We start from the raw sequence: 144,179 nt of genomic DNA, 5'->3' as shown, positions 1-144,179 counted from the left end.
TGGGAAGGTCTGTCTCAGATGTCATCAGTCTCCAATGAAATCCGTTATCTCATTGCAAACTCAGCAGTTCCAGGCAAACTTCCTCCATCCTCCCTTCTACTCCTGTTTGGCCCAAGGATGTCCCAACAATCAGCTCACAATAAAGTGTATGGAGTCCCCACTGAAGTCAATGGGAGCTTTGCTTATGGGATCACCCTAATATTTGAAAGCAGAGACACTTTAAGAGCATCCCATAGGCTGAGGACTCCATAGGCCTCCTGCAAACAACATCTGGCTAAAGGTCAGTGAATTAACTTCTTCTGTCCATTTGCTTATTTGATAAGAGTTTGCTTTACCGCATCATCTTTCTCTCCCCCCGCCCCCCCTCAATTGCTTTTCCAAGCTGCACTTCACTTTACTGCTCATATCCTTGATGCAGAGGAAATTAGATCAATCCCCATAGATCTTCCTGTCATATTTTCCCTGATAGCTCGGCTGCATAGTGCTCTATATTAGGCTGGCTGACGACAGACAATGGAACCGCAAAGCTGTGAACTGAGAGCTTAATGGATGTGCTGATGGCTTCAGATGTGCTGAGATGGCTCCTCCGAGCATTCTGCGGGCATCGTCCAGGAAAGATTTCTTCCATTTTGTTTTAATATAGCGAGAGATGTATATCCAGTGTGGCTCCAAGTTTATGGGCTGGGGTGGGCGTCCTATGGAGAAGCCAGTCCCACTCCCTGGGGACTTTGCCAAGAACCCAGCCAGTTCTCACACACGGGGAATTGCTATTTGCATTATGGTAGCGGCCAAAGGCTGCAGCCAAGATCAGGGCCCCTAGGCGCTGTACAGGCACCTCATGAGAAACAGTCCCTCCTCTGGAGGTCCCAATCCTGAAACTGACTCTGAGGGGACAGAGCCCTGTGTCTATGTAGATCCTCCCTGAACCAGTTGCAGGACTGGGGCCTAAACAGACAAGGGGTGCATGGGAGGAGAGGGGGTTAGCAGTAGTAGTTACACTTTTCTGGTGGGGAGCCAAGGCACATTGCTCAAGAGTTTGTCGGTTGTCCTGCATGTCAACTGACTCCGGACATCTCACCTGTCACACAGCCAGGTCGGCCAATGGACCACAAGACCGAGCGAGATCTTGCCTTGGGGAAAGGGCCCTGAGCTAGGAGGATGAGTCATGGTTTCTCCTGTAGCGGCTGCTGTTTATATTTCTCTGCACGTCGGAACAGCTGTTGCCGAGTAAGACCTCGTGTCTTATCCTAAATGGCAGCTCCGTGTCCTTCCACACCGAAGTGAGCTGAGTGGTTACACCAGGGCCCAGCTAGGAACAGAATCTGAGATTCTAACAGGGCAGTCCCAAGTCTTACCAGTGTGTTACGTGGCCTTTCGGCTCTACGGAGTCGGCTCCCCTGTCTGTAACCACTCAGCCTCTCTCTGCTCCCAGAGCCAGGAATAGAACCCAGGCATCCTGATCAGGACTCTGGAACTAGGGGGGCGGTAGCACCCCCTGGCTTAGACCGCATGTTTTCCATCACATGCAGGTTTTCGATAGCTGTCAGCACCCCCACTATAAAAATAGTTGCAGTCCTCTACCAGATCCCTCTGCCGCAGCTACCTTTAGGGGCTGGTCCCCATAGAGGATCAATTACTCCTTTGTCTCAAGTAATAGACATCTGTGCTGAAGGTCCAGGTTCAAGCCCAGCCCATGTGAGGGTGACAGAAATTAATTTGTTTCCTTTAAAAAAAAAAAAAAACCACCTGTGTCCTTAATTGACCCAAGGAAGAAGCATCCTTAACAACAGAGTTAATAGTTTCAAACCACTGTAACCCGTCATCAGCGGCGTGACAAACGGCAAACCTCGCCGGCATGCGTCACACGTTTAGTCGCTCGCGTCATGCACTGGCAATGGGCGAAGGTTGAAGAGGCCTGGCCAGAGAAACCAAGTAACTCAGCCGAGGTCACGCAGCAAGGCTGACCCAGGGACTGAGTGATCCCAGGGCACAAGGGCAGACTACGGGGGTGCTCCAGGTCTCAAGCACCCACCCCAAAAATAGGGGGTGTTCAGCACCTGCAGGGCCAAATTAATCTTTTGTAAGCCCTGTGGCCCCAGCCGCCCTCCATGGCCCCGCCCCAGCTGGGCCTCTTCCCCCCTGAGGCCCACCCACTGCTCGCACAGGTAGGGGCGGTTGGAGAGGAGCACCCACCGACAAAACCAAAAGTCAGTGCCTGTGGCCCTGGGTCCTGAGCGCCCGCGTAGTGCCTTAGCCACAAGCCCAGAATGTGGGAAATACAGTCCAGCCAGAGACGAAAATGGAGAGAGGTCCTTGGGCACGAAGACAGAACCTGTCCCACGTGCAAGCCACAGGGCGGGGCTGGGCACCTCTCAGCTGGCCCTCTGGGCTCCCTGAAATGTTCCATCCCCATGGGCTGTTTTTTTTTTCTAGCCGAGGCACAGGAGTTCACCAGGGATGAATTCAGGGAAGTCCCCTGGCCCATGTGACGCAGGAGGGCGGCCTGGATGATCACGGTGGTCCCTTCTGGATGACTAGTGCGAGCAGTTCAAAGTGCCAGCTGGGGGCCCTGCTTTGATGGTGTGGCCTTTGGAACACGGGTGGGATGGGGTCTAGGGAAAGGTTAAAACAGCTGCACATGCAAAACAAGGGATTCAGACTCCCTCCGTGACGCGACCTGCGTTCTGTTTTGATTACGTTGTGTGGGCCACCACTACACAGTGAAGGCTATCGCGGACTCGCCAGCCCCTCTTGAGGGTCATGTGAGTTTTGCACAAACGTTGAGGGCGCAATAAGGCACTTTGTGTAATTGCTGTTGCATTCAGTGGAGCGGGGGGGAGATGCCTCCTTTTTACCTTCAATCCAGTTGCTACACGTTGTTTGTTTGAGATCCTCCTGCAGCAGTGAGTTCCACAGGGTGACTGTGACGTTTTCCTTTTAATAACTTCAAAAAGGGCAGTGATTGGTCTCTTCCTCCTCCGTGCTTCACTGTTGTAAACGTCCCCTTCAAATCTCTGCTCATTATTCTCCCTTCCAGGCTACCCCTTGCAGTTTCTCATCATGTCCGGATCCTGCTGACCACAAATCAGTGGAAATTTAAGAACTTCCCATTTGTCACCACACCACCAGCCATCGCCATGACAACAGTGGGGGTTAGAACTTGCAGCCCTCTGCTCCAAAACCATGGTACCCTCTCCTACTACCTGTGCTAAAGGTGGATCTCTGTTAGCAATATAGGACCTATGACACACAGACAAGCAGTTCTGCTTCCATCCAGCAGAGGGCACCAGTGCGCACACATTGGCCAGCTCTTTACAACATCTGTCCAATGCACACTGCATTATGCTGATCACAATGACATTCCATTTGCTACCGGGTTGCCTAGTCGCCCAATATGTTTGATCTGTTTTTCTCCCTGCCGAGATGCATCTCTGCTGCTCTCTTCCACCGTCCCAGGAGGGGATGAGCCCCATTCTCCAGGCACTGACAGGAGGTGCTCAAGGTCAGTGGCAGAGCTGGGGATGGAATCTAGGATGCCCAGTTCTCAGTGCCCTTAGGCCAGACTCAGACCTGTTTCACCCAGGAGCTCCCCCACCTGCTACCAGATTCGTCGTTGCAAGCGAAGCCAAGTCCCTGTGCATGGAAGGGGTGAAAGGTGAAATAACCGCGGGTCACCGAGTGAAATTCTCCGTGGAACTACAGCTGAACTGACAGAGTGTTGGGTCCCGCCTTGCCCTGCCGCTCCGCCTCGCCTGCCTGCCCTCCCTCCCTCCACCGTGGCTGCGTGCATGGTCTCTCTCGCTGTCTTTGGCAATGGTAGAACTCACACTGGTGAGGTATCAGGATCCGGTGGTTCTAGACTTGCCAACTACCGCCCGAGGGTACAGCCGGCGGCACCAGGACCACGCGCCCTCCTCTTGGAAACCGGCCGCCCGGGGCTGACAGGGCATGGGAGCCCTTTCCGTCACTCCAGGACCAACCCGCCACAGGCTGCTCCCTGGGTCAGTGGCCGCGGGTGGGTGCAGCAGGAAGTGAACTGCCAGCTTCCCTGCGCATCCGTGGTCACAGGGCTTCTGATCCTCCCAGCTGCTCTGCGTCCCCTCTTCCGCTGCTTGGATTTCACGGGGCTGCGAGGGGCGGATCAGCGCCTTAAACAGGTGCACCCCTATCCCAGGAGTGCCCCGTCCTCTCACGCCACAGCCTGCCGCTCCCTTAAGGGTACGGCTACACTCACGCCAGCGATGTCACGCCCAGCTAGCATGGGCATAAACAGCAGCGCAGCCCAGGAACCCCCCATCGGCCCTGGCCTCCCGGTTAGCCACCAAGCACAGGAGCCTGTCCCCAACCTAGTGCCCCCATTGGCCCGAAACCATCCTCCTTCCCCGGGGAACGTGCAGCAGCAGGCGGGGGCCCCTCAGCGTCTGGGGTTGGAGGTTGGGCTCACGGGAAGCTGGGCTCGCCCTATGCAGCCCCTGCTCCATCACCGCAGGCACCGGCCCAGCTGCGGAGCCAGGAGACCGACCCCCTTCTCCTGCGGTGGCTCAAGGCAGGGCCTTTGCCCCTGAAGGCCTGGTGAGTTCCCACGTTCCTCTGCAAGACCATGGCCTCCTCCAAACCCTCCCCGTCCCGCTGCCTACAGTATCTGTGGCTGCTGCCCGGCCCCTCTCCACCGCACTGCCAAGGGCCCCCGCCTACATCGGGGAGAGTTCTGAGCCCCATCTGTGCAGCTGCATCTTCCCCTAGCAAAGGGCAGGGGCCTGGTTCACCGGGCCTGGATTTCATGGCAAAGGGTTACGTCATGAGAGCAACTGAGCTTTGGCTTGAGAGTGAGAGAGGAGCGTTTCCAGCCCTGGCTTCCCATCCTGGTGCTGGCACATCTAGAACAACCCCACGGCCCCAAGAGCAATACTACCTGGGACTGCAGGCTCCCTCTGTGCCAGTGCTCCTGGGGGGCGAAGGAGATAGTTTGGTGCAGACTGGACCAATCAACATGGCCCAATAGTTAGGTGGAAGCAACACTGTCCAGGAATCTTAAGGGTTTTTCCTGGATTTTTTTTAAAGGGTCTTAGCACAAAAATAGAAAAGTTTGTCAGGATCTTTCATTAATTGCAGTGCAAGGGTGCTTTTTTTGGGGTGGGGGGGGCAGGGGTTATGAAGTCCCCATTCCATGTGCCGCGTGTGAACACAGACATCACAACGTGGTGACGGTGCATGGGAAGCAAGAAGTGACACTGGTTAGCCAGAAGGGCCCAGTTTAATTTCACTGTCCCAGGGGGTGGAAGGGCGAAAGGCAAAGTAACATCAAGGCTGAAAAGTAAATTCAAAACTGATTTGCACGGGGCATAATCTGAAGTGCGAATCATCACCCCACTGAGCCTGGGGATGGCGTAGACCGAAGGGACGCTGCCCACAGGGAACTATGAATTACAGACAGTTGTTCTTTTAGCCTGACTTCAGACACGCCAGCACCGGACTGTGCCTTGCTTCCTTTTTCACAGGATGGGCGGGGGGTGGGAAAAATGATGGTTGCTTTTCTCCTGACTAGCCTACGGTGGAAACTACCCTATCTAAACGAATAACAGCGCTCCGGTTCTGTAGCTCCTTCTAGCGAAGGATCTCAGTGCAATTTAAGGCTTTAGCTAATGAAGCCTCTGTGAAGTGGCCCCGTATCATCATCTCACACATGGGGAAATCGAGGCACAAAGAAGATACATGACCTTCCCCCTAGGAAGACACTACCAGAGATGGGTGTTGAACAGAGCTTCGCCCTATGCTCTAAGCGCTTGCTAATGCTTCCTGTTAAACTATTCGTTGGTTCGAAAACACAGGCGTAAATCCAGATCACCCCCACTGACCCCGATGGAGTGATTCCGGATTTACCCCAGAATCTGGCCCTATACCCTTTAACACTGTTAGCTGCAGAGACTGCACCATCGCCCTGCTCTGTGAATGCCGTGGGCTGGCCTGGCTGTAAGTGAGGGCAGAACGGAGCCAGTTGGGGTGTCCTTTGTCCTTGGGAAGATGATGCACTGAGACGCCCTAGCCCAGCCCCCCAGGGCAGGAGCACGTATGGGCCCAGCTGTGGGTGAAGGAGTCGGGTGGCTCATGAATCCTGCACCTTTACAAGTTCTTGGTCCCCCGTGGGGCTCCTGTTACCAGCCACACCCCGTTCCTCTGCTGCCTGTGGCTTGTCAGAGCTGCCCGAGGAGGGAGCCGGTTTTGGCAAGTGGCTGTAATGTGAACAGGGCTGAATTTAACCTCCCATCCCCTTGGACTGTCCCGGAGGCTGGGACGCATGAGCCGGCTGCTGCCCGGAGTGAGACGGGGGATTCATGTCCATGCCGAGGGGAATCCTCGGCCTGCGCGCACTCACTCGGCCTGGGCAGCCTCTGAACTGGGGGTGCAAGAGCACTAGGCGTTCTTTGGGCACGCTGGGGGGACGCAACCGGGACTCGGGCCTGCCTCCTGGGCCAGGCCCCAGGCTCAGCGTTTGGCCACAGACGCCGCTCAGCCAGTCCTGGCGTTTGGTGCAGCTTCATCTCCCCTTATATCCAAATCACTCAGCGGTTTGGGAACTGGGGCTTCCCGCCAGATGCCTCCACCCACTCAACAAAGAGGGGCCTGCCCCAGGGAATCAATGCCAGGTCTTCTTGCAACAACCCCAGTGCATGCTGGGACAGGGCTGGGCGGGAGCGAGGGTGGGGGAGGCACGTGGATACCCGCAGGCTACAGGCTGGATTCATGCAGCTCCGCGTCATGGCTCGCCTTGGTGCTTCACGTCTAAGGAGACGTGGGTCGTTACAGTTTCGGGCCCGGAGTACGGGCGAGTGATACCTAGGTAACCCCTCGGTCTGTTAGTGTTTTGGTTATGGCCAATCTGGTGTCTAGAGCCAGGACCCGATCCCTTTTCATTCATGCCCACGGAGCAAGTTGGATGCCCCAGCTGCTGGGAAGATAAGGTCAGAGTGGGACTTTCCACCCTATCTAACCCCACCCCTTCCCTTGAGCCCGAGGGACTGGAGGAGATTCCCCTGGCACAGAAGCACTGCGGGGCTGGCTGGGGCATGTCCATAGCGCTGGGCTGTGGGGGGATGCTGGGCTCCTCGTGCAGCCCACGGGCAGCTGTGGGGGAGGCTGATGTCCGTCACGGCAGCCCACTGGGATGGGCAGAGTAAATCTCCTTGCCGCCTCCCCGCTGGCTGCATCGCTCGGGAATCTGCCCTCAGGGCTTCACCTTGGAGGCCTAATTCTGCAGGTGACTTCAGCGGAAGCAGGGAATGCAGGTTCTACCCCCAGTTCAGCCCCATGTCACACCTGACAGAGCAAGTGGTGCAAGTAGAAATCATTTCTTGCTGGTACTGCACTCATGGGAGGGGCACGGGGTGGGGAAACGTGACCTCCCCACGTGATGCTCCATGTGACTCCTCCCCACCCCCACCCCCATGTTCTCCCCATCCCCTTGAATACCCCCCACTTTGTATATACAAACATCAACATGCTTAACTACTCACTTTCCCCCCACATATGTAGTATTCAGTCTGTTTATATGGAATATGGGAGTTGGGTGAGGTGCCATTTCAGCCTATGTATGACTTATTAAAAAACAAATTTTAAGTAGAACTGGATCCTAAACTGATTTACGGGATTGTACCCAAACATTGCATTTCAATGGGGGGATTTAACTTCCTTTATAGGACCAGACTCCTGAAACTCTTACCAGTCCACAAAAATGGTCTATAGTCATGCAAATAGTCCCATTGTCTTCAATGGAATTGAGCAAATGATTAAGGGTTTACAGGATTAGGTTCCAAGTTTGTAAATTGTTCTGGATGAAACGGACAATGCCTGAGCTGTCAGATCCGAAGGAGCGTCACTCGAATGAAGGTGGGCAGATGTGTGATAACTCTTAGCTCCGTTGCTAAGATGAGGAACGTATTTTCAGCAAAGTTCTTGGCAGATTCCTGAGGCAGCTGGTTTAAGGCCATCAGTGTCCGGCATTATAATCTTCACTTGTAGTTCTCTCAGCCACTAAGCTGGCAAATGAGGCATTTGTTTTCATTTGTTTTCTTTGTTCCAGTTATCAAAATGCATGTTAGACTAGTTTGGCTGCAAAGAAGATTTCTATGTACACTGGGGACAACACCTGATTCCCATCAGGCTGCCAAACTGGGCTGACATCAGAATCCAAACATCCTCTGGTCAGTGCAAGCGGAGGCATTCCTCTAAGGATTGGAACTTGATGTGATGCAGTATGGATGTCATGGATAATTCAGACCAATGGGGAGAAACAGAATAAAAAACACTGTTTAAACACCTTCCGTTCCCTCCCCGTTGAGGACTCCTGACCAATGTAACAGCGCACTACATATGCTAACAAACTTAAACAGAGTTTGTTAGCATATGTATTGTGCTGTTAAGGCCATATAAAGAATGAATGTCCTCCCTAGCTGCGTTCTGCTCAGCCCCCCCGCCTCCCGGAGGTCTTTCCGGTACCCCATACCCGCTAAAAATCTCTTGCCGGTACTGCGTAGTGGAAGGTACCGCCCTACTTGCACTCCTGCCTATAATCTAATCTGGATGAACTCACATGAACTAGCTGTGGACAATAGTAGTATACATCATTTGATGGCTGGCTTAGTGGCAATCTGAACATTGCCAATGGGATGGAATAGCTACCCTAGTCTTCCTTCTCTTAACATCTGATTCCATGCTCCATCTTGTCCTGTTTAAGAATAAAAATAAGGTAGGATCTAATTAAAATGCATTTTGCATAGACAGCCATTTTTATTGGCCAAGGGTATGTATTATTCTAGGCTTCTTATAGCATGACTCACAGCAGCAGGACAAAGAGAACTCTGACCTTTAACTGCTGCCCCTTGCTGGCTTGCTCCCATCTACACCAGAATCCACCCTTCAAATAACCCCCCCAGCGCATGGTGCATGTAAGACCCAGCACAGCACCAGCCACCACCAGCCCCTATTGGCCATGAGCTTTAACAACCTTAGTACTCTCCCCTCCTCGTCAAACAAGCATCATCTACTACAGACCTTTGTGCCAGCCAGAGTGACCCCGGTTGACGGCGTCACAACCAGGCATCATAAAGTGAACTTCCTAGAGCCACAAAGCCCTGGGGCTGCCCCACCGGTGATGCCAGGTAGGGTCAGGGCGTGCACCCCTTCGTGCGTTGCTGGCGAGTCTGAAAGCATGGCGGGCTGGGGTGTTTTGGTCCATCCTAGCGACATGGCTGAACAGCACCCAACGTTATGCAGCATCTGACATCTAATTGATTTAGAGAGAGAACATCAGGAGCAGATTGGGAACAGATGATTGACATTTCAGCCCACTGGGTTTCAACTTTGCCCTTGGGAAGCTGCCCCAGCAGCCCCAGCCTGGAGCCTAGTGGAAGGAGATCCCCCAGATGCACAAGGAGGGGATCTGATTCCAAAACAGCACGTCGAATGCAGAATCATGAACCCACTTTGTGAAAACACTAGGAACTGCAGATAACACCATGGTGAGTTCCCTTGGGTTCATAGGTGCCCAGCCATCACCAGCATCATGGGCATTGGGCATTCTTAACAGGCCCATTTTTGGATGAGTGTGTCCCACCAGAACGAAAATCTCTGGAAGCTGGGTTCTGATGTGCAGATCTCCATGTCTCTAGAAGACTCTGTGGAGCACCTTCGCTTTGGATGAGTGAGAATGTCACTCTTGTTACTGGGAAGAGGGTCCGTGGCTAGTGTATTTGTGGCAGCTGTGCATGACCACACCAATCTGAGAGGCTTTGACCTTAGCTCCCCTCCTAAGCACTGCTGGGCGGGGAAGCACTTTTGGTGCAACGTGAAACAGTCCCCGGTCGAGCTGAGAGAAGGAACTTGAAAGGGACCTTAGGAACAGAAATGCCCACTGAGCGTCATTGTCCATGCATTGTCCACAGTGGAGCAAAGCCAGATCCTGCTCTCCCCAGCCAAGCAAATATCTCACTGACTCCAGTGGCCCTCGCAGCCTTACCTGAGTCATGAGGGCGAGATCAGGCCTTGAAACCGTTGAGGGACCTGAAGAAGTTGGGAATTGGAACAACACGGCTTGCGGTGTCCTCATTTGACTCCCAGGCATTAAGAGCTGATCCCTTCCTGAGACTCCATCTGGAATTACAGGGAGCGTGTGTGTCAACCAGGGGAGATTACAGCATCTGCTCAAGACCTGCTCTACGCCAACGCGTGCTGGCCTGACCTGGAACTTTGGCTGATCCGTCACTGGGACAGAGCTGCAGAATCTGTCCAGAGAACCTCAGCCAGTGAGTCCTACCTCCAGCCCAGCGGTTTGTAGCTGACTTGGAGCATCTGTTTTAGAACGATGCCCAGGTTTCATTTAACGGCTCCAAGAGAAGGAGAATCCACCACCTTCCTTCGGTGGGTGGGCCCGTGGTTGATCGCCCTCACCATTAAATGTCTGATCTCCAGTGGGAACTTGACTAGCTTCAACTTCCAGCCATTGCTGCTTGTTATCTTCATCTGCCGGGTGGGGAGAGGGAGGATCCTGAGGTACAGAGGCGGTGGAGGATTTACCCTAGGCCATGGAGGGACCAGGATTTGATCAGAGAGGGTTTCCAGCTCCTAGCCCTGTCCTCAGCCCTCTAGGTCAACATCACATCATTCCTGTGAGCCAACAGTGCGGTCTAGAAAAGCAGCCTACCCCTTCTCCTCTTCAACCCATCAGGGAAGGCAAAGGCAAGTCCTCTCCAAATACCCTATTGCAAAGAACTGACCTAGGCCAGCCCTGATCCTTAGGACAATGCAGCTCACAGGAGAAAAAAGTCCAGGGAAAAACCCCTCTTCTCTGAGCTGATCTTTCCTAAGAGGAGAGAAAATGGCTGCCGAGCTGATATTTTGGTGCAGAGGCTCGTTCGGCGCCCCGTGAACAGAGCGGTGCTGCCGTGTAGTGGATCGTGGCCCTCGCAAAAAGAGATGGATTCTGTTCCCAGCTCTGCTGCTGACCGGATATAAGCTCTTCAGAGCGGGGCCTTTCTCTCACTACGTGTTCGTACAGCACCAGGCGCAACGGCGGCCATGGGGTCTCCAGACACTACTGTGCTGTACCAGTAGCAAAGACATGGGTTTCTGTTTCGAACGAATTAGATTTCTGTAGGTAATTCCTTCATCCCCCCCAGGCACTTGTACTTTGCGAAGGCCTTCCAGCGAGGGTCTCGACGGGCTCTGCGGCTTCATGGGCGGCACCTCTGGGGTGGAACACGGCAGCCGTTGCACAACGTGCAGCAACGGTGCACAAGGGAAGGAAAATATTGTGGCGCGACCTCCAAAAATCCTCCTGTGACCCACCATATCCCACAATCCTTTGTAACGGCAAAGAATTATGCTAAGACCCATGGCAGAGCCAGCCATGGAAGCTAGGTCGCTTGAGACCGGAAGCCTTTCTCTGAACATGTGCTTCTACGGTGACTTGCTCCTCTTCGGTATTGTCCAGCCAGGCGCCACAGAGAGCTGCCAGGCCCTGAGAGGAGCGACTGCGGCAAAGAGCCAATGGGCTGAACAAACCTCCCCTGGGTAGTGCAAACAATAGCCCAATCGTGTCCGTCTGACCTAACGTATTTACAGACTCATTCGGTTTCAGCCGATGGTGGTTTTAACTGTTCTTGCAGCCGCCCTATGGAAGGGTTGTAGAGTTCCTGGTCCTCCACTGTTCCTAGAGAGGAGCAGGACATGTTGCAGCAGGGAGCTTAATAAATGTGGGAACTGCTGGTTTAGGGGATTACCTGGTTGCTGCTTAAAGCATGGCTCTGCGTGGGTGTGTCTGTCCTCACAGTACATGGGTGATTCCCTCTCCCTAAAGAAGGTTGTAAAGGAGAGAAAAGAGCCCCCCGGACTGCCAGCCTGGAGAGTGGGAAATCAGGGAGGAGACTTGGCAAAGGGGGCAGAGGCTAGGGTAGCCCACAACAAAATGCATTTAATAAAATAAAAACTCCTGACATCGCTGCCTGTTTTGGCACAATATTCAGCAAACTCTCCAACAAGAGGAGCAGCAGCTGCAGCGTCATGTGGCCTATGAGCAGTGCTCGCACCAAAGCAGCCAGAAGGTAGGGTGACCAGATGTTCCTTTGATAGGGACAGTCCCGATATTTGGGACTTTGCCTTATATAGGGGCCTATTACCCTCCACCCACCTCCCAATTTTTCCACACTTGCTATCTGGTCACCCTATCAGAAGGAGACCAAAGACCTGTTGCATTCCGATTAAGAAGCCTCACAGAAACCAAGAAGGGCTTTATTTGGGTCCATCCACGACAGGAGATGGATCGCTTGATGATTACCTGATCTGTTCATTCCCTCTGGGGCACCTGGCATTGACCACTGTTGGTAGACAGGATACTGGGCTAGATGGACCTTTGGTCTGACCCAGTATGGCCACTCTGAAGTTCTTATGTTCAGGGCCGGCTTTAGGCCGATTCACCCAATTCCCCAGAATTGGGCCCCGCGCCGGTGCCTTTTTAATTTTTACTCACCCGGCAGCACTCCGGAGGGGTCTTCGGCAGCACTTCGGCGGCAGGCCCTTCACTCACTCTGGGTCTTCGGCGGCAGGTCCTTGAGTGCCGCCGAAGACCCGGAGCGAGTGAAGGACCCGCTGCCGAAGTGCTGCTGAAGACCCGGAGCGACGCCGGGAGAGTACGAATCAGGCCCCGCACTTGCTAAAACCAGCCCTGCTTATGTTCACTGATTTTTGCAGAAGTCTCTCCATCTCCCTGTTGCTCCGGTGTAATATGGATTCCTAGTATGATGTTCCCAATCAAAGTCCTGTGCACATGCTAGGAATGGTAGATTGAGGCCCATTATCAGATATGAGGACTTCAGGAACTCCTTCTCTTGCAGATATTGACTTTAGTTTCTGGACGCCCTGTGCCAATGACGTCTGTGTAAGTATAGCCAAGGCAATCGATCTGGAGAAGTATTGATTGTAATAATGTATGTATGGCCTTTCCAGGCAAACAGATCTGTGGCTATCCGGGAGCATCTCATTCTGCAGTACCAGAGGGTGAGAACGCGCCAAGCATATCGGTCCACACCACTTGTGCCTGGACTATCGCCAGCAGAACTGCTGATGGGAAGACAACGAAGGACACCGTTACCGGTGGCACCAATACAGCTTAAACCTAAGGGGCCCCTCCTGTGGGAATGTTGAAAACGGGATGCTGAAACCAAAAATTCAGCAACCACAAAACTTCAATGTTTGGCACAGAACAAAAGCTCTACCTGAATGAAGAGCAGGGAACAATGTTTGGCTCAAAAGCTCCCAGACACTTGGAACTGTTCAGAACTTAGCAGAAACTCCCAGATCCTACCTAGTGGAGATTCCAGAAGGCCTTCTCCAGAGGAACTGAGCTCAGCTTCAGTATTTTCCAATACAACAGCGAGACGATCTGGGAGTCTCAGGTACTTGGTCAGCCAACAAGCCCCCTCCACAAGGAACTCCACACGCAAACAGCAGAAGCGAGAGCACGGTCTGGTAGACTGGTCAGACCCCCCCTCAAATAATTGATCATTAGAATACTGCTCAGGACTATGTAAATGCAATTGATGGGGGGGGACGGACAGAGTAGTGTAGGTAGTTTTAGGGAATTAGAAATTTATTTTCAATTGTTGTTTGTCTATTGTAACCTAAGAGCAGCCCAAGGCCAAAGGGGAATGGGGCTCCCTGATATTTGTAGAGTTTCAGCTGGCCTGACTAGTTCACTGTGCCCCAATTCATTAATGTCATAAATTATAGCAGATATGTATCATGTAAGGTATCTCTGGAAAACGAATAACACACTGATCATTAATATTCTTGCCTGGTGTCTGTACAGTAAACACCCAAGGGACCATACAAATATTAAGGAATTGTGGAACTAAAATGTGTTTTACCCATAAATCTGGGGAGCAGTTTCTCCCAGACAAAGGCCAAGTCAATGCCTCCAGCCAGATCACATGTCAAGTGGCCATTCATCTGCATCGGAGGGGGGGCAGGAACAGATCAATTTGCATTATAGCAAACACCCACGGGGAAGAAACCATCAGGGAACTTCCTTCTCCACCAGACTCCGGGTCTCCTTCCACGCAGCTTGAATGAACATTATTTTGGGGGGTAACAATCAGCAGAATCTAGTCCAAAGGTTCACTGGACTATAAAAGAGAGGGGCACAGAACCCCAAGTTATCAGCTAAGAAGACAAAGGAACTGCACACTTTGGACTTTGTGAAAGATCCTGACCAAAAGGGTGGTCAGCCATCTTGGTGGAAGAAAGTGTGGTAAGAATCTTACCTTGAACCAAGTCTGTAGTTTTGTTACGTCTTAGTCATTAGAAAGCCTACTTTTACTTTCGTTTGTTTGTAGCCCTTTCTAACATTAGTCCTGCTGCTTGGTATCACTTAAAATCCTATCGCCTGTGCTGAATAAACTTTTTTTGCTTTTCATTTATCCCAGGGGTAGGCACTTATTTTTTGTCGAGGTCCAAATGGGTACATCTACACTACAGGGGGGAGTCGATTTAAGATACGCAAATTCAGCTACGTGAATAGCGTAGCTGAATTCGACGTATTGCAGCCGACTTACCCCGCTGTGAGGACGGCGGCAAAATCGACTTCTGCCGCTTTTTGTCGGCGGCGCTTACTCCCACCTCCGCTGGTGGAGTTAGAGCGCCGATTCGGGGATCGATTGTCGCGTCCCGATGGGACGCGATAAATCGATCCCCGAGAGGTCGATTTCTACCCGCCGATTCAGGCGGGTAGTATAGACCAGACCTCAGTCAAGGTCCACACTCCAGAGAAAATAATAATAATAAAAAACCATAATGATGATAAGTAAATAAAAAGATTTCGGGGTCTGGTCAAAAGCATCTGGCAACGCGGATTTGGCCTGTTGATATGGTAGCAGCAGGTCCTGCTCCCCGACCCCTGTGTGTGTCAGCCCTAGCCATGCACCCAGTGACCGGGTAAGGTGGGACCCATATGTTCCAGAGGGGCGGGGGGGGGGGTTGGCTCAGCACTGAGTAGGGAGTGGCAGCGTCTGCCCCTTGAGTTCGGTGCATCGGCGTGGCAACCAGTGTGTCTGACAGCGCCTTTGGGGCTTAGCCGGCACCAGTGCATTCTGGGAGTCCCCTAGCACCTCCTCACTGCTGCAGGGGCTTTTGGGGAATTGCCAAAGGGATGCTGTGGGACCAGGCAGACGGATGCGGAGCAAGCGTCGCAGACGGGGCCGGCCCAGCCAGAGCTGGGCGCCTGCTCCCAGGAGCGGTGGCCACCTGGGGACGCTAACACCTGTGAGCCAGCTGGGCCACATGCCGGATGTTACACGTGCTGTGGCACCTTTTCAGACAGGACCCGTGATGCGCAAGGAGTGGGGGAGCCTGGTGGGGGTTTGGGGGGGTCCCTGATGGGGTTTGAGGGATGAGGCGCAGAGGCCTGCTATTTTATTGTAGCGGGACCTCGTTTAGATTTAAGCCACACCCTGGCACCTTCTGGGCTCGGTCACGTCATCTCTTCTGTTCTGGGGCATGTGTTGCCGAATGTCCCACCAGCAGATATAGCTAATGCCCACCCCGCCCCCAGGCATATAAAGCTAACGTCCATTGACCACCCCCCCCCGCCCCCGGGCATATATAGCTAATGCCCGCCCCACCCCTGGGCATAATGTCCCTCCCACCCCACCGGGAGCAGTGGACATGCCCTAAAAGTGTGTGTGTGGAGGGGCCCACAGGCACCCGAACCATGGCTACGTCCTCCCAGGCCATGCTGCCCCCCCACCCTCGAGGCCCCACCCTCGCACTTCCCTTCCTCCCGATGCCCCGCCTCTGCTCCACAAGATCCCATGCCCCTCACTTTCTCCGCCTCCCCCCCTCATTCCTCATCCTTATGGCTGGTAAAAGTGCCCCGCCCCACCCCTGCATTCTGGTGCCCCTGCACCCCACCTGGTATAGGTAGCAAATGCCCCCTTGCCGCCAGCCTATATAGCTATGGAAATGTCTTTTGTTGTTTGTGCCTTTTACAGTCTAAGACCTGGCCCGGTGGGCTGAACTTAACAGCCATTTTGTTCTCAGAGCAATTGCAGACTGTTACCGAGGGGACTGGCCGGATGGCCACACACTTGGGGCACTTCACTTGGGCTCCTGCTTGGTTTCTGTTTCTCTCGCGATGCAAGAAAGGTTGTTCTAGGCAGGGGCTGCTCTCTGGCTGTGGCCAGGTCTTTAGCACTAAAGCCCCTCCCCGCTGTCAGTTCAGCTCCCCCATCACAAGAACTGTAGCAAAGACCCCTAAGAACTGGGCCCCATAAGCCAGTTATGATCCTGCCACGACCACCTGATACCCAGCTCAAGTGGTAGCAGGTCCCTCTCTTACCTTGTGAGGTCCTGAGGCTAATACCTGCTACCAGCCCATCCAGGAGTCATTATCCTAGCAATGCCGGGATGCTAAGCTAGACAAGCTGCCACCAGCCGTCTTACCACCATGGACACAGCTAGGGCCCAACCAAATTCACAGCCATGAAAAATGCGTGAAATCTGGTTCTGCCCCTCCTCCCCCATATAGATTTCACGGGGGAGACCAGTGTTTCTCAAATTGGGGGCCCTGCCCAAAAGGGAGTGGTCACAAGGTTATTTTAAGGGGGGGAGGGGTCGCGGTTTGCCAGCCTTACTTCTGCACTGCTGTCAGAGATGGGGGTGGCTGGAGACTGGTGGTTGTTTGGCCGGGCACCCAGATCTGAAAGCAAAGCCCCCGCCAGCAGCAGCGCAGAAGTAAGGGTAGCAGTAATGACGACCCCCCCCCCCCCCACTCGCCCCCCGCAATAACCTTACGACTCCCCCACACCTCCTTTTTGGGTCAGGATCCCTACACTTACAGCACCGTGCCATTTCCGATTTAAATAGCCGAAATCATGAAATTCATGATTTTAAAAATCCTATGACTGTGAAATTGACCAAAATGGACCGTGAATTTGGTAGGGCCCTGGACATAGCTGACCCTAACGTGGGGAACAAGGGCAAGCATCTCCTCAGTGCCTGGAGCGCCCCCAGCTTCAGTTCCGATTGGGGGGGGGAGGGAGGGGTGTGCAAATGGCTCCTTGTTTCCCCGACTGTGACACTATCGATGCCTTTGCTTGATCCCCTCTCGCGCTGTGACAGCACCGTGCCACTTCAGCACCGGCTCCTCCCGAAGGGCCGCCTGCTCCAGGCCGGTGTCTGGTTACACAGGGGCCTGAGCAGCAGGGCTGGGCGGATGAATTATGCAGCAAAGTCAGAGCGGGCGGGCAGAGGGCAAGCCGCAGCGAGCGCGGTGGGAGTTACGCGAGACAAAGGCGCCCAGTGGGAACGTGCTGCCCGTTGCTGCGTGGAACAGGCATAAAGCCTTGTTTTGCTTCTTAAGGAGAGACTCACTAGTGCCCGGTGTGAGGTGCCGTGAGCTCACCACCGTTACAGGCCAAGGCACGGCTCGTAGGACATGGCGCTGCAGCCCACACTGCTGATAATGGCCCTCCAGGCTGCCCATAGCTATTATCTTACTGCAGCTGGACCACCCTGCGTGCACCTAGGACTGGGTGAGGCACCACGCGAGGGCTTCATGGAGGTTAAGTCCATTAATGGCTATTAGCCAGGATGGGTAAGGAATGGTGTCCAAAGCCTCTGTTTGTCAGAGGGTGGAGATGGATGGCAGGAGAGAGATCACGTGCTCATTACCTGTTAGGTTCACTCCCTCTGGGGCACCTGGCATTGGCCACTGTCGGTAGACAGGATACTGGGCTGGATGGACCTTTGGTCTGACCCAGTACAGCCGTTCTTATGTTCTTATGAGGGCCTGGGTAACCATACGTTTAAAGCCAAGGCTGCCCCCTTACAACGCAGCCGCTCCCCGGGCGCCTCACCCAGTCCTAGGTGCAGCCCAAGGCCCTAATGTATGGAGCATGAAGCAGGCCAAGTCTGGGCTGGCTTAGGGCACACACCAGCCCTGGAATGCTACGCCCCGTAGCAAGGCTCCAGCTCGCAGGGCCCCGGGTGCAGCGTAGTGGATGTAGTGGAAGGCATGAGAGAGCGATTATATACCGCAAAGAGTCCTGGGCTGGGCTGGGGCTGGGCACGGGCTATGAGCCTGCTGTTGCCCCACTCCCTTGGCGGCCAAGGTACAGCACAGCTCTCTTTCAGCAGGTCGCCCCTGCAATAAGGCAGCTGCCGTGTGGCAACTGCATTTGGAGGCCAGGCGGTTTCTGGTTGGTGTTTAATTGGACTTCCACGCGAGCGGGGGACGGGGTCGAGGGAGGCGGGGAAGGCAGCTGGCAGGTGGAGGCAGGCTGCCACAGCACAGCCAGGCCACAAGCAGTAATAACAAGTTCGCTCCCGGTAGCACCCACAGGCCCCAGGCGGGCTTGGGATGCAACGTCAAAGCCTGATGGAACCATTCTGACCTTGAGGTGATTCCTGCACGGAGCCCAGGCCTTCGAGCGGCGCGTTTAGACCCAGACGGCCCACCTAGAGGTCAGGCCCGTGACGGCAGGAGAACCCACTGCCGTTGGCCCAGTGGCTAATTACCTTCACTTAAAAACTTGCACCTTATTGCGAGCCTGGATTTGTCCAGCGGCTGCTGCTAGCCCTCGGCGCTCTTAAGGAGCCCGCTGCGCCCAGAGCGCTAGGTAGTCACGGCCACCTGTTAACCAGCGCTGTGTTCGGCTAACGAGCCGGTGGTGGGGCCTGCACCCGACAGGAGGCGCTCGCTGCCCGGACGGGCTCATGAGCGAAAGGAAAGTGGAGCAGCCTCAACTCAACAGGCGCAGCAGACGGGGCTCGGAAGGGGACGCTGAAGGAGGAGAAGACACTGGCTGCTTGCAGGGCCGGCTCTAACGTTTTTGCCACCCCAAACAAACAAAAAAAAAAAACCTCCCCGCCATAACATCCCCTCGCTCCAGCGCCGCCCCACCGAACCCAAACCAACCCCCCCCCGAGCGCCGCCCCACCGGCCGAACCAAAAATAAAAACAACACCCCCCCGAGCGCCGCCCCACCGAACCAAAACCAACCCCCCCCAGCGCCGCCCCCACTGAACCAAAACCAACCCCCCCCAGCGCCGCCCCCACTGAACCAAAACCAACCCCCCCCAGCACCGCCCCGCCGAACCAAAAACAACCCCCCCGAGCGCTGCCCCACCGAACCAAAACCCCCCCAAGCGCCACCCCACCAAACCAAAAACAACCCCCCCAGCGCCGCCCCCACCGAACCAAAACCAACCCCCCGAGCGCCGCCCCGCCGAACCAAAAACAACCCCCCCAGCGCCGCCCCGTCGAACCAAAACCAACCCCCCCCAGCGCCGCCCCGTCGAACCAAAACCAACCCCCCCCAGCGCCGCCCCGTCGAACCAAAAATAAAAACAGCCCCCCTGAGCGCCGCCCCGCCGAACCAAAAATAAAAACAGCCCCCCTGAGCGCCGCCCCGCCGAACCAAAACCAACCCCCCTGAGCGCCGCCCCGCCGAACCAAAACCAACCCCCCCGAGCGCCGCCCCACCGAAGCAAAACCAACCCCCCCCGAGCGCCGCCCCACCGAAGCAAAACCAACCCCCCCCAGCGCCGCCCCCACTGAACCAAAACCAACCCCCCCCAGCGCCGCCCTGCCGAACCAAAACCAACCCCCCCCGAGCGCCGCCCCACCGAAGCAAAACCAACCCCCCCCAGCGCCGCCCCCACTGAACCAAAACCAACCCCCCCCCAGCGCCGCCCCCACTGAACCAAAACCAACCCCCCCCCAGCGCCGCCCTGCCGAACCAAAAACAACCCCCCCGAGCGCTGCCCCCACTGAACCAAAAACAACCCCCCCGAGCACCGCCCCACCGAACCAAAAATAAAAACAACCCCCCTGAGCACCGCCCCGCCGAACCAAAAACAACCCCCCCGAGCACCGCCCCGCCGAACCAAAAACAACAACAAAAAGAACCCAAGCGCTGCCCCGCCAAACCAAAACCCCCCAACCGCCGCCCCGCCGAAACAAAACAAACAAACAAAAAAAACCCGAGCGCCGCCCTGCCACCCCAAGATTGGCCACCCCTTACAAGGTGCTGCCCCAAGCACGTGCTTGGACGGCTGGTGCCTGGAGCTGGCCCTGGCTGCTTGGATTTGCTCAGGGAGCTTGTCCCCCCGGCAGAAGGGGCGGCGTGGGGGACGCTGCCTGGCGGAGGAAGGCTGGACACGCAGGTGGGGGTTACCCTCAAGCCAGGTGTCTAGGGCAGCCAGGTAAGGTGGGCGGGGCTAAGTTCTGACGGGCTCTACAGGTACAGACACGACATTGGCTTCAGCATGGAGGTGAAGGGGGCCGATGTGGTCAGAGCCACAAGCCAGGCCTCCTTCAGGAGAGGCTCCCCTCCCGCCCCCCATCCTGGGGATGCTCCGAAGCCCTGGGCTGAAGGTGTCCCCTGGTGCCTGCCTCTTCCCTCTCACCCCCATCCCGGGTTGGCCTGGTGGGGTGGGCAGCCCCAGCGCTGGGCACGCCGGCGGGGCGAGCTGCCTGGGGTTGAAGAGACTTATGCCATGTAATGCTCTGACTCAGAAAGCAGCTCGCCTTCGGCGTTTCGAGCCACGCGGGGCAGGGGGGTCGCATGGGCCGTCACCCTCCCACCTCTGCTACCCCCTGGTTGTCTGGGTGGCCCGGCGCTGGGGGGGCGTTAGGGCAGGGGGCTGATTTTCTGCGCCACGCGACATGCTTGGCAGGAACACGGGGATTCTTCGGCTCCCTGGACAGGCCCGGAGCCAAGAGGCTATTAAAATCCCCCCACCGCTGTTGATTGTCAGCATACGCTCGGCGCAGCCCAGGGCTGGGGTAGCAAGGCGGGGGCGGGGGGGGGCAGAGCCGGCGCTAGGCATAAGCGGCCTAAGTAATTGCTTAGCACCCCGAGCAGCTCAAGGGGGGCCCCTATTCATTATTAGCATGTGTTATGTGGGGGGGGGGGGGGATATTCCTGCTTAGGGCCCCCATCGGGCTAGCCCCAGCACTGGTGGGGGGCTGCAGGTCGGGACTGAGCGGCATCAGCAGAGCTGTGGGTGTGTGAACGTCCCCAGCAGCTGGCTTTATGCAATGCTGTTACGGCCTCGCTTTTCGGGGCCCTACAGGTCCAGGCGTGATGAGACCCTCCATCGCCCTCTCTTGCATTTCCAGGCTTGGTTCGTGGCTTCTCGCTGGCTCCGGGCGGCCCGGGAGCAGCAGGGGGAGATTAAACATTCTGCTCCAGCGTGCGTGAGCCGGGCCCCGCGGGCGGCCCTGACCTTCTTCTTGAGACCCGATTAGCGAAGATTAAAGCCGGTGTGCCAGTCTCTGCTGGGCGGCTATGGAGAAGAGCAGCTCCTCTGTGCTGACAGCCCTCAGCAGGGAGCAGGCTTACGCGAGGCGGATGCTATCGACCTTCCGCAAGAGCATCCGGTCCTCCACTGAGCCCCCAGCCCCCGGAGCCATGCAGGAGCCAGCCTGCTGCGTCAAATAACCCAGCCCTGCTCCCCAAACCACTAGGCAGCCCCCAACTCTGGGCATGTGATCCTCGGAGCTGGAGCTGCTCTGGCTTAGAGGCCAGGTCAGTGCTCAGCCGGCCAGCCCCCCACCAAACCGCCCGCCCCCCCCCCAGCCAGCCAGCCAGCCCCCCACCAAACCGCCCCCCCCTCAGCCAGCCAGCCCCCCACCAAACCGCCCCCCCCTCAGCCGGCCAGCCCCCCACCAAACCGCCCGCCCCCCCCCCAGCCAGCCAGCCCCCCACCAAACCGCCCCCCCCTCAGCCGGCCAGCCCCCCACCAAACCGCCCTGCCCTACCTCAGCCGGCCAGCCCCCCACCAAACCGCCCTGCCCTACCTCAGCCGGCCAGACCCCCACCAAACCGCCCGCCCCCCCCCCCAGCCGGCCAGCCCCCCACCAAACCGCCCGCCCCCCCCCCCAGCCAGCCAGCCCCCCACCAAACCGCCCCCCCCTCAGCCGGCCAGACCCCCACCAAAGCGCCCGCCCCCCCCCCAGCCAGCCAGCCCCCGACCAAACCGCCCCCCCCTCAGCCGGCCAGACCCCCACCAAACCGCCCCCCCCCCCAGCCAGCCAGCCCCCCACCAAACCGCCCCCCCCTCAGCCGGCCAGACCCCCACCAAACCGCCCCTCCCTCCCTCAGCTGGCCAACCCCCCACCAAACTGCCTGCCCTCCCTCAGCCGGCCAGCCCCCCACCAAACTGCCTGCCCTCCCTCAGCCGGCCAGCCCCCCACCAAACTGCATTCCCTACCTCAGCCGGCCAGCCCCCCACCAAACCGCCCTGCCCTACCTCAGCCGGCCAGCCCCCCACCAAACCGCCCACCCGCCCCCAACCGACCAGCCCCCCACCAAACCGCCGGCCCCCCCCTCAGCCGGCCAGCCCCCCACCAAACCGCCCGCCCCCCCCCTCAGCCGGCCAGCCCCCCACCAAACCGCCCGCCCCCCCCCTCAGCCGGCCAACCCCCCACCAAACCGCCCTGCCCTCCCTCAGCCGGCCAGCCCCCCACCAAACCGCCCTGCCCTACCTCAGCCGGCCAGCCCCCCACCAAACCGCCCACCCGCCCACCAAACCGCCCGCCCCCCCCTCAGCCGGCCAGCCCCCCCACCAAACCGCCCGCCCCCCCCTCAGCCGGCCAGCCCCCCACCAAACCGCCCGCCCGCCCCCAACCGACCAGCCCCCCCACCAAACCGCCCGCCCCCCCCTCAGCCGGCCAGCCCCCCACCAAACCGCCCGCCCCCCCCCCCCCTCAGCCGGCCAACCCCCCACCAAACCGCCCTGCCCTCCCTCAGCCAGCCAGCCCCCCACCAAACCGTCCTGCCCTCCCTCAGCCGGCCAGCCCCCCACCAAACCGCCCGCCCCCTCCCTCAGCCGGCCAGCCCCCCACCAAACCGCCCTGCCCTCCCTCAGCCACCAGCCCCCCACCAAACCGCCCTGCCTTACCTCAGCCGGCCAGCCCCCCACCAAACCGCCCGCCCCCCTCCCCCAGCCAGCCAGCCCCCCACCAAACCGCCCTGCCCTCCCTCAGCCGGCCAGCCCCCCACCAAACCGCCCCCCCCCAGCCGGCCAGCCCCCCACCAAACCGCCCTGCCCTCCCTCAGCCGGCCAGCCCCCCACCAAACCGCCCTGCCCTCCCTCAGCCAGCCAGCCCCCCACCAAACCGCCCGCCCCCCCCCAGCAAGCCAGCCCCCCCACCAAACCGCCCTGCCCTCCCTCAGCCGGCCAGCCCCCCACCAAACCGCCCACCCCCCACCCCCAGCTGGCCAGCCCCCCACCAAACCGCCCACCCCCCTCAGCCGGCCAGATCCCCACCAAATCCCTCCTCGGCTTAGGTTGGTGGTTGTGATTTCGCTTCTTACAGGATCAATGCAGCTTAATGCACAAAGAACCTGCTAAAAACACTGATCTCCAGGCACTGCCCCCTGAGGCTGGCGTGCAGGCGGGGCCGAGCCCACTTAAACCAAGACCTGCAGGAAGAGCAAAGTGCTCAGAGCTCTCTCCCGCACCTTGAACCTCTCATCCCGCACCCCCCTCCTGCACCCCAACCCCCGCCCGGTGAAAGTGCGTGAGGGTGGGGGGAGAGTGAGCAATGGAGGGCGGTGGGATGGCGCGAGAAGGGGCAGGGCAGGGGTGTTTGGTTTTGTGCGAATAAAAAGTTGGCAATCCTAACTTCAGCTGTGACCTTAACCTTCCCGTGCGCCTGTGCACGCCCCCCTCGCTTGGTAGCGCCAAAGGTGCCGAGAAGATCTAGGCAGCCCGGTGCCCTTGTCGCTCTGTGTCACTCAGGCTGAATGTGCAGCTCGTTAACTAGATTTTTAAAACAGTGCAGCCCAAACCCTGATTAACCAAAGCAAGTAGCATTAGGGGGCCCGACTGGGAATTCAACAGCATGTGACCGGTGGACTCCCTAGGGGCCCTGCTGAGTAGTTATGTCCCCTAAGCTCGGCCTAGCTTTAAATCCATTTTCTAGCAGTTGTCACCGACCCTGCAGTGGATTCAGCTGCCCACTGCAACATCCAGACGGCGCCGAGCGACGTGGCTTTATTGGCAGGAAAACACAGGGCCCAGGTCTCCGCTCCCAGCAGCTCTCCGCTGACGCGGCATGGTGGAGTGATTCCTGCTTTGCACTGGGCTGAGGCCCACGAAAGCCAGGTGAGAACGTAGGCTCATTACGTGGTTGATGATCTCACAGTTCTGCCTCACCTGGCAGCCAAGGCGCCCGAGGCAGTGAACAGTAGGGTTACCATATTTTGTGCCTCCCAAAGGAGGACACTCCACGGGGCCTCGGCCCCGCCCCCAGCCCCGCCCCCGCCCCAACTCCGCCCCCTCCCCAAAGTCTCCGCCCCCTCCCCTGCTTCCCGCGAACATTTGAGTCACAGGAAGCCTGTAGCAGGTAAGGGGGAGTGTGGGGGGAGGAGGCGCGGCCCAGGCTGTCCCCGGCCCTGGGGTGCCGGCCCCCGGCCCACCACCCCCGGCCCAGCCTGGCACCCCCGGCCCGGCCCCCGAGTCCCCGACCCGGCCCGGCACCCCCAAGTCCCTGGCCCCGCCGGCCCGGCCCCGGTGGAGCCCCCGATCCCCCGGCCCGGCCCCGCCGGAGCCCCCGGCCCTGCCGACCCGACCCAGCCCCGCCGGAGCCCCCAGCCTGGCCCCGCCGGCCCCGGAGCCCCCGTCCCGGCCCCCAAGCCCCCGGTTCGACCCCCGAGCCCCCGGCCCGACCCCCGAGCACCCGCACCGCCGGCCGGCATGTCCCGATTTTCCCGGACATGTCCGGCTTTTTGGGCTTTCCCCCCGGACGGGGATTTGGAGCCCAAAAAGCCGGACATGTCCGGGAAAATCTGGACGTATGGTAACCCTAGAGAACAGCATCCCCTCCTCTGGTCCTGGAGTGGGCCGCGGCCACGGGGCAATGAAGCAGAGCAGCACAGGAGCTGGGCAGGCCTTCGCCATCGCGCGGCTCCGGTTTCACTGCAGGGCTCCTCGGTAGCAAAGGCTGCCTGTAACTTGGTGCAGTTCGCAGACGTGCTCCAGCACCACTTTCCACGTAGGCCGCTTATCCAGGCCTGACCTGACCCTGCTTAGCTTGATGATGCCAACAGGATCACACCCACAGCTGCTAAGACAGCAGACAGCCCTGGATGGGGCGGGAGCAGGCACGGGCTTAGGCCTGTTCGACTTGTTGCACTGCAGTGTCCTTGTGCGCAACCCACCACTTTACGTTCCACTGCCCCGTCGCTGGGAAAGAAGGCGCTGGATGACCAGGAACAGGGCGCTGAGAATGCTGCGCCCAGAGGTGACTGGGAATCGCTGAGCCCAGTTCAGGCTACGGGGACCAATTCAGTCTTTGATTTCACTGCCAGCAAGGAGCCCCCCTGGGGCTGGTAGTTTTGGTGATGGGTGCCTCTCCTCCAGCCATTGGCCTGAGACCCACCAAACGCATCTCACCCATTGGCCGCATACCAGCATGCAAAGCTCACAGCTGCCCTCCCGTTTCTGCGCCACTTCCTTTAACTGCATCATATCACGTGTGTAAACCTCCCTGGCCTCCCATTCTGCCCCTAGCCCGATGGCTGCAGCATTGCACCGGGTGAATCCCGGCTTGGAGCCTGCCTACCTCTTTTCCCCAGGATCCCATGTTCATCTCCCCACTGGAGCTGGGGAAGCCGTTAGAGGGGTATGGCCCTGAAGCTGCTCCCCTGTGGTACCATCTTCCCAGTGGCTAATTGCACAATGTGATGAGTGGAGGGCTCTGCCCTGTGACCTGGGCGAGGCTGCAAACACAGTTGCCTTGCCTCGCGTGCTCGTAGCAATGGTGGGCGACAGGCCCACATGCTCTGGGGGATAACCCCGCCCCCCAGCCTCCTCAGCCACCGCACATGGGACGGGCCTGTCTCCATTAACCGCTGCCCGTTAACCTTCCCCCTGCCAGGGCCTGGCTCCTAAACCAGGAAGGAAAGAAACGGGGAGTGAGCAGCTTTCTCCCTGCTTGCGGTTGGCAGATGCCGGGCACGGTCCTCTAGCCGGCCAGCACCTGCCGGTCCCAGTCCCCCGCCCAGCTGTCTCTCTCGTGGCTTCAGCGTCTCATTCCCAAGCCAACAGGTGATTGAGCCCTCTCCCCCTGCCTGCCCCCTCCAGCTATAGCAACAAAGCCTTGTACATGTTTCTTTTTCATACAGGCTTCTTCTGCGCTCACTGCTGGGACAAAGCGGTTGGATGAAGCTCTAGGAACTCGCTGCAGCCAGGTTTAAGGCCAGTGGGATTTTTGCAGGGTAGGGGGGGAAAGGGGATGGAGAGGCACCGACCAGCGTGAATAGATCAATCTTCTATGCATAGCTTGTATGTTTGGTAAGGGTGCTCTGAGCCAGCGTGCTCTGCCTTGGGACGAAGAACCATTGCGCGGCCTGGGCAGGGAGCGTGTTTACAGAATAGCAACGGTCAGTTCCTGTGCTTTATCCCCTGCAGCGAGCGTCACCTGAAAGGAGTCACCAGAGAAGTGAGAATGCAAGCGCGACCTGCATGACGAAAGCTTTGTCGCCCCCTCGTGGCAGGTCCCCCTCAGAGAAGATTCTACGACAGCGAGCAGCATTACTCCTTTAGCTCAAGGGACAGAGGTCCAGACTTTGAGAGCTGAAGGCCCTGGGTTCAAACGCTGCTCTCCAGGCTGCGGAGAGGGGGACCAGCTTTAAAAAGGCAGATAACTCAGTGCTCGGTGACACGGCTGATCTCGTGCTGGGAGAGAGACGACGACTCCAGGGGAACGGGAGATCTCTGGCCGGCGGGGAAGGAATTTAAAAAGGGGAGAGAGGAGTGGGTGAAAAACGTATATGAGAAAGGCTTCTCGACAAGGATAGCAGCCATTAACCAGGTGTCTCCTAAGGGGTGGGTGTGTGTGTGTGTGTGTGAGAGAGAGAGAGAGAGAGAGCAGCTATCCGTGCAGATTTTCCAATCCCTCAGCAGAATCGGGAGGAAACTACACAGAATTTAACATGTTTTATATCTGGCTAGCAGCCCTAGCAATCCTGGGGAATTTGGAGGAAGCAGCGAGGCTATGCACTGGGAGAAGGGGCATCATCTCGCTTGAGCAAGTCGCACTGGTTGGAGTGGGGCAAATGGGTGCTCCCTGGATGCTGAGGTGACAGGACCCGAGAAGTGGATTTTGGGGTGTAGGAGAAAGAAGGGGGGAGACGGCTGTGTTGCGGCTCAGTTTCTGGCTGGGATCCTGGCTTGCTACATTTGATCATCAGATCAAAAGGAGGAAAACCAGGGTAACCCCTGTGCTTCCCCTCACACGTGTGTACTCCGTACTTGTGCGTTAGCTCTCGCTCCTGCTTGGAACTGCTCTATTGGGGAGAAGAGCTAGCCCTTCGTATCCTATAGGCGCCCAGCGATCACATCGCCCACAGGATAATGCAGCTACCTCTGGGGTAGAACGTGGCAGTTCTTCAACATTGCAGAAGAGTTTGGGACAGAAAGGGAAGAATACCATGGGAGGGAATTTACAGAAGCAGAAAGGCATAGTCTAGGGTTAGGAATATGCCCAAAACACCAGGGCTAACAGTGACCCAAAGTGGTCAGAACCTTGCTCTAACATCCTCACTGCCAGTTCAGCACCCCAAATGCCGTGCTGGGGTATTGGATCGACAACAGGCCAAAGGAAAGTGTGTCACTTGCTGAATGACCAGTGCCGCTTTGGGTTTCCCTAGGAGCCTCTCATCCCAATACTGACCAGATTTGACGCTCCTGAGCATGGGGGAATATGAGAAAATCACAGGCCGAGGCAGCGTGGCTGGATCCGTTGAAACATTTCGCAAATATTTTGGCAATAGGACATAGACAAGACAGTTCAGTGGCCTAAGCCCTCGGTATATTTAGATTGGCAGTGCTTTGGGGCAGGGACTCTCTCTCGCTGTGTGTTTATACTGAGCCTAGAACAACGAGGCTCCAATCTCTACATGTTACTGTAATACAAATACATTAATACTTTTATACACAATATTCAAATAAAGCTTCCTGGGCCGTGTTTCTGGGTTGAGTCAGTGTGCAAGTTATTTTCCCCTCCCCTTTTTAATCATGTCTGACCAAGCTCACATTTAGAACACGAATAGGAATCTATTTTGTGCTATCTACTTTTTTGAGCATCTAAAGAATTTCCACATTTAGTCTGAATCAAGTACCAGCAAATCTGGGTAGGACACACGTAATTATTCCAACTGGGATTTGGCTACGACAGAAGCACTAATTCATACTTAGCACTTATAATTTTCATCCGAGAGTACATTATAAATATTAACTAACGAATCGCTAGGGCCAACTCCATGATCTTGCCAAAAAAAGTGCTGTGGGATCTTTAATGTTTCCTCCAAAAGGTGCCTCTCAGCCAAAGCCCTAGCATGACATTGAACAACAAAGAAGAATGTCGCCTTTTGAGTTCCCAACACCATTGACGTAGGCTGGCACATGGGGCTAGACCAGGGGTGGGCAAACTTTTTGGCCCGAGGGCCACATTGGGGTTGCAAAACTGTATGGAGGGCTGGGCAATGAAGGCTGTGCCTCCCCAAACAGCCTGGCCCCCTCCCACCCACCCCCAACTGCCCCCTTCAGAACCCCCGACCCATCCTACCCCCTCCCGCTTCTTGTCCCCTGACTGCCCCAACCTGGGACCCCCCGCCCCTAACTGCCTCCGGAACCCTACCCCCTATCCAACCCCCCTGCTCCCAGTCCACTGACTGCTCTGACCCCTATCCACATCGCCGCCCCCTGACAGGCCCCCCCGGGACATCCACACCTATCCAACCCCCCCTCCCCGTACCCTGACCGCCTCATCCCCAACCGCCCCCTGCTCCCTGTCCCCTGACTGCCCCCCGGAACCTCCTGCCCCTTATCCAACCCCCCGGCCTCCTTATCATGCCGCTCAGAGCAGCATGTCTGGCAGCCGCGCCGCCCGGCCAGAGCCGGACACGCTGCTGCGCTGCTCGGTAGGAGCGCGCAGCCCCACCACCCAGAGCGCTGCCCGCACTGTGGCATAGCTGCGGGCAAGGGGGGACAGCAGGGGAGGAGCCGGGGGCTAGCTTCCCGGGCGGGGCAGGACGGGCCCGTGGGCCAGATGGGGGCCGCAGGCCATAGTTTGCCCACTTCTGGTCTAGAACCTGAAAGGGACAATGAATGAAAAAGTGAGACCGACTTGTCTAATTTCATTGTTCAAGCTGAGTGAAGTGCAAAAAGACTAAACAAGTGAGTTTTAAGAAATATTCACTTAATAATCTAAGGCCCGGATCATGCAGACTCTTCCGCCCACACATAGCTTTACTCAGTTGAATAGTTTTATTGGAGTCAATGGGATTACGCACCTGAGTCAAGTCTGCAGGGAAAGGCCCTAAGATATTAACAGCACAGATAAGCAAAACAAAATAAAATAAAAAAAGTTACTATATATTAACTACCTGACAGTCTCCCTTTTAAAAACATCTTCCCTCCATTTACCAAAACTGTGCAAAGACCTACAAATAAGAGACTCTGGGTGCAGACACATTTGTAACAATTTATTGAATGAGGCAATAATAGACAGAATGGGAAAACAACAGGTATTCCATGCTCTGCTACTTGACTGTTTTTTTTTTTCTTTCCCTTTTTCTGGGGAGAATTTCTTAGACCGTAAGAACGTTATTTCATTGCCAAAGAAACACCGACTGTAAAGCCACTGGACATCTTCACAACGACAATAAAAAATAATAATAGTTAAAAAAAATAAATTGGAAAAGCAGGGCATTCTATGGAAATGTTTCCCTCCCCTCCTTAAAGTACAGAAAAACATATACAAAGAACATTTGATATTTTCATATAAAACAAGTAAATACAAGAATCTGAAAACTTTCTTGAAGGCGGAGCAAGACTTGGAGAATTTTGTTAAATGGCCACTTAAAAAAAAAAAATTAAATACCATGCACAATTGCACACATCGAGGGAGGGCGTGGCTAAAAGAAGGGAGGAGCTTGCTTGGGGGGAGGGGCAGTGTTTGTTGTTTTTGGGAAGCAAAGGTTTGGCCCATTGGAAAGTCAAGTAAAATCAGCCACTGAAAACACACCAGGCGTTTTTCTGTCTAGAGGTTTTCTCATGAAGTAGATTAAAAAAAACTCACAGCAGCAAAGCCGTGCTGGAGATGCACATACAGCAGAAACAGGTGCGGGACCTGTGGAACGCAAACTGGGGCGGGGGGCTACGTGAGGAGTCGGTTTGATCCCCATATTTATTGAACAAGGAAACATTGTGAGGATTGGATATTCCAGGACGGGTCGAGGCTGCGATAGGGGATCATCTGTTTCATACAGTCCTATCCCGGCTCTGATAATACCAGTGGCAGACGTAGCTCAGGTGAACTCAAAGTACCTCTCAGCAATGGGGCTGAATAGGATTCAGTTATAAAACAAGCCCTGGGGAGAGGCAGGGGAAGGAAGAATTTGCCCTAGTCAATAACTCCTCACTCTCTTCACAGCCTTCCCCCGCCGTAGTGCCCCAGCCAAAGCCCCCTAAGAGATTCTCCATTGCAGTCTAAATTTACAAACATGAAATAATAAAGAGAAGGGTCTAAAACGTCAGCTACATTTCAATAGCAGAGAAGATAAGGGCAGGTCTTGAGGGTGGATTACAGGAGAGCAAGGCAGGGGCATGGGGGGGGAACTCTCCATGGAATTTCTTAAGAATTTCAACGGCAGAGTTTTCCTCTCTTACGGGGACTGCGGGGTGATCAATTGCTGTCCTCTGAGGAGCTTTATCCCTTCGAAAGGCTGCTGCTGCCCCTACACAGTCGCGCATGCGCCTTCCCCGAGGAGAGACGTTTTCCAAACTCTCTCTCTTGAAACCTAATTCTCAAAGTGACGGGGCAGAGGGGCCGACCCCGGGAGCCACCGCAGAACTCACTGCCGGCTTAGCGGGCAGCAGCGCTGTTGGAACTCTCTCCAGCCAAGGGTACAGCTGCTTCCTATGGGGGGGGGGGGGCAATCTTCCCATCTTGCCCTGATTCTAACAGATATTTCATGCGGGGGTGTGAGGGAGGGGGGTTGTGTTTTGATTTAAATCTCCTCAGAATGAAAGTCCATTACAAATTGGCTTTCCACTCCCACAAGATCAGCGCGGCACTATAAAAATGCACTTAACACACATCCTCTGCTATTTTTTTTTTCCTTTTAAAAAAAGGTTAACGAAACCTTTGCTTCCAAAGCTGGGAGACTCAATGCCACCTGATTGCATCTCTGAAGAGGCGTAAAAAAATTATTCACGTAAGAGACGAGGAAAAACATCATCATGATCGTGCCATGGCAGCAGCGTCACTGTTCCAAGGTCACAACCTCCACTGCCTGACCATCCATGGTGACGGCACTGTCTGCTATCCTCGTAGTAACGGGAGCCATGGCGACCTGAACGGGACCATTCCCTTGGGCGAGGCTGGTTACCACCGTCTGGTACATGCTGACGGGGATCTGGACGAGCCCTGCGGAGACAAAAGTAGGCGATGGAATTTGCAGATCGTTCAGACATTTCAACCGGACAAATCAAAGGACTCAGGCACGTTTTGATACATCTTTTATCCCGCGTGTGTTGCTATTATTTACATAGCTCCAAGAATCATAGAGTTCAAGGCCAGAAGGGACCAGATCATTTAGTGTGGCCTCTTGGCTATCACAGGCCACCAGCACCACCCAGCACCCACACACTAACCCCCAAATTAGATCAAAGTATTGCAGCCCACAGGAGACTAAACTAGTGTGTGCCACAGGCAGAGAACAGGAAGGACCGAGGTGCCCCAGTGCCCACGGCCCCTGCAATGGCAGATATACCCTGATGATCCTAGCAAGCGACCCGCACTCCACGCCACAGAGGAAGGTAAAGCCCACACATGGTCCCTGCCAATCTGACCTGGGGGGGAAATTCCTTCCTGACCCCCACATATGGCGATCAGTGAGACCCTGGGTACATGAGCAAGAACCAGCTGGCTAAGAATGCGAGAGAGAGAATGCTTGGTGTCCCAACTCCAGCCATGCGCACCCCTGGTGCTTCAGAGGACGGAGACAAAAAGACAAAACAAAAAAAACCCACCCAACCACAGAATACATTTTTGGGGGGATGGGGGGAATCCCTTCCTCACCTCCACAGGTGACCAGATGAGCTTTGGGAACATAAATTACAAAGTGGAAGGGACCCCACTGGCTGCTGATCCCTGCCCCCACCCATCATAAGCAACCCTGTCATACAATCCCACTCATACATTTGTCCAGCTCTCTCAAACCGAATTGTTCCCCCCCCCAGTTCCTACTGGGAGGCTGTTCTAAAACCTCATTCCTCCGATGATTAGAAACCTTCTTCTAATTTCCAGCCTGAGTCTGTTCATGGCCAATTTATGCCCATTTTGTTTTGGTGCCAACTACTGTCCTTTAGCTTAACTAGCGCTTCACCCTCCCTGGTGTTTAACAAATTTGTAGAGTATTCAGATCTCCTCTCAGCCTTCATTTTGCTAGGCGAAATAAGCCATGCTCTTTCCGTTTTTTAAGATAGGCCCTTCCTTCCCCATATCATGTTAGTAGCTCTTCTCTGCACTGGTTCCAGTTTGAATTCATCTTTCTTGAATATGGGGTCCAGACCTGTATACAGTATTCCAGGGCGGTACTCCAATGGGTACATGGTGGGATACATGGGGAGAAGGTGGGGCCATGAAACAATAGGTCTCTGTCCTGAAAGGCTCTAAGGGCAAGATAAGTGGGTGATTGGCGTTGGAATGCCTTGAAGAACAGGCTGGTTTCAAGGAGCACGGGAGCTCTGTGGACACTGACTGGGAGGCTGGGCCACACATGAGCATGCAAAGGTATAAAAGCAAGAGTAAGTGATGGGGACCTAGGAATTGGACAGGAGCAGGGACTGGCAGGAGTGGCAGAGAAAGTGGAAGTGGAGACCCTGGAGGGGAAGGCTAGTATAGGATTCAGGAAGGGAGGGGAAGATCTGTTTGGAGCAGCGGGAAAGTGACTTTGGCAGTAGCCAAACACTTTGTCATTGTTAAACCCAAACCAATTTTAACCAGTGCAATTTACTTCCCAGCCGAGGCTGTGTTAACTGCCTGCATTTCATTCAGCTGAGCAAATGAGACCGGGCTGGTCACTTTCTCCCCTGAGCCTCTCACTTTAGTACAAGGATTCCAGGCTGCTTGTAAATTCCCCAGCCCCGCCCAGCCACAACAGCAAAGCGGTTTTCATTCATATTTTAAGGAACATGTGCATGAAAAAAAAATCTATTATCTGTGTTGTGTCCCAAGCTGCCTCCTGGATCAGATTGCACAAGGTTCCTAGTACTGAATTTAGACTTAACGTGAGTGAAGGCGAGAAGAGAGAGGAACAGTCCGGATTAAAGCTGGGCAAGGTCACAGAAATCAGCCGGTAACTCAGTTTGTGGACACAGCTTTGTGCCAGTGTTGCAGCATGAATTCAGCTCTCTTATCCATATGCATTATGACACAGTCTTCAATTACATGATCATATACTATTTTTTCCAAGGGACTCCTGCCTCCTTCAGTGAATGGATAGTTATTCAACATCTCTTTTTATCTGCCACATTCAGCGTGTTGGCTGAGGTTTTGTTTAAGGCACGCCATTCAAACCCTGCTCTGAATACAAAATTGTTCATCTACTCATGGGCGTTTCTATGGCACTTTCACCATCATGGCTGAGTGCTTCTCACACATTAATGAGGTAAGTGTGGTAAAGTGGTATTATCCCCATTTTACAGATGTGAAACTGAATGATTAAGGCCAAAATTATCAAAGGTCGGGTGTCCAACTTTAGATGTCTAGGGCCTGATTTGTCAGAGTAATTAGCAATTTTATATCACTATCCTAAAAGCACAGCTCACTCCAATCAACTTCAATAGCAGCTGTGAGTACACGGCCATTCTATAAATCTGGCTCCAAGAGTCTCACATTGGGCACTCAGAAAATGAGGAACACGCAGGTAGTGGCTGCTTTATGACAAGTTTGGTTTAAGTGATTTGCCCAGGAACTGTGCAGCAGAGCACGGAGAGAGTCCAATTCTCTAGGGCAACCGTCAACTGCCTTCACCATGAGACCATCCTTTCTCTTCCTGCAGTCCCGTTTCATTCACTACCCACCTTCCAACTTCTGCAACGAGAAAGGCAGGAGTCTTGCAGACAACAGCCGGATTCACTATGAGCACCAGTCAGCCTGCCCCTTTATCCCAGAACTGCCACCAGCCTCTCCAAAATAAACCTCATTTCTTCCTATCAGCTTTTCTCCTTTTCTCCTACTCCTGTTCTCACGGTCATTTACACTGCTTCGGTTTAAGGTCCAATTACGTGTCAGTAAAGCTTCAGGCTCCCTTCTGGTGCTATCGGAATAATCCTGTGATGTGGTAGGACAAATTCGGGTTAGTTTACTGCTCAGACAATAACAAAACGTATGAAGGCCCCAGAGGTTTCCGCGCAGTTTGGGCGATTAAGTGATGTTCAATAATTGCAATGAAGGTGAGGCCTCTTGCCTTCCAGTAACACCGTGGTACGTGCACTTGGAAGCAAGGCAGAGCCGGGGAACGCTGTAGCAGCATTGGCTGGACTATGGAATCCTAGAAATTAGCAAAGGAAATGACTTCTTAGAGCATCTAAGTCTATGCCCCTGGCTAGCGCAGAATTGTGCCTTACCCAGACCAAGTTCAAATCATTCTGGATAGCTGGATCTTTGACCCAGGTTTTCCAGACAGAGGAGTCTACTGTCAAACCACTGTCCTGTTTGGGCAATTTGACTCAGATTTCACTAGCCGAGGTCAGGACCTCTATCCCCAGAGGATACTATTTAATGACAGGAGGCAGCAGAATGTGTTTCCGTGTCCTCACATCACTTTTGTGCAGACAGAAAAGCTTAGGTCTTAATCATGCTGGCCAGGGGGGTGCCCCAGGGTTTGAGAGGGCAGAGAGTTCAGTAATACTGTGCACTGCGCTAGCCCCTTTCAGCTGAAGATCTCAACACATACTGCTAAAAATTCAGGCTCACAAAACCCTAGGAAGGAGGTATTCATCTGCCCACTTTACAGATGGTAGAAAGATCCAGAGGGGTTAAGTACCTGCCCCAAGATCACACAGCGAGTCAGTGGCAGGATCTGGAACAGAGAGAAGAGACCTGCTTCCCTGGGCCCTACTGTAACCACTGGCACCACCTCATATGACTGACACCTGCAGAGTCCTGCACAGACGACTGTGGAAGGACTGGGGCTTGTTATGTATTTTCAAAGGGAGGCTGCGGAGACTTCCATCTGAGCTGACATTCCTTCCATACACACCGCCCCCTTAAAAAACAAAACAAAGTCTGAGATGGGCTAGTCAAGAAAACCTCGCGGACTTCAGTTTGTGGGGGAGCCAGGCAGCAACCGGGAAGTTTGGCCTTAGGCCAGCATGGAACCTGAGCACCCCCCAGAGACATAAGAAGCTGGCAGATCTCCACTCCAGGCAGCTAGACTTACTGGTCCTAAAAGTTCTCCATTGTGCCACACTGGCTGAATGGGTCTCCTGGCCTATTTAGGAGCGATATTCCAAAGACTCCACACAATGCAAGGGACTGACTCTCTCTTATTGGCCAGGGAACACGCAAGGTTACAAAGCTTGATCCCCCGACGATGTACAGAGGGGAGCGTCGGCACACACTAGGATACAGTCGTTGCCAGCCAGTCTTTACTGAGAGGGGGAAGACTGAATGGGATCAGTCTCTCTGGGAAGGATGGATTCCTGGTATCAGGGGTGTAGTCAAGCCCAGCCCTACCTTAGACACAAGCAGGGAATTATCCGTGAGAGAGAGGCTCCTTTCTACATGGGATTAAACTAAATCGCCTCAGTGGCTGAGGTAGAAGCCTTTCTGACAGGAGTGAGGTGGGTGAGGGCTGTAAAGTCTGCTGTGCATTAAAGCAGAGATGATCGCCCTTGGGAGAGAGATGATTAAACTGCAGATACACCGTAATGAGGTCTAGGATTGTCCCTGCACTGCATCTGCTGAGACCTGGACCCTGATTAGCCCTAATCTAGCTGGCACATGTTAATCTAAAGCATGGGTTTTGGATCCTTTCAATTGTATTAAATAAGAAATCCCTGACACAAAACTTTCGGGGCTGTGCAAATACAAATATCGGCAAAGAGGGGACAATTCCTTGAAGGAGATATGGCTATTACTGAGAGAGCCAGCAGGCAGAAATCATCATGCAGCTTCTTGCCAACAGATGAGTGGGGTACTGCAGGGCTCCATGGCGCAATGCTACACGTCAGCTGCGCACACAGTTCACATCGGCTCCTGCCAGGTGAAGGCCTATAAACAAACATTATTAATAATGCACCAACCCGCACAGACAATAGAAGCAGGTTTTCAAAGCAACAGAGTGCGGAGATGGAGCAGGGACAGACCTTCACTCCTCTTTGTGAAGGGATTTTCTCCCTGAAACCAGACCTCGCCCACCACTACTCCCTTGGAAGGGGTCGGAGCAGGGGTGTGACAGAGCAGAATGGCAGTCATAACAACATGGCCGCCAGCCATTCCGCTTCCCTCCTTCAAATCCTCATTCAAGACCCACTTCTGTCAGGTTACCTGTGTTATTTGCGCTGGGAGAGGGCCCGAAGGCCCCAGTCTGGATCAGGGCCCCATCTTGCTGGGGACTAAACATAACGAGACTGTGTTCCTGACCCAACGAGCTTACAGTCTAAATGACAAGCAGATGCAACACGTGGGTAACAACCGAACGGGAAGAACAGGAATGGTTAGAAGATCCACGTACGCAGGCCAGCTGCATGCACAGCTAGATGGCTTGGAGACAAACTTTTAAAAAGAAATGATAAAATCTAAACCAATAAATCCAATCTATATCAGCTGGCCCTGCTGGCCCTCCAGCTCGCCACTTGCTATCACTGCGAAAGTGGGTCTTGAAGTATAGGGGAGTGGCTTTATGGAGTAGTTCAGAGGGGACTTTTTAAGGGTCAGGCTGGAAACAAGCCCAAAGGAGCCTGTGGGAGACGCAGAAAAAGGCCAGCATCACTGGCAGGGGAACGGGGTGCTGCGACAGGACACGAGAGTAGATAAGCAGGAAGGAACAGAGCCGTGTAGGACCTTACAAGTAGGAACAAGGGCTTGAATCTGATGTAGCGAAGGAACAGGAGCTGGTTAGAAGGGTACAAAGAGGGCAAGATACGGACAATGCCAGGCCAGGCAAATCATCATAGCAACTCTAGTTTGTATGGACTAAAGGAGAAGGAAGTTGTGATATTCAAAGATGATGCTCAGGCTACAGGCCTGAGCGACAGGGAGGATGGTTGCGTTCTCAGCCATTACCTCCAGCGGGAAGGTGCTGAGTGGGCAGGGAGACAAGGAGGTCACCTTTGGCTATGTTGAGTTTAAGTTGGCAGTGAAATTAGCCCATTGCTAATGGTGAGACTGAAGGGCCATTGGGGAGCGGCTGTATTTATTTTTACACAAGCTGACCGCTTTATCCCTTTCTCTGTTGCTGGTCTCCGATTATGAGCTCTCTGGGGCAAGAATGGAATCTTCCTGTGTGCATAGACAGCGTCTAGCACTTTGTGGGCACTGCTGGACTACATAATACTTCATCACCAAGAGTACAAGCCATATCAGCCCTGAAGTATGCTGGTGCAATTCCCAACTCTTTCAGGGTGAGATATACTTGCTTATTCCCCAGAGGTCTCAGTAGGGAATGTTCCATCATGATCAGAGCAGAAGACAAGCTAGCACTAAAGACTCTACAGGGCCACACCCCTGTAAAGAGCGATCAGCTGTTGTGTTGCTGCACAGGATGCGCCATGTTTGTCTTTCTCCCAGAGGATAAAAGCGACTTTGTCTGTACAAAGTGCAAGCTGGCCTCCATATTGGAAGAGAAGATTAAAGGACTAGAGACCCAAGTATCAACCCTGCGTTGCATCAGAGAAAATGAAGACTTTCTGGATAGAAGTCAGCGTTTGGGTACTGCAGGTACAGCATGCTGAAGATCAGAGAGGGCAGTGCAGAACGGGGAAGAAAATTGGCAGCATGTGACCTCCAGAAGAAGAAAGAGGAGAACCCATGTACTCCCAATGCAGATAGAGGTAAGAAATCGTTTTCAGGCTCTCTGCATAGGTACTACGGTGGGGAATGGTTTGCAAGAGTCATCTGAGGAAAGGGATCAGAAGGAGACCCCATCGACCGGAAGGCATGGGATGCATTGTCCTAGGGATGGGGGTTCCACGACCACCACTCCCAAGAGGAGGCGACAGGTGGTGGTGGTCGAGGACTCCCGCCTAAGGGGGACAGAGTCATCCATCTGCCGTCCAGACCCGGAAACTCGAGAAGTGTGCTGCTTGCCTGGAGCTACAATTCAGGATGTGACGGAGCGTCTGCCAAGACTGATCAAGCCCTCGGACTGCTACCCCTTCCTACTTCTCCACGTGGGCACCAATGATGCTGCCAAGAATGACCTTGAGCGGGTCACTGCAGACTACCTGGCACTGGGAAGAAGGATAAAGGAGTTTGAGGCACAAGTCGTGTTCTCGTCCATCCTCCCTGTTGAAGGAAAAGGCCCAGGTAGGGACCATCGAATAGTGGAGGCAAATGCGTGGTTACGCAGGTGGTGTCTGAGAGAGGGCTTTGGATTCTTTGACCTTGGGATGTTATTCCAGGAAGAAGGATTGCTAGGAAGAGATGGAATCCACCTAATGAAGAGAGGGAAGAGCATCTTCGCAGGCAGGCTTGCTAACCTAGCGAGGAGGGCTTTAAACTAGGTTCACCGGGGGGGGGGGTGATATAAGCCCAGAGGTAAGTGGGGAAGTGGGATACCAGTAGGAAACACAAGGAGGAGGGTGCAACAGGAGAGGCCTCCTGATTCACACTGAGAAAATAGGGCAATTGGCTAGTTATCTTAGGTGCCTGTACACAAACGCAAGAAGCCTGGGAAACAATCAGGAAGACTTGGAAGTCCTGGCACAGTCAAGGAACCATGATGTGACTGGAATAACAGAGACTTGGTGGGGTAACTCACATGACTGGAGTACTGTCATGGATGTGTATGAACTGTTCAGGAAGGACAGGCGGTGGAGAAAAGGTGGAGGAGTTGCACTGTATATAAGAAAGCAATATGATTGCTCAGAGCTCCAGGATGAAACTGAAGAAAAGCCTGCTGAGAGTCTTTGGGTTAAGTTTAGCGGCGAGAGCAACAAAGGTGATGTCGTGGTGGGCGTCTGCTATAGACCACCAGAGCAGGAGGATGAGGTAGACGAGGCTTTCTTCAGACAACTAACAGCAGTTTCCAGATCACAGGCGCTGGTTCTCATGGGGGACTTCGATCACTCTGATATCTGCTGGGAGAGCAATACAGCGGTTCACAAACAATCCAGGAAGTTTTTGGAGAGTGTTGAGGACAACTTCCTGGTGCAAGTGCTGGAGGAACCCACTAGGGGCCGTGCTCCTATTGATCTGCTGCTCACAAACAGGGAAGAATTGGCAGGGGAAGTAGCAGTGGATGGCAACCTGGGCAGCAGTGACCATGAGATGGTTGAGTTCAGGATCCTGACAAAAGGAAGAAAGGAGAGCAGCAGAATACGGACTCAGGTCTTCAGAAAAGCAGACTTTGACTCCTTCAGAGAACTGCTGGGCAGGATCCCCTAGAAGGCTAAAATGAGGGGGAAAGGAGTCCAGGAGAGCTGGCTGTATTTTAAAGAATCCTTATTGAGGTTGCAGGAACAAACCATCCCGATGTGTAGAAAGAATAGTAAATATAGCAGGCGACCAGCTTGGCTTAACAGTGAAATCCTTGCTGATCTTAAATGCAAAAAAGAAGCTTACAAGAAATAGAAGAGTGGACAAATGACCAGGGAGGAATATAAAAATATTGTTCAAGCATGCCGGGGTGGAATCAGGAAGGCCAAAGCACAATTGGAGTTGCAGCTAGGAAGGGATGTGAAGTGTCACAAGAAGGGTTTCTACAGGTATGTTAGCAACAAGAAGATGGTGGGAAAGTGTGGGACCCTTACTGAATGGGGGAAGCAACCAAGTGACAGATGATGTGGAAAAAGCTAAAGTACTCAATGCTTTTTTTACCTTGGTCTTCACAGACAAGGTCAGCTCCCAGACTGCTGCACTGGGCAGCACAACATGGGGAGGAGGTGAGCAGCCCTCTGTGGTGAAAGAACAGGTTAAGGACTATTAGAAAAGCTGGATGTGCACAAGTCCATGGGTCCAGATCTAATGCATCCAAAGGTGCTGAGGGAGTTGGTGGATGTGATTGCAGAGCCACTGGCCATTATCTTTGAAAACTCATGGCGATCGGGGGAGGTCCCAGACGATTGGAAAAAGGCTAATGTAGTGCCCATCTTTAAAAAAGGGAAGAAGGAGGATCCGGGGAACTACAGGCCAGTCAGCCTCACCTCAGTCCCTGGAAAAATCATGGAGCAGGTCCTCAAGGAATCCATTTTGAAGCACTTGGAGGAGAGGAAGGTGATCAGGAACAGTCAACATGGATTCACCAAGGGCAAGTCATGCCTGACCAACCTGATTGCCTTCTATGATGAGATAACTGGCTCTGTGGATATGGGGAAAGCAGTGGACGTGATATATCTTGACTTTAGCAAAGCTTTTGATACGGTCTCCCACCATACTCTTGCCAGCAAGTTAAAGAAGTATGGATTGGATGAATGGACTATAAGGTGGATAGAAAGCTAGCTAGATCATTGGGCTCAACGGCTCGTTATCTAGTTGTCAGCCAGTATCAAGCAGAGTGCCCCAGAGGTCGGTCCTTGGGCTGATTGTATTCAACATCTTCATTAATGATCTGGATGATGGAATGGATTGCACCCTCAGCAAGTTTGCAGATGATACTCAGATGGGGGAGAGGTAGATACGCTGGAGGGTAGGGATAGGGTCCAGAGTGACCCAGACAAATTGGAGGATTGGACCAAAAGAAATCTGATGAGGTTTAGCAAGGACAAGTGCTGAGTCCTGCACTTAGGACAGAAGAATCCCATGCACTGCTACAGGCTGGGGACCGACTGGCTAAGCAGCAGTTCTGCAGAAAAGGACCTGGGGATTACCGTGGACGAGAAGCTGGATATGGGTCAACAGTGTGCCCTTGTTGCCAAGAAGGCTAATGGCATATTGGGCTGCATTAGTAGGAGCATCGCCAGCAGATCGAGGGAAGTGATTATTCCCCTCTATTCAGCACTGGTGAGGCCACATCTGGAGTACTGCGTCCAGTTTTGGGCCCCCCACTACAGAAAGGATGTGGACAAATTGGAGAGAGTCCAGCAGAGGGCAACAAAAATGATTAGGTGGCTGGAGCACATGACTTATGAGGAGAGGCTGAGGGAACTGGGATTATTTAGTCTGCAGAAGAGAAGAGTGAGGGGGGATTTGATAGCAGCCTTCAACTACCTGAAGGAGGGTTCCAAAGAGGATGGAGCTTGGCTGTTCTCAGTGGTGGCAGATGATAGAACAAGAAGCAATGGTCTCAAGTCACAGTGAGGGAGGTCTAGGTTGGATATTAGGAAAAAATATTTCACTAGGAGGGTGGTGAAGCACTGGAATGGGCTACCTAGGGAGGTGGTGGAATCTCCATCCTTAGAGGTTTTTAAGGCCCAGCTTGACAAAGCCCTGGCTGGGATGATTTAGCTGGGGTTGGTCCTGCTTTGAGCAGGGGGTTGGACTAGATGACCTCCTGAGGTCTCTTCCAACCCTAATATTCTATGATTCTGTGGGTCAGACCAATGGCCCATCTATCTCAGTATCCTGTCTCTGACAGTGACCAGTACCAGAGCTTCAGGGGAAGTGTACAGAAAAGGGCAATGTAGAGAGATCCACTTGTCTTCCCTTCCTGATTTCTGGCAGTCAGAGGTTTAGGTTCGCCCTGAGCATGGGGTTACATCCCTGACTATCCTGGCTAATAGCCATTGACGGACCTATCCTCCATGAACTTTAGTTCTTTTCTGAACCCAGTTATATTTTTGGCCATCACCACATCTCATGGCAACGAGTTCCATAGGTTAGTTGTGGGTTGTATAAAAAAGTATTCCCTCTTGTTTGTATTAAACCTGCTGCCTATTCATTTCATGGCGTGGGTCCTGGGTTTTGTATTGTGGGAAAGGATAAACACTTGCTTATTCACTTTTTCCACTCCAGTCATGATTTTATAAACCACTACCATATCCCCCTTAACCATCTCTTTTCTAAGATGAACAGCCCCAATCTTTTTAGCCTCGCCTCATATGGAAGTCATTCCATACTGCTGATCATCTTTGTTGCCCTTCTTTGAACCTGTTCCAGTTCCACTGTATCCTTTTTCAGATGGGCCACCAGAGCTGAACACAGTGTTCAAGGTGTAGGTGTACTATGGATTTATATAGTGCCATTGTGATATTTTTCTGTCGTATTTTCTATCCCTTTCCTAATAGTTCCTAACACTGACAGCCTTTTTGAGTGCTACTGCGCATTGAACGGAAGTTTTCAGAGAACTGTCCAGGATGACTCCAAGATCTCTTTCTTGAGTGGTAACAGCTAATCCAGAACCCAGCTTTATATATGTGTAGTTGGGAGTTTCCCCCCAATGTGCATTCCTTTGCATTTATCAATGTTGAATTTCATCTGCCATTTTGTTGCCCAGTCACCCAGTTTTGTGAGATACCCCTGTAACTCTTCGCAGTAGCTTTGGACTTAATTATCTTGAATAATTCTGTATCATCTGCAAACATTGCCACTTCACTGTTCACTCCTTTTTCCAGATCATTAATGAGTATGTTGAACGGCACAGATCCCAGTACAGATCCTTGGGGGACCCCGCTGTTTACCTCTCTCCATTGTGAAAACGGACCATTTATTCCCACCCTTTGTTTTTCTGTCTTTTAACCAGTTACTGATCCATGAGAGGACCTTTGCTCTTATCCCATGACTACTTAGTTTCCTTTAAGAGCTTTGCTAAGCAACCCTGTCAAAGGCTTTCTGAAAATCCAAGTACACTATATCAATTGAATCACCCTTGTCCACATGCCTGTTGACCCCCTCAAAGAATTCTAACAGATTGGTGAGGCATGATTTCTTTTTACAAAAGCTGTGTTGACTCTCCCCCAACAAAACTTGTTCATCTATGTGATTTAGGGTATCTCGATTTTGGGGGAGCTAAATTTGAGATGCTCTACAGGGTCCTAACTGCAAAAAGTGCTGAGCTCCCCGTTTCTGAATAGTCAGACCCTAGTGCTAGCCATCCCAAGGCACTTCACAGACACTAGATAAGGAAATTGTTCCACCCAGCATGGTTTGAAAGGACTTGCAAACCTTATTTTGTTTTGTGACCTCAAACCTGCCTTCACATCACCATGTGTCTCTGGAGGAGCCATCCTGGTCTAATCATGTTAAAAAAATCCAACTCTCTCAAAGATGCACAACAGAGCATAACAGAATTTTACACGTGTGAACACCAATGTCGAGGTGCAACAGGGCAGCTTATAAATGGAGATATCCAATCTCCTAGAGCTGGAAGGGACCTTGAAAGGTCATCAAGTCCAGCCCCCTGCCTTCACTAGCAGGACCAAGTACTGATTTTGCCCCAGATCCCTAAGTGGCCCCCTCAAGGATTGAACTCCCAACCCTGGGTTTAGTAGGCCAATGCACAAACCACTGAGCTATCCCTCCCACCCCGGATGGATGGAGCAGGAGTATGAATGGGGAAGCCCCAGACACCAGCCTGTAAATTATAATGAATATAATGAGGCTTTAGTCCTGACTTTTCCATGGAACATTAGCCAAACACAACAGCAAACAAAAATGTTACATTTTCCTCCAACAAACTGCAAGGGTCCCAAGGGAGATTACAGCAGTATTGCAGCCACCGTAATTAAATAGTTCTGCCCCCCCCCCCCCCAACAGCTAAGCACATCAAACTACCTATGTGGATGTCACCCGTGTTATCTGCCATTCAGCTGCCAAATGTTTCCTAAAACTCACAGTGATTAACCCTTTGCACCATCCTGGTTCATCTTGTCCTATTTCAATGTGCTCCCCTCAGCTCATTCATAACAACCACAGGAGTGGATTTCTCTAAGAGCTCAAAGACTGAATAGGGACTGATCTGGTACCCTACGCTCTGCATCACTAACACAGCATGGGCCAGGATTTCAAAGAACCACGCATACAAGGGTTGACCCTTTTCTTGATTCATTTTAACTTATTTAACGTTAATGGGAGCTGCTGGCTACTCGGTATTGTAAAAAATCAGGCTGTGTATTTAGGTGCATTAATGTGGACTGTGAAGACTAACTTTAGATGCCCATTTTTCAAGTCCTGGCCTTTGTCTTTTCCTCCACTCTCTTGTTCAGAGCGGATGCTTGTTGTGTGTATTGAGATTAAGTTGCTCTTTTACACATTTACCTTCTGCTACAATCCACCAACTTCTACCTTTTCTGGCCTGGGGTTAGCATGATCTAAAGCCAAAAATACCCCTTCTTTGAGGGAGAAGCTAGAGCTCAGGAGAAGAGCTGAAGATTTTTTTGGCTTTATTTTTTTTATATTTTCTACCCTTTTTACTTTTCTTTTGCCTTCTTGGGAGGAAGGATGATCACTTGGGGCTTCCAATCACAAAGATATGGCAGAGAGGGAGCCTTGAGCCCCTGCATTCTTTTTGTCCAATATGAAATTGGAAAAGATGCATGGGGCGTACATCCCAGAAAGAGCTCAGATCTTCCTCTTGGGAAGAGAGTCAGCAAGGATTCCTTGCCAAGTGACTATTACCCACTGGAGAAGCTGGGAGACGGCCCTGGAGCTTTTTCAATGTAGGATGGATCGGGCGGGGAGATTTTTGGACTTACCCCTACAGAATCCTTGACTGGAGAGGTTGAGTCTCAAGTACTGAAGAGGACTGACCTGTCCCTCTGGAAGTATCTCCTGCGGAGTTTCTGGGGTTTTTTTGGGGTGGGGGGGAAAGGCGCGAATGCAGAGGCCCCAGCAAGCCATCCAAATATGTGGTCCTTTGCCATGGCCAAGCACGGATCCACAGGCTGGGAGCAACTGTGGCAAAATACCCCTTCTGTGGCTCCCAAGCGCATCTGTTCATGGGTGGAGCAGGTTGTGGCCCTGGGCGTGCTCTGCCAAGCTATGTGGAAGAGTCTACTCACCACAGACACACTCCCTCGTGGCTGGGCACGATGCAGTGCCTCTCCTCCTTCGGTGCCCCCTCCCAACAGCTGTTCTGGCCCTGCGCTGATCTGCCCCTTCCTGGGACATGGCTCTTCGGCCAGGTCAATAACAGTCCCACCCTTTCTGGCATGCCAGTGGTTCGGCCCAACTTCAGGCTTTTGGGGCCTGCCAGGCCTTGGCCCCAAGGTCATCACACCCCCTGCCCTAGTAGGGGAACCCAGGCTCGCCCTCTACCCTGGGTTCCAGCCCCAGGGGCTCTGTATAAAGCAGAGGAGGTCTGTTCAGACCCCCTGCTGTATATCTGGGCTTCTTCCTACTGTAGCCCATGGCTGGGCTTTTCTCACAGTCTCTGCCCCGGCTTATTCTTCTGTTGGTCCCAAAACAAAGGGCAGCCCAAACTAGTTATGAGAGATAAAAAAGGTCCTATACCAGGCCTACCTGTCCCAAGGAGGCTCTAGTTAGGTTCTAGCCCCAGCCAGGCCTGCCTTCCTTCACAGGGCTAGCTCAAAAGGTCTACTCCCTCTCCCAATCAGCCACCACTGAGCTGGGCTTTTCCTCTCTCTCCCGCCTCCATGCTTGATACCTTGTACAGGTGTAATGGGTGTGCCTGACTGGGGCCAGAGGCTCTGATTACCCCCTTCCTGGTCACTGCTGTCTGTATACTTCATCACAAGCTGCGACCGCAAATTTCTTCAGTTAATACTCTCAGGTGGTGTTAGTAACACCGGGAAGCACTTTAAAAAGGTGTTTTTATCTTGACAGTATTCCTTTATTCTGAAATTCTGAGCCTTTACCTTCCTCTTCTGTCATTTTGGCCTCGTTCTGATGTATCTGTAAAAACCTTATGTTCTTCTTACTTGATAAAAAAAGAGGGGCTAGGAGAGGAGACAAAGAAGCAGATCGTGTTTTTCCATGGGAAACCAATTTTAAATCCTCAGCTCATGACCCTGTCGGCTAAATTACCTATCCCTCCCTCCCTCACCTCCGTATGATGCAGAGGCTGAATCTAGAGCTGAATAAGGATACTCAGACCGGCTTGAGTTAGACGTAAAGTGTGTGCATACTCTGTGCAAGTTTTCCCCATGTGGCTCTGCTCCTATGTAACTCATTCCCTACCTAAGACACTAATTTTGGGCCTCTCTCAAACAGGGACTGCAAGTCTTCTAAAACCTGGCCAATTTTTGTGCAAGAGAAAGAGAGAGATGTGGCAAATGGAGACTAGGAGACCAAACATAGAATCATAGAATCATAGACTTTAAGGTCAGAAGGGACCATTATGATCATCTAGTCTGACCTCCTGCACAACGCAGGCCACAGAATCTCATCCACCCACTCCTGTATCAAACCTACATCTGAGCGATTGAAGTCCTCAAATCATGGTTTAAAGACTTCAAGATGCAGAGAATCTTCCAGCAAGTGACCCGTGCCCCATACTGCTCATTTCCACTTGTGATCTAAACAACTCCAGAAGTCTAGTGGACTAACCCACCTTTCTACTAAGCTCCCTTGATCAGCTGGCTTTACAGAATAGAGGAGGGTAAACCTGATAAGATTAGCCGTCTGTATCATGGTCAATTCAAATATATAGGAAACCTGGTTAGAAATACTAAGAAAGAATCATAGCATGCAACTTTTACTAAAGTTAGAAACTAAGTTTTGTTTTCTTTTAAATGAAATATAAACAGCAGTGGAGGATATTTTAGGCAGCTGGCTAACAGGTATTATGAGGACAAAGCTTTCTAGATATTAGAGATGGGAAACACCTAATCAGTGGCAGAGTAGATTCCTCTGTGGTCCCCAAACAGAAGGATGCATCAGCTATTAACCTGGTATGTTTGATCTTAGTCAAATGGCCAAGGTACCATATTATAGTTTTTAAAACTTCTGAATAGTCATTTAACAGAACGCTGATGAAGTGGGTATTCACCCACGAAAGCTTATGCTCCTATACATCTGTTAGTCTATAAGGTGCCACGGGACTCTTTGTTGCTATTCTCATTATGTTTTACCATAAATATTTTAAAATCACCCCTTCCCTGAAAACTATGTTAATTACAGTGCAGACTTCTACATTCTCTATTAATTTCTAGTGGTTTTCAGGGCAATTGCTATGAAATGCTATTACATTTCTATTGAAATCTATTAGTTTAATCCGTATTAAAGACTACAGGGCTTTTCCATAAAGTAAAGACTGTATCTAAGCGGAGTTTAGTTTTACATTTAAAATACCCTTTAGGATCCCATATTCTCTAGAGGGCCTTTGTATAATGGCAGCTGCAAGTTCTGAAGTGTGAAGAGAGAACCGCACCTGAAAGTGATGCTCTATTATTTTGATTTTTAAGGACAAAATTTATTTTAAAATATACATAACAGTAATTTGAAGTCACAAAGGCATTTTAAAATGTATTTAAATTCAATTTATTTAAAACAATTAAAAAATACTTAACAGGTATCTCACACTCCAGTTATCTCTCACACACACAACTGCATTTCTCAAATAGTTTGAGAAGGGAAGGCAGCCACTCTTGGGGGGCTACTGTCTTGGTCACCCGCCCCTCATAGATCATGATGACTGTTAGTGAAATATATGCCATGTGTGTTTAGGGTGACCAGATAGCAAGCGTGAAAAATCGGGACGGGAGTGGGGGGTAATAGGAGCCTATATAAGAAAAAGCCCCAAATATCGGGACTGTCCCTATAAAATCGGGACATCTGGTCTCCCTATGTGTGTTTATGTATCAAACAGAGAAGCGTGTGTATGTACATATGCATTCCATTTGTGGTAGACCAGTGCAAGTGAGTGGACGCACACCCACTGGAGTTCACTGGTCTATCACAGGCCAAACGGGATGATCTCTAGGGGACTCTGTTTTTTCTACAAAGCTCCTCACTGTAGTTTCTCGGCACTGATGGGTTGGTGGCAGTTTACATTTGGGGTGGGGGGGGCTTTTCTTTGTATAACTATTGTGTTTTACGCATTATGCGCATGCTCCCTAAGATGTCGAATCAGACACCTTACAAATCAAAACATCACACATACACCCCTCTTGCCCTCACCACAAGTGTATATTACTTGAGTATATTAGTGAAATATATATTTTGGGTCCGATCCTGTCACTCTCATTCCTTTCTTGGGTAGTAATCCCATCAATTTCCACAGGCGTTTAGCCTCAATAATGATAGCCGGATTGGGCCCTCAGTATATTAGCATGTGCATATCTACCCCACACCCATGATTTTTACTCTAGTATGTATCTGTGAATTTGACCGCACATGTGCAAATTTAACACACCCACGGGTGCATTTACGTCTGAATTCTACTACTCTTCACTCATAGAAGTGAGAGAAAAAGATAGACAGACAGACGTGTCCTCTTTGTGCTAAGAAATACCACGTGTGATCAGAACGCCTACAGAAACAAGCAATAGTGCCAACCAGCAGCTTCATCCCAACATCCCAAACTACCACCACAAACATTAACTCACCTGTGGGATTTTCTGTTAGCCTCCACTTGCAACCTGAACAGTCTGCTGCTAGGAAGCCTGACAATAAAATGCAAGTATAAAATGCTGAACAAAGGGCAAAAATATCGCAGGGGGGGTGGTATAACCAGAATAGCCCATGTACGGACAAGAAATATGCCCTCTTCACTCCACTTGTGAAGGACAACAACTGAACAGAAGTCATTCTTGCCCTTCATGGAATTAAAAGCCATATTCAGTGTCCACATATGGAGTATCACCAAAATATTAGATACGCTAGACTATATATTTCTAACTATATTTTACATTACATAAACAGTTTAGGGGCAGGAAGTGTGCAATTATTACAGATGATCCCAGGTATTAATACTCCCTTTATTAGATCATTAGTGCAAAACTTTTCACCAGGAAGGAGATTTCTTGCTAATATTTAGATCAGTGACATAATCAGGCCACAGAAAGCCTGACAGGCAGGGGCTGCTGCACGTTCCTAACAGCTACGGTCCCCATCTGTTAATGATCTCCCCTCCACTCCCAGGGAAAGCGTGTGTGTGTGAGGTGAAAACGAAACGAAACAAAACAAAAAAAACACACAAAACAAAACCAAACCACACAGACACATGACCAAAGATGGATGCCAAACTGGGACTTCTACACATCCCAGAGCACTCGGTCAGAAAGTTCCTAAAATCCAGGTTCTCTCCCCATGTCACCCAACAGTCACTTCAAAAAAAAAAAAAAAAAAAAAAAAAAAAAAAAGATAACCTAGTCTCCAATTATTTTTTCAGGTTACAACAGACTTAAATCTAATTGAGTTTCAAAAGTTAGGGTACACTTCACACTATGATCACCAGCATTAACGCACACTGTAGAGCATTTAATACGTGAAGGTACAAAGCAACTATTGTTCAGGGAGAAGAGTAATATGTAACCAGATATTCTCCGGGTTCATCTAAAAGATGCCTTTCCGAGCATTTCACTGGCTTGTTCAGCAGTGAACATATTTCTGCCAACACACAGAGCTACATTCATGGCTGACAAACAGGCCAAGATATGCAGGTTCTTTTCTTCACTCACTTTTGTGTGTGTTAGAAATGAAGTAAACCTGTCTTCATCAGTGCAATAGGCTCATGTCAACTGTTCCTTATGAAAAAACGCTGGTTAATTGAGTGCCTACGACTGGTTTTACTTAGAACCCCATTTTGATGTGGTTTCTTAGGCCAATCCAATGGTATTTGATTTAAAGGCAGAAGAGGGATGCTGTAAAATTGACATCATGAAGGTCTCTATTAATCCTCACTCAATGGCTCTGAGATCAAATTGACTCAGTTAACTCGCCAAATAAGGTTTTCCTGCCTGTACTGCAAATTCGGTGTGGAATCCAAAAGTGAAGCTGGGGCTTGATTCTTCGGTCACCCTTCCGCAATAAAGGACAATTTTGTCTGTGGAACATGAAGGTGAGTGAGATAACATCTTTTACCTCACCCGCCTTGTCTCTCTAACATCCTGGGACCAACACAACCACAACAACACTGCATACAACTGTGGAGCATGCAGCAGACTAGAATCCAGCTCTCTCTCACGGAATTCTACCAGCTCCGTGGGTGTCTTCACTCGGGAACAAAGGTGTGTTCTTTGGAGTTAGCTAACTGGAGTCAACTTACGTGAAGTAAAGTTCTAGTGAAGGCGTGATATATAAATTGCTTTGTCTTCACTAGGATTTTGCTTCATGTTAGTTAACTAACTCGAGTTAAGAACACACTTTTTTCCTTGTGAAGACAAGGTCATTGAGAGAGTCCAAGCTTCCTCTCTTTTCTCCTCCAAAGTAACACCTAAACCGAACGAAGGGGTCGGCAACCTTTCAAAAGTGGTGTGCCGAGTCTTCATTTATTCACTCTAATTTAAGGTTTCGCGTGCCAGTCATACATTTTAACGTTTTTAGGTCTCTTTCTATAAGTCTAGAATATATAACTACACTATTGTTGTATGTAAAGTAAATAAGGTTTTTAAAATGTTTAAGAAGCTTCATTTAAAATTAAATTAAAATGCAGAGCCCCCTGGACTGGTGGCCAGGACCCGGGCAGTGTGAGTGCCACTGAAAATCAGCTCGTGTGCCATAGGTTGCCTACCCCTGACCTAACGCCTATGCCCCCCGCCTCCCTTCCAATAAAACATTCCTGCTACAATGACCACACTCTGCTCTTTGTTCGGTTATGTGCTGGATTGTCACAGGCTATCCTTTCACTGCCTGTAGACTGTACATTTTTAGGGCTGGAACCTGTTAATTGTTTGGCACACATCACCCACTGTACATGTCCTGTACACCTTCAGCACTGTAACCAATACGTTAGAGTAAACACACGACTCAAAGCCATAGTAGGTGTAGCATAAGGGACAGTTTTTACAGTCAACATTTTTAAAAAAGCATTTTCTTGCACTGTATCTTTGTTGTGTAGCAGGTGGGGACTATTTCTTTTTGGTATGCTACTGCCTCTGGCTGATTACTGCAATTTAACTCTGCACATCTGTTGATAAAAAAAGGTTTAGAGGCTGGGACTGAGGACTAAAACATACAAAATTTGTGTGTCATAAGCCATACACATAACAGGTTTTACCGAGTGTGGTTAGCTAGTATGGTACTATGAGATTCTTGGGCGCATGTGCACCTCAAGTGGGATCCACACAGACAAATACTCAAAGAAGAATTAAGCAGCCCCTTCCATAATAGGCCTGTTTGTTCTCTACCTCACGGCAGTAGTTCTGAACCATGGTACATGTACCTCTGGGGCTACACATATGTCTTCCAATGGGTACTCAGCTCATCTAGATGAGTATTTCTCAACCTGGAGGCTGCAACCACTGCAGGAGGGGGGTGAGAGGGAGGGCGGTGCAGGACAGGTTTAGGGGTGTCGCAAGTGCAGGGCTGGCACTAGGGGTGGCAAGCAGGGCCCCACAAAGCTAAGTTACATGCTTCAGCTCTGGGCGGCGGGACCTGGGCTTCCGACAAGGCTCACAAGTGAAAGTATCACATTAACATGTAAGTACAATATTTCTATTCCAATTGATTTACTTTATAATTATATGGTAAAAATGAGAAAGTCAGCACTTTTTTCAGTACTAGTGTGCTGTGACTCTCTTGTATTTTGATGTCTGATTTTGTAAGCAAGTAGTTTTTAAGTGAGGTGAAACTTGGGGTACGCAAGACCACTCCTGAAAGGGAGACAGTAGTCTGGAAAGGTTGAGAACCATTGCCTTAAGGGACAACAGAACAGGTGAAAAATTCTGGTTGATACATGAACAGAAAGAAGCAACTCCCAGTTTGAAGAAATAATTCTGTTGTAAATATTGACAGATAACCTTTTCAAAAGCTTCTTAGAAGCCCAAGTTCCATTTTCAAAAGTGAGATAGCACTTTTAGAATCCTAATACTTATAGACTTTCATTTAGACTTCCCGAGTGCCTGTCATATCCGAAATGGGACTTAACGTGCTTTTGAAATTCATACCTGAGAATCTCAGTACAAATGCATTTTTTAAAATGACACATTGTGATTTAAAAGCTATCAGTGGGTTAAATTCATTGAGGATGGAACTGGACAGCTCCATTGACTTGTTGACTCCAATGGAGTTGAACCAGAGCTTAGACAACAATCTACAAGATCACTGCCAATCTGGCTTGACCTATACTGAAATAAACACCCATGATTTCAGAGGTTAAGGGGCAACAGAGCCATGAATACAGCTGCAATGAAATATATACGTTTACATTCTAAAGTACAATGAACACACAGTTTTGTGCACATCAATCGGCATCTGCTAGAGCTTGAAAATACACAGAACTTGTGTTAGCAGGGGAGAAATTGGACGGCTCAGGGGAATAGGAAATAAGAGCCTTTCACCGACAGGTCTCCTGTTCAAATCTGTCCTAGCCAGTCGTAACAGATGGTCATTTCTGAAGGCTGTTCAGTAACTTACGAACTGAGGGACTGTCTCAGTCAGTTTCCTAGTGGACAACTTGTCCATGTCACACACACATGCTATTGGAATTTTTTGGCAGATCCAGTGGAGAAGCAAAAGATTATAGGGGCAGGCAACAACTACTCTCTACCTGATAAAAGGCGCTTCTGCCAGAAAAGGGTTGAATCACATCAATGGGATCGTATCTAGGAAGATCATGCTGCAGCTGTCTTTGTAACACCTATTCTCAGGGCCGGTGCAACCGTTAGGCGAACTAGGCAGTCGCCTAGGGCGCCAAGTGGTTGGGGGTGCCAAAAAGCAGTGCCCTGGCTCGACAGCGAGGAGCCGCCTTCCGGAGGCACTGGAGAGCCAGAGCCTCCTGCTTGCGACGGCGGCGAGCCCCAGCCATGGAGGAGCCGGCGGCTTGAGAGGCATGGGCATGGTAAGGGGAGTTCTGGGAGGGGCCTGTCAGGGGGCGGGGGTGTGGAGAGGGATCAGAGCAGTCAGGGGATAGGGAGCGGGAGGTGGGAGGGGGTTAGATGGGTTGGAAGTTCTGGGGGGTCCTGTCAGGGGGCGGGGAGTGGTTGGATGGGGTGTGGGAGTCCCAGGGGTCTGTCTGGGGGTGGGGGTGTGGATAAGGCAGTCAGGGGACAGGTAGGGGGGCAGTTAGGGTGAGGAGGTCTCAGGAGGGGGCAGTCGGGGACAAGGAACAGGGAGGCTTAGGTAGGGGGTGGCGTTCTGGGGGGCAGTCAGGGGCAGGAGTCCCAGGAGGGGGCAGTCAGGGGACAAGGAGCAGAGGGGGAGTTGAGGGGGGCAGTCAGGGGGTGGGAAGTGGGAGGGAGTGGATGGGGGATAGGGTGGGGCTCCCCCCCCCCGTCGTCTTTTTTGATTGTTGAAATATGGTAACCCTAGGCGAGGGAGGAGCTGGGGGGCGTATGGGGGCTGGTGCCCACATGTATCTGCTGCAGTCTGCGGGGGGCGCCGGGACGCAGCCTGGGCAGGAGGGGTGGGAGGTGCGGCTGCTCCCCACTAGCAGTGCCAACACCTTTGCAGGGCTGCTGCCCCCCTACGCTGAGCCGGCTCCTCCATGGCTGGGGTTCACCGCCCCTGCAAGCCGACACTCTGGCTCTCCGGTGCCTCTGGAAGGCGGCTCCTCCCTGCCAAGCCTGGCAAAGACAGTGAGTGGACTCGGGACGGGGGCCGCCAGGGTGGGGTGGGGAGGACTTGCAGTGGGGAGGTTGTGCACCCTCCAGGGGAGTTCAGGGGGCAGGGAGGGGGGAACCTGGTCTGGGGAGCAGCCCCTGGGGGCATGGCTGGACCCTGGGGTCTATAAAAGGCTCATTGGGATTTGCCCCTCAATGAACCGATGTGCTGGGGGGGAGGGGGGTGCGCGCAAGTTGGAAGTTTCGCCTAGAGCGCAAAATATCCTTGCACCGGCCCTGCCTATTCTCAGAGTCTCAACAACTGAAGACGAGACAACTTAGTTCATGATCGCCTCCTGCACTTTGCTCCTTGTAAGCAGGATCCTATGAATATTTACTAAGCTTCCCCTGGAAGATGCTTTGAGTTTGACGACTAAAATCACAGGGGGAGGGGGTTAGAGATGAGGAAATTGAAGGATCCTCAGAACTCCAAGACCAAGAGGATCCACACTCATCCTCTCCTTGAAAAGGGAGAGAAAATGACCGTGATCTATAAACCAGCTATGGGAACAGTAAATGGTGCCATGATTAATTCTGAACAAGTTCCAAGCTAATGTCCTTTCTCTGGGTCTCCCAGTATGCCTGTGCTTTAGCCTAGGAGCTCTTGGGGCAAGGACTTTCTAGCAGCATAGGGCACGCTGTCAGCACTTAATTGGTGCAAAATCCAAGACACTATGTGTACAGCTGTTATTTCGTAGGACATTCTAGTCTAGGAATAGCAGCTAGTGAGTAGCCTCCCTGGCAGAGAGGGCTATTTGAGAGTCCACAGAAGAAGCGTTATGTAGGATAGGAAGTTACCTCAAGAGTTATTTCTGCCCAGGAATAAAGGAAGCCAAAGGAGTCCATTCTCAGTGGGGTGAGGATGGAGTCAAATTCAGATCTAGCCCCCTCCCTGTTACTGGAAAAGATCCAGGGGAAACGACTTCAGGAGCTTTTTGCATCTTGTAATTTATTTTGCAGCTTCACACGGACTCAGAACCCCTTGTGCCCTCTCCACTATGAGAGAGAAATGGCTGCATAGTGACATCTGGAACTGCTCCAAACACACTGCCCTCCTGATGGACTTGCGGAGCCAAGTAATTAGCACCCCTATGTCATTTGAAAGCCCTATTTCCTGTCCAAGTGCGTAGCACGCGGCAGCCTGAGCCCCGAGGGGAAGACAGGCTCTTGGGGAGAGGTTTGATTGGCTGTGTCGTGCAGCCACGGATAGAATGCATAAAGGTGGGTGTGCGGCAGTAGAAGCCACCGCCCCGAGTCTTGTGTTCTCATGCCAATGTCTGCAGTGCGGAAAAATAGGCCGATTCCTCTTGCAATCTTCCTACACAGCTGTTTACTGCCTGCGGATTACTGCAGTCACATGAGCTGCTTTACAGCAAAGCCAAGCTGTCTTCATGAGCTGAGAAGGTCACTGGGAAGACACCAGGCTCAAGAGAGAAACATACTGCCCTCCACCGGGCAGCTACATTAACATTCCCCTCCTGGTCACAGGGCAAGAGAAAAATGGCTTCACATTCCAGCCTGTCATCATGCCCCACCCAATGACAGCAGAGAGCAGGTATTGGCTACCTATGTCAGTCTCACCCCATTCATTTGCTGGGCTGCAATCGGGGGAGGGGGTGGGGGGAGGAGCACAAAATGGTGGATTACCAGGAAGTGACAGAATGGTCAAGCTGGAATTTGCCTGTGGCTATTCCCAGTTTGCATGTAGGATTTGAAAAATCGTAACAGATGACTGCTCCATAAGGTCTGGGTACTCTATCTACAGCAGAGGCCAGTCCTTGATGATTCAGACAAAGGTAACTAGCCGTGCTGTACACTGGGGTGGCAGAACATCCCTTCCTGACCTCTGTCACGATCTGCTGACACCCTGAGGCAGGAGCGCTGAGTACTCCTTTCTTATCCAGCCCCTTTTCAAAGCCAGCAACAGCGCTTGACTCTTTAGGAAATAGTAGGGTGACCAGATGTCCAGTTTTTAAAGGGACAGTCCCATTTTTTGGGACTTTTTCTTATATAGGCGCCTATTATCCCCCGCTCCTCCCCTGTCCCGTTTTTTCACAGTTACTATCTGGTCACCCTGGGAAATAGCAACCGAAGGATGAAAGTGATACGTTTTATAAAAGCAGAAGCACAAACATCTTGTGTGACCAGCTCATAAAATTAATTCCCAAACGCAGGCTGTCTTCACCCTATGCCATGAACACAGTTTTAGGGGCCCTACCTCTAACCCTTACTCACTGGAGTACCTCCATTGACTACAATGAGATAGCTCACATGGGTAAGGGCTACGAGATCGGGCTCTTAGTTAAATCAGTCTGTGCTGCAGAGATCTGATGAAGGCGACACTGACTCGGTCTGACTCCACTGTGAAGGAACTTCAATTAACATACACGTCAAGGCTATTCCTCTCTTAAAAGGGACAGATGTACAAACACGCTTCAGTGCTTGAAAGGAAATTAAACAGAAATGTATTTGGGAAAGCCCCTGTTTGCAGTTTAATTTACAAGGGATTTCTTCTGCCTGCAGGGGAAGTTTATGGGAGGAACCGTCTCACTTCGTAAGATGCCTTATACAGTTACAACAGCTTGCTGGGATTTGAGCCAGCTTCCCATTTGGATCAAATTGCATCCCTCTCCCACTGACATCCATTAAGAAAGAGCTCAAAGCTGCCCTCAGGTTAGACTATTTTTCTCCTACCAAAAAAAACCCCCTGTAACATTTTCTAATGGACTCTTCACTCTTTTCCCAAAAACAGAGGGTGCCCAAACTTTGCCCAGCTAATAGCCATGTGGGCAACCTGCCAGGATTCCGAGAGCCAGGCCCTATTTGCATCAAAAAGTTCAGAGTGCAGCCAGCCTCATCAGTAACATAGAGGCGCAGAGGTGGTAGAGTCCCTCGTGATCGGAACCGATTGAGGGTAACCACAGGCTGAACCACAGTTATACCTTGGCATCACTTCAGTCAACCCTGCAGGGTAGAAAAATGACAATGCAGCTAAGGGCATACAAGGCCTGGAAGAAGGCCCCCAACACGTGGTCTGAGGGAAAAATCTGCTTCTCCCAGGAATGAGGTCAGCCACCACGGAGCCTGAAACTGCAGCAGGTGCTACGTCACTCCCCTCTACACAGGACCCAGACACCAGAGGATCAGCAGGGATCAGAGACCACAAGGACCAAAAGGTCCCCCTCCCTCCAAGTCTCCCTCTTGTGGGCTGGCACTCCCTTAGATACCTCACCAGCTGTCTGTTCATGGGCTCCTGAACAAGGGAGGGGGCTCCTGCAGCACTTGTTCAAGGCTGCCCGATGACTGTCGACAAAGAGGATGGTGAGCAAGAAACTTCGGCTAGTGAGAGCGGTGGAGAAGATTGAGTGAAGGGGCACTTTTTTGCATGGTGGATGCTATTAGAATGGAAGCTCTTTGGGGGCAGGGACTGGGTCTTCCTACATGTTTGGGGAGCCCTGAGCACATTTTGGGCATTGAAACAAGCAAAAAATATATGTTTGTAATCCTATTTGGTATCAGAGTCAGGAACAGTGCCCCCTCTTTCCTAAAAGTGCGTAGAGCAGAGAGAGCCTGGCTGGAATTTAAGGGGCAGCTTTGGGGCTGATCTTGTTCTGCTGCCACGGTTAGACAAATCTTGCTTTGAACTTGTAAGCCAAGCAAAATGACTCTGGATGTCATTGCTATGGGAGAGGGAGCGGATGTCCCACTGGTGGCTTTGCTGACTAGCACTGTGTTTACAACAAAGCGCAGTGCAGCCCAAGCACTGCAAAGCAAATTGCCCTTCGTTATTTAATTACTGCAGCTCATCGGGATGACACCATCCAGTTGTGGGGAAGCAGTAATACTGTATGGGGAGACTTTGGCAAACCAGTAAAATGCCTGAAACCACTATGGCTTATTGTTAAAAAGCAACCTAGACAGCAGGCTGTAAAATGGCCATGCAGCTTGACCAAGGCAGGAGGGGGGAGGGGGGGGGGGGTTGGGTGCCACAGAATGGGCAGCTTGACCCCGCTTCCTTCCTGATAAGAATTGTGTTGAAGTTGCTGATACATGCCTTTTAAAAGAGTAGGCTATGCCCCAGGAATGTCTATTGAGGTCTCAAGGCTGCAAGTCCTGGAAAAACCCACACCTGGTTAATCAATAATCAGAAGGAACCTCTTGCTTGAAACTGCTTACTTAACAAGGTTTCTTTAAGGGACATGTCATTCTATTACTAATGTATAAATAAGGGGACTCGTTTGGGACTGGACTCTCCCTCTGGATGCATCTTGTGGTCCCCACCGGCAGACGGGCTGCCACTGTGCCACTCGAGAGCCACTCAGCGTTGGTAATTAGCGAGGGTTGGGGGTGTGTTACTAACCTGTTGCGGACGTGTGTAAGTGCTTGTGACTAAGTAAAGTTTAGCTTTAAGTGAAAGCACTCTTGTGTTGTCCTGTTTGGGCCAGCCATCTATCGGTCGGACGGCCGTGTCTCCCCTAATTTGTTCCCTGACACCTCCTCGCACAGAGTAAAAGTTACCAAGAGCTTTGGGTTGAAAGAACCCCGGGTAACAATACGACCCCTTCTACATTTCTGAGCACTTACAGCTCCCTTTGGTCACGACTGTTTGAAAATGGACCCACGCAGTACTGGGACTGGGATGTTCAACTGAGGGACTTTTTATGTTTTTTTAAACATTTGTCCATCTAGCTCTGTGTGTCCACACGACACCACTTGGCAAGAAATGCCAACTCAACTGTCCATCATTCCCTATCCCCAAATAAGGTCGTTCCCTCATAATCACTCCTCCTCAGGCAAAAGCCGGAGACTGACTAGTCAAAGTTGCCTAAGTGAGTTAGGCACCCAAATCCCATTGTAATTCAACAGGATTTGGACACGTAACTCTTTCAAGCAACTTGGACAAATCACAGCACTAGTGACACCGGGTGCATCGTCACTAGGAAGAAAGAAGTTGCGCTGGAGCCAGAACTCTTTCTGGCGTGATCACACAGAAATGGTGGTTACATTTAGGGTGCGGGAAGCAGAGCGGCTTTTAAATCTCCCGGCAGAAATGAAATCCACAAGCTGTGATTTTTAAGACACACATAAAGCTAGGGGACCAAGTAGATGCTGACGTCTCGTTGAGATCAGTGCGCTCTCCTCCAGCTCGGAGCAAAGGGGAACATATTGCAGTGATGGTGAGCGAGGCAGGCTGCTGTCTATTTCTTTAAATGTAATGTTAATGCCTTGTAATCAGCTTTAATTTTTAAACAGACCCAGCCCTCCTGTCCATTTCCCCTAATTCATGACACGTGGAAGGTAAATGGCCCTGTGCTTAAACCAGGACAGCATCAGCTGTGACAGCTGGAGGGACTAAGTCTCAACTGCCTGATAATAGGAGTGGATGTCAAAACTCTTTGTGGGGGGGGGAGGTTGGGGGGGGACACAGGGAGGGCAAGGGAGATAGGGGAGATGCTACAAGGTCATTAGGGAGTTGGGAAGCAATGTTTTCAAACAAGGTATATCGTTCAATGTACTGATGGGAAAGTCTGAAAGGGGACACACGGGGGAGGGAGGGCAGGCAGGGTCGCCTCCCCAGATTTGCTGCTTGGCTTGTAGTGAGCATGCTCACATGGACTGAGCATGCTCAGTAACACTGCTGAAGCCGGCTGCCCTCACTCCGCCCCCCACTATCAGCAGGGCATGGGTTGCCCCAAAGATACTAGAGATGCTCCAAGCAGCGTTCAATCTGAAAGGGGGCTTGGTGGGGCCTTCCAATTGCTGACAGTTCACCCTCCTCTCTGGAAACTTGTAAACCATCGATGGCTCACAGAGATGCCTCTGAGAAGCAAGGGGTGTGTGTCTTTAAAATGTACCAGATTGCACCCAATCGATAATTAAACACAAATCCAAGCAAGAGATGACCACAGATGTCCCTACAGGCCAATCCCGCTCTCCTTGCAAATGACTCGATTCAAACACAGGTTGCAGAGAATAAAATGGGCAGCCTGAGAATTCAAGGGAGCTTCTGGGGCAGAGTCATTTGTGACAGAAGCACCCAAACAGGCAGGTGACACTCCCCACTCCCACCAAGCTGATGACAGTGGAAAGAAGAAAATGGAAGCAGATATATCAGTTGCACTTTGCATTTATAAAGAGCCTTTCAACCAAGGATCTCAAAGCACAGCATGGTCCATTAAGACAACAGTCCCCCAGGCAGGTATTACACCCAGAGTAAAATGAGACACCCAGAGGGTAAGTGACTTGCCCAAGGTCATACAGCAACAGAGCTAGGAATGGAACCTATGCTCAGGTTACCATATTTCAACAATCAAAAATGAGGACACGGGATGCCGCCCTAGCCCCGCCCCCTCCCACTTCCCGCCCCCCCCCAGAATCCCCCTACCTGTCTCCCCCCACCGTAACTGCCCCCAGGACCCCACCCCCATCTAAGTCTCCCTGCTCCCTGTCCCCTGACTGCCCCAACCACTCTCTATACCCCCTTCTCCCGATAGCCCCCCCAGAACTCCCGACCAATCTAACCCCTCGTTCCCTGTCCCTTGCCTGCCCCCCCCCCCAGGCCGAGGGGGAGCTGTGGGCTCCACGTGCAGCCAAACACTGTGGCACTGCTCTGCGGGGGTGGAGGGAGCGGGGCAGGGGGAGCGACTCTGGCTGCTAGAGGCCCCAGTGGCTGCGAGTGGCTTTCAATCAGGCCAGGCGTCCAATCAGCCGCGCCACACTCTGCATGAGGGGAAGTGGGAAATCCTGGACATTACTACCGTATTAGCAACCCCCTCCCCGGACGGCCATTTAAAGCTAAAAAAGCCGGACATGGCCAGGGAAACCCCGACGGATGGTAACCCTAACCTATGCTTCCAGCTCCAGTCCCTGCTCTAACCACTAGACAAAACCTTCCTGCCTGTTGTAATCAAGGCCTTAGGAAAAGCTTGCTTAGAGCGTGCGTGCCTGCAACATGCCCATGCTTGTTCTTGGGGGACCAAGGTATTTGGATTAAAGGAGAAAGCAGGTATCCAGGGCAGTACACAGTCGAGTTCTCGGCAAGACTATTTTTAGCCCCAGTTGGTGGGCAGACACATATTAATGGCAGCATTAATCTCGTCACCAGTCCTATCCTGTCAAAGCAAAGGAGGGCAGCCCAGTGCCAAAAAGCCAGTCTACGCTGGGGGTACAGTCAGCGCTGGCAAAGATTAATGCTCAACAGCAAGTTAGGGCAGTGACAAGAACATGCAATCCAGCATCCTGGGTTTTAAAGTGGCAGCGTTTGCCTTGCAAAGGGGAGCCAACATTGTTCTGTGCTAGCAGGGCCCAGCAACAGGTAAACAAGAATGGACGGTGCCGGTGGAATAGGGATCCCAGCCACTGAGCCAGTTCTCAGGCAGTGCTTCCCACCCTCAGACCAGAGCATCAAAAGGCCCAGTCGTAGCTAATCTTTCACTGAAGTGCTGGGAGTCAGTGCAGCAGAGGAAGCAGACAGCACTGAGCCATTTGCTGCATGTGATCAGAAGACTGCAATTCCTGCATCATGCAAGAAGCGACTTCCTGTCTACCTTGTGGTTTCTCCTAGTTTTGGATGCCAGCGGGGAAGGAGTGAGCGAGCATATGCAGAAAATAGCCAATGCAAATCTTTGCCAGTCATTTCACAGAAAATGCTGGCCCCTCCCTTCTTCTGGTCCATTCAGAAGGCATCTGCTACAATCATTGTCCATGCCACTTCTTCAGACCATGTTTGAATCCCACTGCCTCAATGCATTAATTCAAACTACTTCTTCTCAGACCCTACAACAACTCTGCCTCTCCCTTTTGTCCACACATCTCTAATTAAGCCATTCCCCCGCTGTGCTCAACACCCCATTTGGGCAATTTCCCCTGTAATTGAGACTTACAAGGGAAATATATTTTTAAAGGTAGTTTGGTGTTTACACCAGATTAATGTGCAAGTTTCCCTTTGGTTTTTATTGTGCCACCACAATGCCCAGATAACCACGGGCCACTACAATAACCAGATCATCAATGCTCTACACCTCCCTGCCCCTCAGGCATTCAAAGGCACACATCGGTAGTTTCTCATTCTACAAGTTTGTCCTACGTATTAGCCCCTTGATCTTTATTTTCATTCTCTAGGTCTTTGGGTGATACACACAATGGGCCCCAGGCTCCTTTCTCTGACACACTTTGAATTGTAACAGTTTGTACGGAGCCTGACAGGACCCTAACTCTCACCACATGTCTGGAGGTCCACCTGCTGCACTGACATGCTCTCCTGGGTCTCATCCACATAGCCCTTCACATGGCGGCAGAAACAGGCTTCCACCTGGTGGCTGGTGCTTAGTTTGATCTTGCCCAGGAAGTACAGATCCCTCAAGCAAGCAGAGGAAATTTGCTGATTTTTATCTCTCAATCGCATCGCTAATTGCCCTCATGGGGTGGTGTCAAGCTGCAAGTGCCTGCCCCTTTGAAATGAGAAATACCCATCTAAATGCCTGTTTACCCTAAGCTAACTTGTGAGGCATGCTTCTATACAGATGCCTATTTCCTTTGTTTGCAAAAGCACAGGGCTCGATAATCCCCCTTTGCTCACGTCAAACAGGCCTAATGCTCTCTCCCTGCTTTCATCACAGCCTGATAATCCCGCCTCGCCCTCGCCTGTAAACCTGTCTCACTTTGGTCATGCTGAAAATTGTTATTGAGAAATGTACATCTCTTTGCCAGGCTCATCTTCGTGCCCATCTGCACCCAGGACAGAAAACCAGCAGACAAATTAGCATGATTAGCTGTCCTTCTAGCCACACAGATGCCTAGACTGGAAAAGCAAAGGGTCTACATGTCAGAACTGAGGGGCACCAGCTAAGCTATAAGCAGAATGGAAGAGCAGGGGATGTTACCAGTCAGGATTGAGGTGCATCAGCAGAGATCTTTTGGGGGTTGGAGATGCACACTGGCTGCACCCAGCTCAAGTCAGTGTAATTAGTTCCCCAGTTTGCCCTCAGCTGTTTCGCTCTAAGATCAGTGCAAGCTTCCTTCCTGACAGCCCCAACTCCTTCCCCTGCTCCCAAACTCATTTGTTCTTTTAACTCACCCTCTTTAGTTGGGATCCCTACAAGTTAACTCATATAACCCTTCCTCTTCTTCCAGACTGCGGAAAAAGTCTTCTGGCTGTAATGACCACTGGCCACTCTGTGTTGGTAAATTGTTATATAATGGACCCACTGATGCTATTAGACTAAGCTCTGTGGGGCAGGGATTCTGGTCTGCCTTTGGCATATTATACCTCTTGGCCAAGGCTGTGGACAGTTATGGCCCTCTATAAAGCATACGCAGGCACGAAATTCTCCAATATTTAAAAATGAAACCCCATTGAGAAACTTCATAACCAAAGAAGATCTCAAGCCCCATATCTATTTAAAAAGGAAGGCTGCAACATAGGGTGAGCAGACAGCAAATATGAAAAATTGGGACGGGGGGTGGGGGGTAATAGGAGCCTCTATAAGAAAAAGACCCAAAAATCGGGACTGTCCCTATAAAATCGGGACATCTGGTCACCCTACTGCAACATGAAGAGATCCAGTGAATGGGAACTGCACTACCCAGCTGTGCTGCACTCTCTCCTTCCCGACAATCTTCAAGAGTCTGTCTCCCTGTCCCTGTCCATCTAACCTAGGGCTGTCAATTAATCACAGTTAACTCACGCGATTAACTCAAAAAAGTTAATCGCAGTTTTAATCGCACTGTTAAACAATAGAGTACCAATTGAAATGTATTACATATTTTGGATGCTTTTTTACATTTTCATATATACTGTATTCTGTATTGTAATTGAAATCAAAGTGTATATTATTTTTGATTATAAATATTTGCACTGTAAAAATGATAAAAACAAAATAGTATTTTTCAATTCACCTCATATAAGTACCATCGTGCAATCTCTTTGTCGTGAAAGTGGAATTTACAAATGTATAGGTTTTTTTTGGTTACATAACTGCTCTCAAAAACAAAGCAATGTAAAACATCAGAGCCTACAAGTCCACTCAGTCCTACTTCTTATTAAGCCAATGGCTAGGACAAACAAGTTCGTTTACATTTACAGGAGATAATGCTGCCTTTTTCTTATTTACAATGTCACCAGAAAGTGAGAACAGGCTTTTGCATGGCACTTTTGTAGCTGGCATTGCAACGTATTTACGTGCCAGATATGCTAAACATTTGTATGCCCCTTCATTCTTCGGCCACCATTCCAGAGGACATGCTTCCATGCTGATGACGCTCATTAAAAAAACAATGCTTTAATTAAATTTGTGACTGAACTCCTTGGGGGAGAATTGTATGTCCCCTGCTCTGTTTTACCTGCATTCTGCCACATATTTCATGTTATAGCAGTCTCGGATGATGACCAAGCACATGTTGTTCATTTTAAGAACACTTTCACTGCAGATCAGACAAAACGCAAAGAAGGTACCAATGTGAGATTTCTAAAAATAGCTACAGCACTCGACCCAAGGTTTAAGACTCTGAAGCGTCGTCCAAAATCTGGGAGGTATGAGGTATGGAGCATGCTTTCAGAAGTCTTAAAAGAGCAACACTCCAATGCGGAAACTACAAAACCTGAACCACCAAAAAAGAAAATTAACCTTCTACTGGTGTCATTTGACTCCGATGATGAAAATGAACATGCGTCTGTTTGCACTGCTTTGGATTGTTATCGAGTAGAACCTGTCATCAGCATGGACGCATGTCCTCTGGAATGGTGGTTGAAGCATGAAGGGACACGTGAATCTTTAGCGCATCTGACACGTAAATATCTTGCGACGCCAGCTACAACAGTGCCATGAGAATGCCTGTTCTCACTTTCAGGTGACATTGTAAACAAGAAGGAGGCAGCATTATCTTCTGCAAATGTAAACAAACTGTTTGTCTGAGTGATTGGCTGAACAAGAAATAGGACTGAGTGGACTTGCAGGCTCTAAAATTTTACATAGTTTTATTTTTGAATGCAGGTTTTTTTTGTAAATAACTGTATATTTGTAAGTTCAACTTTCGTGATAAAGAGATTGCATTACGGTACTTGTATGAGGTGAATTGAAAAATACTATTTCTTTTGTTTTTTTACAGTGCAAATACTTGTAATCAAAAATAAATATAAAGTGAGCACTGTACACTTTGTATTCTGTGCTGTAATTGAAATCAATATATTTGAAAATGTAGAAAACATCCAAAAAAGTTTAAATAAATGGTATTTATTCTCCTATTAACAGTGCAATTAATCGCACAATTAATCATGATTAAGTTTTTTAATCACTTGACAGCCCTAATCTAAACACAGGTTTGGTCAGGCTCCTACTACCAGCTACTGCACCTCCATGTGAATTAAACTGCTTCCCCTTCCGCATGCTAGCAGGTGTTTAACCCTTGCCCTATGTTTGCAATGCAGTCCATTTTCTCCTATCAGAGCCCTTTCCAATTCCAGCCAACTTTACACACAGATGTCACTACAGTCCCATTTGCCTGTCTAGAATATCGCAATATTTTCTTTCCAATTATTAAAGAACACGGGATTTTGAGGCAACAGCTCAGACTGTTGGGTCATCAGCTCCAGTATCCTGACTGACAATACCAGATACTCCAGAAGAAGGAGAAACCCATCATGCACTTAGACAGTTTTACACTGCAGTGAAACAGGAGATTTGATTTCCCTTAGCTGTAAATGTTCCTGCTCATAAGATTATCCACAGCCCTTTTTCAGTCCAGCAACAGTACCAGCCACTCTACCTCTGCAATACTGAAATCAGCTCTAGTTCCTGGGGTGTCTAAGTACAAAGACAAGTTTCCCCTTTATAATCAGCCTTTTTCTCCTGGAATAGGGGTATCACTTCCTGACAATAGATGGAAAAACAACAATATAATGGAGGGACATAACACAACCAAACAAGGAGGGAAGAATTACATCTAGTGGCTGAAGTAAAGGAATAGGAGTTAGGACACTTGGGTTCTATTCCCTGCTCTGTCAATGACTCTCTGCGTGACCTTGGGCAAGTCAGTTAAACTCTATTGTCTCCATTCAGCTATCAATACAATGGGGGTAACAAACTTCACACCACCACCTCCCTGAGAGGTATGGAAATCAATGTTTGTAAAGTGCTTTGGCATTCTGGCATGATAGGAGCTAGAAAAGGGTAACGGATTTTTAGAGAGGAACATTTATTGGAAATATTAGTAAGTTCAGTCTTTGTTAGAATCACTGGGCAAGGAGAATTTGCGGGTTAATTCAGTCGCTGTTCTAAGATATCGCCTTCTCCTTGCTGCAGCCAATCACATCCAATCACTCACATTTAATCTCCCACTGATGGAATTGCATTCTGAACAGCTTATACTGATTGGCTGCATCAGAGGAGTAAATGTTTATACCCCAGCAGATCCTTACTCTGAAACCAGGGGAGAACTCAGACTATAAAAAGTTAAATGCATAAGGTGGGGAAGGGTGAAACAAATTTTGAATGACAATACGGAAGCTGAAAATTCCTCTCCCATCTGGGGATGGAGGGCAGACAGAGGGAATTGATATCAAAGTCGCCTTCCATCCCTACAGGGAGACGTATTAGCTGGTTACATAATAAAACTAACTGCATGGTGCTTCCAAGGACTACTGCAGAGACAAAGACCTTCCCTTTAATGCCACCAGAGATTACAGCAATCAAAGAGGAGAGGAAACAAGGGGAGGGATTGCGGGTGAAGTTCTGCGCAGAGGAAAATAACGCAAACAGTCTCTTTCCTAAATGCATTGCAAATCCCATCTGATTTCAAAGTCTGCTATAAAAACGATCTTGCATTAAAATGATTTTAAAGCTGGATGAATGAGGTAGAGTGACTCAGGTCCTGAGGCATGTGGGAGGAATTGTCCAGAGGAATCCAGAGCATGAAAGCACTTTGGGAACAGACCAAAGGGAACATGCCTGACAGATTTGCTAACCCACTTTTTATTCTTAAAGGGACACCAATGTGCTTTTCTCAATCTGACTGACTGTAAAACCTTCCTGGAAGCTTGAAAACAACAGGTCACTTCTTTCTGGGCCCTTGCATTGACAAACCCGGAGTCCCTACAACCTTCGCACCAGGTTGCCGGTGGAGCATTACCCAACACAATTCTGCAGCTTCTTTTACTTTTTGGGGGGCAATAGCATCCTCTTAACAGTTTTAGAAACAGGGTTTGCAGGTTAATTTGTGCTACCCCTTCAGGCTGGTTGACTCCATAGCAACAAAGCCAAATGCAACATTAGTGAAAGTTGCTACTGTTTTTTCCATTGCGTTCTTTGACAACAGAATGGTGATGTTTTAGAACACAAAGAACATTCCTAACCAATTATTTCAAGGTAGGTCAAATATGAGGCATAAACTATCAAAGGTGCTGTATTAGGTATGGAACAGACCAAAAGACAATGGCCATCACTTTGCAACCTGGTAATCCACCGCTTTTTTCTTTAGCATTTATAATATTTAAAATAGTCCAATCCTTTAAAGCGGCATTTCCTTATAACTGAATACATGCCACATAGTTCTTAGGTGCAGACAGGTAAACATAACTTCAATTGCATCATCAAGTATTTTTAATGACTAATGCATTTCATCCCTGAATTTGAAAAGCAATGCTTTGTTTACCTTGGCAGTTGAGCAAAGGCATAACAAGACCATGTGGCTAGTTAGTATTAGCTACAAATGCTGATATTTGCCTAGGACAAAGGGACTTTGATTAGGGTCTCTAGGCACTCTGGTAATATTAATAACCACTACCAAGGCAGCAATTGTGGTTGGCTAATTATAGCAGACACCACTCAGAACAGGCACTCGGATACTGTGAGGGGTACCACAGAAAGGCCTACCAAGAAAGCAAGCAACAGCCTGAATTGGGCTATGAAGAAAATAGAAAACGTAGGGATGCATTCACTAGCGTGGAAGGTGTCACCAAAGCACAGATACATCGCATCATAGTGACAGTTCTCCAGCAGCCAAAGAGGAGCATGTGAAAAAGTCCCATAGACGGCAAGGAAACCCTGGAGGGTAGCACCTTGCAGTCAACTCTCAGCTAAATTCTGAAGACCCCTCAAATTCCAAGGCCAACAAAGACCTTTTTAAAAGGTAAGCGGTGTAACCTGGTTCATGACGCTCCATAGTGGTGACACCTTCCTTACAGCAAAAAAGCCCAACATCCCAGGTAACTTTCCCTTGGGGGGATCAACAGTACCTTCTTGCTAAGCAAAACTCCTGGTTTGTTACAGCTCACATTGGGACTTTCTTCCTTTGTTTCTCATACAGGTTGGGTTTGTTCTGACGCATCCTGTCAGTCAGGACTTGAGGGTTTAAGTGGAAACCAAAATGAAATCCAATTAAATATTTATCTACTCTTACCATTAGCATCCTGGACTCCAGTAAGCGCTCCCACTGCTGCTGCAGTTTCACCAGACAGGACGATTTGTCCTCCCCCTTGAAGGGTGGCTTCCGCAAGCGTGGCGACAGCATGGGCGGCTGCTTCACTGCAGGCAGAAGGGACAAGAAAAAGAATGATTAGAAGAAGAGAGTAACTCAGCTCTGATGTGTTTGGCTTTAACCAAGTGCCACAGAAGGAGATCACACACACCAGGGTGACGAGAGCTCTCAGCAGGCCAAAGGAACGGAAATGATCATGTAGTGAATAAATAGTGGAAGAGGGGTGAGAGATGGACTAGATTAACTGGTCATAGGCGCCAACTTCCTCTCTACCCAGGGGAGTACTCGACCCACCCTCCGCCTGAGGCCCGACCCAACTCCATCTCTTCCTCCAAGCCCCCACACCTGCTCCACCCCGCGGTCCCACCCCTGCTCCGCCCGCACCACACTTCTTCCCGCCCCGCCTCTTCCCCACCTCTTCCCTCCCCCGAGCATGCTCCATCCCTGCTCCTCCCCCACCCTCCCACTGCCTCCTGCACGCCGCTGAACAGCTGTTCTGTTGAGTGCAGGAGGTTCCGGGAGGGAGGAGGAGGAGTTGATCAGCAGGGCTGCCAGCAGGCAGGAGGCACAGGGAGGGGAGGGGGAGAGCTTGGCTGGAAATAAACATCAAATGCACAACCACAAAATGGGAAACAAGTGGCTAGGCAGTTGTACTGTTGAAAAGGATCTGGGGGTTATAGCCGATCACAAATTGAATATGAGCCAGCAATGTGATGCAGTTCCAAAATTGTTATATGCAAGACATGGGAGGTAATTGTCCTGCTCTACTCAACATGGGTGAGATCTCAGCTGGGCTACTGTGTCGTTCTGGGTGCCATAATTTAAGAAAAAAGTGGACAAACGGGTCAGAGTCCAGAGGAGAGCAACAAAAAAGAGAAGTTTATAAAACCTGACCTATTAAAGTTTACAAGTTAACTAAAACTGGGCATGTTTAGTCTTGAGAAAAGAAGACCGGGGGGCGGGAGGGGTGGGGGGGAACACGACACATGACACACACAACTGATTACAGTCTTCAAATATGTTAAGGGCTGTTATAAAGAGGACTGTGCTCAATTGTTTCAATGTCCACTGAAGGTAGGAAGCGATCAGGTTAATCTGCAGCAAGGGAGCTATAGGTTAGATATTAGGAAAAATTTCCTAACTATAAGGTAGTTAAGCTCTGAAATGGGCTGCCAAGGGAGGTTGTGGAATCTCTATCATTGGAGGTTTTTAAGAGCAGGTTAGTGAAATACCTGTCATGGATGGTCTAGGTCTACTTGTTCCTGCCTCAGCGCAGGGGGCTGGATTAGAGATGACCTCTCAAGGCCCCCTCCAGCCCTACATTTCTAAGATTCTATAAAATGACCCAATTGGCCCTTTCCATCTCTAATTTCCCCTATTCTAAAATCCCTCTTCAGGCACATGCAGTTTCCTTAATAGCCTTTTGCAAGGGACTTTTGAAAAGCCCAGGTAAGTTATAGCAAGTGGTTTTCCCTTATGCACTACTTTGTGGACACGCAAAAAATTCTAAAACTGGAGAGGCAGGATCTTCCTGTACATAAACCATACTAGTTTTTCCCCATTAAAACACAATTTCCGATGGGTTTTGTAAATCTACCTTTAATAATTGTTTCAACCAATTCACCTTACCCTGAAGTAAGGCTCACTGGTCAGTTATTCCCATGATCTCGTCAGCTCCTTTTATCCAAGGCCAAAAGTTTGCTACCCGCCAGCTCTGTGGTTTAATAGTTCATTTTAATGAGAGATTAGCAGCAGAGTGACCTGTTGCTATTCATATGTTTGTTCCAGAACCTCTTCTTCAGATAGCTGAATATCTGACAGTGCTTCACCTCAATTATCTGAAATAGCAGATACGTCTTCTGCAGTGAAGATCAATGCAAAGAAGCCATTTAGCTTCTCTGGGATCTTCTTTAATTGCTCCACGGTAGTCCAAATGAACCTACCCCTTTTCTTGCATGCTTCCTATGTGTTATTTGTGTTTATGTCTGTCCCTCTTGACCTTTTTAATTTCCATCATAGATTTTATGTTCCTTCCATCTGACTTGGTTTGGGCTGGATTTTCACTGCCACCCAATGTCGGTTGGGCTCACAAAACCTCCCATTGCTATTTGACCCTACCGTTTCATTTTCTTGCCTTCTCACTTCCTTTGGCCTAGGAAGTATGCCACACCTCCTGCGCATCTGCACTGGTCCAAAGGTATTTATAGCGTGCGAAGACCAGCTACAATAAACAGACTTCACTTGCTGGAGCCGCCCAGCCTCCCAGCCATGAGAAGCACTTATTTAAATCCACTTTCAAGGGCGATTTAACATCCCAGTGAACTGTGAAGGCTGCATCACTGAAAAGAATACTAGTGCTTTGCTATACAAAAGCTCTTCCCATTTATGTTGAGCTCCCCAAATGTTTCTCTAATAACTCAAATGGCTGTACATGAAGCGTGCACCCATGGACGTGCCCTCCCCCTCATCCTCTCTTGCTGGAAGTTGCTCCTCTGCTTCCCATCCCTAAACTGATTACAGAGATGGCCTCATTTGTCACAACTGCACACATCTGCTCTTTACCATGACACCACTCTACCAGGTACCCCTAGAGACACCACGCCAGCACCCGATGGAGCGATGGCAGCTTTGTGCTAACATTAGGTAGAAACCTTCCAAAAGCTGGTAATAGTTGCCAGCTCTTAAGGACCAGGGTGTCCTCGAGGCCTAGTGACAGGTGGGAGACCTCAGCTCACTGCCAGGACTGCTGAAGGAAGTGGTGGCGGTGGTGGTGGTGGTGAAGGAGGGTTATGCTCCTTGAGTCAATCCAGAACAAGACTTCTGGCCAATGAAAGAATAGTATTGTGGGGCTGTGTAGGCTGGGAGTCATACCACAGGTCTACATGAGGGATGCAAAGTAAAAACGTGGGTAAGACTTCAGGGCCTTCATGAATCACACCTCTAGCCCCTAAGGAAAATAAATCAGTATATTCCCACCCTCTAATACACTTCCCAACGTCAACATCTCAACACTTCTATGAGTTTCTGCAGGTAGCCACATTCTCCCTTATACGTGATAAACATTGAGTCAGCTCAGCTGCATTGCAGCTTGTTAACAAGACCTCCTGAGGCACCATTACTCTGCTGCCATCAGAAAGCAACCTGCACTGTCACCGCAGAAGGGCCTGGGCTTTGTATTTTCCCCAAAGTGCACATGGTTCCCACATCCTACCTCTAACTAGAGCAGCCAAAATGTTTACTGAATACCTCACCTCACATTTTGAGGCTCTTGTTGCAGGTTCCCCCACTCCCTCCTGGAATACAAAGCTGGCTAAAGAGAGAGGTATTGCAGGAACCCCCGGGGATTGCTACTAGAGTTGAAGGGAGAAGAGTTATTTCTACTAAGGATTCTGATTTTCTGAAGTTAATTCTGTTATTTAATTTCTACCTGCCTAAAAGTGGCTCTCCAGTGGGACATGGGCGTGAGAAAGAGACAAATTATACATGACTAGGCTTGGCAGAATTCAATGTTTAGTTTTCATTGTTTCGATGGGTTCTATCAATGCGTCTTTTTTTCAGATTTTTATTGATCTACATATTGAAAACCGCTCCTGATACAGAGATGTGTTAGGCAGTGGAATAATCTACAAAAATGGTCAAAACCCTAGCCTTTGACTCATTTAAAAGTACACCGGAGAATGTTCTTGTGAATACTACTGTAAGTGGCCATCCTACAGGCGGGGAGGGGTGGACTGTGTGAGAGTATGCGTCTGAGGAAGTGGGCATTCACCCACAAAAGCTTATGCTCCAATACATCTGTTAGTCTTAAAGGTGCCACAGGTCTCTGTTGCTTTTTACAGATCCAGACTAACACGGCTACCCCTCTGATGTGTGAGAGTAGGCCTTCACTACAATGTTATGAATACTTTGTGTGGGGTGGTGGGGGGGTTTCAGTCATTTTTCATACCATCCCCTGAAAAGAGTTACCCAGGGTTTTTTAAAAAGTGATTTTACAGACAGCAAGTCTTTATCAGTAGATAAAGTTCATCAATATAACATAGTGGCCTACGTGACCATGTTCCGAAAGATACCTGAACCTGGATCCAGTCCTGGCCTCTTGCTGGGAGTAACGCAGAGGCATTGCATTCAGCCTATGAGAAGAATGCACTTCAAGCGACTCAGCAGCAACCTCTCCCATTGACTAAAGCGTGGCACTGTTTGGTACCAAAGGGGAAGAGATGGAATCAGGGGTGGGGAGGAGAGGAGAGAGTGATCTGATTGACAGACCCGGGAAATAGGTCTGGGCTAGTCCTGGAGCCTGCTGCAACGGAAATGTGGAATCAGTTTGTGGAATGCAGCTGGTACAAAGGTGGCTGTTTTAACAAGTGGTCTGTAGAAGAGGTTCCTGGAGCTCTACACTAACATTCCATGCTTTGCTCTTCTCCTGGCAGGATCAACCCCTGTTCAATAAACAGATGCCAAGAAAAGGAGGCCGAGTGCAAATGCAAAGCACAAATATAAGATAAAGCAGGTAAGAAAACCCAGCTTGGGTTCAGGGAATGAGCAATAATACCCCTGCCCTTTGGATCCTTTTCCCTCTCCTTGTGCTTGGGACAGTCTCCCGCTTCTCACTCAAATCCCTTTCTCAATAGTCTTTCAAAATGACCTCTGCAAGGTTCGTATCTCACCCTCAGATCAGCACTTCACATCCTCTGTGAAAACATTCTTCTGCAAATACCCAACAACAGCTCATTCTAAGCCAAGAGCTCTCCAAGCAGGAGGAGAAATCATTACCCAGGCAGCTCATTTCAGCTTCCCGGCTCCAGAACCAAACACAGGAGAAACACCTTCAACAACTAGCCTGGAAGAGAGATTCTGGTTTCAGGTCAGAGGAGACCGTACTGCCACCCACCTGGTTAAATCAACGTCATCCCTTTAACAGAGGGGCCCTCAATAATGTTGACAGAGGGATGGAGCTGCTTATTTAACAAGTGCTACAAGCACATTATAGCTCTTATCTGCTTTAAGTGGACACTCAATGGACAAGAGGGATGGGTACTAAATGTACCTTCCCTAACAGCACGTTTCTATTTCTGTGAGCTTCCTCATATTACCATGGGACACTAGGAAATGATCTATGAATGCTTTGGCATGGATGGGTTGGGAATTCTCTATGGAAAAATCTCTGTGAAAGACCCCAGACAATGTTCTTCCAAATGTATCACAGGCTTCTGTGCTGCCCTCATCGTGAGGGATAGCAAATCTGGCAGAAAGGTCTCCCTCGTTCAGTGACCTTACCCCATTTAGTCCCCATAGCTCCTCCTCTCACGGGTACCTGTTCAGCGCCATGGTAACGGTTGCTCCTTGTTGCATCTCTTGAGATGCTGCCACTGCTGCTTCTGCCAGCGATGCCACCGCCTGCGTGGCCTCTGAAGCCTGCGTCGTCTGGATAGTCATCTCACCCCCCTGTAGCGTTGCCCAATTCTGCTCCACCTAGTTGGGTGAAGAGAGAAAGAGAAAAGTTCACCTTCCCTGAACCTTTCCCACAGCTGGGTGGCTACTTCTTAAAAGGGGAAAGTCAAACACTGTCAAGATGCCTTTGAAAAATCCTACATGCTTTGATTCTTCTGTACACAACATCCTGAGAGCATCTCTGTTGGAAAAAGAGGTGCCTTGGGAGCAATTTAGAAACCAAGCTACAGGGAACATTTTGGAAACCATCCAATCACTTCTCATTCATTATCAAGGTGTTGACTCCCACTTCTGATCGACCCAGGATGCCAGCCTCCATTGCCTATCTGTGAACTTTCAAACACTTGCATTCGTGATTTCTCCCATACTGCCCCATGCATGTGGGAGAAACCCCCTCCAAAGATACAAAAACTACCTCATTATCCTCCAAATCCCTCCTTTGCCATGATGCCTACAGATGATGTGTCTAATATTTTTAAATTATTTGTATGCCCTAAGTGTCTAGGATCCCTAGTCATGCACCAGGACGCCATAGTTCCAGGTGCTGTATAAACACAGAACAAAATGTCTCATTATGTCCTTTGTACTCCCTCATTTGTATGCCCATATCCATCTCTTTTCTCTTGTATTATACTTAGGCGTGGATTACACTGGGGGGGGGGGGGGGGGGGAGGTGGGAAATCGATCTAAGTTACACAACTTCAGCTATGTGAATAACGTAGCTGAAGTCGACATACTTAGATCTACTTACTGCGGTGTCTTCACTGCAATAGGTCGACTGCTGACGCTCCCCCGTCGACTCCACCTCTCACTTCGGTGGAGTACCAGAGTCAAGGGGAGAGCGCTCGGCGGTCGATTTATCGTGTCTTCACTAGACACGATAAAATCGACCCCCGTTGTATTGATCGCTCCGGAGGTAAGCGTAGATATGCTCTTAGAGTGTAAGCTCTTTGGGACGGTCTTTTTGTTGTGTGTTTACACAGTGCCTAGGACAATGGGATCTTATGAATAATACAAATAATAGTCAATAGTTTGGAAACAGTTCTGTTCGTGTCTTTTAATTATTTCAATACATCTCATTCTCTCTTAACTAAGGACATTTACATGGATACAGGATCTTGTGCTTGCCACAGAGTTCACCTTCTCCTAGCTGATCATTCTCCACCCCAGTCTACTCTCCTCCAATTGGGACCTCACGTGTATCAATGAGTGTGTGGTCACAAATAGGATGTGAGGCACGAATGAGCATCAGGAACGAAAGATCACAGAATCAGAGGATGAAGGTTCTTCAGCCTTCAAAGAGCTGTGGACCATTTTATAAGAGAAAATTCCTCTCACAGACCCGTTCCCAACTGCGTAAGTCCCTTTATTGGCTGGTGCTGAAATCTTTCATTCAATTGATCATCAGGAAAGGCTCCACAGACCCCTTTCCATATACCGTGTCAGTGAAGAGATCTACTAGATCGGACTCAATCCATCCCACCTAGGCAAGTTTTTTTTCTTTCAGTTTGTAGTATCCTCTTACCCATGGTATCAGAGGTGAGGGGCTGAAGCAGAGTCTCAGGTCGTTATCTATATATAATCTATATGTCAGCAAGCCCTCTAGCCATTATCAGTTGTCATTTTCCTCGAGGGATCATGTCTGAGCAAGAGTTCAATGAGAGATTGATAGGAGGACGGGGTGGCCACATGGATTAGTTCAGGGAGACCATTCCAGGGGGACGGTTCCATGCACAAAGGGTGGAGTGGAAGAAGGTGCAAAGATGATGCGGGAGAAGTGTGGCAAGTGAACAAACGGCTGATAATGGCTAGCCTTTCTGGTGGAGTAGAGAGAGCTGCTCAATCAGATACCAAAACGGACACATAGAAAAGACCCTGAAGGTGATGCGAAGAAGCTTGAATTTGACGCGGTGGAGAAAGAAAGGTCAGTGGAAGGATTCAATGTGGCAGGGGAGAAGTGAGGTATTTAGACAACAAAGAAGCAAGCGCAAGCTAATTTTAACAGCTGTGTTTTGTGTGGCCTGCATCACTCACTCTTCCAGTCATCAGGGAAGCCAGAGGGGAAGTGGTTCCAGTATAAAGACGGGAGATGAAGGGATGGTTGAAAGTTTAACGCCTGTATACAGAGCGAAAAAAGGCTGGGTCTTAGAAACGGTATGGGAGAAGCCACAGCAAGATTTGTGCATCGCCCAGAGATGTGGAGCAAGGGAGAGAGAGGAGTCAAAGAGGACTCCTGGGTTGCAGGGCTGGTGGCGGGGAGGAAGGGGGCATGAACAGTGAAGAAAGGGAGGGAAAACAAAAGTGTTCAGTTCTGGTCACATCAAGCTCAAGCTGATATTCAGACATATAGAAAGAGATGTCATAAAACAGGTTGAGATGAGGGACTGGATGTAGGAAGTTTGGTCAGCAGTGGAGGGTGAGAAGGTGTAAAGATGACAGGAGAAATGAGGAGAGCAGATGAGAGGTGCAGAGAGAGAGAGAACGGACTAAAGATGGAGTCCTATGAGACCCCAACAGAAAGTGGAAGAGGGAAGAATCACCATCCCCACTGAAGAAACAACTAGAGGTGGGAGGAGAAGCAGAAGAGGATGGAGTCACAAAAGCTGAAGGTAGATTTCAAGGAGATGAATAACTGAGACAAAAGCAGCCATAGTTGAGGAGGATGAGGATGGAGTAGAGATTTGGCCAGAAATATGCCATTAGATATCTGGGTGAGAGAACAGTTTCATGGGAGAGGATCAAGGGTGGAGATGGAGGAACTCAAAGGCAATGGATGTAGACTGTATTTGAGTTTGAAGATGAAAGGAAGATGAGGTATAAGTTAGAGAGGCAGATGGGGTTAAGGACTTTTTCTTTTTTAGGCTGGAAGAGACCAGAATAGGCTTCTATTGTGAGGGGAGGAAGCCAGAATTAGAAGAGGAGGGTAAGGATGAGGCAGGAGGAGAGATTAGAGGAAAGCAGGCAAGAAACCTGTGTGTTGGTAATGGGGAGGAGGAGAGTGTACCAGGGATGAGAGGGAGGTAGTGTTGGGTCTCATCAACTTCTCTTCAAAAAAGTCAGCAGCATCTTGTGTTGGAGGGTACAGGAGAGGGAATCGAAGGCAGCAAATGATCAGCTGCAATTGCTGGCCCCTGAGTCAAGAAGGCAGGAAAAAGTAATGAAGTTTGACCAGGAAGAGTGCAGAACCAAAGGAGGAGAGAATAAATCTGTAGCGAAGGAAGCCTGCATGGCCGCAAGACTTTCTACAGGGTGTTCACTGGCAGTGGCACAGAAATGGATGAAGCAGATGGTGGGCGTGAACCCAGGTTGGAGGTTGTTGGAACAGACTTTGCTGTGAGTGAGAGGTGCAAAGGAGTGGAGGAATGATAGAGAGTGGAGTGGGGGGATTCAGCTGGGTCAACAAAAGATAGAGAGAAGACAGAGGGGGAAGCTGAAAGTGGTAGAAGAGTCATTGACATCAATGAACTGTAGGTCTCGGCTGGGATGGGGGGGAAAGGCAGGAGACAAGTGTGCAGTGTTGAAGGACATGAAGTGATGGTCAAAGAAAAGGGGAACTTGATGATGAAAAGCTCCGAGCAGAAGCAGTGTGTGGTGAAGAGGTCAAGGGAGTGGCCATTTTGGTGAACTGGAACGTTGATCCGGGGTGAAGGTTACACAAAGAGGAGAGGTTTCAGAGTAGCAGCCGTATTAGTCTTTAGCCGCAAAAAGAACAGGAGTACTTGTGACACCTTAGAGAGAAGAGAGGACGACGAGGGAAGTGGCTGCAGGATCAAATGGGGCATCAATGCAGAAGCAGAGGGCACTGAAAATGAGGTAGAAGAGATTGCAATGAGAGAAAGCATGACAGCCAGGAGTCAAAATGTGAGAGGAAGGAGGATGAGCAGGAATCAGGAGGATGGTAGAGAAGAGGCAAAGGGATTGTTGGTCTCAGGGAGCGTGGCGGCAAGGAGGGAGAGAGAAGCATAATACTCCCACCATTTCCTCTAGGCACACCAAGAGACAAGGTGTGTGCAAGAAGTTGGCGCTGCACGAGAAAGTGGCTACAGAGGCAGTGTTGGGATTGGAGGGGTGTATGTAATCCAGGTTTCTTTAAGTGCCCAGAGACCGAGGGAGTGAGAGATGAAGAGATTCTGGACAGCAGAGATTTTTTATTTGATTTTTTATTTTTTGAGACAGAACAGGAATTCCAGAGAGAAGGGGAGGGTCAAGGTAGATCACATGGTGCTGCCTACCAGCCTTGACAAAGTCCCCTTAACAAAGAAAAATGCTCAAATCTCCAGACACTGATAGTAACTTCCGGAAAGGGAGGAAGGTTTCTGCCACATCATCCAGGACAGGAATGGAGTGTGAGGTGCTAGCTTGGACTGGGAGGGGAACCCCAGGTAAGAACACAGACACTTGGATTACAAGAGGTCCACCACCAAACTACAGTTTGTCTACATGAGAAAAGTTTTACCTGTTTATAAATCGGTTACAACTTTGTGTTGACAAGGGTGAGATTTTCAAAGACAAGCTCCTAACTCTCATGGAAAGTCAATGAAGTTAGGCATCTAATTGCCATTTGTGCATTTGAAAATCTTCCCCAAGGCCTAAAGACAAAGATAACAGGTCCTGGAAACCCTCTAGTGAATATGAAGTACTTTTCAAGGCCAGAGCCCAAACAAACAGCTTGTGTCTATTCATTTTTTCAGCTGCAAATACTCTTTAATACAGAACAAAGCTGTTTTGTGCTGCCACCTATTGCCATGAAAACCTTATCCTTACGGAGCAGAATAGGTGGACCATTCCACTCCATCACAAGGATTGTACTTCACCGAGAAACCTAGGCACATGTCCAAGAGGGAGGACCACAACTTGCAGTGAAACAGCAGTCTCTAACTTAAAGGGGGGAGGGTTGGGGGCAGAGGGAACCGAGAAAGGCAATTCCAGTACCTGTCTGAGTTATAGGAATGTTCTTTATACAAAATGCATTTTGTTTCTTGATTTAAGGAAATTATATAGGGTTTTTTTTGGCACTGTAAATTTAAGTGCTTCCTCTTTAAAAGCTTGGCATGATCAAGCCCTCAGTGGGAAATGCAGCTTTGCCAAGTTTGAAAAATCTGGTTGATAAATATATAAATGAAAGTACTGTACTGTATAGTGCTTTCCTTAACATTTATACCACTCTGCATTGATACACTGCCCTTTATCAGAGGAAAGCGCAAGCCAATTACACAGTAATTAAGTCTCAATAACCCTTGGGGGTGCTGCAGAGAAGTGTTCCCAATTTACTCATAGGGAAATTGAGGCAAAGAGAAGTTAAGTGGCTTGCCCAAGGCCACAGTGGCTCTGACTCAGAAAGTCCTAAACCTTAATCCCCCTGCTGTAACCACGACTGAGGCTCTAGGCTCAAGGCTATCCAGAAATCACATGAATAAGTATATCTGGATAGCTGCATACAGAATACATACATCTGCTATTATTCCAATGGAAACTACGACTGAGATTTACATGTACAAAAGGTAGGAAATTCGGCACTTCGGGTCTCCTAGTAATTGTGCATACACACACCTTGAGTCACAATTACCACAACATTGCACTTTCTGACTTTGACCCATGGAAAATATCAACAACAATGTTGCGTTAATGTTGATGTCAGTTTTTAACACGACAGCGTGTGGTACTAGGCTTTTGCATTCCCAGTACAGACTTACCGTATATACTCGATCATAAGCCGGTTCGTTTAGAAGCCAACCCCCCCAAGATGGGTAAGTAAAAATGGAAAAAATTTTTATAACCCGTTCATAAGCCGACCCTATAATTCAGGGCTCAGCAAACTTTGGCTCCCAGGCTATCAGGATAAGCCGCCGGGGGGCCGAGATGGTTTGTTTACCTCGAGCGTCCGCAGGCATGGAGGTAAACCTAAGTAAACAAAGTGTACCGGCGCGCCAGCTGCTTGCCCTGACAGGCCGGGACAGCAACTGGTGGGGAAATTTTTTTTGGGGGGGTGGGGGGAGAAGCTGGGGGTCAGGGGAGTAACCCCTGTGACCACCCCCCACATGATCCCACCCCTAGCCCGGGACCCCCACATTCTCCCCATCCTATCCCTTCCCACCTTATCTGGGGAGGATGTCTCTGGCCTGGCTGGAGCTGCTCCGGCAGGCTGGGCGGCGCGGCCGCAGCCTGCTCCGGCGGGCCAGACCGGGCAGCGCGGCTGCAGCATGTTCCAGCGGGCTGGGCCAGGCAGCACGGCCGCAGTGTGCTCCGGCGGGCCGGGTGGCGCAACCACAGCCTGCTCTGGGGAGCGGGGCCGAGCGGCACGGCTGCAGCCTGCCAGCCCCGGAGCTGCAGCTGCTTCGGAGGCTGGGGGGAGAGCAACGTGGCCAGAAGCGGAGAGACTCTGGCCCCACCTCTTCCCTTCTCGTCTGCTGGCTGGGCTGCCTCTCCTTGCTCCCTCTGTTGGGGGGAGGAGCTGTGTCCCACCTCTCCCTCTCTATAACCGTTCATAAGCCGACCCCCCCTTTTCTCTGGTGCTTCCCTTTTTTACTAAAATAATTCGGCTTATGAACGAGTATATACGGTAAGTTTGAAAAATGCAAGTGTGTCAGCAATGTCCATTAGATACACACAACCATAGCATGTGCTGCATACCTGAGAAACAAACACGACCCACACATCCTTACCTCTCCATCAGTTACCGCGGAGTAATTGACTTGTGCAACGGTAACTGTGGTAGGCAACTCAGAGGCATCGGCCAGAGTGGCAACTGTAGCACCTGTGCCAACCTGCAAAATACCACCATAAAACAGTCATCAAAATGCAGCTCCCGCCATCAGTGTTCCCCTCAGGAATCCACAGTTACATCTCTGCTAAAGGGACACTCAAGTCCTCTAGACCCCAGATCACCTAAAGGGAAAACTGAAGAAGAGAGTGTCCCGCACTGATCACTATTGATACCCAGCACTTACCATATTGCTATTGCTTTTCAAAGCATTTTACAAACATGAATTCATCCTTAGCAGCCCTGTAAAGTATGGAAGTTACCTTCATCCCCATTTACCAGCTCGGAAAACAGAGGCAAAGAGGTTTATAGCCTGCTTCTAAGAAGCGCTGAGTACTCAAACCCCAGAGAGACGAACAGGAGCGTGGGTGCTCAGCATCTTGAAAAGGAGGCCATAAATCAGTAGCTCAAAGCCAAAAAGAGGGAGTCTGCAGCAGTAAACTGGGCCAACTCACAGCAGCTCAGAGAGTGCCTTTTTTTTGTGGGGGGGGCGGGGGAGAAAGCGTGGAAGAGGGGAAAGAGAAGAGGTAGTAAAGTTGCCATCTTATGCTCCAAACTAAGGTCATGTCTACACCACAGGGACTAGAGTGACACAGCTACAATGCCCTAGCTTTGCTGGCATAACCCTGTAGAGCAGATGCAGCCTGCAGAGACAGAAGGGGTTTTTCCCGTCACTGAAGGAACACCATCTCCCCAGGTGATGGTAGCTAGATCGACAGAAGCATTCTTCTGTTGACCTAAGCTGCATCTACACCAGAGGTTAGGACGGCATAAGCTACACCAGAGGTTAGGATGGCATAGCTACACCAGAGGTTAGGATGGCATAGCTACAGCGCTCAGGGGTGTGGATTTTTCACACCCCTGAGAGCCGCAGCTATGCCAACCTACGTTTTAGGTGTAGAGTAAGCCTAAGTTTTTATTTAAAACTACACCAATCCCCAGTCCTCACAGGTGTGAGTATAGCCATCAAAGCATAAACCAATGCAGTGATGTGTACCAGCAGACAGCTTGATTGAAACAAGCTCAGAGGTGTTTGCAGCCCCATTCATTTTAATGGGTGTTAACCTTGACGGATAATGAGAATATAAATGTCAACACTAAACTATTTCAACTGTTGATCAAAGCACACATGGAAACAAGAGGGATGAGTCAGCTGAGGTCAGTTTTGTGTGTTTTGCTTTAAGACTCTTATATAATAAAGACATGCACAATTTACTGTAAATGGCAACTTGTTTCAACCTCTCAAGCGGCTGGAGGTTGGTTTAAGCATAGGTGGTGAGTATCACTACTTCTAGTGCTATGAACACTGCCTAAAGCAGCGGTTCCCAAACTGTGGGTTGTGACCCCAAACAGGGTTGTGCCATCAGCTAATGGGGTCATGGTGATCTCTACTGTGCTGAAAACGCCATTTTGTTCCACACGCCGTGACCTTGCATATACAGTGCGTGTGAGGTCCTGATGCATGGAGGACACCATTTTGAAGAGCACGCACCATACATATGGGGGTCATAATGTGTGGAGGATGCCATTTTGTAGAGAAAAATGGCATCCTCTGTGCGGCGTGACCTCACACATATGGTGCGTGCGAGGTCATGCTGTGCAGAGGGTGCCATTTTGCTCTTCAAAATGGCGTCCTCCGTGCTGTCTGGGATCCCAGGAGGAAATTATTAAAATGGGTTTGTGCCAGCAAAAAGTTTGGAAACCCCTGACCTAAAGTATTGTGCAGAAAATCCTGTCTTGTTTTTGTTGCGGGGGTCAGATAGACATATGTGCAATGATACTCCGGAAAGGTTATGTTTGTTGAAGAGGAGATATGTGTAATATAATATGTGGAGTCAGCAATGAAGGGAACAGTCTATGCCTCAGTTCCCCGTCTGTAAAATGGAGATAACAGGGGTTTTATAAGGATGACTGTATTCCTCTTTCCATTGTGAGGAACTCACATATGACGGTAATGGAGGCCACATAAGTACCTAATATAGACAGACTTAAGATTCCTGAAACATACAGCTGAAGCCAACAGCCAAAGATGTATAATTAAAAACTTCTGCCAGACATGGCCACTCAATACAGTGAGTGTGAAGGGACAAGTGGGCTCTGCTCACCTGGATGAGGGAGACAGTGCCATCAGGGTTACTGAAGGTCTGTACCACCGTCTGTGATGGGACCAGATGCGCTATACTATGTGTAGCTGCAGTCTGCTGCTGTGTCTGTTGATCCTCAAAGGCATAGAGTAGGTCTTCACGCCCATGCTGTTTGTAGCAGTTCTTCACAATAGTCCGCAATGCTTGGGTCCAGGACACCTAACGGGGGGAAAAAAATAAAAAAATTCAATTAAATTAAAAGCAGCATTTCCATTCAGCAATTCCCCCGGGATCTGAGCCATGTAAATTTTTAGTTGGATTTCTTCAGGGTTATTTTTTAATCCGTTTTTTTTTTCCAAAATAAAAACAAAATCCTCCCAGAAAACACCCAGCCCCCTCCATGCCTCCAAGGCCCACAGTTCCTGAGCTACCCTATAAAACAAAGCCAGCACGCGTACAGTCTGCATCCACGTGCCACTTTACAGAACAAGTCTGTAGGACCATGGGGTGGAGGTGAAACAGTTCTGCTCCAAACTTTCAGAGAATTTAACTAGGAGTGAAAAAAACAAAGCCTTTTTAAAAAGATCAAGCAAAGGATGGACTCTGATACCATAAATCCTGGCTCAACCAGGCCGCCCCCCCGTGAGGGACAGCTCAATCTGTGCAAGGATCCGATCCTGTGATTCACAACATTTTTAATGCCCCTTTGTGATAGTTGGGTAAATCGGTATCTCCCACTCCTCCTTAGCTCCTTGCAACATCCCAACATAGTTGACATGTGTCCCTTTTTCTGTCTGTTCTCTCTCATTCTTTTCACATTTCCTTTCTCCCCAATCACCCCCGACTGCCCCACTATCCCTGTTCTCTCACTTAAAGGAAGGGCACACACTGCTCTGCTTGGTGAGATGGGGTGACCACCTCTGGTTGCTCTCTGTGGGCCTGGAACATGTCCTGTCTAGCAGCTGAATTGCGTGTTTGGGAGAACAGAGACACAGTTTGAGCCAGTGAGCCACTTCTTAAGCCTATATTCACGAGCTGCTACTGTGGCCAACTGGATTAGGAGTTACCCACCACAGGAGTTGGGGGCAAGGAGAAGAGAGGTAGGGTTAAAAATACCATAGAGCAAATTAGCAATAGGGAGTCAGAATGGATCCAGGATTATGCCTCTTTCACCACCTTCACTGCTTTCCTCTGCCCTTTGTTCCCACCCTGGAGGGTTGACCCCCAGCTTAGTCCAAGGGGTGCAAAGGGGCAGACGGATGGTTGTCATGTGGAACTGGGGGACATCCAGCCAAGATATGGAACTGGGGAGGAAGAGCTATCCCATATGATTTGGGCACAAACTTTTAACCATGGCATGGAACCAGGGAAGTTTATGACCTAGCTGTTCTTTCTGTCACACAAGAGGGAGGCTCAGAACATAACAACCCGCTCCCAAACCCCAACGACTGCCCTGCAGGGTTAGTGACAATACAACACACACCCTCTGTTTCTGCTCCTCTGTACGGACGTCACTGCGAACGTTTGCCCATGGAATATCCTCAGGCCACCAAATGGGTTTGCAGCTTTCCTTCCCCCAGCCCGGCTTCCCACGACCTGTTGAGTACTTCAGCATTTCGGGGATAAATGCTCGCAGCTGCGCCTGAAACCAACAGCACAAGAGGGTTAAAACTGAAAATCCCAATTTCTTTGGGGGGGTTTACGGTTAGTTTTATAAATTACTAGATTCCGTTTCCACCTGGAAATGATCAGACAAACTACCCACTGGAACTGCCCTGCGCACACCTGAAAGCATGTGATGAATCCCTCTTCACCTCATCCCCAGTCACAGTTGAAAAACAGCTCACTGTTAGGTCATGGGATAGCGACAAACATACGTCAGCCAATTAGAATAATAAAAGCAAAACACACCCTATATTACTGTAACGTTAAGGTTCAAAACTGCAGTGATGAGAACTAGCCAGCCCAGTTAAAATCAGTGAGGAAATGCCGAGCTAATGCTCTAAAAGCAACCTGAACGTAGCTGTTCTGCGTATCTTGTATGGTATGCATTGTACAGGGATGTCACAAAGTCAGCAGGGATTCAACAAGCTCTGCTATCAAATACCACCCGTAGGAGAAGTCACAGCAGGAGCAGGAGGCATTCCCCCATTGCTAGAACTGTTGGACAGCTCTGTGTAAGGTGGTCTTTTTCTCATGCTCCATCTGAAAAAAATAATCATCTCTGAATGATTTTCCATAAGAAAGTCTTTTGTCAAAGAAAGAGAGGAGGAGATGCGTCAGGCTGACGTTTTCGAGAACGTTACGGGAAAGTGTAAAGAGAGGGATGATGTTTCAGCTGAGACAAAAGCATTACTATCATGAGAAAATATTTTGAGAGAGGTTTGCAGACCAGATAACACCACAAAGACACATTAACAAGAACATGACTTACTACTAGCAGTATCATGAATTCTGCACACCTATCAGTATGTTTTTAGATCATATTCATTATTATTATTATTATTTTTTATATTACCGCCATAGGACCCAGACCCCATTGTGCTGGGTGTTGTACAAACACAGAACAAAAGGATGGTCCCTACCCCAGAAAGCTTGCAATTTAAGCAATGTTGATCACTGTGACACCCAAGTGTCAGATGTTTCTCAGAGAAATAGTCTAATTTTAGACAAGAACATTCTCCCCCCGGACACACACGCACACCTCCCCCCACAACCTTCTGTGACTCTGGTGGCAAACCATTTGAACTTCGCTCTCACGGTTGCCACCAGAATTCCTGGATGCAACTAGTCTGATCCTGCAGCCCCAGCTCCAAGAGCCTGCAGTACTAGGCAGCTCAGGGAAGAGGAATCATTTGCTGCTGGTTACAGCCATGACAAGACTTCCAACTAGCAACAGAGACGTTGGTTACCCCACTAGACAACTATCAAGTATTTCCAATTTTCTGTCACAAGAGCATGGGCCTCTTCCAAATGCACGGCTGCCTGCATGACATCACACACACCAGCCTATGTATTCAGCACCAAGATGAGAGGCATGGGAGGTATCTGGGGGCGTTCGTACCAGATGGAGATTCTCTTTCATTTGACAGCACAGAATTTTCTTGCAGAAGCCTTTCTGCTGTTGCTGAGGATGGACTGGACTTCCTTGGAGCATGACCTCTCTCATTGCCCATCCAAATACCAGGTTGTGAGGTGGAGAGAGGCTGGGCTGGGATAGACAATTTTGCTTTTGTCTCAAGTCAGAAGGTTTGGCAACTATTTTAAGTGGATACATGGGTATGTGGACATCTGGAGGATTCAGATGAACCAAAACTGTCTCACTCACCAAGAAGCCCCTAGGAGGTCCATTTTTTTAGCATCCTTGTCGGACGGGGTAGAAGGAGGCTGGTGCAGTCTGTCGCACACAGTAACAGTTTGTACTACTAGAGAATTTGGTACAGGATGGAAAAACATATTCTACCTCATTAGGTGGGACAACATAGCTTTTCTCCATCCTTTTTGGAGTTGGGGCATAAGTGGCTGGAGCATGCCAATCAGTCCCAATCAATTCTAATATGGCCTTGTTGATGGGAAGTGCCACCTTGCTGGGGTCTGTAGTCTGGAGGATATCCAGAAACTTGTAAGTAGGGTCCTAGACTTCCTTCAGCGAGATCTGTAAAGCCTCCACAATCCTCCTCAGGAGGTCCCAGAGAGGTTTATAATCCTCAGGCAGCAAAAGTGAGGCTGGCACCACCACCTCCTTGGGAGACAAGAAAGAGCCACTGATGGAAGGGAGGGTTCTTGCTGGTTGGGCTGTTCCTGATCCTTACCATGCGCCAGGGGCTGATGGTTTTCCCCACGAGGTGATCTCTGTTGGCACTCTTGCTCCTATCTCCTGGAGCCAGGGGGTCTGAAGTAAGGGTCCCAAGAACCCCAACAGGGACGTGGTGTGGGGTCATATGAGTATGGAAGTGGTCCCAATGGGGGAGGGTGTCACTCGTCCCGGAGCTGATTATATGTCTTGCGGAGATGGCAGAGTACAAACAAGGCTCTGGAACCCCTATCAGGGCTAATGGCGCATCTCTGGACTGTCAGAATGACCGATGCATCAATCCTGCCAGAGGAATATGAGTGATTGGAGTCTATGGGCGAAGCCGACAGAACTGCCTGTCTAGTGGTGCCACTGCAGGTGGACGGCATGCATGAGTGGTGCACAGTCAGTGCTGGCAGCTTCATACCACAGCGGAAGGGACCAGTGAGTGGGTCCAGCAGAAGAGCAAGAGGGGCTTCTACGCATAGATGGAGCCGACATCACAGGCTTGGGATGGTAAGTAGGTGTTGGTACCATTAAGTTCCTTCTCTGCTTGTGGTACGGAACCACTGCAGCAGAGAGCGACCACCCTCTCCTCTCCTTCACTGATGATGGAGCTGGACCTGCCCCTCACTTAGGCAGCAGTCAATGGGCATGCCTGATATCCACGCATACACCCTGGGAGATGCAGACACACCTGTACTGGGGCATTGAGTCTTGCCTGACTTAGAGGGGGTAGGGTAGGCAGACCTGTTCTTAGAGGGTTTAGATGGGGATTTCTCCCGCTTCTCATGAGGGTGCTTTCCTTTACCCTCTTCCCATCCATGCCTGCTAGAGTCTTTAGATCTGGACTTTTACGATCTGGGAAGTGTTGGGTCCAGAGAGGTGCTAGTGGATGGATCCTGGCAACGTACATGGGGGTCAGAAGCCCCTGGGTCGAGCTTTGGCCTCATGGAAAGCTCCTGACATGCCTCCTAAGCCAAAACTCTTGAGATTGTCATGGACAAGGTAGGAAGGAACGACAAATCTCGCACTCGGATGGAATATGAGATTCTCCAAGGCAGTACAGGCAGAAGGAGTGGGGATAACTGACCAGGAAGACGCAGAGGCAGGCCACGTAGGACTTAAAACCCAGGATTTGGGGCATAATGGGTACTCCAAACGGTGCAGGTGATCAAGAAGGAGGAACACCTCCTAACCCAAACATTAATATAACTAGCTACACTGCTAAACTAACAACACTAAAATAAACGATTTACAATAATCCCCAAACAGATGGCAGGAAGGCCAGCCAAGCTGCAGGCACTGTGGAATTCCATTTCAGACCACCAGTGGTAGAATGGAACTGGAGAGGTGGTCGGTCCATGCCACCTTTTATGCACTTCATTTGGAGCACGACGCTGTGCAGGCGCGGACCAACGGACATCGCTAATGAAGACTCTTCCGGTCTCAAGCACACGTGCATCCACAGCGAATATCCCTCTGGACCAGCACTCGAAGAAGTGCACTCCCCATAGATTCTGTATAAAGCCCAGGGCAATACATACCATCCGCATTTCTATAGCTACTTTCATCTCAAGGTGACTATCCCCAAGGTAGAAATGGGGAAAGTGAGGCCCAGAAAGGTTAAATGATTTGCTCAAGGTCATGCAGGGAGTCGGTAGCAGACACACCCAGGTCTCCTCCCCCCACCTCAGGCTCTGCCCTCTAGAACGCTGCCTGCTGTGTGGCCTAACCTTTCTGTGCCACAACTTCCCCATTGATAAAACAGGGGCAATGTCCATGCTGTGAAGTGCTCTGAGATGCTTGGGCAAGAAGCATTATAGAAACGCTAATTATTAAAAAATCATGAGCGTGAATGGAATTTCGTTGTCAAAAGCTCCTTCCCAGAACTCCTAGCTGCAAGCTGTGCTCCTTGTTACCAGATGGATTAATTACTGATCCTCAGGAGTTCAGAGACTCAAGCTACTCAGGGCACTTGTTAAGGAGGGTTCGCCTTTAATCCACCAGGGAGACAATCAACAGCAGCGGCACGGCATTATAACCTGCTCAAGCGCGAGGGCCTCTCTAATTAGCATCACAACAAGACCTGCCCCCCTCATCCCACCTGCTCACAAAAGCCTAAAATGGGCTACAGTTCTGAGATGCAGAGCCCCATATCACCTAAGTGTGCAGATTCTGGGAGGGAATCCGCACAGTATGTTGAACTCGGAGCCCTCAGACCCTCACAACCCCCCCTCCCCACCATACAAAAAGGGGAAACCCTGGCAAAAGCAAGTCACTTATAAAAATAGAGATTCATTCCAATCTCCTCAGTCCATCAGTTTGGAAAAGAGCTTGCGTGAGCTACAATCAAGGTCTATACACGATATTGTTAGAAACGTTTATTGGGTGCCCTTTAGCTAAAGCACCTGGGGTCTTCTAAGGAAAAACAGTAAGATGAACCCTTAAAGCTAATGAGTTAATCCTGATCTTAACTATCCTCAGCCTCCAAAAAACCAAGATGCACCCAACTGCAGAGACACAGAAACACTAGAAGCAACAGGGCAAAGTGCAAGATGCATGTAATAACAGCCAGGCCTGAACTCTGACAGTCTGCTAAGGGAAGCAGCTTCCAGAACAGAGCACCTTCTGTGAAGAACAGCCTTCCAAGGGTCCCCAGAAATTCCCCCTTGGGAGAACACCAGCCATCTGCAACAGCTGCAATGGGGCACAGGCGGATTCAGCCAAGTCTAGACAATTCCTATTCTTGAATCGTACCTGAATGATGAAGCAGGTGATTGCAGATGAAGCGGTAACCAGAGTGGAACACTGGGGTTCTGTGATCATGTGTCCATCCTTCCTAACAGATGAGAAAGCCGCATTCTGCAGCAGTGGATTTTAGACTGAATGATCAAATAATATTTTATCTGCAGCAGCAGATTTAAAAAATGGGACATCGGCCAATGTAGGTAGCAACAAATTCACCATTGCGAATTGCCTTTTTACAAAGCTCATCTTGCCCTTCTGGAACCCCTTTTCACTGCTGCCCCTTCAGACAGGCCAGACTGGGTGAGAAGTTAGGCCAAATTTAATCATTTGTTGAAGCAAAAATGAGAGGGAGGGCCTGATCTCACAGATCTCAATGGGAGCTGAAGATACCTGGCACCGGACAGGATGGAACCCTTAATATGCCTGGTAAATGCACCCCCCACCACCGGAGGCAAATCTCTAATAATATTGTTCCAACCCATAGCCAGAAGTACAGTGGGAACGCTACGAGTGCTCAAAGCAGAGAAACTCACGGAATATTGTACAATGGGTCAGCGCTGAGGAGCAGAGATTGGGGACGGGAGAGTAGGCAGGACATACCATGCAGAAGAGGCTCAATCAGATCCTTTGATTAACTGACCTCACCCATTCACACTTGCTTTCATCTTGCGTTTTACTCTTACATGAGCCGTCTCCCTCCCCCTCACACACCTTGGTCAGGTGAAAAATAAGAAACGTATAAAGCAATCAGGATTGTTCACCCATTGGCTGAGTTCTTGCACAGCCTGAAGCGTGGTGCACCCTCTAGTCAGGAGAGCCTACAGTACCACTGTCCCTTAAAGCTCACTACTGTACATCCCATTCCACCTGTAGCAGCACACAAGGTTCATACAGCAACTTCATTGCATCAGGATGCTGCAAACCAGGCACAAGAACAAACCCTGAGCTCCAATGATAGGATGCTTTCTGAATGCTGGCCTGCACGGTTACAGGTGTGCTTCAACCCCCCCTCCATCCTATACTCACCACGACTGACTAACTTTAGTTTCCCCAACATAACTGTTCAGCGCCTAATGGTAACTTGGTTTGGTGCCAAGATGCTGACCCACATCAGTGAAACAAACACCTTTTAATTTCCTTTTTAGGGGGAACTGGGGTGGGGTAGCGTCATCTTTGCCTCCAAGTCATACGCAGATGTTAAAACAAAGAAAGAAAAGTCAGGTTAAGGGACAAATTTTGCATTCAGGAAGGTGTAAGCAACATGCAGCAACTTCACTGAGGTTTATACATGCAGAGCAGAGTGCAGAATACGACTCAGTGTTCATGCACTGAGTTCCGATAAAGACATGGATAAACTACTAGCCAGCAAGCTCACGACTGGGCTGTTCTGAAGTCCTTCGTCAAAATGCCCATTGACTACAATGGGAGATTCCCCTGAGTAAGGGCTTCAGAATCAGACCCCGCTGCACACATTTTTCACACACAGCACAGGTGGGCAGTGCTCTCCGTCTGCAAATCCATGGAAACACCTTTACTCAACCTACGGAAGGTTTTATTTCCCCCAAGACCTCCAAAGAAGCAGGGCAATTAAAAGGAGAATTATTTTCATCTCCTTTTCAGTGAGCTAAACCTAACGCTTCTAACACCTGTCCAATGAGACCTGCAGCTGTTCAAAGCCAAAGCCTCATTTTTCCATTCCTAGTGACGTGCCTCTTAATTGAGATGCCCAATATGTATTTTAAAATTTTTCTGCTTTCCTCCAGGCTTTGTAATCTCCAGTCACAAACAAGAATTGAAAAAAGCTAGATTCTCCTGTTAGCTGACGAAGGCAAACATCAGATCAGCCGTCAACTGAAAAGCTCTCTCTCTGCTCAGCTGGGCATTCTGGGGATCAAGGTTTCTGCTACAACATTTGATGGAATCACTAGCCATGCAAGATGCTCCATTCTTTGCACTGATTTAGGGCTAGTAGTATCTTCCGCTCTCCCAAGTGAGATGCGGAGCCCTGAACGTGGGTCACTGCAGAATTGTTGTGCTTTAAAATTGACTTATTTATAACTCTTAAAGTGCCATTGTGGTCAGAAAAGTGACTCTGAAAACATGGCACCATTTTAGTCAACGTCGTTGCTCCCTGCAGTGTCCAAGTGGTAGCTCAGGTTTAACTGAAGTAAGTGTTTACTTCTCTTAGCCCTGCAGGGGCTGTATAGCTGTAAGCTAGGGAGACTCCCTCATTAACAAACCGGTCAGCTGTGATCCAAATGTAGCATCTTTGTTAACTTTAACAGGCAGAAAGACCACAGGTGGATTTTCAGATCCCACGGAGAGTTTGTAGCCCTGGCAATACTTAATAATACTTTGTCCTCGTGTGGCCCTCTCCCATCCAAGGCTCTCAAAGTATTTTATAAATGTTTATGACAGTGATGAGCACCTGGTGGCCCACCGGATCATTTTATTTAGCCTGCCACAGCCCAGCTCAGGGCAGGTGATCCAGAGACACCAGGAAGGGGGTGGGGCATCATGGGGGGAGGGTTTCACCTGCACGCTGTTGCAAGAACCAGTGAGACAGAGTAGGGAGTCGGGACAATAGCCCAGGATAGGAACCGCTGCAAAGGGATGACTGCAGGGTGGGCTTACTCTTCAACCCCTCCTGCCCCCTCCCCCCATTGTGTCACATGCCCAAAGCAGGGCCTGACACTCCCCCTGCATTACCCTGTGACCCTGCCAAAGAATTTGAGTGGATCGTGTGGCCCTCTACTTCCTTTAAGTTGCCCATTCCTGATTTATGAAGTCATCCCCATTTTACAGAGGGGAAAGAGACAAGAGCATCGACGTGACCCCCTGTCCACAGACTGACGATCCGGGCACTATCCACAGCAAACAGAGAATGGTATTTATTACCTAGTCCTGCCTTGAGTGCTGCGGCCTGAACAAGACGACCTCTCAAGGTCCCTTCCAGTCCGGCACTTCTACGAGTCTATGAGGATGAGGGTAAAAGTGCAAGAGCTACATCTGTCTACAGCAGGGGTCGGCAACCTTTCAGAAGTGGTGTGCCGAGTCTTCATTTATTCACTCTGATTTAAGGTTTTGCGTGCCAGTCATACATTTTAATGTTTGTAGAAAATCTCTTTCTATAAGTCTATAATATATAACTAAACTATTGTTGTATGTAAAGTAAATAAGGTTTTTTAAAATGTTTAAGAAGCTTTATTTAAAATTAAATTAAAATGCAGAGCCCCCCGGACCGGTGGCCAGGACCCGGGCAGCATGAGTGCCACTGAAAATCAGCTCGTGTGCCGCCTTCGGCATGAGTGCTATAGGTTGCCTACCCTTGAGTCTACAGCTTGGGAGAAATTCAACACCATTGCAATACAGTTGTTTGAACAAAAAGTATCATTCCTGCAAGAAAGGTATTCCTAATTAGGCAGTTACTTAAGCGTGATGGGTGCACGAGATCTCAAAATAAGATGTCTTGTAAGTTACTTTACTGTTGCATCAACAGTTTGCAAACTTATTGCCAGAGAACGCTGCTCCAATAGATAACGCCAGAGTACAAGTGCTCCACCACTAATAGAAAGAGGAGGGGCAGAGAGATTAGGGAAGGTTAGAAGCAGAGTGCACTGGAGCAGTCAGCAATCCCCTCTGTATATGTACTCTTCATTATTTATATTGCAATAGCAGTGAGTGCCTACTGAACCCTGTTTAGGATCTGGGCCCCCTTGTGCAGGGTGTTAGCAAGAGCTAACTATCTGATTTAGGAAATCATCAACCGTGCTAACAGATCAGTCAAAGGAGCTTTTGCAGAAGGACTCAAGGTGCCACCTTCCCCTTAGCAGTGAATAAGTCCTGGGCCAGAAGAGTAAGCACGAAGAACCAGAAATCAAAGTCACATCTCACACATGGCAAATCAAAGCAGTCAGTGCCCCACAGCCACCTGCCTAGGCCAGATTTATGCGCAGAATAATTGTTTCAAAACCACAGAATTTTCTTAACAGCTGATGGCCAAGGCCACTTCACACCTAGAGGAAACAGAACTGCTTATATTTTAGATTTAACGCAAGAAGTTTTTTAAAACAAAAAGTACAGATTAAGGAGCTGAGGTTGTCTAACCATGTTTGGAGAGCCACGGGTAAAACTTAAACAACTCTTGATGTTGAAGTGTTGCTCTCATTTCCAACGCTAGCATAAAAATTAAATATCTTCCGTGTAGAAAATCCATATGAGGGGTTTACTAGAATGAAAGTTAGACATTTTTATATTGTTTCAATGATGAAATGCAACACTAACAGCCATCGAGTTGACTGGACAAAAATTCTTCTTTTTAACAGCAGCTATTTTTATAATAGCTTCTCTTAATTAATTAGCCTCTTACAGTTGGCATGGGTACTTCCACCTTTTCATGTTCTCTGTATGTATAAATATCTTCTTACTGTATGTTCCATTCTATGCATCCGATGAAGTGGGCTGTAGCCCACGGAAGCTTATGCTCAAATAAATTTGTTAGTCTCTAAGGTGCCACAAGGACTCCTGTTCTTTTTGCTATTTTTATATATGTGCTTACATCCTGCAGCAAAAAGAGGGGAAGCTTCTTGAAATTTCTACCACACTGCAATAGCTGCAAATCCTGGATTTCCTCCAGGCAATCTCAGAAGCCAACCTCATCTCTCTCTAATTTCCTTTCCTTCTGTTCCACTAGCACCAATTTCTTCTCTCTCCCTTCCTCACAATGTCACCACTGTTGAGGTGAAAACCTCTCTCTTCACTGTTCTGACCACTCTCTGCATCAACAACTCTTCTCCTGAAGCACCTTGACCTTCTGCTGACATATCATGCTACAAACCCATATCTAACTTACTGACCACCCTCACCCCAGGTCTCACTCAGCCTTGTTCCTCTCTGAGTTTCTGCCTCCCAGCTGGGTTTGGGCATTTGTGATTTGTTTTGATAGCTCAATCTCCCTGGATGAGCACGTGCAGAGCCCTTTACTTAGCTCCTTTACACAGTGTTCGTTGCATCCTTTCCTCCTCTCCTGTCCCTGCCACCACCAGGGGAGAGAGGAGATTTACATACAAGACTATTGATCCTTCCCCACTCAGGAGAAGTTTCCTTCAGAACCCCCTCCCCTTTCCTCCCAGAGATGGGACCACCAATGCAACATTGCTCAGATGAGGACTGGGTCATGAGAGGATGGAGGAGTCCTCCCACCCCTACGGCAGATGACTCACTGTAACCACCAGGTATTAGCAGCTCGCCCCTGCCCCTGAGGTGGGAGAGTGGCGTTTGCCCTGGAGCATAACTATCAGTGGGTTTCCTTCTGCTTCCACCCACAGCATCAGCGAGAAAGGGAGAGAGGAGAAAAACCAAGGCACAAGGGGGGGGAAACTAAAAGGGGATTCTACTGACAAGTAATAAGCCACCTTCCCGATACCAGTGGTTACAAACCATTCCAAGGTGCAGGACTGACTAGCTCTGATGGAGCACAATGACAATGATCCCACGGGGAAAGGTGGGGGAGGAGTTCCAGCAATCTGTGCTCTAGCCCTCACTAGGATTTCTACAATGTCATATGGAAAGCAGCACCAGTGATAAATATTCACATCTATTACCTGGCCCACTATGGTCCCACCAGAGAGATGGGATTAAGTGTCCCTTAGGACGCAGACATACACTCCTCTGCAAAATCAACAGGCTTTAAAACTCCTCTTCATTTCTTCTTCCAAGTTTCCACCTTCCTTGGCTGCTTACCTGGGTCATCTTGTCCACAGAGACAGGAATTCCGTCGATGGTTAGGGGTGGCAGCTCGGAGTTAACCTCTTGTGGCGCAGGTGCATGCTCCGCTAGTGCTGACTCCAGGTCTTCCAGGATCATGCTCTTGTACTTACGCACCTGTGGGGAATCATTAGGCTCAGGTAAACAAGGTAAAGAGCAACAAGAGAGGCAAGGGTGCTAGGTAACCGGAGGAGGGGCTGTTCACTCTTCCCCAAGACACTGCAGAACTGAGTGAGCAAACAATGCCACAGCTGGGAGGTAAAAATACCCACTGGCCCCAAAGGGATGCATGAAAGAGAAATGATGAAACTCCAAGTAACACCACCAAGGGGGAGCATTAGAATGCTTTTAATAAAAGTTTGGAAACAACGGTGCTGTTGCAACCAGGATGATCCCCTCTGTGACGCAGTAGGGAGCAGGGCAGATTGACTTGGGAATGTCGTCTAGTTTTACTGGGACTGTCTGCACTGGGGATGAGATAGCAGGGGATGACTTTATTTGAGGGACGATACCTGAGCCTGTAACCTAAGCCAGAAGGGGGGTGGGGCCAGGTGACACCTTTGCCTGGGAAACTGGACAAGGGCTAGAGGAGGAGCCGGGGGGAGGGGAGTGAGTCGGCTGGAGGGGGTTTCAGTTTTGGGGTGGCTGGGAAGACGCAGGGAACCCTAAGTCTGGAGTCTAAGCTCCTTGCCCCCAGAGGGACCTGGCTAAGGGGTCCTGGTTGTACCTACAAGCCCTGCTTGGGACTGTGTTCCTGTTGTCTAATAAACCTTCTGTTTTACTGGCTGGCTGAGAGTCAAGGTGAATCGCAGGAAGTGAGGGTGCAGGGCCCTGACTCCCCCACACTCCGTGACACCCTCATTTCCTGCAAGGCTCAAGGAAGTTCATTCGAGGCTAGCTGGAATCACTGACAGCCGAGACGATTTTAAACCCTTTCCACTTACCAGCAGAGTCCAGTCCTTCCTGACTGTCCTGGAAATCGGTGGTCTCCAACTATTCCAGGTAACTACTTGTTTGCCAGACTGAGACCTCAGCAGTACCAGCCAGTGACTCCCTTAGGCCCCACCCTCCCACTGCAGGCATCGACATGAACTGCACGTCCAGCCTCAGGGGCACCCGCACTGCTTGCCCCCTATTGAACCGGACACACTCCTCTAACCTAAGCCACAATGGAGCCTGGGTTGCTTCAAACCCCAGATCCCACAAGGGTAAGGCCTGGAGCACCGTAAGATATAGCACGTCACAGCAAATAGGGCAGGAGATTTGGTGACGTATGTAGCTCAGCACAGAGGCAGAACTGCACGTTTATCTTTCAGGCTGGAGAGGAGCTGCAGCGGGGGCTACTGGCTGAGGGGTTGCTGGCCAGCCCAAGCACCAGTGGCTAAAGCTTGAAGTCCCAGAACTGCTACATATACCAGTGGTTGGGAACCAAAGCTGTAAGTAACATCCCGTAATCATAGCTAAATGAGAGCAAGGTAACAACACGCACGTCTTTGGTCCCAGAAGTCCCATTAAATCCCTTCCCTCCTCCCACCACACACCTGACCAGTCAAGACAGTACCACCATGAATAGCTGTCAGATCTTTCCTACCTTACCCCAGCCTTGCCCAAAGCTCACTGGTGCAAGCAATACAGGCTCTAAGCCCTGATCTCATTCCATAGCTCCCCAGGCAAAGTACTCCACATGGTAGACAGAACAGCACTGAATGCAGCCATCTCTAGGGTGAAGGCAGCATCCCGATGCACAATCAGCTCACAGCACAGAAATGGAGAAAGGGGAAATTTTGGTCTGGAACACTAAGCTAAACTCCTCTTTTATGAGACGTGACAGGGAACATTTAGTGTCTCTAAACAGTGCAGGTGGGACTTCAGTATTAAGTCCTTATCTGAAAGCTCTGCATTCAGTTATTCACCAGGCCAGGATTTGATCTTGTGGCTCCAGGTGTGTGTGTTTTTCAAACCTGAAGCTGACACCACTCACTGGCTCTTAGAGGCATTATAAGCCAAGATGAAACATGCACAGAAAGCAAACAACTCATCTTAGATCCTTTTCCCCTTCCCAGGGAGACTTACCACATTCTCCAAGGGTGCAGCACCAAACACTTTAAAAACAGGATTGGGTTTGGAGGGGGATATGCAAAGAACAATGGCCTGCTGCCCCACTCGGGTGGTGTATTCATCTAGCGTGGCACGCAGCTTCCTGAAACAGGGGAAGAAAACAAGGGGAGAGGGGAGATAAAAGTAAGGGCCATTCCAGCCACTGTCCTTCAGATTACAATCCCTCCTCTTGACGCTGCCCATTCCAAAAGCAGGTGTGAAAGGAAATCCTGGTGAGTAACAGTGACCACACAAGCGTCCCTTTGCTCCCACAGGCCTGCTATATTCCCTTTTGCCAGACTCCAGCTCAGCTATGACGTTTCTACTTTTCACAAAGAAATATGTTCATGAAAAAGAAAAAAGTAAAGTAAAGTAGAGAGAGGAAAGAAATGAACATTTCTCTCTCAGCAGTGAAGTGAAGGGCACAGAGGATATGTCACATCAGCTCAAACCACTGGGCCCATCATGTCTGGGATCTTGTCTCCAGCTAAGGTGACGAGATGAGAGGAAGAAAATATCGGGACACATGGGGGTGGGGAGGGGGTGTCTGCCAGCAGAGGAAAAAAAAAGCCGAGTGCTGCCGGTGGAGCAAAAAAACCAAAAACAAAAACAGTGCTGCCAGCAGAGCAAAATATCGGTCCCAATTTTATCGGGATGTCTGGTCACCCTATCTCCAGCAGCGACCAACACCCAATGTCAAGAAAACCTCCATGAAGCACTTGACCAATTGTGCAACATTGGAGAGAAATTAATTTTCTGCCGCCTGTGGATGATCAGTTAACAGAGGGAGGAACAAGCTACAGTCATCCACTGGCTAACAGAATATACAGAATTTATAGGTAGAGCACTTTGAAATGTTTTACAGATAAAGAATCCCACAACGATGCTGAATAATTCACTGGTACTTCAATCCTGCACAAACCATAACTGAAGTGTGGTAAGCAAGAAACATTGCAACAGCTGGCTAAGGGAAATGTGTATATTCAGCCACCTGTTACATCAGTGAGTCCCTTTGGGATGGTCCTTCCATGGGGAAACACTCATACTTGCCACTTCTTTCCTTGTATTAACATTTAAATGATGTGAGAGAATTGACAAGAAAATGGCAGTGACTTTGCTAGAGCGGATCATAGAAAGTTTATATAGGGGAGGAAGAGCAGTTCTCACCACATAAGTTGCCACTTTATGCGACATTAAGGTTATCAATGCAAATGGGCATTTCTGAGCCCCCTTCAGCAGTGGATGTACTGCTGAAAGCTGTCATCATGTGACACCATATAGACGCTCCAGTGTCAGAGACACTAGACCAGCCCCCTTCTGGCTCGCACGCGGATTTAAACAGACAAACATTTACTATTTAACTATGTTGACAAAATGGCAAAATTCTTCTGATTGTCAAACTGACAAAATGCATGAAACTGACATGCTCTGCCAGTGTTTTACCCAAGTCATTTGTGCTAGAAAAGGGAAGAAAGAGCTGAAGCCCCTATAATGTGGTTTCACCCAGGACATTTTTATTGAAAATACCCACTGTGTGATGCACTCTGCTATGTGCCACCTCAGCTTTGCTAGAAGAGGGCGTGCAGGGACAAGCGTTAGCTCATTTTCATCTTGCAGAACTATTGGGAGGTCTTATAAGAGGCCTCATTCAATAATACAATAAAGATGCATCCCTCGTGATGGTGGTGAATGGTTTATACCATTCCAGAGCTGGGATATTGCAGCTCCAATGGTTCTCAAGATAATGGTTTTAGCAGTAGTTAAGAAGTCAAATGGAAAAAAGCAAGATGGTAATTAGGATGACGTGGACTAAATTTGTGATTAGGCAGGAATAGAAATAAATAGAGAATACTATCAGAATGGGGACGCCAGTCTCTGCGGCTCACACTACCATATTAAAGCAGAGGACAGCTGCAATCTGATCCGTTTTTGCAAAGTAAATGCAGCCCTCAGGTTCCATGCAAATTGCCAAAGATGCCCCCAGCTGAGCAACACGTGGCCAGTCTCTGATCTCTCAACAACAAATGGGTTTTGGAAAGGCACAAACAGAAATGGACCTGGCTGTTAGCCTGCAGAAGCCACAGGCGGCTGCAGTAGAGGGTCCTTACCGTAATAAACGTGTCTGCTGCCTCTTGCGGATGGATGGGTTGGACTCAAACACGTGAGGTCGCTTTCGTTTTTTACCTGTTGCCACGGCGGCAGCTGCTGCCATTCCCACCGGGCCTGGAACCAAACCACAAATGGTGAATCAGCGCACAATCTATTAACTGAACAAGACAGAGAAGTGACCATTACGCCAACTGGAACGGGTTCTGAAGAGCTCTGGTAATACAAATAAATAAATAATGGGGCTTTTACCCTCATCCGGACCAAAGTAACCAGAATGTTTTGCAAAACTGTCAAACACTGAAATTTCTTTCCCTGCAGGGATCAGGGCGGTATTTCAAGAAACTCTGTCCAGGTTGGTAGGCCTAAAGTTAGGCATCAGGTGAACATTGCATATTTCATTTCACAGAATTCTCCTCCCAATTATATAATTACTATTCAGGATTGTTTGTAGTCTTCCCCCAACTACAAAAATAACGCAAGTGCTGTAGTCAGTGTGGCCACTGGACAATCAAGGTGCTAAAGGAACACTCAAAGAAGACTAGGCCATTGTGGAGAAGCTAAATGAATTCTTTGCATCTGTCTTCACTGCAAAGGATATGAGGGAGATTCCCACACCTGAGCCAATCTTTTTAGGCGACAAACCTGAGGAACTGTCCCAGATTTAAATGTCCCTAGAGGTGATTTGGGGAAAAAAACTGATAAATTAAACAGTAATAAGCAGGGATCCTAGTTTTCCTGTGATACAAAAACAAAATTATCCAATAAAAAGCAAAAGCAAAATCCACGTTTTCCCATGATTAAAATGAAATGCTGAACTTTAGTTTCCCTAGCCAAAATATATATAGGTATCAGTTGAACTAGGGCAGGGGTAGGCAACCTATGGCACGCGTGCCAAAGGCGACACGCGAGCTGATTTTCAGTGGCACTCACACTGCCCGGGTCCTGGCGGTCCAGCATTTTAATTTAATTTTAAATCAAGCTTCTTAAACAGTTTAAAAACCTTATTTACTTTACATACAACAGTTTAGTTATATATTATAGACTTATAGAAAGAGACCTTCTAAAAATGTTAAAATGTATTATTGGCACGCGAAACCTTAAATTAGAGTGAATAAATGAAAACTCGGCACACCACTTCTGAAAGGTTGCCTGCCGACCCCTGAACTACGGTGACCATACATCCTATTTTGGCTGGGACAGTCCCCTTTTTAAGCCCTGTCCTGAATGTCCCAACTTTTTTGGCAAAACTGGGCATTTGTCCTGTTTTCAAATAGGACAAATGCCCAGTTTTGCCCCCCCCCCCCCCCCAAAGTGGGACATGCCCCCTACAGGGGCTCAAAGGAATGTTTGGGGTGGGGTGGGGTGGGGTGGAGGTGATGCCAAGCGCTGGGGCTCAGGCTGTCGGCATTGGTGGCTCGGGCCAGCCCCGCATGGTGTCCCATTTTCAATTTGGGAAATATGATCATCCTAACTTTCAGTAAAATTTAGTTAATATACGTTCTTATTTTTTCACAAAATGTAAAACTAAAGATTCTCTGTAAAAAATGCAAATTCCACATATTTCCGCGGCAAACAGCTATCTAGGATTCCTGGTAATAAGTCACCAGGACCAGATGATATTCACCCAAGAGTTCTGACGGAACTTAAATATGAAATTGCAGAACTATCATCTGTGGTATGTAACCTATGGCTTAAATCAACCTCTGTACCAGATGACTGGAGAATAGCTACTGTAATGCCAATTTTTTTTAAAAGGCTCCAGACGTGACCCTGGCGATTACAGACTGGTAAGCCTAACTTCAGTACCAGGCAAATTGGTTGAAATATAGTAAATATCAGAATTATCAGACACATCAATGAACACAATATGGTTGGGGAAGAGTCAACACGGCTTTTGTAAAGGGAAATCATGCCTCACCAATCTATTAGAATTCATTGGGGGGTCAACAAGCATGTGGACAATGGTGATCCAGTGGATATAGTGTACTTGGACTTTCAGAAACCCTTTGACAGGGTCCCACACCAAAGCCTCTTAAGCAAAGTAAGCTGTCATGGGATAAGAGCGAAGGCCCTGTCATGGATCAAAAAACCGATGGATGAAAAGATAGAAAACAAAGGGTTAGGATAAATGGTCAGTTTTCAGAATGGAGAGAGGTAAACAGCGGGGTCCCCCAAGGATCTGTACTGGGACCTGTGCTGTTCAACATATTCATAAATGATCTTGAAAAAGGGCTAAACAGGGAGATGGCAAAGTTCGCCGGCAATACTAAAGAACTCAAGCTAATTAAGTCCAAAGCTGGTCGCAAAGGGTTACAAAAGGATTTCACTCAGCTTGGTGACTGGGCAACAAAATGGCAGCTGAAGTTCAATGTAGACAAATGCAAAGTAATGCACATTGGAAAACATAATCCCAACTACACATACAAAATTATGAGGATTAGCTGTTACTAATCAAGAAAGAGATCTGAGTCATTGTGGATAGTTCTCCGAAAACATCCACTCAATGTGCAATGGCAAACAAAAAGCTAACAGAATGTTGGGAACCATTAGGAAAAGGATGGATAAGACAGAAAATATCATAATGTCACTAAATAAATCCATGGTACGCCCGCAATTTGAATACTGTGTGCAGTTCTGGTTGCCCCAGCTCAGAAAAGATAAATTAGAATTGGAAAAAGTAGAGAGAAGGGGAATAAAAATGACTGAGGTATGGAACAACTTCCATATGAAGAGAAATGAAAAAGACAGTGACTGTTGAGCTGAGAAAAGAGATGACTAAGGGAAGATACGATAGAAGTCAATAAAACCATGACTGGTGTGGAGAAAGTGAATGGGGAAGTGTTCTTAACCCTTCACATAACACAAGAAACAGGGATCGCCTAATGAAATTAATAGGCAGGTTTAAAACAAACAGAAGGAAGTACTTCTTCAAACAACGCACAGTCAACCTGTGGAACTCATTGCCAGGGGATGTTGTGAAGGCTGAAAGTATAACTGGGTTCAAAAAAAGAATGAGATAAATTCATGGAGGATAGATCCATCAGTGGCTATTAGCCAAGACGAGTCAGGGATGCAACCCCATGCTCTGGATGTCCCTAAGTTTCTGACTGGCAGAAGCTGGGAGAGGACAACAGGGGATGGATCACTCAATGATTGCCTGGTCTGTTCATTCCCTCTGGGGCACCTGACACCAGCCACTGTCAGAAGACAGGATACTGGGCTAGATGGACCATCGGTCTGACCCAATAAGGTTATTTTTATGCTCTTAAGAGAATTTAAAAAGAGTAAAACCTAGGAGGATCCCAATAAAAAACCACAGTACTGGAGAACATACACTAGCCAGGAATAATCCTGCACCAGGGCTAGGGAAGAAATGAACTGGTCAACATAAAAGGGATTTTCTATCTAACTTCTACAATTCAAATCCAGGTCATTAGCTTTCTCTGTGACTGAGGAGTCATGCCACGTGCACCTGTATTTGGCTGCTGCAAAGTACAGTAGAACCTCAGAGTTGTGAACACCAGAGTTATGAACTGACTGGTCAACCACACACCTATTTTGGAACCAGAAGTATGCAATCAGGCAGCACCCAATACAGGACAGTGCTGTGTTAAACTACTAAAAAAATAAAGGGAAAGTTTAAAAAAATGATTTGACAAGGTAAGGAAACTGTTTCTGTGCTTGTTTCATTTAAATTAAGATGGTTAAGAGCAGCATTTTTTCTTCTGCACAGTAAAGTTTCAAAGCTGTATTAAGTCAATGTTCAGTTGTAAACGTTTGGAAGAACCAGCATAACGTTTTGTTCAGAGTTGCAAACGTTTCAGTTACCAGGTGTTCCTCACTCTGAGGTTGCACTGTACTGAAATGTACGCGAACCCCGCTGACACACGTAAGCTATAATGATCAAGATCCCTTAGGGATTAATGACCCGCTGAGGGAGGGGAAAAGCTTGACGTACAAGCAGTGGCCATTAACGCCAGGAAATGCCCTGCCCTAAGATTATTGCAATTATAAAATGAAAATGAAAAAAAAAAAAAAAAAAGGTCAGATGCAGAAACATAGGACTGGAAGGAACCTCGAGATGTCTTCTACTCTAGTCCCCTGCACTCATGGCAGGACTAAGTATTCTTGTATGGGTGATGCAGTTGCCACTGTCCTGCACAAGGCTATTGCTAACCTATTTGGCACATCCCTTTAAAATAAACAGCTGCTGAAGCTGCTTTAAGCATTATTGTTGAAAGCATTATGAACAGTAAAAATCTTCTGATGCGGCACCAGCATCACTGCAGGATGGATGCTGCTTTATGCTCTCCAGCTCCGGGCCCTCCACTTGCCAGGCCACAGTAATGCCCCGGTAATAGTGATCTGCAGAGCAACAGGGAAGCACCAAAATGCAGAGTTAAAATGAAAACCTTCATAAGCAAACTTTCAAACCAGATTTCCTGCAGCAAGCAGCTCGCCCTTCTGCATGCTGAACTGAGTGACGGGGCAGTTTTCTTCATTTTTGTTAATAGTCTGGAGGAATGAGGACAGGGGCTTGGAGTCGGGAAGCCCTGGGCTCTAATTCTGGCTCCATCAATGACTTGCTATTTGACTCTTGAGCAAGTCACAACCTCTGCCCCTCAGTTTCCCCATATGCAAAATGGAAATACTTCATAACTGGTTTTACAAGGCTGTTGCAAAAATCAATTAGCTTACGTTTATATAACTCTTTCAACATTAATTGCTACAGAGATATTAAATGTCATATTATTGGTGACCCGGGACTAGCGCCATGTGCATTTAATGGGAAGAACAAAATTCAAATCTCAGATATTGCTTCTCATCCCTGCCGAGCCTGTGAAGAATGGGAAAATTATGGAGGGGCTGACCAGCACTCCTGAGGTAGTCTGCTGTTGCTGATTAATTGGGTAGTCACATTAACTAAGACAAAGAAAATCTAGCCCGGCCCCTCCACAAGCGGAATCAGAGCAATCCATAGCCTCTGTACCGGAGGATGTAAGATTACATACAAGACCCACAAGACATTGCAGACTGGATTCCCAACCTGCTGAATTTCATATGACATGACCTGATAACACCAACCTATAGCAGGGTTAGGCATCAGTTGTGTGGTGTTAGGGCAATCTGCTGAGTGAGGGAAGGCAAAAATTAAACAGGACAAAGACAACTTTAGCAAGTTGTGTGCCATTCTAATTCTATTCTAAATTCATTATTACTCTTAATTTCAACAGAGAGACAGGGCTGGAGATCAGAAACGCAGCAGCTGTCTTCATAGTCTATCAATTCTTATTGCTAGGCTGCCCTCTGGTGGCCAGTCCTAGAATTTTATAGCATGCACTTAATTAAAATTTCTGCAGAAGATAGGACACTGAGAAACCCAGGACGAAGAATTTGGGTTTTTTTCATTTGTTTGGTTTTGAATTATTGTTACTGTGAACTCGCAGCTTGAGGACACTGAAGGAGAAGTGAGATGTTAGGAGGGATCGAATGGTGACTTTGCTAACCCGAATTAGGAGGTAACGCCATGCACTGGACACAACATTATTTAGTATTTGTACTACTATTTTTTTATTTGTATCATCATAGCACCTTGGAGCCCCAGTCATGGTCCAGGACTCCACAGTGGTAGGTGCTCCAGGATCACCTAGAGGCCTCAACCAGGTCATAGCTCCACTGTGCTAGGCACTGTACAAACATATAGTAAATGACAACCCCTGCCCCAAAGAGCTTACAGTCTAAGGAAAGAATGGAATCCAAAAAGGCCTGGAGGCAGGAACCGGAGAAGGAACAAATGGAGTGCATCACTGCAGAGTAGAAGGATGCTGTAAGGTCTGGGATGTAGGTGAGAGTGGAACTAAACTGTGAATGAGGGAAGTAAGGAGAATATTTGGGAGTAAAAAATAAGGAATTTGGTTTCAGCCACCTCTTAGTCAGCACTCTCAGTCTGCAATCCCAGAATTGGGCGGTGGTGTGAAAAACACTGTGGTGACACAAAGAATACTGACTTGCAGAGAGGAAGGAACAGGAGGTACATATGGACCCTGAAGAAACCAGAATCCAGGCCTTTGATTGCCCTTAATGCCTTCTACTAAGAAAAAGGGGTGCTCTCTGCAGAGCTGGTGGTCAATTTTTTGAGGACATTTTCATCAGGAGGGTTTCTCAGGTTCAAATCAGTCAGAGCAGGGACCTTCAAGCTATTGGTGACTCTAGAGTTGGTCGGTTGCATGCTCTCTCTCTTGTTTTTTCATGAAAGGTCTCAGTTTCATTTCAACAGAACAAAAACAAATGTCAAAACCTCAAATTTTTCTTTTTTTGCAAAATGGAATTCTTGTTTTTTGGCCAGCCCCAGTGCTCTGTGGCTCCACGAAAAAGAGGGAGGGATGGGGTGCGTGGACAACAACCCTTCTATTTCCTTTTTTGCATTAACTTCCTTTTCAAAACATTACCTGATATGTTGGCAGACCTACAAGACAACTGATGACACCTCCCCCTCTGCTTCCGAGACATTTTAGCGATCTGGTTACTAACCCAAACCAGATAAATCTCATTTGGGCTGCAAGTTCCACCTTTATTTGAGTTAAAAGGACTTAAGGCTCTCACAGGTCAATGGTGTATATGGGACTGTGACTAGGGTGACCAGACAGCAAATGTGAAAAATTGGGACGAGGGGTGGGGAGTAATAGGTGCCTATACAAGAAAAAGACCCAAAAATCGGGACTGTCCCTATAAAATCGGGACATCTGGTCACCCTAACTGTGACATACATCCATCCTCTCCCAGCTCTGACCATATAAACACTCCCTTGCTTGAGTCCCTTCACTGGCTTTCACTCTCCTTACACATCAAATTCAAGTTAATCGTTCTCCCTTTCAAGGCTCTGCACACCCTCAACTCACCTACATCTCTTCCCCTATTTCCTACTATACCCGTTCTGCTCCCTATACTCAGAGGTCTCCTAGCTGCTCCCTCACAGCTTTCTTTTGTACCGCATCCCAGGCTTTGAGTAGCCTTTTAACAGGTGCCTATTGCCCTCCCACTCCTCATTACAGAGACTCCTGAACAGGCCCCACCTGTTGCTTGAAGCAAGCTAGTTGTAAGATCTATGCCCCATTGTGTGCTGGGCCTATTCTGTTGTACAATGCTCTGTTCTGCACCTTTTTATCTCTTTAGACCAGGGATCGGCAACCTTCAGCACGCGGCACGCCAGGGTAAGCCCCCGGCGGGCCGGGCCAGTTTGTTTACCTGCCGTGTCTGCAGGTTCGGCCGATCGCAGCTCCCACTGGCCGTGGTTCACCGTTCCAGGCCAATGGGGGCAGCGGGAATGGCGCAGGCTGAGGGATGTGCTGGCTGCGGCTTCTTGCAGCCCCCATTGGCCTGGAACAGTGAACCGTGGCCAGTGGGAGCCGCGATCGGCCGAACCTGCGGACGCGGCAGGTAAACAAACTGGCCCGGCCCACCAGGGGGCTTACCCTGGCAGGCCATGGGCCACAGATTGCCAATCCCTGTATAGACTGTAAGCACTTCAGGGCAGGGCCTCAGCGTTCAACACATTTACATTTCATACCACACGGACATACACTTACTGCATGGCACTGCAGGTGATACTAAAAAAAAATTCAGTCAACATCCACAGCTTCCCAGGTTGCCTTTTGTTCAGCAATTGTACGCCAAAGTTTTACTTTGGTATAGAAATGATGTTAGGCCAGTTTGCGATTGGTTATCTGCGGCTATGGTTGAGGCCAATAGGGTTAGGACCAATCCATGATTTCAAGGACAGGAGGTAGGGGCTTCACCGGAAAGGGCCTGTGACTTTGGAATTTTTTCCTACTTAAAATATGCCCAAGCTCATTAGTGACGAGGCTAAAGATGCGTCAGTTGACATCCTACTCTGGACTGTGGGGGATTTAGTGGGTTATTGTGGTTAGCATTGTTTATGCCACACTGTTTTATGTGGTGATGGAAGCTGGCTGCCCTTTGAAATTTTCTGCCTCCCCTTTACCTTTCTGTGCAGCAATCAGATACTGCTGGCACTTGCACTTTAACGATAAATATATTTTCCCCAGCTCACCACACTGCGGATATCAACATGGCGTTACTCAATACAGCAATACTCATTCTGCTGGCATTGCAGGGCCCTGTGATTAAACGTGACGCAATAACCACCCAGTCTGGTTTGGTGAAGAGAGAAGTCAGTCACATTAAACGGCTGCACTCAAGTGCTATTTGCAGCCAACGCCTGGGACAGCAGGCGAATAATCACAAGTGCCCAAGTAGGCTTACCTGCAGCAGCCAGGTGGGCAGTGACCTCATCAGCAGCAGTCGAGTTGAGAATATCAGAGTCGTCATAGGAGGTATCCTCAGGAGAAGACGGTGAATCTTCGTCTGCACTCAACATGCTGTGTTCTGTGTATGTGGCCACATGGACCTGCTGCACCTGCTGGGCCACGGCATGGGCCTCAATGGTATCCATGTGTTCCGTTTTGGTCACCCCGTGTCCTTCCATTAATCGCTACTGTTAAGGGAGACAAATCACAGGACAAACATTACTAAACTGATGCAGTGTAATAAAATGGGGTTGACCATCTCTCCTGCCACACTCAGATCACTCCACTCACTGAGAATGGGACAGAAATTATCTTACCCAATGGAAGTTGCCCTTTGATGGTTGCACTGGGAGGCACAGAAAGAAATGGAAATTTAAAACAAGAGGTATAAAAAAACCTTGCTTCTAAACACTGAGCCACTCTGAGAGGATAATCTTTGTGGAGGGAGAAGTCCTCCAGTATCCAATTACCCTTGGTACTGTGACAGCCCCACCCTCCCACACACACACTTTGAGATGTTTGACCAAAGATACAAACGGCCGCCACTAAACTACGTAGAGGTTATTTTTAAACTAAGTTTTCTGTTTAGAGTCTAGGCATCAGGTCAGAATCATTATGGCCGAACACAAAGGCTTCATGAAGTACCCTTGTCTGACATGACTAGCAGTAAACCACTGAATAAAGGAATAAATATGTAGTACTTATATAATGTTGTACATTCTCAGAGAACTTTACAAACATTAACTCATCAACCCTCACACAGTCCCTGAAAAAGCCTGGGGGAAAGACAGGAGCAAAGAAATGGCCATTTGCAGGTACATGTGGAAACTACATGTTGTGCGTGAATTGTTATACACGGACAGTCAGATTCCTGTCCCTGATCTATCATCACTGAAGGCTTCACAGAAGAAGTGAGTTTCAAAAGGAGCGGTATGAATGAAGAGAGGGCGGTTAACTAGGACACAAGACGTGGAAGATCACTGCAGGCACAAGAGACACAAAGGAAGAAATCAGGAAGATGAGAGTGGAAGGCAGGATCAGATGCATCTGTTAGGGAGGAGGTTCGCATGGAGTGAAGGGAAAGGTGGGAGCAAGAATGTGTGTGGGGTGAAGTGGAAAGGACCAGAAGCGATATTTGAGAAAGGGCACGACATGGTCAAAGCTGTGGGAGAACCACATTTTTTGTAGTAGCACTTTAAGCACACAGACAGAGACAAGAAAAGAGGTAGTTGCAGTAGTCAAAGCAGGAAATAATCAAAGCTCAGATAAGGGATTTAAGCAGGCAGGATGGAACAGAAAAGACTGAAGTGAAAGAGACCGTAAATGAAGAGTCCTCTGGATTTAGCAACAGCCTGGACGTTGTTGGGCATAGCAGAAAGATGTCATTCAGTTTCTACCACGTGGTATTTAAAATGGCGTCAGAACACCCAAGACAAGATGTAAGGTGGCAGGAGAGGTAGATTTGGAAGTAACCAGCTACACTGTGAACAGAGAAGAGGTTTCAAGGCCTTGTCATTTGGGCAGCCTCACATGCTCTTAAAAAGAGAGTCACTATTTCTATGATCCTGATAGGAGAGCCTTGGATCTAATCAGAAGCTATGAAAGCAAAACTCAGGTCACCATTTTAGGTGAGGGAGTGATACCTTATCTATAAGGTTCGGATTTTGACACGGTTATTTTTAGTAAAAGTCACGGACGGGTCGTGATCAATAAACAAAACTTCACAGAAGCCCGTGACCCGCCTGTGACTTACTAAAAAGAATGGGGGGGGGGGGGGAGGATGAGAGCCCAAGCCCCAGTGCAAGAGGGTGGAGGAGGGGGGTCCAGCACCTGCCACCCGAGGCAGCTGACGGCTCTGGCACCTCAGGCTGCAGGGCCCTTGCCGGCTGACAGCTCCAGCCCCGCCGCCCCAGGGCTGAAGCGGAAAATGTCATGGCGGTCTCTGAAAGCCACGGAACCCATGATTCCGTGCCCGAATCTTATCCTTACTTATTTACTAATACAAAAGAAAGGAAGAGGTCTCCAAACACTGCCAGAAGGGCCTACACTCCACAAGCCACTTAACGCCAGTTTTCTTTCCATGCACGTTCATGGCAGGTTTCTCCTCCATCCCTTTTTATGATGTACTTATCTGATGTGATTGCACAACCCTTGCTAGGAACCAGTCAACTCTACTACAGGCTCCACATGCACCACCAACTTTATAAAAAGCTGGCAGGCTCAATCACCTCTTTGTGATGGGCTTTGAGCTCCTGGGGGAGAAGCGGCAGGCAAGTGCCAAGTATTACTAGGGGGTGGGTTTTAATTAATCAGATGTAATACACAGGGAAGTTTTTAAAGGTTAGGGTGATACTGATTTATATCACAGCTGGTCGGCGAGTCAGACAGTCTAAAAACAGAGACCCTATTTCTGGAGTGGGGTGGGAAGAAGGGTTTGGTCACTGTGGTATCCAAGTGCTTGAGCTGATCACATGGCTCACATGCGTGTTTGTGTCACTTGCCTAGTGTGCAGGAGGCAGGGAGCATGGGCTAGTGGTTAGAACAGAGAAATGGGAACCAGGACTTTTGAGTTTCACGTCTGACTTTGCCTCTGTTTAACCTTCATCAGAACAGAGCAAACCACGCACAACAGAAGTTAGTTACGTCACTTAATGTGCAACTGGAAGTAGCTCAGACACTCGGGTGATGACAGCAGTATAACAACCTATATGGAATAGAAATCCTTTAACCCATCTGATATCAGGCACTCCATCTGTACATGGGAAAACCCGCACCACTCATGCGCTCAGGGAAGATTTACTGTGTGAGAAGCATTTTGAGATCTTTGTCTGAAAGCTGCCAAACAGTATGGGAAATGAGAAAGATTCAGTTGGGACCACAAACATATGTATCTAAAGCAATGTCTACAGGGACTATAGTACCATAGCTATGTGGCATAATCCACTTTGTAGCGCAGATGGAGCTTACAGCAAAAGGAAGGGTTCTTCCATTGCTGTAGGATCACCAACTCCCTGAGCGACAGTAGCTACATCTGCATTTATACCAGGGATTTTTCACAGCCCTGAGCGACATAACTAAGTTGACCTAACTTGCAAGTGTAGATCAGGCCAAAGTTGCAGTTTCTAGCTAAAGATACTCTAGAGGAACTCAATCCGACATGATAGCAAAACTGCAACCATAGGAACCACTGCATCAGGCTATACAGATCTATAACTATTACTAAATCACCTTCAAAATCCCTGCCCTACCTGTAATAATCAAAGACCAGTAGAGCAAGATGATGCGACTTTCCAGCTCTGTTTACGAGGCAGATTGTTAAATCAGAGCCATCCAGAAATAGCAACAATTCAAATACCTCCAAGGAAAAAAAACAGAACAAGATGTTGAGAGGACACGGAAGCAAATTGAAAACATCAGCCAGGTCTTCAGATGGAGGAACCTATTTGTCATTGCCCTACTGCAACAAGGAAGGGGAAATTATGAGAAGTAGAGCTGGTCAAAAATTTTTGACTGGAAAAAATAATTTTTTGAAGAAAGATGCAGATTTGGGTTGACCAAAACTTTTCATGCAATTTGTATCGATTTTAGTGAATTGTTTCAGTCCAAAAACAAAACAAAACAAAGAACTCTAAAAAACTGAAAAGATATAAAACATTTTGTTTCCATATTTTCAAAAAGAAACAGTTAGACTTTGACTCAAGAGGACTTTTCTAAAATTACCTTTAATTCCATTTTAAAAATTAAAAGAAAATAAAGCTCAATATCAAAGGAAAAATTTGGTCTGAAGTGAAACAAAATGTTTCATTCGCCCAACTTGATTTTTTTTTAAATTTTCAGAATTACCAATTAACCAAAACACAAATTATTTTTACACAGTTCTACTTTAAATGAATAGGCTTGATGGACCCAGCCTTTTCCCGTTCAGTTACTCTGCCTCTCACAGAGGTATCCAGTGGCCTTATTTTATGGAGCAATGCAACATTAAATGTTCTCTTCAGTTTAAAAAAGTTTATCAACTTAGAGTTGACATTAGAGCAGGAATGACCAAACATGACTCTGCAGATCAAAACAGCTGAATGTCACCCTTTAGCATAGTGACATGGCCTCTGGAGACTAGTAGCTACTGTATACAATGCCCCATTTCATTCGGAATGAAGGCTGTTTGAATCCCAAAGCAATAGTGCACATTGGGAAATGTAGTCTTCAGGTATTGCATGTTTAATATTAAAAGATATGGGTGGCTGTAGTCAGCTCCACTTGATACAATTAGATATAATACTCTGGCTCTTTTGGGGTAACGTTTGGACACTTTATTCGACTATGAAATTATAATCACTGCATTTTTGAGACAGTAAATGCATTTATAACTGACATTAGTATTCCTTAGGTAACTACGCAAAGTTACACATAGACATTTGATCTAGTTAATAGTAACGTTCATTCTAGTTTACAGTACACACTCATAGGCCTTTTCTGCACAACAAACACTGTGCCAGGATAGCTACATCAGGTGAGCCCCCCTGAGGTAGACCCTTCTTATGCTGACAAGGAAGAGTTTTTCTGGTGAGATAGTAACATCTTCTCCCCGAATGATGTTAGCTAGATAGCAGCACTCTTCAATTGGCACAGCTGTGTTTACAGTGGGGGTTTTGCAGGCATAGCTATGTCAGTGAGGCAGTGTGGTATTTTTCCCCGCCACACCTCACCAACAATAAGTATGCCAACAAAACACATAGTGAAGACCTGGTCTTAATCTGGTGTTTCTGAGACAGCCGCAAATAATGACTGGTCGTGTAAGCAGTGGAATCATTCATTAAGAGAACACACACACACACACACATTCCCAGATGAGTCCCACCTACAATTTGTAGCAGTTTATGGTTTCTTGCTCTCACTGATAGTCTATTACATTGTTTGGTTCTTGATTTTTCTTGCCTTTTATTAAGTGGGCATATACATATTTCATATGAGAAACTACTATGGTCTCCAGCTAATAAAGCGGAGTTCACGACTTGCATATGAATGACACTGTTACTGATCTCCTTTGCAAAGTGCTTTGAGATCTATTGATGAAAAGTGCTGTATCAGAGTTGGACATTATTATTATTATATTTAGGTGACAGAGCTCTTTAAAGCCTATAACGCTGGGTTCCAGAACAATGTGCTTTTCATTTTATTTATTTATTTTTAGGCAAATTCATTCAAGCCAGACAGACAAGTTCTAACAAACTGACTACTAAGGTCATTTGTAGTCTAAGTGAACAGTTTTAAAGAAAATTAACTTTGTTTTACGCAGTTGCTGCTTTTTTCCCCCTTCTTCTTCTTCTTCTTCTTCAGGGAGGGAGGATATGTTTGTGTTTGGTTTTGTTATTTAATTTCTTCCCCCAACATCTGCAGCATCTTCTAATCCCTCAGATTTTCCCATTTCCCAGCTGTTGGAAATCTTCCACCTCCAACCCAGCAATCGTGAGGATCATGAACACTGTATTTGTATCTTTCAAACCTATTGTGTTATTCTTGTGGAGGGTCCCTTCAGATTAAACCACTCCTAGTGGACAACATATTAGACAGAAGTTTCTGCTGGCGACCATCAAACTGCAGTCAGCAAGTTTGTTTTTGTCTCTGCAGTTTTACATCCAGGAAGACTAAGGCCATGTCTACACTACCCCTTATGCCTGTGAAACTTATGTCGCCCAGGAAAGAGAAAAAAAACACACCCCTGAGCAACGTAAGTTTCGCAGGCATAAGTGCTCATGTGCACAGCGCTGTGTCGGTGGGAGATGTTCTTCTGCCGACATAGCTACCGCCGCTCATTTAGGTGATTTTATTATGTCGATGTGAAAGCTCTCTCCTGTTGGCATAGAGCGGCTACACAAGTGATCTTACAGTGGCACAGCCGTATCGATACAGCTGTTGCACTGTAAGATGGCTCGTGTAGACATGACCTAACACTACGATGTCTATGAAGACATTTCCTGGTTGTTGTAGCTCAGTCCAAAAGTCTTTGACAAAGTATTTTGACATCCAAAGGCAATTTTTGAACAAAAAAAAAAAAAAAAAAAAAAAATTAAAGCCCCTCTCTACACCCTGTGCAGCTGCTTCATATCTTGCTAAATCAGCGGTTTCTTTGATGTAAATTCAACTGCAATCAAATTTGCTATTGACACCAGAACTAGAAAAATAACAAGTCTACAGGAGGACAAAACCAAACTACTAACTAATCTGAAAAGATTGTAAGAGTTGAGGCTGCAGGCAAGGAGAAGGAAACTGATCCTCTTAAGCATGAAGTCTACAGGAAATTGAGCAAACAACCACACGGATTAAACTGAGGCCTTGCCTACCACACGAAAGTTTTTGGTATAATTGAAGGAGTGAATGTGAACGGATATAATTGGCATAAACCCCACTGTGAATGCTCTTATTCATATAAGAGTGACTTTTTTCAGCTTAGCTTATGTCACTTGGGAAGGGGTTTATGGTAAACAAACAAACAAAAAAAATGCTCGTAATGCAACAAGTGTCAAAACCAGGGGAGGGAAGTGGGGCACAGACCTACATAACTATACCTGTATAACTGGGTTTCCCAGATAGACAAGCCCTGAGTATATTTCAGCCTCACCTCACCACTGAACTATTACTACTTCAGCTGCTGTAGGAAGCGTGTAAGGTCAGGATGCTGAAAGGGGAGGTATACAAGAAAGGATTTCAGCCTTAAGACATGGACCGCAATATAAAGTTTGAGAAGCACTATGCTGAGCAGGATAATTATGGTTGACATTTAAATTGCCATTACGTTTCAGAGTTAAACACTCCATGAAAGGGAACTGGGCAGGTTATGCCTCTCAAAGTTATTGTTCTAAGCTGTGGAAGCAACACTGCGTCAGGACAAATTCAGAAAGTTTTCTTCAGCTTTACAACTACAGAGGCTAGAAACTACTCTGTAAGTATTAAAATGCTTAAATTTTCAAAAAAACACTGGAAATACAAAACAATCCACAGGAAGACCCCACTTTCCTAGAAATCTCGCACAGATTTCCAAAGCCCCAACAGTAACTAAAAGCAGAAAGCCCCAAAAGATTTTTGGGGTTTGAAACATTTGTTATAACTAAGGCTGTCAATTAATCGCAGTTAACTCACACGATTCACTCAAAAAAATTAACTGCGATTAAAAAAATTAACTGAGATTAATCGCACTGTTAAACAATAGAATGCCAATTGAAATTTATTAAATCTTTTTGGATGTTTTTCTATATTTTCAAATATATTGATTTCAATTACAACACAGAATACAAAGTGCACACTGCTCATTTTATATTATTTTTGATGACAAATATTTGCACTGTAAAAAATTATAAACAAAAGAAATTGTACTTTTCAATTAACCTCATACAATACTGTAGTGCAATCTCTATCGTGAAAGTGCAACTTACAAATGTAGATTTTTGTTGGTACGTAACTGCACTCACAAACAAAACAATGCAAAACTTTAGAGCCTACAAGTCCACTCAGTCCTACTTCTTGTTTAGCCAATCGCTAAGACAAACAAGTTTGTTTACATTTACAGGAGATAATACTGCCCACTTCTTATTTACAATGTTACCAGAAAGTGAGAACAGGCATTCGCATGGGACTTTGGTAGCCGGCATTGCAAGGTATCTACATGCCAGATACATTAAACATTCGTATGATTCTTCATGCTTTGGCCACTATGCCAGAGGACATGTTTCCATGCTGATGATGTGCATGAAAAAAATAATGCGTTAATTAAATTTGTGACTTAACTCCTTGGGGGAGAATTGTATGTCCCTTGCTCTGTTTTACCTGCATTCTGCCATATATTTCATGTTATAGCCGTCTCAGATGATGACTCAGCACATTGTTCATTTTAAGAACACTTTCACTGCAGATTTGACAAAACGCAAAGAAGGTACCAATGTGAGATTTCTAAAGATCGTTACAGCACTCGATCCAAGGTTTAAGAATCTGAAGTGTCTTCCAAAAATCTGAGAGGGACAAGTTGTGGAACACGCTTTCAAAAGTCTTAAAAGAGCAACACTCTGATGTGGAAACTACAGAATCCGAACTACCAAAAAAGAAAATCAACCTTCTGCTGGTGGCATTTGACTCAGATGATGAAAAAGAACATGTGTTGGTCCGCACTGCTTTGGACTGTTACCAAGCAGAAGCTGTGATCAGCATGTACGCATGTCCAGGGCCGGCTCCAGGCACCAGCTTCTGAAGCAGGTGCTTGGGGCGGCCGCTTGGGAGAGGGGCGGCAGGTCCAGGTATTCAGCGGCAATTCGGCGGACGGTCCCTCACTCCGGCTCGGAGTGAAGGACCTCCCGCCGAATTGTCGCCGCAGATCGCGATCGCGGCCATGGCTTTTTTTTTTTTTTTTTTTTTTTTTTTTTTTTGGTTTTGGCTGCTTGGGGCGGCCAAAACCCTGGAGCCGGCCCTGCGCATGTCCTCTGGACTGGTGGTTGAAGAATGAAGGGACATATGAATCTTTAGTATCTGGCACGTAAATATCTTGAGACGCTGGCTACAACAGTGCCATGAGAACTCCTGTTCTCACTTTCAGGTGACATTGAGAACAAGAAGCGGGCAGCATTATATCCTGCCAATGTAAACAAACTTGTTTGAGCGATTAGCTGAACAAGAAATAGGACTAAGTGGACTTGTAAGCTCTAAAGTTTTACATTGTTTTATTTTTGAATGCAGGTTCTTTTTGTACATAATTCTACAGTTGTAAGTTCAACTTTCATGATAAAGAGATTGCACTATAGTACTTGTATGAGGAGAATTGAAAATACTATTTCTTTTGTTTTTTACAGTACAAATATTTGTAATCAAAATTAAATACAAAGCGAGCACTGTACACTTTGTATTCTGTGTTGTAACTGAAATCAATATATTTGAAAACGTGGAAAACATCCAAAATATTTAAATAAATGGCATTCTATTATTAACAGTGCGATTAATCACAATTCATTTTTGTAATCGCTTGACAGTCCTAGTTATAACATACAAAGATGCTATAGTCCCTGTAATGTAGACGGGCCTTAGATACATATACTTGTGGTCTCAACTGAATTTTTCTCATTTCCCATACTATTTGGCAGCTTTAAGCCAAAGACCTCAAAATGCTTCTCACATGGCAAATCTTCCCTGAGCGCATGAGTGGTGGGGTTATTCCCCTGTACAGGTGGCATGCCTGACATCAAATGGTTAAATGATTTCTATTCCGTACAGGTTATTAACTTGAAAATTGATTAGAAACCCTTCTCTAATTCAACCAAAATGTGGCGCTTGATCTAGGAATTGAGTGTGTGAAAGACTAGCCAGCAGCAAGGGGTGCAGGAGAACTGTTTTGTAATGAAAGCGGATGCTGTAGAGAAAAGTCTCTATTATGCGGGCTAAGAAAACCTCCAAAAATGGGAATGTAATGGAGTAATGTCTGTCTGAATTTGCAGAGAGCTTGAAGCAATAGTTCTCAAATGTGAACTGTCCCTGTCACTTCAGTGGGTGCTAACTCAAATGCCAACGGTGACAATTGAAATGTCCACATTGTTAACTATTTCACTGTTCATCAAAATATATCAAAGGAGCCTTGGCTCGCCCAATGCTACAAAAATGCCTGCTAGCCTGCTGTAATTGACCTTGACACCACACACTTTTTTGCCCATCAAGAGGATTATTAGAGATGAAAACTTTAAATCAATTTACTTTCCATCGTTCAAATTTACTTGAGGAATTTCAGTCGGCCTGGTTCAATTTTTTTTTTTTTTTTTTTTAATAAAAGCTAACTTTTTGGTCTACCCCTTCAGAAGATTCCTTTAATTAATGATCATTTTATGAATGAAAACTGAATTAGAATACAGAAAAAGGGTCACGAGATGATCATTTAGACAATTCATGCTGAAACCCACTATGTGTGTGTGTGCACATCCTCAGAGCACACTCCTGACACATCTGCTCCATATCCCTCTAAAGAAAGCAGACACTGGATAGAGACCAGAAGCCTGGGGAACGCAGGTGTGCACTCTGATTTTGAAGTGGTAGGCAGAAATGAGCAATGAAGAGTGATGAAATACGACAGTGCAGGCTTTACTCTGTCCCTGTCAAAATACTAACTAAAAATCCTCTTCTTGCCTTCGAGTTACATAACCAGATCCTCGTTTTTAATTATAAAAGCCTTGGACGTTTAAGAAAAATATTCAGAGGGATGAAATATGCCTCTGAATGATTAGTTATATTTCAGCAGTAATGTGTTTGCCAAGAAGCTATCATGATATAATCTTTTTTTTTAAATCTTGTTGTCTAGAAACCAGCACTGCTTCACCATCAGATCAGTGTACAATATTTTCCTCCCACATAAGCAGAGGTAGGAGATTTATATTTTACAAAAATGAGACAGAAGGAAGCTTTTGCATTCAGAATCAAGGCTGAGTCACAAATATGGCAAAAACACACTAGCTAAGGGAAGAGTTCAGCTACTATCCTGTAGTGGTCTCCAGTGTTTTCCATCAGTTACTTAATAATTTTTTGTGAGGCATGTAATAATCCTAAAAAAGATCCAACCAATAAGTCATTGGTAGCCACTGCTGAGGCGAGAGGCCATTTGTAATTCAGACTGTTCAATCAGCTACAGCCCAGCCCTTTCCCAAACAAAATCTATGGACGGAATGAAACAATCATCCCATCAGATGCAAGGGAGTGATGTTCAACAGGACTCACACAGTATGTATGAGAGACAGGCGGGGACTCCATGAACACGAGTGGCAGCGTTTGGTGGCCAAACTGCAACATTCCGTGAAAGACACGTTCATTTCTACCATACTTTAACATGGAATATTAGGCTTTACAAATTATACTGAGTGGAGAGAAAGAGGACTAACAATTGTCAGCACCCTATCAAGATCTGCCTTAAGCAAGTGCAATACCAATGATTGCACTTGCTTTGAGCAGGGGGTTGGACTAGATGACCTCTTGAGGTCCCTTCCAACCCTGATATTCTATGATTCTATGATTAGTTGGCAATTCACAAGCCATCTTGGGCTCCCCCCCCCCCTTCCTCTTCACCTACTTAAGACAGCCAGCTACCTAACCAATATCTTCCCCTCCCAGCAATGAGAACAGAGGGCGAGGAAACTTAATACCCAACTCACTATCCTACTTTTTACTTAGCTAGAAGACGATTTAATGGCTGGATATTGAAGCTAGACATAAACAGATTGGAAATAAGGCATAAATCCTTAACAGTGAGAGTAATTAACCATTGGAACAATTTATGGAGTCGTGGTGGATTCTCCATCACCACAATTTTTAAATCAAGACTGGGTGTTTTTCTAAAAAGCTCTGCTCTAGGAATTATTTTGGGAACGTTCTCTGGCCTACGTTATACAGGAGATCAGACTAGATGATTGCAATGGTCCCTTCTGACCTTCGGATCTATGAATTGCAGGACCAAGTCCATTCAGAGCCCTGAAAATTCAGAGACCTTAAGTTTGGCCCTATAATGTTCTATAGGAAGCCACTATAAAGAGCAAAGCACTGGGTGACACGCTCTCAGCCGCTAGTGCTACTGAAGAGGCACGATGCTGCAGTCTGCACTAACTGAAGCTTTAAAAAACAAAGTAAGTGTTGAGGGTGCCAATAGTCTAGCCTGGAGTTCACAAAGGCAAAGATCTCTGTGACACAGCCCATGTTTGCTTAATAAGATGTGGCACAGTCTTCTGATTAGTTGACTATGATTCTTTGAGGCGGTCACTGAGAGTCCTGCAGGCTACCAACCAATTTGACACTCTGTGAAGACCCCTTCAGTGCAGAGCCCATAATATATGATCTAATCACGTGAAACAAGACAGGACCCTGAGGAAGGTAACATTAGGCAAACAGGCAGGGGAGGAAGGAACAGACAAACCAACATTGTGGTTGTTCGACTGACACAGTACACCTCTACCCCGATATAACGCCGTCCTCGGGAGCCAAAAAATCTTACCGCGTTATAGGTGAAACCGCATTATATCGAACTTGCTTTGATCGCCGGAGCGCGCAGCCCCGCCCCCCTGGAACCCCTGCTTTACTGAGTTATATCCGAATTCGTGTTATATTGGGTCACGTTATATCGAGGTAGAGGTGTATGTGCATCATGTTCCCTTTTAAAAATAAAGTTAATGTAGTGGACTAGCATAGGAGATGGGCCACTTTTACACATTTCCTCTCATAACCCTGTTGGCAGAGTTCTTAATTTGCTTAAAGAGACTAGTAATGTTGCTGTTCCCTCCCAAATCCCTTATTTATTTGTTCCCTGGGATATTAATGAGTAGGTAATTGGCATGGACAATTTTGATTTCACACAGAAGTTCAGTGTAGAGTTAATTGGTGGAATCTTCTGGCCCGAAGCACACATTCCTGGCAGCAGGATGTCTGAAACAGATTCCATTTTTTAATCAGCCTTTTCATGTTTCTTGTAGTTTTGACTTCAACTGCCCAAGTATGGAACATGTTTTCATTGAGCTTTTCTACCAAATAGGGAATACCTCCTCCGTTCCTTATCCTGTTTGTAACGTCAATAACATCTGGAGTTTAATATCTCCTCCATGCTTTCAACCCCGCACAATAAACAGTCATGTTTGCTTTGCATTAGGCACTGAATATCACACTGGCATTTTGTTCACACATGCTGTTGTGGTGAGCTAACCAAGGGGATTTTTGTAGAACAGTTCTGTGGGCAGCAGGCATCTGACTTGGCTGTTGGACAGCAGGCTGCAGGGTTTCAGCTGTACCCATCAACAGTTGACTGCTAAATTACTTTTTATGGTTTTCCAATGACTAACTACAGATCAGCCTCTTACTACAAAACTGGTTTCTGAAACAGGTCTCAGTGTTATTTGCAATGTAATGTAAGTGCTTTTACTCCTTCTTTAGCGACTGCCACAGGGCTTGGTCACTACAGGCTGCTTCTTCCTGTGAAGCTACTGGAGAAAACCATGAGAAAATATGAAGTATGCCACCAATATGCCAAAGATGCTCAGCTCTACATCAGCCTCTCATAAGGCCCTGGCAGAACCATGAATGAGCTTTCTAACATCTCACGAATGAAAGCCATGTAGCTTAAGATTTAGCAGATCAGACTGATATAGTGCTTCCCTTTCTTTGAAGATCTCACAAAAAGATTGCAGCTGCCCTCACCGGAGGGTACTTGCGTGCCTTTCAGAGAAGCTCTCAATATCGGCATTCTAGCTTTACCCTCCTCTACTCTCAAATAGCAATAGTAGCGAGAAACACCTTTCATCTTGGACAGGCCATGAGAGTGCATTTGTCTGAATCAGCGGAATGGTCAGTTATCTTTGTTACATGAAAGCTACACTACTGAAGCTCTACCTACGGCTAGTCTTGAAGGTCACTTGGAAATTTCAGGTGGTGCAAAAGGCAGCTGCCCACCTTTCAGGTACATTTACTGATGGGAGTATATTACAACTGAACTCTAGATTCCACACTGGCTGTCAATTCACTTCCGGGGGAAAGTTGATGGGCTGGATTGGCATCTATGAAGATGTACATGGTCCAGACCAGTGGTTCTCAGCCAGGGGTATGCGTAGCCCTGGGGGTACACAGAGAAATTCCTGGGGGTACATGAACTCATCTAGATATTTGCCTAGTTTTGCCACAGGATACATAAAAAGCACCAGTGAAGTCAGTACAAACTAAAATTTCATGCAATGACTTGTTTAAACTGACACACACACACACACACACACACACACACACAGACACAGAAATAAGTATGATATTTATATTCCAATTGATTTATTTTATAATAATTGTATGGTAAAAATGAGAAAGTCAGCATTTTTTCAGTAATAGTATGTTGTGACACTTTTGTATCTTTATGTCTGATTTTGTAAGCAAGCAGTTTTTAAGTGAGGTGAAACTTGGGGTATACAAGACAAATCAGACTCCTGAAAGGGTATAGTAGTCCAGAAAGGTTGAGAGCCACTTATCTCTAGATATGTCTAGATCTCTTATCTCAGAGAAGGCTTCTCTCCCTATGCTTCACTATACCTGTACTTTTACACATGCTCTTGTTATGTGTTCGAAGAGTAACACTGGTGAGAGCAGAGAAAAGGGCGGTTTCACCGCACAGCACTCGCCTTAGTAATGCAATTCTGTCAGACACACCTGAGTCCAAATTTGGCCATGGTTAGAGGAAGAATGGAAGACAAATATTGTTCATGCTTCCCATCAAGTGCAAGTTTTGGAATCTTCTAATAGTCCGGCTCCTTGATACCTTTATGGAGTCTGCCAATCATTATGGGTTGGCTGTTACGGAGGATCAAAAGGTATATACAGTTTCACATTCTGGGGACGATGTATTTGGCATCATTCTAACCTATGGGAAGTGTACCCAGAATCCAGGGCGGTGAGTCTCTTAATAAGGAAACAGTGCAATTAGTCAAGCTGGAGTTCTTTTTAAGTCTTCAGTATTGCTGAAAGTTAATTAAAGACAAATCTAAAACCTAACACACAATTGGACTTTTCCATAAGGGCTTGTCTACATAGAGAAATTTACCAGCATAATTATAGCAGTATAAACTTCCCATATGGATAGTCTTATTCCAGAATTTATTCCAGGATAACTACAGCCGTATAATTATGCCTGTAAATTTCCCCATGTATCCAAACCCTAAGCAAATCGGTCCAAGAAGGGATACAATTCCAAAGAATGCAATCTTTCTCCTTAACATTTTCCATCAAAGTTCTGTGTAGCAGCACAAGTGCAGGGAGCATAAACGTTTCGTACTAAACCACGGGATCACAATCTTGAGAGGAAACCAATAGGATTCTACACAATCATGAGATAAAGTCAGCTGTAGATTACTATCATCTATTGCTGGAACTTCAACTGAATTTTTAAAAGCCAGCAATAGAAAACTTGGTCTTATGTGTATTTCATAGCACACGTGCAATTTGTGACCAATTCTTTTGTAGTTTAGCCTCTCAGTTTTAACAAAAAAAAAAAAAAAAAAAAAAAAAAGACTTGGCGGAAAGCTCATGTGCGAAACATGAATATATGACAACTTCTACTCTAACAGAATCTCTTCACGCTGCAGTATGAATGGAGATGACCTCGTTGTAGTGCTCTACATAGTCATGCCAAACTCCTTCTATCAGAATTCTGGTCTCTCTCCTCCATGGGTCAGCAGTGACTAGGAGTGGTGCACTAGGAAGTATGCTGAACCCTTTGGAAAATATACACATTCATGATTCCCCATAGTAACAGAATAAATGGTTCTGACCGGCTCCAAAGGGAATCCCATCCAGTCGATAGCCTTGACTAGAAGGATGATGGTGTAAGAGCAAGAAAAACAGAGGGAGGAAGATTGCAGATGTGAAGAACCTCCTTTTTCTAAACTTCAAACAATAATCTATAGAGGTGTAATCCAAAACTTGACATTAAACTACACTGTAAAATCCTCAACCACAGGCTGGAATTCCCATTCAATATTCATGCATTTCTTTCACAAACCTGCAAGTTTCATGTTATAAATTTATGGGCCAGTCTGCCGTCTATGCCCATTGGGGTTCCCAAATTGGGGGGCGTGAAGAAATTCCAAGGGGGGCACGAGGCTGCCTGGCCCTTGAGTTCCCGGCTGGGGAGGCTAGCCTCTGGCCCCTCCCCTCTTGTCCCCCTTCCCCCGCAGCCATGCCACCGCATAGGCAGCACAGCTTGTGCCCGCCCACCTCCCAGGCTTTCCAATAAGCCAGTCCTGCCGCTCTGAGCTGCCTGGTAAGGGGGCAGGAAATGGGGGGGCTGGATAAGGGGCAGGAGGTCCTGGGGGGCATCAGGGGACAGGGAGCAGTTGGATGGGGCAGAGGTTCGGGGGGGGGGGGCGGTCAGGGGACAAGGATCGGGGGGATTGGATGATGGTAAAGGAGAGGTGGGGGGCGTGAGGGTTTCTCGAAAATTAAAAAGGGGGCACGATGCCGAAAAGTTTGGGAACCACTGGCCTAGACCATTACACACATTGATGAGAGAACACACATTAGCTTTAAAAACTTTTATAACACGCAGTCTGATACATTAAGGTAAAACAAGCAGTCTACTCAGAGATGATGCTTCTTCTAGGAGAATACGTAATTCTTTACTTTGTACATTTCTGAAAAAGAATCATGCATATATTCCAATTCTGCTCTGAACTACGTATCCTCCAGTCAATCATTCTGACAATTTGAATCAAGTTAAGAGTCATTTCTAGTTTATATAGTTTTAATTAAAACACAAAGTGGTCTTTAAAGAACTGCTAACCCAATAAACACCACTGCGGAGAGAGCTGTTATTTACTGATTGCTGAGAGCACTCTTGGCACAGTACAAAGGCACAATCCTTTCCCCAACTGGATTAATCTAAAAGACAGAGTGCAGCCATAGCCAGTTGAATTAAGGTGCAAATGTTCCTGTTTTTAATCCTCTTTTATATAGAGAAGATTAGCAATTATGCTGGACTACCACCAAAAGGCATAATGAAAGTGTGTTTTAAGAAGGGATTTGAAGGAGAGGATGGCAACTCAGCACGCTGTGGCCGAAACTAGCATTTAAAGGTGTGTAGTTAGCATGAATTATCTAAAAGTTGTGTACATCAAGCACACAGCCTGTAACATGTGTTAAACTGGATGAATTCGAGTCTTTAGCGCAAGTTAAAGTCAGTGTGCCCTATATGCACTAGCTGAATGCACCATACACACCACAGTAATAATCTTTGTACAAAACATGCCTTGTGAGGTATCATTTAAAAACTAATAACTCACTGGTCAATAATACCAGGATGAAACGTATACAGCAACATTGTGTGTGAAGTTATGAAATCCCCCCCTGTATTATGTCAAAGGACCATGCTCCAACTCACGTAGCCCTGATTAGGTAGAACTGGTCAAAGCAGGCCTGTCTTAAACAAAGGGATATGTTTACACCTAAATCTGCATATAAGCTGTAAACACAGTCCTCAGACAGTGAGAGAGGGAAGAAAAAGAAAGTCTGCATTTCAACATACGCAGGTAGCAAACAACAGCTTAACTCCTTTTCCCCCACCAGACTCCATGTCTCCTCGCTTTCAGCTGGAAAGAACTTTAGGGGTCACTCTCAGGAAAATGCATTTCAAAGGGGGACTGAACTATAAAAGTGAGGGGCAAAAACACCCAACGTTCTCTCTCCTTGTCTATTGCGCTCTCTTTTCACCTAAGACGACAAAAGAAACAGCTGTTGGATCTTGGGAGCAGATCTTGACCTGAACTGGTCAGCAATGCCACTGAAAACCTGTGTTAAGAACTTCACCTTGAACCAAGTCTAGTTTGTTAAATTTAGTACTGGGATGTGTTTTATCTTTATTTGTCTTGTAGCCTTTTCTGACTTTCATTCCTTAATATTTGTACTCACTTAAAACCTCTTTCTTTGTAGTTAAATAATCTTGTTTTATTCATATATTATTTATTATCCAAGTGAGGGGGAATTGTACCACTTTAACTATACCACTAGAGGTAAAGTGGTATAACTTGTGTGCAGAAAAGCTCCAACACTAGACAAGGGCAACTAGTGAGTAGCTGTTCCAGGCATAAGCGTGGAAGATGAATACTAAGATAACAGGACAAAATAGGAGCACCTGGAAGAATGATGTAGCTATGGCAGTACACCTAGTAGGAAAAGATTTTCACAAAAGCACTGGGGCGGGGAGAAGAAACCACTGTTATTTTCCATCCCTCACTCCCAAAAAATATAAGACAATGCTCTCAAAAATGCTTTCCTTAAAAATAGGTAAATCCCATCGACTGTATGGAGGACGGAAAAGAATGAACATAGGCTTCTAAAGCAGTGAACACACATGGTAAGCCAGGATCCCACTCAACTGACACCATCTGCAAAATAAGCAATTCATTTAAAACAGTTTCATAAATGGGGGGATTTCAGCGTTAAATCTACCCGATGTGTCTCTACAACAAGTGAAAAAGAAAAAATGATTCAGAGGAGGAATTGTATCCCATAAGTATTTCAGAATAATTTCAGACAGCTATTTACCATAACCAGGGACAGGACAAAAAAATTCCTTTTTTAGTGTCTCTCCCCAAAACATGAGAACCCCCTTTTTCCTACAGTTATTGCATGTGCAGACTGGGGCATCTGAGATTACAAATAATTGTAATGCTCAGTCCAGCAACAGCAATAACTAACAGGAGCTTCTTCCCCACTGTCTCTGAATTTGGGGAGGGTGAGGCGGTCAGGCATCCATCAGACGATTTTCTGTATCTTGGGAGCAATAACCCTACTTGCTAGGCTCCAAAGAATGCTAAACACCCTCAAAGCTCTTGAGACGGGAGATTACAAGATACTTCTCACCTCTCCAGACAGGACACCAGATATAATGGGCAACCTGATCCTGTCAAGTTCACAGCTTTGTACCCTGGAATTTGCTGGTAACACTTCTGTCTGCAAGTTTTCAAAAGAGGCAGAAACTTTCATTGCAACCCAATGTGACTAGGTCTAGAAGCTGAAGAATTTCAAGCTACAAGAGTATTGGATGTAGATATTGGCTTTTTTCTTTAAGTACAGATACAGTGATTTTTTTTCATGCATCTGACAAAGTGGGTGTTCACCCACGGAAGCTTATGCTTCAATACGTCTGTTAGTCCATAAGGTGCCACAGGACTCTTCGTCGCTTTTTAGATCCAGATCCAGACTGACACGACTACCCCTCTGAGAAGTGATTTTTTTGTAAACTGGATTACGCTTCTACTTGGATAGTTTATTATTTAACATTGGACTATGCAACAGTTTAACCTACGCATAGATGAGACCAGATTTTAAGCTACTGAAGTGATTTGTTAAAATGATGAGGCATGGTTATAAATAATGTTCAGCTGACCAACCATATGGCTGCTAATATTGTTCTCATGATGCATGGTTATATTTCAGCTCTCTGCTTGTGCGGGGATTGAGTTCAAATGTGAGTTTAAGGAGTGGTATTCCACCAGAGTTGAAACTTTCTTTACTCCTGGAGAACATTTGGCATTAACCCAGTCAGACCATGTTGATGTACAGTTCAAACTCACCTTAAGTCATTACCCAATTGAGGCTTTACTTGGTTTAAGTATACTGAAATACATATAAGGCTCCCACTAAACATTAGTGTCTCTGTGAAGTATGACCATATATTTGGTGTGCTAGAATTACTGGGATACAAACTGCAGCGGCAAATAAAACTCATACTGTATACCTAATCTTTCACACATTATCCCTCTCCCCCCAAAAACCCCACTCAAAATAAATGTTTCCTATTATAAGGGCATAGTCTTACAAACATCAGAGGAGTGGACTGTAAACTCCTCATGGAAGAGACGTGTCTTACAGTTTGTCTACATGGAGACACTCAGGAAAGTTAATCCAAATTAGTTTTTAAAGTTGATTAGTTAAACCTTCTGAATAAACTACACTGAATTAAGGCCACTTCAAATATGAATGAGTGTGTCCACACAGGGGGCTAATGTGATTAAACTAATCCACTTTAAATTAATAACTTTAGTTTATTCAGATTAATTTTCATATGTGCTCTCATATAGACAAGCTCTTATTAATTCATATGCAGGCATAACTATGCAGGGCTTGAAAAACGCAATCATCCAGAGCAAAAAGGGGGGTGAACAGGGCCTGAAACCTGAGGGCCCTTTCACTGAAAGGGAGGAAGGAGAATGTGAAGAGCAGAGTATCTGGAGCTACACTTCCTTTAAGAGGAGGGGTTGGTGCACAGAAGACCTCCTGTATGCCCAAGGAGGCAGCAGTAGCAAGAGTAGTAGAGGAGCTGGCAAAGAAAGACAAACCTTAATTTCTGGGGAGCAGAACTGATTTATGCTCCATTCCCATATAAAGATGTTGCAATGTGCATAATTAAATGTGCATAATTTGGGGCATGTAGGTTGGCAAATGTTTTGACCCAGGTTAGTAGGCACTGGGGAAGTTTTGCAAACCCTAGAAATCATAATAGAGTTTGATTACTTTAATGAGATGATTATGCAAGACAGTGGGAGGAAATAAGTTGCCCTTTTGGATTCGACTATATTTTACTCATTCACTTAAGCTGCAAGGTAGAATGTAAATTAGTACATATATATTTCTACATTAGTTAATGGAACTGACATCTGTTGCATTATGCAACCACAATCAAAAAACTGTACAATTAAATGAAAGTTAAACCTCCAAGTCTCTAGCATCCAACTTGGGAGTAAATCATTTTCTTACTATTCATATACTCGTCACACGCAGCAAGTGAAGTTAAAAAATGACATCTCTCATATATCCAATCATCACTAGAAGCAAAAGGTAGATCAATAATCTAAAACCGTTTTAATGAGGAAGCAGGGCCTCAGAGCCTAACAGAGCAGAATGCACCTCAGTGGAGTCTCTGGTCCTTACCAAGATACACCTGTTTTTACATTTCAGTTCACAGAAACATACTCCACTGCAGACAGATCTACTCCTAAGAAAGGGACCAAGTATGAAAATTGGAAAGAAAATAAATAGGAAAAGTTGGACTTTTCAATCCTACACAGCAGATGTCCTCCGGGAACACACCTCCATGTTTTCAGATCTTATTCGTACAGGGGAAATTTTATTTTAGGATGGTCAAGCGATTAAAAAAATTAACCGCCATTAATCGCACTGTTAAACAATAATGGGATACCATTTATTTGATTATTTTTGGATGTTTTCTAGATTTTCAAATATACTGATTTCAATTACAACACAGAATACAAAGTGTACAGTGCTCACTTTATTTTTGTTTACAAATATTTGCACTGTAAAAAACAAAATAGTATATTTCAATTCACCTCATACAAGTACTGTAGTGCAATCTCTTTATAATGAAAGCTGAACTTACAAATGTAGAATTATGTACAAAAAATAACTGCATTCAAAAATAAAACAATGTAAAACTTTAGAACCTTCAAGTCCCCTCAGTCCTACTTCAGCCAATCGCTCAGACAAACAAGATTACAATTTGCAGGAGATGATGCTGCCCATGTCTTGTTTACAACGTTACCTGAAAGTGAGCACAGGCGTTCGCATGGCACGGTCGTAACCAGCGTTGAAAGATATTTACGTGCCAGATGTGTTAAAGATTCATATGTCCCTTCATGCTTCAACCACCATTCCAGAACACGTGTCCATGCTAATGACAGGTTCTGCTCGATAACGATCCAAAGCAGAGCAGACCAACGCTTCATTTTCATCATCATCAGTCAGATGTCACCAGCAGAAGGCTGATTTTCGTTTTTTGGTGGTTCGGGTTCTGTAGTTTCCACATCTGAGTGTTGCTCTTTTAAGACTTCTGAAAGCATTCTCCACACCTCGTCACGCTCAGATTTTGGAAGGCACTTCAGATTCTTAAACCTTGGGTCGAGTGCTGTATCTATCCTTAGAAATCTCACATTGGTTTTGTCAAATCTGCTGTGAAAGTGTCCTTAAAACTAACATGTGCTGGGTTATCATCTGAGACTGCTGTAACATGAAATATATGGCAGAATGTGGGTAAAATGGAACAGGAGACATACCATTCTCCCCCAAGGAGTTCAGTCACAAATTTAATTAACACATTGTTTTTTTTAACAAGCAGAAGCATGTCCTCTGGAATGGTAGCCGAACATGAAAGGTCATATGAATGTTTAACATATCTGGCACGTACATATCTTGCAACTCCGGCTACAAAAGTGCCATGTGAATGCCCTGTTCTCACTTTCAGGTGACATTGTAAATAAGAAGCAGTCAGCAGGATCTCCCGTAAATGTAAACAAACTTGTTTGTCTTAGCGATTGGCTGAACAAGAAGTAGAACTGAGTAGACCTGTAGGCTCTAAAGTTTTACATTGTTTTATTTTTGAGTGGTTATGTAACAACAACAACAAAAATCTACATTTGTAAGTTACACTTTCACGATAAAGAGATTGCACTACAGTATTGTATGAGGTTAATTGAAAAGTACGGTTTCTTTTGTTTATCATTTTTACCGCGCAAATATTTGTAATAAAAATAATAAAATAAAGTGAGCACTGTACACTTTGTATTCTGTGTTGTAATAGAAATCAATATTTGAAAATGTACAAAGATATCCTAAAAGGTTTAATAAATTTCAGTTGGTATTCTATTGTTTAACAGTGCAATTAATCGCAAATAATTTTTTTAATTGCAGTTAATTTTTTTATTTAATCAAGAGTTAACTGCGATTAATCGACAGCCCTATTTTATTTGTATTACAGGAGTGACCAGAGACCAAATCTGAATTGGAACCCCACTCTTCCCACTCTCATTGACCTGGCTGCTGTAGCAAAAATATAGTCCCTGTTCCAAGCTCATATAAAGTCTGTAAAGCAAGAGATATTTCTTAAAGTTTGACAAAAGGCTGCTCCATGGCAGGAAAACTGGTCAGGTTTACAGAAAACTAGATCCTTTATAGAAAACTATGGGCTATTATGTAGCCATTTATATTTCACTATTACGTGTTCTTGGCCCCGTACATGTACAGATTACCCTGGGAGCATTCTGCACCAAAAAATTAATATTTTTAAAAATTCTGTGCCAAAATTTTTTTTTTGCGCAATTCTGAAAATTTTGTCAAAATAATATTACAAAAATCATGCCAGTTTCAATTATTTTGGTAATTTATTTCAAAATACCTGTCAACAACTATGTCTGTAACAATACAGACACAAAAATTCCCGCAGGAGGGGAGTTAAGAGTCCCCAGGGCTTTGGAGCTGTGCTCCGGCTCCACTCCAGCTCCAGGCAAAAACCTGCAGCTCCACTGCTCCGGAGCTGCTCCACGCTCGAGCTCTGGGCTCCACTCCAAAGCCCTGCCTATGATAATCCAGTTCCTGGTTCTCTGCCTCCTTCCCGACCCCAGATTCCAGCCAGGGGGCCAGACACCCACAGAACCACCATCCCCAGCCAATACACCCGAACCCCGTTCCTTCCCCAGAGTCCAGCTGTAGGGCCCCCCAGCCCAGATATCCACCCGCATGTAGGGTGACCAGATGTCCTGATTTTATAGGGACAGTCCCAATTTTTGGGTCTTTCTTATACAGGCTCCTATTACCCCCCACCCCCATCCCGATTTTTCACATTTGCTGTCTGGTAACCTTACCCGCATGCCCTCCCCCTCAAAACCTAGGGATCCAGAGAGAGAAATAGCCTGATGCTCCGTCCCAAACTTGGACAGTTTTCTGCAAGCAACCCTCTCCTTGCCTCAGGGCTAGCTGGGAACTGCAGCTGCCAGGAACCCCCCAGCTCCCTCCCATTCCCCCTGGCAGTGTCTTCTATGTGCGGGCTGGGCTCTGCCTGGTCCCTCAGCCCCTAGTGTCAGCTATCAGCACTGCAGCCCATTTCTGTGGGAGGGGAGGAATTCTGCACACACATTAATTTCTGCAAAATTCTGCATTGCGCAGTAGCGCAGAATTCTCCCAGGAGTCAAAGATAAAGAAAGACTAGTCCAAGAGGTGACTAGCTGAAGATCCCACCTCAAAATAAACAAGGAGTCCAGTGGCACCTTAAAGACTAACAGATTTATTTGGGCATCTCAAAATAGTGCAGATTTAACTTTCAGAAGCACGGGAGAGAATTTACTTATTTCACTGATGGATTGTTGTTCAAAACTGCAGAAAAAGCATGGACAGGGCATTAATTTGGAGAGTTGGGCAGAGTAAAGAAGGAACAGTTGTAAGCAAGACATTAAAAAAGTCCTACAAAACCCCTCTCAAAAATCAAGAACTGGAAACCTTAGTCGCATTCTTATGGCTGATCTGAGATACCAGAAAGAGATCACACTCAAAAGGAAACCTTAAGCAGAAAAACATTATTTTCTTTTCAAACCTATGCTCAAGAACACAGGAGGAAAACCATACATGTCCATAACAAAACAAAACGAAACAAAACAAAAAATCTTACTGCAAGTTTAAGATCCTATTCCTAAAATATTCAAGGAAAGTTACAATCAAAATACCTGTCTTCTGTGACTGAGACACTGAAGTCTTAATGGAAGAGATGGAAAAAGTCATTTGGAAACTGAAACGGATGAGGACTTAAATACGTAACATTCACGAAGACTAATCCAATTTCACAACAGTTTTTAAATCTGAATTTCTATCAAAATCTTTAGTTATTTTCTCTCTTAACCGAATGCTACTACAGTACTGAAAACTTGTAAACTGTCCTTTACTGAATGCTGTAAGATGCTGCTATGGTATGGGCTTGTTTTAATGCACACAAGATGAAGAGGAACTCGCTGTTAATGGATTACACACCACAAAGAAAATGGCAGACACACAAGGTAAAATAAGCATTTGAACTCTTTAGTGGGTTTTGGAACTTTAAATGCACTTAAACTGATATTGTAGAAGTAATAAGAGGTTGTGTCCAAGGGCATGAGTAATGTTTAATTTTAAAATATAAGCACATGATCCTCATTTGTTAACTTTGAAAAACAGAAATAGTCCAAAAGAAATATTAGAGGGTGAAACATATCCCAGTGAAGTGCAGAAAGGTCTATGTGCCACTTAAGTTCTTAATACAGAGGGCTTTAAGCAGTCCCTAGGGCTTTGAGCAGGCCCTCCACAGTGGGATGAATTTCACCCAAAATTTGCAGAGAAGCATATAATACAGCAACATAGCTCTGGAAGCAACATGAGCTCATGTTATGGAGAGTAAATTAACCTGGTAGGGCTAAAAGCCTCTCACTGCTTACATTGCTATGCAATTTACTGTAACCACTTCTAATTTTAAGCAAATATGTGTAACTGCGATTTACTGAACAGCTAATGAAGTTCACCACAGGAAAGCTGAGTAAGCTGCAACAAATATTTGTCTCAAATAACTATAGGAGTTACAGCAACGTAGCTACAGCACTGCAGCCATGATGCTGTAACCCCATTGTGTAAACACACACAACAATGGGAGGGCAAAAGCTGCATCCACATTGGGAGCACTTTATTGGTATACAAGGACAGCTATGCTGGCAAAGCGCTTCTTGTGTAGACCTGGCATGAGGCCACTTTACATCTGAACGCAAGCAACCACATAGTGGTTTAATAACGTGCTTGTGCTTTCGCTTTCACATCGGGGAGGGGAGTGCGGGGGGAGGGGGGGAATAGCTCAGTGGTTTGATCATTGGCCTGCTAAACCCAGGGTTGTTCAATCCTTGAAGGGGCCATTTAGGGATTGGTCCTGCTTTGAGCAGGGGGTTGGACTAGATGATCTCCTGAGGTCCCTTCCAACCCTGATAGTCTATGATCTTAACTTTCCTGAGTGACACTGTGTGGACATTTCCTTCATGAAATGTGCCTTTGGATGTTCACTTGAAGACTGGTTTTGATTTTGCAGAGTAGCAATATTTTAAACACTCATGCAACACTCCAAGCAAAGTCAGGTATACAGAGTACATGCATGCATAAGTTATCTACAGTCAAACGCTTACAAAACATCTGTAGCAAATGAAGTGTTTAACAGGAACCCTGCCTCGTTCTCTGTGTATCTTGTAAGAGTGCAACAGGCCATACAATATTTCATAAAATGTAAACATTATTCCAATATATGAAGCTACACAGCCTGATGCACATGTTAACATACAATAAGTGAGGCAGGGCTCTCCTTGTCTTGACTTATTCATGATGGATGTAGAGAGGACGGAGTCCATAGGAGCTCTTGCCTTATGCACTGCACATATTGTATATATGGCATAAACTGTGGTTTACAGCGCTAAAAGACACTACATGTAGCTAAACTTGTGGAAAAAAGTATGGTTATATGGGAAATAGTATGTGATCATATAATTGGAGACTACACCACAATGCACACCCACAGTGTTGAGGTTTGAGGGCAAATATAATTTGGTGTTTCCTGACTTGAGAGCATCACTGTAGACCCTTTTCTTTCTCTTTTATTTTTGGTTGATTGGTTGGTTAGTTTTTATTCCCAACCCTATGCTGGGTTAAATGTAAAATTCTAGTGTATTCAGGAGATGAATTACATCTAGACTTCAAAGGAATTATTTCCCAGAATCAGGCCTTTAAAAATGAATGTAAAGGTTTTAAAACATGAGCCACTATAATGCTGGAGCAGTATGTTGATGAATTAGTGCACAAGCTGAAGTTACAGCTGATGTAAAGGTGAACACAATCAGCCATGAGGTCAGATAATAAATGTTTTGTATAAGCAAACCACTAAAAACACACATGATTGCAGTCACCGTAATACCTAAAATATTCTCACTGAACTGAAAAGCTGGCAGGAGAAGTGATAAGACAATTCTGGTTGGAACAGCTGTATTAAAATAAAAAAAAAAACAACGGTAAGCGCTGCCCCCAGTAAATTAGAGTCAGTAGTCAAGATTTGATGATGGAGGCCATAATGGGTGAAACAAGGAGCAAAGGAGATTACAAGATTAGTATGTCCAAAGGTGCATCTTCCTACATACTGAAAGTGAAATTACCAGTAGTTATAAGAAACAAATCAGGGACCCTGCATGAATGAAGTCTTTTGAGTCTAATACTCTTGTCTTGTAACTGAAGACTTAAATCCCCCTTTGAATATATTATACAAGAAAATACTGGTTGAACGATTTAGACTATTTTGTCCCACAAACCATACAGAGTGGCTCCAAAACAAGATCTTGGCCACATAATACTCATATGCACCCTCTTTACAAAAAGGGAACCTGAGTTACTGGAACCGCCTTCCTAACTTCCAAAAGTAGGAAAGGACTAGACCTACCCGCAAAGCAACCAGTCTCAAGGAGCAAAGATTACTGCCCTAGCCAATGTCAGACATGGCGGGAGAGGGGGGAACGACACCGACTGCAAAAGGTAAACACACCCTTCTCATGTGTAAGGGCTGTTGCATTACCCACTATCAGCCCCTCTTCCTGAGTGCATTGGGGATCCTGCCTCCTGTCACATGGGTGCAATACCCACTCGTGCAGTTCATGCAACACATGCTTTTTGCTTTTGGCTACTTCTGAACCCACCCATCCTTTCTCCATTCCTTGGAAGGGGAAGAATCAGAGCCCAGACCTGTCCCCATGGTTCACTCCAAAGAACCACAGAACTTGCTCAAGATAGGGGGGAAAAAAAGATCCTTCAGGTGTCACCTCACGTTAAAAGCAGTGGTTACAGGCCAGAGGCATAAGTCCTCCACTCGCCCCCTAATGCCAGCAACCAAGCTCACTTCTAGAATGAAGGAATAAGTCCCTCCAGACTCACTCTTTCCCCTGGACTGGGAGTGGTGATGAGGGAAAGCACCCTTCTCCCTTGGGGGCAGTGAGGAGAGACGCCTTCGAGTGCTCTCCCCTGGATTGGCAGGGGTGTCAGCCACGTCCCATTGGAATGGGGAACAACCCTCTTTCTTTTCCCCATCCCTGAACTGGGGGACCAGGCAGGGATCCTGCTCCCCAGAGGGGTTGGCGAGCAGCCCCTTTCCCCATCCCTGGATAGGAGAAAAGGGATCAGGCAATGAATCTACTCCCCAGAAGGGTGGCAGATCAGCCCCTTTACCCATCCCCGGATAGGGAAGTGGGGGGGGAATCAGGCAAGGATCTTGCTCCCCAGAAGGGTGGGCAAGTGGCTCCTTTCCCAAGCCCTGGATAGAAGAGGGGGGTCACAGGCAGGGATCCTGCTCCCCAGAAGGATGGCAGATCGGGCCCTCTCCCCACCCTGGATAGAAGGGGGAGCCACAGGCAGGGAACCTGCTCCACAGAGGGGGGCCAGATCAGGCCCTCTTCCCACCCGTGGATAGAAGGGGGGTCACAGGCAGGATCCTGCCCCCCAAAGGAGTGGCAGATCAGGCCCTCTCCCCACCCTGGATAGAAGCAGGGGTCACAAGCAGGGAACCTGCCCCCTAAAGGGGTGGCAGATAAGACCCTCTCCCCAGCACTAGATAGAAGGGGGGGTCACAGGCAGGATCCTGCCCCCCAAGGGGTGGCAGATTGGGCCTTCTCCCCACCCCTGGACAGAAGGGGGGGTCACAGGCAAGGAACCTGGCCCCCAAGGGGTGGCAGATTGGGCCTTCTCCCCACCCCTGGACAGAAGGGGGGGTCACAGGCAAGGAACCTGGCCCCCAAGGGGTGGCAGATCAGACCCTCTCCCCACCCCTGGATAGAAGGGGGGGTCACAGGCAGGGATCCTGGCCCCCAAGGGGTGGTAGATCAGACCCTCTCCCCACCCCTGGATAGAAGGGGGGGCCACAGGCAGGGATCCTGGCCCCCAAGGGGTGGCAGATTGGGCCCTCTCCCCACCCCTGGATAGAAGGGGGGGGGTCACAGGCAGGGATCCTGCCCCCCAAGGGGAGGCAGATCAGACCCTCTCCCCACCCCTGGATAGAAGGGGTCACAGGCAGGGATCCTGCCCCCCAAGGGGAGGCAGATCAGACCCTCTCCCCACCCCTGGATAGAAGGGGGGTCACAGGCAGGGATCCTGCCCCCCAGAGGGGTGGCAGATCAGACCCTCTCCCCACCCTGGACAGAAGGGGGGGGTCACAGGCAGGATCCTGCCCCCCAAGGGATGGCAGATCAGACCCTCTCCCCACCCTGGACAGAAGGGGGGGGTCACAGGCAGGATCCTGCCCCCCAAGGGATGGCAGATCGGGCCCTCTCCCCACCCCTGGATAGAAGGGGTCACAGGCAGGATCCTGCCCCCCAGCGGTGTGGGCGAGCAGCCCTCTCCCCGGGCTGGGGATGCCCCGGAGATCGGGCAGACACCCCCCCCCCTCCCGGCAGCAGCGCCCAGGTCACCCCGGGGGGGGGGGGGATCCCGCCCGCGCCTTCCCCTCAGCCCCGCGGCCCACAGCCGAGCGCGGGGAGACCACCCCGGGAAAGGGGGGGCCCCACCCCCCCGCCGCCTCCCCAGCCCGGGCCTAGCGCGGCCTGCGCATCCCCGAGGTGGGAGTTGGGCCGGGGCCCGGCCGGGCCGGGGGAGGCCGAGCCGGCGGCGCGGGCTCCGGAGCGGGGTGCCTGGGCAGCCGGCGGGGGCCCCGCGTTGCTGCGGCTGCGCCGGGGCTGGAGGAGCTGGGAGATTGCGCGGTAGGACACTCACCTCAGAGCGGCTGCGCTGCAGCGGGCCTGCGCCGTGGAGCCTCTGCCAGGCGGCGGCCGGGGAGGGAGCCGAGCGGGGACACGGCGCGGCTCGCCCTGAGCCGCCGCAATGGCGAGCGAGCGAGAGGCGGGCACCAGCAGCAGCAGCAGGAGGAGGCCGAGGAGGACGCGTGACGTCACGGGCCGGCGCCGCCGCCATGATGAGGAGGGCACGGCCCGGCGCTGCATTGGGAGGGAGGTGGGGGCGCCGCCGCCCGGCGCCATGTTTGGGAGGTCGGGAGCCGACCGTGACAGGGGAGAATTAAGGGGGCGCCGGGCGCCATGTTTGGGAGGTCGGGGGCCTGTCGCGGTCAGAAAAGGGGGGGGGGAAGGAGCGCCATCTTAGGCAGGTCAAACCCCCACGTTGATACGCGGGGGACAGGGGAGCTGGGGCCTATGGGCTTCAGCCAAAGCCCACGGACGTCAATAGAAAGAGACCCGTGGATTTCAAAGGGTTGGGACTCAGGCTTCGTAGTGGGAAGGGCAGAGCAGGGCCCTGCTGTGAGGAGCATGGGCCATTGGGTGCTGTGATAGACGGGTGTGGGCCATTGGGTGCTGTGATAGAGGGGTATGGGCCATTGGGTGCTGTGATAGAGGGGTATGGGCCATTGGGTGCTGTGATAGACGGGTATGGGCCATTGGGTGCTGTGATAGAGGGGTATGGGCCATTGGGTGCTGTGATAGACAGGTATGGGCCATTGGGTGCTAGGGTGGAAGAGAGGCATGGACCATTGGGTGCTGTGATAGAGGGGTATGGGCCATTGGGTGCTAGGGTGGAAGAGAGGCATGGACCATTGGGTGCTGTGATAGAGGGGTATGGGCCATTGGGTGCTGTGATAGAGGGGTATGGGCCATTGGGTGCTGTGATAGACGGGTATGGGCCATTGGGTGCTGTGATAGACGGGTAGGGAGCATTGGGTGCTGTGATAGATGGGTACGGAGCATTGGGTGCTAGGGTGGAAGAGAGGCATGGAGCATTGGGTGCTGTGATAGACGGGTGTGGGCCATTGGGTGCTGTGATAGACGGGTGTGGGCCATTGGGTGCTGTGATAGACGGGTATGGCCCATTGGGTGCTGTGATAGACGGGTATGGGCCATTGGGTGCTGTGATAGAGGGGTATGGGCCATTGGGTGCTGTGATAGAGGGGTATGGGCCATTGGGTGCTGTGATAGACGGGTATGGGCCATTGGGTGCTGTGATAGACGGGTACGGAGCATTGGGTGCTAGGGTGGAAGAGAGGCATGGAGCATTGGGTGCTGTGATAGACGGGTGTGGGCCATTGGGTGCTGTGATAGACGGGTGTGGGCCATTGGGTGCTGTGATAGACGGGTATGGGCCATTGGGTGCTGTGATAGACGGGTAGGGAGCATTGAGTGCTGTGATAGAGGGGTAGGGAGCATTGGGTGCTAGGGTGGAAGAGAGGCATGGACCATTGGGTGCTGTGATAGACGGGTAGGGAGCATTGGGTGCTAGGGTGGAAGAGAGGCATGGACCATTGGGTGCTGTGATAGAGGGGTAGGGAGCATTGGGTGCTAGGGTGGAAGAGAGGCATGGACCATTGGGTGCTGTGATAGAGGGGTAGGGAGCATTGGGTGCTAGGGTGGAAGAGAGGCATGGACCATTGGGTGCTGTGATAGACGGGTAGGGAGCATTGGGTGCTGTGATAGAGGGGTATGGGCCATTGGGTGCTGTGATAGACGGGTATGGGCCATTGGGTGCTGTGATAGATGGGTAGGGAGCATTGGGTGCTAGGGTGGAAGAGAGGCATGGACCATTGGGTGCTGTGATAGACGGGTATGGGCCATTGGATGCTGTAATAGATGGGTGTGGGCCATTGGGTGCTGTGATAGACAGGTATGGGCCATTGGGTGCTAGGGTGGAAGAGAGGCATGGAGCATTGGGTGCTGTGATAGACGGGTATGGGCCATTGGATGCTGTAATAGATGGGTAGGGAGCATTGGGTGCTGGGGGGGAGGAGGGGCACAGGCCAGTGGGTGTTGTGGCAGGACAGACAGGGCCCAGCAGTGAAGAGTATGAGCCATTGGGTGCTATGGTGGGAAGGACAGGGCCACAGAATTTTGAAATGAGAAAACTACCATCAGGCACATGGAAGCACATTAGGAAAGCCGAAGCCCTACAGGGAGATGGGGCCACTGGATGCCATGTTGGGAAGGGCTGTGCCATGCTAGCAAGGAACAAAGAACTAGGATTGCTATGTTAGCAAGGGCTGACTCAAGTTCTCAGTCCTTATCTCCAAGGCACTCCATGCCCTGTGTCCAGGATATCAAAAATACTGGCTAAAGCTCTGGGGAAGGCTGTAATAGACATTTGCACTCCTTGGGCACACTATAACTTTCAGCAATAAGGGTAAAGCTCACCTGCGCAGGAAATGGAACTTTCTGAGGGGCCAGTCTGAGACGGTGCAATAAACTCCTCAAATAACTAAGGAGCATCACAAACCTCACCACCTTCCTCTCCACGTCCAAGGGGGATTTCTTTGACCTTGCTTTCTCTAACATAAATACATAGCAGCGTGTATATTTAATTTAAAAAAAAATCTAGAACCTTACTAAAACAATTCACTCCAGTGTACGTGCTTCTTCCCCTAAAGGAAAAAAATGGTTTCTTACCTATATTGTAGCATAAGAATTTAAGATTGGCCATACTGGGTCAGATCAATGGTCCATCTAACCCAGTATCATATCTTCCAACAGTGGCCAGGGCTGGATGCTTCAAAGAGAATGAAAAGAACAGGACAAGCATCCAATGATCCATCCCCTATTGTCCAGTCCCAGCATCTGGAAGTCAGAGGCTCAGGGACGTCCAGAGCATGGGTTTGCATCCCCGATCATTTTGGCTAATAGCCACTGATGGACCTATCGTCCATTAATTTATATAATTATTTTTTTAATCCATTTATGGTTTTGGCCTTCACAGCATTCCTTATTCACTTTCTCCACACCATTCATGATTTTATAGACCTCTAACATATTCCCCCTTAGTCACCTCTTTTCCAAAATCAATGGTCCCAATCTTTTTAATCTCACCTCATATAGAAGCTGTCCCTAGCCTCTGTCTGTCAGAGGGTGGAGATGGATGGCAGGAGAGAGATCACTTGATCATTGCCTGTTAGGTTCACTCCCTCTGGGGCACCTGGCATTGGCCACTGTCGGTAGACAGGATACTGGGCTAGATGGACCTTTGGTCTGACCCAGTACGGCCTTTCTTATGTTCTATGTTCTTATGTTCCAGACCTTTAATAATTTTGGTTGCCCTTCTCTGTGCCTTTTCCATTTCTAATATAGCTTTTTTGAAATGGGGTGACCAGAACTGCATGCAGTATTCAAGGTGGAAGTATACCATGGATTTATATTGTGGCATTATGATATTTTCTGTTTTATTATCTAACCCTTTCCTAATGGTTCCTAACATTGTGTTAGCTTTTTTGACCACCATTGCACATTGAGCAGATGTTTTCAGAGAACTATCCATGATGACTCAAATATCTCTTTCTTGAGTGGTAACAGCTAATTTAGAACCCCTCATTTTGTATGTAGAGTTGGGATTATGTTTTCCAATATGCACTACTTTGCATTTATCAACATTGAATTTCAGCTACCATTTTGTTGCCCAGTCACCTAGTTTTGTGAGATCCCTCTGTAACTCTTCACGGTCTGCTTTGGACTTACCCATCTTGAGTAATTTTGTATCATCAGAAAATTTTGCCACCTCACTGTTGACTCCTTTTTCTAGATCACTTATGAATATGTTGAACAGCACTGGTCCCAGTACAGAGCCCTGGGGGACACCACTATTTACCTCTCTCCATTCTGAAAACTGACCATTTATTCCTATATTTTGTTTCCTGTATTTTAACCAGTTACTGATCTGTGAGAGGACCTTCCTTCTTCTTCCATGACTGCTTACTTTGCTTAAGAGCTTTGGTGAGGGACCTTGTCAAAGGCTTTCTGAAAGTCTAAAAGTACACTATATCAACAGGATCACCCTTGTCTTCGTGCTTGTAGCCCCCCTCAATAAATTCTAATAGATTGGTGAGGCATGATTTCCCTTTACAAAAGCCGTGTTGACTCTTCCCCAACCATATTGTGTTCATCTATGTGTCTGATCATTCTGTTCTTTACTGTAGTTTCAACCAGTTTGCCTGGTACTGAAATTAGGCTTACTGGCCTATAATTACCAAGATCGCCTCTGGAGCCTTTTTTAAAAATTTGTGTCACATTAGCTATCCTCCAGTCATCTGGTACAGAAGCTGATTTAAATGATAGGTTACATATCACAGTTAGTAGTTCTGCAATTTCACATTTGAGTTCCTTCAGAACTCTTGGGGGAATACCATCTGGTCCTGGTGGCTTATTACTGTTTAATTTACCAGTTTGTTCCAAAACCTCCTCTAATGACCCCTCAATCTGGGACAGTTCCTCAGATTTGTCACCTAAAAAGAATGGCTCAGGTGTGGGAATCTCCCTCACGTTCTCTGCAGTGAAGCCCAATGCAACGAATCCCCAACTTGTTTGGCTTGGGTTAGCCCCAAAGGACATAAAAGCTTGCTTATTATAGAAGCTTCTATTACCTATTGAACTTAAAATTGCACCTCATTTGTGTATGTATGTTTCTGGCTTTAATCTTTTAAATAACTCTCTTATTTCCTCGCTTCGTTCATAAATCTTTAGTTATTACAGGATTGACCACAGGTGTTGTCTTTTGTTTGAGATCTGAGTAAAATTGACCTGGGTAAGTGACTGGTCCTTTAGGACTGGGAGTAAACTGAACATTGCTGTGATCTTTGGTGTAAAGTGACCATCTATCATATAAAGAACAGGAGTACTTGTGTCACGTCCTGTTCTTTTTGCGGATACAGACTAACACAGCTGCTACTCTGAAACCCGTTATCTATCATATAGTCCAGCTTGCCTGGGTGGAAAGATGGACTAAAATGCCCAAAGGCCTGTCTCTGACTCCATGGTAAGACTGTTAAAGTGCTTTAGGAATTCACACTTTTTACTGGGTTGGTGAGCTCCCGCTGCTTCCACATGCCACTGTGTGCAGATATAAAAGGCAGGGCTGCCCTTAGTCACGCTCAGTTCCTTCTTGCTGGAACGCCAATATAGAGGGGCAAGAGAGCGGGTTGTGACATAGACGTGTGCAACATATCTCAAAGAACAACAGTTATTGAACAGGTTAGTAACCGTTTTTTCTTCTTTGAGTGATTACACATATGCATTCCACGCTTGGTGACTCACAAGCCCTAAAAACAGGAGATGGGATTACAGTCTATTTCAATAAAGATTAGAGAACAACCCATCCAACTCTAGCATCGTCTCTGGAGTCTTGAGCCATAGCATAGTGGGCAGCAAATGTGTGGACCAAGGACCAGGTTACCACTCTTCCAAATGTGCCCAATTGGAAACGTGCCAGAAAGGCTGCCGAGACCAACTATGACCTTGTCAAATGAGCAGTGACTCTGCTAGACGGAGTGACATTGGTCAAGTCATAGAATATGCATATACAGGAGGTGATCCAGTAAGAAATTCTGTGGGTGGAGACTGACTGTCCTCTTATTCTGTCCACCACTGCTATGAATAGCTGGGATGATTTACAGAAGTGCTTGGTTTTGTCCATGTAGAATGCTAGAAGGACCCTCAAACGGCAAGTCCTGCATAGTATTCTGGACTTCATAGGGGAGACCAGACGACTGTAATCAGGATGATCTGGGCATGGCAACTATGGAAGCCATGGTACTAGCTGCCAAGTCTGCTGCATCCTGCCCTGTCTGCAGTGAAGTTCTCGCAACCAGGCTGCACTCATTGACCAGGGAAGAGAGCTCCTGCCTAATGTTCTGTATATTTCTTCACACAACGCACAGTCAACCTGTGGAACTCCTTGCCAGAGGATATTGTGAAGGTCAAGACTATAACAGGGTTCAAAAAAGAACTAGATAAATTCATGGAGGATGGGTCCATCAATGGCTATTAGCCAGGATGGACAGGGATGGTGTCTCTAACCTCTGTTTGCCAGAAGCTGGGAATGGGCGACAGGGGATGGGTCACTTGATGATTACCTGTTCCGTCCATTCCCTCTGGGGCACCTGGCATTGGCCACTGTCAGAAGACAGGATTCTAAGATAGATGGACCTTTGTTCTGACCCAGTATGGCCATTCTTATGTTCTGTGGGGAAGCAGATCTCTGAATTTCTCTATGGAGCCCCATACATTAAAATTGTACTACCCCAGCAGAGCCTGTTGGTTATCAATACGCAGATGTCAAGGCCCTGTTGAATAAATCTTCCTGCCAAATAAATTTAGCCTCTTAGTGTCTTTATATTTGGGGGTGGCAGCCTGGTGCTCTTGTTGCTGTCTCTCATTAGCGCTGTCATGACTAATGAGCCCGGTGGTGGATGAGTATAAAGGTACTCAAAACCTTGGGAGGGTACATGGTATTTTCTTTCTGCCCTTTTTGAGGTGAGAGGCAATGAAGATGGAGTCTGCTATAAAGCCCTTATAAGTCCTAGTATTACCTCATTAATTGGCAGAGCTATCCTGGAGGCACACAGATGGCAAGGGTCAACCAGGTGATGTGAGGACTCCCTGACCTCCTTGACCTGTATGCCCAAGTCAGCGGCAAGTCTCTTTAGCAACTCCTGATAAACTTTTAAATCATCAGGAGAGGGTGAAATTGCCCTGGACAAAACAACTTCGTCTGGAGGGGACAAAGAGGAAACCAGGACTGGAAATGGCAGAATTTCTTCTACAGGTGTTGCCCCTGGTTCTAAGACCATTTCTTGATGCTCGGTACTGGATTCTGGAGACAGAGTTGCCCATTGCACATCCTCTGCCCTTCTAGACGAGGGCACCAAGTAGGCATGGTGAGGGGAAGATTGGAAGCTGGAGGAACCCCCAAGGGTTCCAAAATGGCCACTGATAACGGGGCTGAACATCACTGGCCTGGTCATGTTCCCATGGCGGTTCCCATTGAAGGGTCGTAGTGGTAGGCTGGGAGAGAGGATCTATGAGGAGACCAGCGGGTCCCGTTTCCAGCTTGTGAGACATAAGATTCCACTTCCAAGTCATACAGTCATAAAATACAAGAGACTCCCTGCCTCAAACAGCTTGTAATCTAAATAGGGATAAAGACATGAGAGGGGCATATACAACATAAATGAGGGGGAGGAGTCAAAGTAATAAACATGGTTTCACTATCAGCTCTGCAGTAGAAATGGGGCTTAAGAATGAACTTGAAGAAGGACAGAATAGTGATTGCGCAAATCGGTTTGGGAAGTTTGTTCCACACATAAGGGACAGCATAAAAAGGTGTTTGTGGGGAAAATGGATAAGTGAACAGAAAAGGCTGCCATCACCAGTGAAGCAAAGATCATGGGTCATGATGTGCTGAGACAAGTTCTTATCTGTCACTCGTCCTATAAACACTTGTAGATGGAATCTGGACAGGAAGTGAGCATGGATGTGATGGCATAAGGAAATTCCAAATTTGCAATCTGCAGAGGAAAATATCTATGGTAATGATCTTAAATTTATATAACACATTTTGTCTCTAATGGT

The 144,179-nt window shown here is 48.1% G+C and overlaps 1 protein-coding gene across 2 annotated transcripts; it reads right to left on the bottom strand.

Moving 5' to 3' along the window:
• Nucleotides 1-29,536: 29,536 nt before the first annotated feature.
• NRF1 (nuclear respiratory factor 1) lies at nucleotides 29,537-136,687 on the bottom strand. 2 transcript variants are annotated; one of them, XM_054014233.1, is made up of 12 exons: nucleotides 136,564-136,687; nucleotides 107,402-107,633; nucleotides 99,118-99,232; nucleotides 96,986-97,112; nucleotides 94,889-95,029; nucleotides 84,086-84,244; nucleotides 82,624-82,821; nucleotides 80,421-80,522; nucleotides 73,622-73,779; nucleotides 68,230-68,354; nucleotides 48,682-48,738; nucleotides 29,537-31,495 (listed from the first exon to the last, which is right to left on the bottom strand). In XM_054014233.1, the coding sequence occupies exons 2-12, from the start codon at nucleotides 107,622-107,624 to the stop codon at nucleotides 31,332-31,334; spliced, it is 1,569 nt and encodes a 522-aa protein (XP_053870208.1). In that variant the 5' UTR covers nucleotides 107,625-107,633; nucleotides 136,564-136,687; the 3' UTR covers nucleotides 29,537-31,331. The 2 variants fall into 2 exon arrangements, with proteins under 2 accessions (XP_053870208.1, XP_053870296.1); XM_054014321.1 differs by lacking the exon at nucleotides 48,682-48,738.
• Between the last annotated feature and the right edge of the window lie 7,492 nt (nucleotides 136,688-144,179).

This window comes from Malaclemys terrapin, chromosome 1 (assembly GCF_027887155.1).
Source record: "Malaclemys terrapin pileata isolate rMalTer1 chromosome 1, rMalTer1.hap1, whole genome shotgun sequence".
NCBI lineage: Eukaryota > Metazoa > Chordata > Testudines > Emydidae > Malaclemys > Malaclemys terrapin.
Note: the sequence above shows the minus strand (reverse complement) of the source record. Positions and strands in the feature narration are given on the sequence as shown.

Bases quoted from the DNA above. Each gene is read 5' to 3' on its own strand.
- NRF1 (XM_054014233.1), bottom strand. From the start codon at position 107,624: ATGGAAGGACACGGGGTGACCAAAACGGAACACATGGATACCATTGAG. The intron at 95,030-96,985 runs GTAAGTCTCCCT...GATTCCCCACAG, and splicing joins CTGCACCCTTGGAGAATGTG to GTGCGTAAGTACAAGAGCAT. The intron at 82,822-84,085 runs GTGTGTGTTGTA...TCCCCCCGTTAG, and splicing joins CAGAGGAGCAGAAACAGAGG to GTGTCCTGGACCCAAGCATT.